This window comes from Vigna unguiculata, chromosome 11, assembly GCF_004118075.2.
Source record: "Vigna unguiculata cultivar IT97K-499-35 chromosome 11, ASM411807v1, whole genome shotgun sequence".
NCBI classification, from domain to species: Eukaryota; Viridiplantae; Streptophyta; class Magnoliopsida; order Fabales; family Fabaceae; genus Vigna; species Vigna unguiculata.
In genome coordinates this window covers 33,311,417-33,428,798 of record NC_040289.1, presented here as the reverse complement: position 1 = coordinate 33,428,798, position 117,382 = coordinate 33,311,417, and the positions used below count along the sequence as shown (strand labels likewise).

The 117,382-nt window shown below is 31.7% G+C and overlaps 13 protein-coding genes and 1 pseudogene across 23 annotated transcripts; 7 read left to right on the top strand and 7 right to left on the bottom strand.

The window, feature by feature from the left end:
* Positions 1-9,075: 9,075 nt before the first annotated feature.
* Positions 9,076-11,455, bottom strand: LOC114169858 (F-box/LRR-repeat protein At1g67190-like). Of its 4 annotated transcripts, none has more exons than XM_028055200.1 (3): positions 11,219-11,455; positions 9,471-10,992; positions 9,076-9,391 (listed from the first exon to the last, which is right to left on the bottom strand). In XM_028055200.1, the coding sequence occupies exons 2-3, from the start codon at positions 10,838-10,840 to the stop codon at positions 9,388-9,390; spliced, it is 1,374 nt and encodes a 457-aa protein (XP_027911001.1). In that variant the 5' UTR covers positions 10,841-10,992; positions 11,219-11,455; the 3' UTR covers positions 9,076-9,387. The 4 variants fall into 4 exon arrangements, with proteins under 4 accessions (XP_027911001.1, XP_027911002.1, XP_027911000.1 ...); XM_028055201.1 differs by having other exon boundaries at positions 9,076-10,763; positions 10,923-10,992; XM_028055199.1 differs by having other exon boundaries at positions 9,076-10,992.
* A 4,011-nt stretch (positions 11,456-15,466) lies between these two features.
* On the top strand, positions 15,467-19,529 carry LOC114170496 (transmembrane 9 superfamily member 5). Its single transcript, XM_028055987.1, has 7 exons — positions 15,467-15,705; positions 15,782-15,822; positions 15,954-16,542; positions 16,631-16,759; positions 17,116-17,272; positions 17,558-18,042; positions 18,967-19,529. Exons 1-7 carry the CDS (start codon positions 15,563-15,565, stop codon positions 19,181-19,183), a joined length of 1,761 nt encoding a protein of 586 aa, XP_027911788.1. The 5' UTR covers positions 15,467-15,562; the 3' UTR covers positions 19,184-19,529.
* An 876-nt stretch (positions 19,530-20,405) lies between these two features.
* Positions 20,406-23,343, bottom strand: LOC114168862 (annotated as a pseudogene).
* A 15,902-nt stretch (positions 23,344-39,245) lies between these two features.
* LOC114168697 (myb-related protein 2-like) lies at positions 39,246-41,784 on the top strand. Its single transcript, XM_028053605.1, has 7 exons — positions 39,246-39,541; positions 39,626-39,844; positions 39,968-40,044; positions 40,334-40,391; positions 40,474-40,567; positions 40,663-40,732; positions 40,902-41,784. Exons 2-7 carry the CDS (start codon positions 39,631-39,633, stop codon positions 41,574-41,576), a joined length of 1,188 nt encoding a protein of 395 aa, XP_027909406.1. The 5' UTR covers positions 39,246-39,541; positions 39,626-39,630; the 3' UTR covers positions 41,577-41,784.
* A 9,604-nt stretch (positions 41,785-51,388) lies between these two features.
* On the top strand, positions 51,389-54,001 carry LOC114170747 (ferredoxin). The gene is made up of 2 exons (XM_028056299.1): positions 51,389-51,494; positions 53,238-54,001. Exon 2 carries the CDS (start codon positions 53,245-53,247, stop codon positions 53,710-53,712), a length of 468 nt encoding a protein of 155 aa, XP_027912100.1. The 5' UTR covers positions 51,389-51,494; positions 53,238-53,244; the 3' UTR covers positions 53,713-54,001.
* A 4,667-nt stretch (positions 54,002-58,668) lies between these two features.
* Positions 58,669-62,441, top strand: LOC114168242 (glucan endo-1,3-beta-glucosidase 14-like). 2 transcript variants are annotated; one of them, XM_028052989.1, is made up of 4 exons: positions 58,669-58,852; positions 59,269-60,296; positions 60,431-60,576; positions 62,181-62,441. In XM_028052989.1, the coding sequence occupies exons 1-3, from the start codon at positions 58,825-58,827 to the stop codon at positions 60,500-60,502; spliced, it is 1,128 nt and encodes a 375-aa protein (XP_027908790.1). In that variant the 5' UTR covers positions 58,669-58,824; the 3' UTR covers positions 60,503-60,576; positions 62,181-62,441. The 2 variants fall into 2 exon arrangements, with proteins under 2 accessions (XP_027908790.1, XP_027908789.1); XM_028052988.1 differs by having other exon boundaries at positions 58,672-58,900.
* A 1,620-nt stretch (positions 62,442-64,061) lies between these two features.
* Positions 64,062-66,050, top strand: LOC114168920 (DNA polymerase epsilon subunit 3). Of its 2 annotated transcripts, none has more exons than XM_028053900.1 (3): positions 64,062-64,327; positions 64,583-64,701; positions 65,719-66,050. In XM_028053900.1, the coding sequence occupies exons 1-3, from the start codon at positions 64,170-64,172 to the stop codon at positions 65,895-65,897; spliced, it is 456 nt and encodes a 151-aa protein (XP_027909701.1). In that variant the 5' UTR covers positions 64,062-64,169; the 3' UTR covers positions 65,898-66,050. The 2 variants fall into 2 exon arrangements, with proteins under 2 accessions (XP_027909701.1, XP_027909700.1); XM_028053899.1 differs by having other exon boundaries at positions 65,716-66,050.
* A 544-nt stretch (positions 66,051-66,594) lies between these two features.
* LOC114169425 (heterogeneous nuclear ribonucleoprotein Q-like) lies at positions 66,595-73,265 on the bottom strand. Of its 3 annotated transcripts, none has more exons than XM_028054566.1 (9): positions 72,971-73,265; positions 71,775-72,254; positions 71,577-71,693; positions 71,200-71,340; positions 70,800-70,973; positions 67,805-68,012; positions 67,549-67,727; positions 67,130-67,215; positions 66,595-67,009 (listed from the first exon to the last, which is right to left on the bottom strand). In XM_028054566.1, exons 2-9 carry the CDS (start codon positions 72,243-72,245, stop codon positions 66,856-66,858), a joined length of 1,530 nt encoding a protein of 509 aa, XP_027910367.1. In that variant the 5' UTR covers positions 72,246-72,254; positions 72,971-73,265; the 3' UTR covers positions 66,595-66,855. The 3 variants fall into 3 exon arrangements, with proteins under 3 accessions (XP_027910367.1, XP_027910369.1, XP_027910368.1); XM_028054568.1 differs by having other exon boundaries at positions 71,775-72,311; positions 72,971-73,252; XM_028054567.1 differs by having other exon boundaries at positions 71,775-72,772; positions 72,971-73,248.
* Positions 73,266-75,381: 2,116 nt separating this feature from the next.
* LOC114169671 (protein transport protein Sec24-like At3g07100) lies at positions 75,382-85,031 on the bottom strand. Its single transcript, XM_028054929.1, has 14 exons — positions 84,565-85,031; positions 84,395-84,460; positions 83,573-83,626; positions 83,311-83,483; positions 83,006-83,192; positions 82,744-82,889; positions 82,516-82,670; positions 81,985-82,066; positions 81,783-81,898; positions 78,900-78,998; positions 77,351-77,474; positions 76,828-77,105; positions 75,954-76,168; positions 75,382-75,871 (listed from the first exon to the last, which is right to left on the bottom strand). Exons 1-14 carry the CDS (start codon positions 84,893-84,895, stop codon positions 75,660-75,662), a joined length of 2,238 nt encoding a protein of 745 aa, XP_027910730.1. The 5' UTR covers positions 84,896-85,031; the 3' UTR covers positions 75,382-75,659.
* A 6,130-nt stretch (positions 85,032-91,161) lies between these two features.
* Positions 91,162-94,721, top strand: LOC114168291 (rho GTPase-activating protein 5). Of its 4 annotated transcripts, none has more exons than XM_028053047.1 (6): positions 91,162-91,243; positions 91,670-92,063; positions 92,882-93,002; positions 93,213-93,332; positions 93,459-93,689; positions 93,906-94,721. In XM_028053047.1, exons 2-6 carry the CDS (start codon positions 91,678-91,680, stop codon positions 94,443-94,445), a joined length of 1,398 nt encoding a protein of 465 aa, XP_027908848.1. In that variant the 5' UTR covers positions 91,162-91,243; positions 91,670-91,677; the 3' UTR covers positions 94,446-94,721. The 4 variants fall into 4 exon arrangements, with proteins under 4 accessions (XP_027908848.1, XP_027908846.1, XP_027908847.1 ...); XM_028053045.1 differs by lacking the exon at positions 91,162-91,243 and adding an exon at positions 91,263-91,587; XM_028053046.1 differs by lacking the exon at positions 91,162-91,243 and adding an exon at positions 91,263-91,594.
* Positions 94,722-95,816: 1,095 nt separating this feature from the next.
* Positions 95,817-97,300, top strand: LOC114168292 (protein FANTASTIC FOUR 1-like). The gene has a single exon (XM_028053049.1). The coding sequence runs from the start codon at positions 96,347-96,349 to the stop codon at positions 97,061-97,063; it is 717 nt and encodes a 238-aa protein (XP_027908850.1). The 5' UTR covers positions 95,817-96,346; the 3' UTR covers positions 97,064-97,300.
* Positions 97,301-100,784: 3,484 nt separating this feature from the next.
* Positions 100,785-101,788, bottom strand: LOC114168964. Its single transcript, XM_028053968.1, has one exon. The coding sequence runs from the start codon at positions 101,727-101,729 to the stop codon at positions 101,169-101,171; it is 561 nt and encodes a 186-aa protein (XP_027909769.1). The 5' UTR covers positions 101,730-101,788; the 3' UTR covers positions 100,785-101,168.
* A 1,501-nt stretch (positions 101,789-103,289) lies between these two features.
* LOC114170559 (uncharacterized protein At2g27730, mitochondrial) lies at positions 103,290-106,496 on the bottom strand. The gene is made up of 4 exons (XM_028056062.1): positions 106,335-106,496; positions 105,791-105,929; positions 104,634-104,672; positions 103,290-103,885 (listed from the first exon to the last, which is right to left on the bottom strand). Exons 2-4 carry the CDS (start codon positions 105,902-105,904, stop codon positions 103,685-103,687), a joined length of 354 nt encoding a protein of 117 aa, XP_027911863.1. The 5' UTR covers positions 105,905-105,929; positions 106,335-106,496; the 3' UTR covers positions 103,290-103,684.
* A 3,670-nt stretch (positions 106,497-110,166) lies between these two features.
* LOC114168272 lies at positions 110,167-113,060 on the bottom strand. The gene is made up of 2 exons (XM_028053023.1): positions 112,946-113,060; positions 110,167-110,496 (listed from the first exon to the last, which is right to left on the bottom strand). Exons 1-2 carry the CDS (start codon positions 113,046-113,048, stop codon positions 110,207-110,209), a joined length of 393 nt encoding a protein of 130 aa, XP_027908824.1. The 5' UTR covers positions 113,049-113,060; the 3' UTR covers positions 110,167-110,206.
* Positions 113,061-117,382: the final 4,322 nt, after the last annotated feature.

The window sequence follows — 117,382 nt, the reverse complement described above, 5'->3', positions numbered from 1 at the left end:
CCTTCATCTTTAGAAATGTGTGAATTTAGTCCTTTTTACCAAATTTTGTTAAGTTTATTTGACATTTTAAATGCATTTTATGATAATATTTAAGTTAATATTGAAGCAAAATTGTGTCAAATAGTGTAAACAATTCAAATATTATCATGAAATGCGCTTGAAATGTCAGATAAACTTAATAAAATCTGATAATAAAGACTAAATTCACATATTTATAAAGATAAAAGACTAAATTGGTATCAAGTTTCGAAGAGGGACTAATTCCAAAATTCACTGAAACTTGAGGGACCAAAAACATATTTAACCCTATATTCAATAATATCACATCTTACTGCTTAAAGATTAGAGATTAAGATTAAGAATAATTTAAATAATTTTTTATGTTTAAATAATTTATTATATAATAGTAATTATTATAATTATTATTATTAATATATATGTATAATTACTATATAATATATATATATAATTAATATATATAATTATTATATATATATATATATATATAAAATTATATTTATATATCACGATTACATATAAAGCAAATCAATTTTTATACATAGGAACAATGAAATAATTTTAACATGATGAATTGTTTTTCCTTGCATTTTTTTCACCTTAGAGAGTGCAAAAATCTGCAACTCATGCGCAAATTCATCATCTCAAATCAACGCAAATCAGTAGAACCAAACACAAACACGTTCGCAACTCACTTTCTATCCGCATGGACAGTACTCATGTGGATCCAAATACGGCATTAAAGATAATAAAACTCTAAATAATTAAAATATCGCTTAAATACTTAAATATTAAAATTAGAAATAATTTAAATATATTTTTCTCTTTTTATCATGTGATACATCTTTTAAAGATAACAAAACTCTAAATAATTAAAATACTGCTTAAATAATTTTTTAATTTCTAAATTTTAATACAAAATTAAAATTTGTTCATGTTTTAAATTTTGATATAGTTTGTTTGTCAAATTTTAAAAATTAGTATATATAATCATTTTAATCCAACCACATTAAATTTTTGGATAATAATATGTTGATCCATATTTTTTACTCACTATTAACCATCCACTTTAGTCACCCTTAAATTTTCACATCATACCACTAAATATAATCAAAATAGATAATTGAGATAATTGAAAAGTGATTGGAGTAGTGCATTAAAAGTAGGTCAAAAAAAGTGGATCAAAGGACCATTATCCTAAATATTTTTAACCCGCCAACAAGCTCGCATATAATATTATTTATACCACAGATAACTTAAATATCAGTCGTTTAATACATAAAAAATATTTAAGATAGTCATTGACTAAATCTATTCAATTTTAAAATTTAAAAGCAAAGATGTATATGTTGATGGGTCGTGGTACACCCAATAAGTCTAACTTCAGGAGTTGAAGTCAAATACAGTTTAAATACTCCTTACTCTCTTCATTCTTTCAGATACCTTTTAAAAACAAAACTGTAACTGAGTTCCACACTTCAAAATAAATAATATCTTAGAAACGATGCAACTTCACGCTCTAAAAACCAACAATAACTCTGGAAGTTATGAATAGGATCCAAACTTAACGTTTCTATAACCATATTTATCCATTAAACTATAAGGAAGAAAATACTTCGTACACATATTAGCCCACAAATAAATTCAATATCAACAAATAATAAAATCATTATTCAAAACTGACAATCCTGCAACTTTTCTTAAATTACTTTTCTTCACCAAACGAATTTGTTTTCATTTTTATTTGCGATGAACGAAATAAGTTGTGCAGTATGAGTGAGTCCCACTCCACTCTCTCTCTCTCTTCTCTAACCGTCTGTGTTATCTGATTGGCTCCACAGAACTGCATGTACTTAATGGGATAAAGTGATGCATCGATTTACGAGTTCTACAACACCAAGATGAGACAAGTTTTTGTTTGTTTTCCTTTGTTGTTAAAGATGGCAAAAGAGAAAGATCTGAAACTAAAGCTCATTTTCTCTTCTTTTTTACAGCAACACCAAGAGCCATAACAAAGTCACTTCTTTTACACATCACACACTCAACTTGTGCTCATACCATTTCAACCAAAACATTACAATAATATTCCACTTTCTCTCTCACATCCATTTCTTTCGTCTTTTCCCCTTCGTTCATAGGTCAACATCCATTCCCTGTCACCACCTATAACTATGCCATCTTAACATTCTTTTCCACTCTCTCCACCACACCACAATCATCAAATCACTTCCAACTTTTTTTCCTTTTTTTCTCAAATTACTATCATAAATCCATACTTATATATCTATCTATCTACCTTATGTTTTTGCTTTTTTCTTTCAGGAGACAAGTACTTTTTGGAGATCTTATATTGACAAGAAATAACACAAGTTTATAGTATATAAGTAATATAGATCTCATTTTACAAATCAGTTTTGTAGGATTAAGTCAGGCTTAATATAATATCAGAATTATGAGCTAGAACCTATCATAACTAGATTTATTGTTTGTTCAACCTATTGTACTACCCGAAAGATTTAATATTTGTTATAAGTAAGTTCAAATTTCATTTTATAAATCAATTTTGTAATAATTAAATTAAATTTAAAGTCAACTTTTTGACAATATTATCGAAACATAAGTCCTTCACAACATCACTTTCAATCCAAAAATTTAAAATAATAAATTTATAAATTTTTATCCTTAATATAATATTTAATCAGAGAGTCTTTGTCTCCCATTTTTTGTTATATTTATATAAATTGATATATAATTTAAATTATTTTGTTTTTGAATTTAAATATATTTGATATCATTAAAAACTTGTATGTATTTATATAAAGATTTTAATATTCCTAAAATATTTGTTAAAGATCAATTATCTATATAAAGATTTTAACATCTTCAAAATATTGTTGAAATTCTATACTTAATTTAATTTTTTTATTTGTATTCAATGTGAAAGTTACACTTCCATGTGAATTTCTAACACTCTTAACAACGGTCTTAACTTAAGCATCATATTTCGTCAACATTATTCACAAATAAATATATATGGTGATAAAACCCTCTTAAGAATCTGTCATAATTCTGTTTGATTGGGAGTATAGAACTTTATATACTGAAAATGTGGTGTGTGATAGTGTGTGTGCTGATTAAGATGAGACAGAAAAAAGAAGGAAGAGGGAGACATGTAGGGAAATTACCCGATGAACCCTATAAAGTGGTGAAAATAAAATATTAAATATGTTTGTGCTCATCTAATAATAATAACACCTTTTAATGCTTTTCACAGCAATTATTCCCTCATGATTGGTGATTTGTAAAGGTAGTGATTTGGCTGAAAATAAAAATTGTGTGAAGTGCTATAAAAAGATTAGGTCAATTTATATTTTTATGTATGTACCTTTGTTCCCATTATACCTTACAAGCAAGAAGCAATGTTGATGATCATCACATGCAAATGTTTGATTGTTTCCAGAAATAGAGCATTCATTACCTTCAGCCGTAATTGTTGAGAAGGGTAATTGGTGTTGATTTCTAGAACAATAATTATTCATTTGTTGATTGTGTTGTGTTATATATGCTGTATATTATTATTATTATTATTATTATTATTATTATTATTATTATGCTAATTAAGTTATTTATTACTTGTGGTCTAAGCAAGTAACTAAAAGAACATACATTACTGGTGTTTCTTTATCTCTTTTTTGTTTTTGGCTTTGAAGACCAAATAGAGATGGACCCACCAGAATCTTGAAATGACCCCCCAATAATACCAATAATATATATATACATTAACAAAACTATTTTTTTCACCTATGAATTTAAACTTTATTCAAATAACATAACGATAGAATTAGGTATATGGAGAACCAAATCTTGAACGATTATTTTTTGTCTTTTTTTTTTTAAATTTTCTTAAGGCTGTGTTCATATCGGGAAATTATTATTTGAAGAAATCGATTCGTGGATGAGCACTTCGTTCATTTTAAGGAATTTGCACGTAAATACAAATGCAGATGTGCGTGATATCGAAAATTCACCGTCCACTCACTCCTCACCAAGAGATTTGCATGTAAATAATATAATAATTTTGTAATTTTACAAGAATAACCCTATCATATATAGTGGAGAATGACGTGAGTGAAGGATTTTATCCCAGCAAAGTTAGAACGGATCCAGGACATGGCTTAAGAGAAGGGATATGATCTCATATCACTTGGATCCAATCCCACATCATTTGTTTTTTTTTTTTAATTTTAGTGGTTAAAAAATGTTAACAAAATAATTTACTCATACAAATATCAAATTATATTACTTATTACATAAAGGGCAAAATGGTAATCTAATCAATACTTAAACATATTTCTTTATTTATCACATCAATCAAATTTCTCACCAACTTTTATAAATTTTATTTTCAAATCTACTCATAATCACCTTTAAATTCCTTAAAAAAATAACACATAATTCACTCTCAAATCCACTCAAACTCATTCACTCCCTCTCTCTCAAATCCTCTCCCTCAAATGAACACAGCATAAATAAAAAAGAAAAAATAAAATCAATTTAAAATTTCAGTCTCTCAAAAATCGAATTTTAATTGGTTTTTTAACTAGTTTTCTTTCTAATTACATTCTCAAGAACTTATTTTTAACTTGAAAAATGCATATTTATACCTACACAATCCGACAAATATGTTAAAGAATGCGGTTCAACAATCTCAAATTCTATAAAAATAATATTATTTATATAAATATTTGACACATAAGTTTTGTATAAATTAATTTTAGTTTTTAAATTGGTATCTAAATTGGTCATTATATAGTGACTAATTATCTTTTGTCACTAAAATTGATCATTATTCTAATATTTTTTCGTTGTGTACTACGATTATATAAATTAGATACTTCATTGATAATTATCAATAAAGTATCTTAAAATATCTGACACAGGTACGTGTCGGATACGAATACGTGACCCAAGTTGAAGTTTCGGTGCATCATAGGTTACAACCAATAAAACGTATTACATTTTTTAATTTAAATTTTTTGAAAAAAAAATCATTTCAAAAATAGTAATTAATATTGAAAGCATTTACTATTTTTTTAATTCATTTTTTGTTCATAAAATGATTAAATTTAAAAGTATTAATGCTAAGCACAATAAAAGCTTTTATTCTTCTAAGCTTAATTTACTCTCTTTGGGATAGTTTGACCCTATTAAGTTGAAGATGAACCAAGATTGCTTTTATCCAATAGTAAGAAAACTCAGCCATATTACTGTTATTATTTGGATTTTTGTTCTTATGTTATCAATATCATAATCATTGATATTACGTGATTCATGGATTGTTTACTGCTTTGAGCTTATAAAATGTTGTATTGTGTTGTTTGGGCTGTGTTATTGGACTGTTGCATGAGAGAACAGTGGGGAGCATTGGTTTTCTCGCCCAAGCGAGCATGTCTCGCCTAGGCGAGATCAACAGAGGCTCACCCAAGCTACTTCACGCGAGTAGTCGCTCAGGCGACCCACGTTCTTTCTGAGCGAGCGAACATCTCGCCCAAGCGAGAGGGGTCTCACCTAAGCGAGATCCCGCGTGAGGTTACTATTCCCCCTTTTCGAGCCCTCGCCTAGGCGAAGGGGACTCGCTTGAGCAAGAGTCTCTCGCTTGAGCGAGACCCTTCAGCCTGAGCAAGGAGTTGGGCGAGGGCAGTGTGGTGTTTGGTTGTTTCTTGTTCTTGGATGGTTGACACTTGCTTGGATATAATTGTTATGGTAAAAATATGTGATGAACGGTTATGTATGAGTGATGTGATTCATGGATGGTGAATGATGGGTTTGGTATGAACTTGGCATGTAAATTAAATGAGATGGTTGGTATCAAAGAGGCATGGCATTGATATGAAATACAAAGGATGAGTTGGTATGGATTCAATATTTGGATATGAACGAGGATTGGTTGAAAAGGGTTGGCATGAGGTTATGTGTATGATAAATATTACCTGATTGATTGAGCATGATTGGTCTATGTCAGTACGTAATTCCTTGAAATCTCTAGGTCAGATTTCAGGGTAGTGCTTCAGTGGTCGGGACGTAATTCCATGGCCCTAGGTTGCATCCTGACACTCTAAGGAGTCAGTTAGTCTCACTTAGAGCGGACTGACTCTTGTGATGAGAGTAGTAGGAGGCCTGAAACTCATCAAGGACTAACCTTGTGTGTGGGGGATTGAATCATTGTAACACTTGTAACACATAACTCGGGGGTGAGCAGCTCGGGAGTGAGCAGGGTAATCCACCACAAGTGCAAGTATCCACTAAATCCGACCAGATTATATGTATCCGGATGAGTCGAGTCGAGTCTTAGTGTATTGATTGGAAGTTCATAACATGCTTGGATGATGTATGTATATCGGACTGTGAAAGTATATCTGATTGTATGATAAAATCTTTTTGGCTCTAGCTTACCCTTTGCTTGTTTGATTGCTCTGTATGTTGTTCTTCTACCTTTGCGATGATCATCAATTTATTGATGGGAGCAGATGCGAGAGGTACTTGTGGTCAACAGGGGAGAGATGATTCCACTGCATAGTCTACCTGGGCTGAAGTTCTTTTATTTGGGCTTTTCCTTTAGGGCCACGACCCACGTTCTATTTTAGCTTTTGGTGTATTATCAACTACTGTTGTTTTACCTTTGTACCTGTTTGGCATCGTGGTGTGCCTTTTATGTTCAAACTTCCTTGGATAATTGTAAGGAGTAGGGTTTAAACTCCTAGGCCACATTTCTATTATTATTCAGTGTGATGCTTCCTTTAATTATATTTATTAATTAAATGGGGTGTTACAATAATCACCTCTAAATCCCTTAAAAAAATAACATATAATTCAATCTCAAATCCACTCAAACTCATTCACTCCCTCTCTCTCAAATCCTCTCTCTCAAATCCTCTCCCTCAAATGAACACAGCATAAATGAAAAAGAAAAAAGAAAATCATTTTAAAAATTCAGTCTCTCAAAAATCCAGTCTCTTAAAAATCGAATTTTAATTGGTTTTTTAAGTAGTTTTCTTTCTAATTACATTCTCAAGAACTGAAAAATGTATATTTATACCTACACAATCCGACAAATATGTTAAAGAATGCGGTTCAACAATCTCAAATTCCGTAAAAACAATATTATTTGTATAAATATTTGACACATATGTTTTGTATAAATAATTTTTAGTTTTTAAATTGGTATCTAAATTGGTCATTATATAGTGATTAATTACCTTTTGGGTCACTAAAATTGATCATTATTCCAATATTTTTGTTGTTGTGTACTATGATTATATAAATTAGATATTTTGTTGATAATTATCAATAAAGTATCTTAAAATATCTGACACAGGTACATGTCTGATACGAATACGTGATCCAAGTTGAAGTTTCGGTGCATCATAGGTTACAACCAATAAAACGTATTACATATTTTAATTTTAATTTTTTGAAAAAAACAATCATTTCAAAAATAGTAATTAATATTGAAAGCATTTACTATTTTTTAATTCAGTTTTTGTTCATAAAATGATTAAATTTAAAAGTATTAATGCTAAGCACAATAAAAGTTTTTATTCTTCTAAGCTTAATTTACTCTGTTTGGGATAGTTTGACCCTATTAAGTTGAAGATGAACCAAGATTGCTTTTATCCAATAGTAAGAAAACTCAGCCATATTACTGTTATTATTTTGATTTTTTTTTCTTATGTTATCAATATCATAATCATTGATTAACATACATCAATAATATTTACATGATAACATTATTAGATAATTATATAGTTATTATGTATTTGAAATTTATCGAATTTATCATACGAATTTAATTCCAATTGGGTGTAATATAGGAATTAATACAAAATAATAGTTTAATTTAACCCATAAAAATGTAATCCACTTAGGTTAGATTGAAAGGGTAAGATTGTTTATTTGAAAAAAAAAAAAAACTAAGGAGTGGGAATGGGAAAAAGAAGGTACGAATAACATGGCCTTTCACTTTCGCTCTTCCTTCCCCATTGAGTCTCTCAAGGTTAATAAAATTTTAACATTCTTGGTATTGGAAATGTTAAATATGTTCCAAAAACTTCAGTATTTTAAAAATATATAAATTTACCCTGAAAATGTATTTATATGACATGTATAAATTCCTAAAAATAGCTTCCAAAAATTAGTTTACAGAATGTATTTAACATATTTTGAAAATTAATTTGTAGAACATCCACAAATTTCCCAAAAACATATACCTTGTAGAAATTAGTTTGAGTTTGTAAAATTAAGTACAAAATTAGGAGACAATGAGGTTTTAAGAGCTGGAGATGAAAGTTGAAAGTGAATGAGAATAAGGGTCATTGAGTTTTCCTCATCTAGTAAGTAACAAGAGGAAACATGAGTGAACACATTTATATCTAGGGACAAACTTTTCTTCACAGTTGTAACATAAGTCTTAAGTGTGTCATTCATGTGGTTGTAAAGAGTTTAATAGGTAAAATAGAGAATGAAGTAGAAGAAGTATTAAGTTTGGTAAGGACCCAGATGAATAAATATGGTGGTGTTTAAGGTTGTCTAGTATGTTTGGGGTTTAGAACATATGTTTTACATTCCTCTACGTGGTAGCAACTGAAACAATGTTTTATAGTTTCATGTTATCACCAATCAGCACTATTTGACACCAATTCATCATCTAGTTGATTAGTTAGTTGTCATATTAATAAACATTTATCATGCCAAACACAGACTCTAACATGTTTTGCTAGGTATGAATGATTAGAGTCACTAACTGCTACCTGAGGATTTGCAGACAAGTGCAGGCATAAAACCATCAGACATAAACATGGAAGAACAGAACATAGAAACTATAATATGTCACAGTAATAAACATGTTCCTAATTGCAGCTCATATATATATATATATATATATATATATATGAGAAAATTGTTTTGCATATGTGAATAAATCAGACTACTGAAAAGTCAGTTGAGGTATGAAACTGCTAAGAAAATAGATCTAAATACAAGAGAAACAAAAGAATATGAAACTCTTAAGAAAAATACTTTCAACGATATTGAAGGCCAGCTACAATAACAACACTCTTACCTAAAAACTTGAATCTGTTACAATGCCTTCATGATTTACTTTTACAGTCTTAATTATAAGATCAGAATTCCCAGAACAGAAATGAAAGTGTAAAATTTGCAGATTAGTTCGTGGCCATTTTTGTCTACTAAGAAGTGGTCGAAGTTATGAATGTGTATCGTGAAGCTATCTTTGTTGGTGAGTCACCCAGATTTCAGAAGATTCCAAACAACAAGTTAAAAGTTGAGGATAAACTTTTTGAATTGAATGAGTTACCTGCAAATGTGCCTACACAATTAGACTTAATAGAAAGCATGAGCTATAGCAAGGTATATAACAAAAATCCTATTCATACTTAAAATGTGGATCTACATGTATGTATCTCCTCATCATCTCAACCATTGCTGTGGTGAAACTGGCTAACATCTGGCATTCTTCATGAGACTTTGCCTCAGAAACAACTCCATGAATCACCAATTTCTTGAGATTGGGACAGCGTTTAAGCAGCCCCTCAACCCAATGGGAGAAAAGATCATTGATCACAGTCCAACCAAGCTCCAACACAACAACATTCTCTAGATCGGAAGAGCCTTGTAAGCCATAGTGAAGAACTCCATATCTCACATCATAACTCAGAGATAAATGGCTGAGGTAAGGAAAGCAAGTTGCAATTGTTTCCATATCCACAACCTCATCCTCGTCGTCGAACATCACGTCCCAGAGGCGAAGCCTCTTTAGATTTGATGATCTTGAAATCATCTGGTAAAACTTTGGCCATATAATTGTGAAGTTGCTGATATCCACAGTCTCAAGATCCTCAACTGTCTCGCCAATATCAAGATGTATAACACTAACATCATCAATCTTGAAATGCTTCAAGGCCCCCTTGCCAATGAGTTCAAAGAACTCAAGTGCACAATCTTTCAAGTGCAAGGTCTCAAGCCCATCAGCCTCCAATATAAACTTGTCCAAACTGATAGCTTCTACATACACCCTCTTCAGCGTTGAGCTACTCAATTCAATAGTCACCTGTGCATCAGACATTGCAATCTCAGGATTCACAAGCTCCAAAACTTCAATCTTCGGACATGCATATACCAGAAGATTCAGATCCAATGCAGATATACTGACATAACTCAGAGAAAGAGACTTCAAGCAAGGGAATCGCTGATAATTAGGCTCAACCCCCACAATAGAATTATGAGCAAGATCTAAAATTTCCAGCTTGTGCCTGCCACATATTTCAAGAATGTTAACATTAGGCATAGTCTTGACATTATAATGCAATTGCCTCAAAGTTTCCCTGGTGTACAAGAGCCAAGCAGTAACCGTTGAAGCCGAGAATTCATCCACATCTTCCATCAGAATGGAGAGAGCCTGCAACCCTGAGGTCTGAAAAATGGTTTGTGTGATCAAAATCTCGAGACGGGTAGTCGTCAAATCTCGATAAATGGGCCAATCTTTGGAGCTGAATGAAAGGGTATGAAGGTGTTTGCAGCACGCTTGTCGCCATTTCCTGCATGTTGCAGAGGCTATCACCACATCTCGTGCAGCCCTCAAGTGAGACAGAATGTTCCCAATCACTTCAACAGGAAGCTGGTCCATGATGCTGCAATTCCCAGCTTGGAAACCCCTCACAACGCTATATCTATCAAACAACCTTTGTCTTATGTATTGTTTTCTCAAGAACCAACCAACACCACAATAAAAAAACAAAACCAACATAAACAAAAACCAACAAAACAAAACTTGTTTTAAAATCCTTCAATTCAATTCAATTCAATTCAACAGCAATTTCGGAAGAAACCTCAGAAATCACTCCAATGCATTTCATCAGATGCAAAATGCTCAACATCTCTCGTCGATTTCTCTTCTCGCTGGATCAGTTTGCACAGAAATCACGAAATCAGGGGAAGTAATCAAGATTTAAGATTTAATCAAGCAGGTCAAATGGGATTCGGGGAATAGAATTAAGGATCAGAATTTAAATTAAATAAACCATAATCGTCAACAACAACAATAACAACAACAGTAGTAATCACAATAATTGATTGTAAAAGAACAGAAAAAAGTGGGTATAGGATAGAGAAAATGGTTGTTCACCTGTAAAATAATGAATTACGAAATAGGATTATTGTTGATTGCTATTGGGTTAGAGAAAAAGAGAGCGATCGGACCAGAGAACGAGTCGTGAAATCTCATAGTCTGAAACCAAACAAACCAAACCAAAGTTGGTTCGTTTGAGTTTGATTTAGGATTTCCCAAGATTTTATTCCTACGCGTTTCAGTTACACATACTACAATTGTTCTGGTCTGAAAATTTGTGTTAATCTCTATTGTAATAATAATCTCTATTGTAATAAGGAAATCCAAAACTTTTATATTTATTATTTAAATATTAATTACTGTTACTATATTTATCTGTGTCTGCTGTAATAACTACACAGTTGAAAAATCAAAGGCTTTTAATTTTTTTTTTCTTGTTCCTTTTATTGTTGAATTAATTAGGTGTGATTTGATTGATGATGAAAATTATGTTGCTAATTATTTTATTATTTTTAATGAATATTTTGAACTTTATCTTTAATTTTCAAGAAAATAGTGTAATATATATTTATTGTTTGGATTCAACGTACCTCGAATGCATGATACCGTATTAGTGTTCAATATGACATCATATGACAGCCATGGTTCCCACTTCGAAACAAATATGTTTTTTTTTTTTTTTTGTTTGTCTTTCTCACTTTTCAGGTTTTATGATTTGAAGAACTAACTCCTAGTTACATATTTTTTTAATTAATTAAATTCTATTAATGATTCAAAATTAAGAGAAAATTTTCATTAAGTGAATTGTGATACTCATTAATCTTTATAACTTAAAGTTCCAATCAATACAAAAGACGAGGTATGTGACGTTTAAAAAATTTGTGTTATTCTATCTTTTGTTCTAATTTATATTTTTTTTTAAATATAAACCTACTTTAACTACTTATATTTTATTTATCAAATTTAAAAAAAAAACTTCAATTACTGTTCTATTTTTTATTGCAGTATTAGTATTTGTATTCTTATATAAAAAATACATTTCAGAAATAATGTTTCTAAATTCTAATAGAGTTAATTGTTTTTTAATTGATGTGAAATTAACTTTTTATAGATGATAAAGCAAAAAATACCATCACTTATTTTAATGGACCAAGAAATAAATCACTATGTTATGACTACCTATCGGTTCTTCTTGACTACAACTTCAACAAAATAAAAAAAGTTCCATAAAAATGACTTCAGTAACTAACTTCAAAAAATATTAATTATAACTTACATTTTAACTTCTTTCAACACATTAAGTATAAACTTTTTAACTATATTTTCTTCTCCCAATACATTAAAAAGTTATCACTATTAAATTCACGCTAACAATATAAAATCTAGTAATTTCATCTTAAAAAATAAAGTTAAATTTGAAACTAATATCTTAGAAGAAAACATAATATTAATAAATTGAGAGCAATCGGTTCTTGAAATAATAAACAAAACTAAACTAACCTTAGCGTATGTAATTCTTTAACCATGCATTTCTATTTCAAAAATAAGTAAACAAAAAAAGAAAAATCGCTGTATTTAAAAAATGAAATTAAGAATTTGGTCTTGTAAATTAAACTAAGGAGCCTCTCCTCGCATTAATAATAAATGATTATTCTTCAAAAAAATCTAGGTTTTTCTTAAAAAATACAAACACTACTAGAGAAATCTTAAATAATAATCAATTTTAGTTACCAAAAATTATTAGTCACTGGTGACAAATTTAGATACTAATATTTATAAAATAAATAATTATTGGTTACTAAATAATCACTATTATGAAAAAAAATTATAATTAATTGCTAAATAAGTCACTAATCAATTAGAGACTAATTTAGAAACTAATTCTTTTGATAATCTAAATTTTGATAACTAATGTTTAATGACCAATTTATAAATTAATTCATTTAGTAACCAAAACTTTGGTAATTAAATTTTAGAGACAAATTTAGAAACTAATTATAATTTTTTATTCAGAATCGTGACTATTTTAGTCACCAATAAACTTTTATTTTGTGAATTGATTAAATTGTGACTAAAAATTTTTGTCACTAAAATTAATTGTTAATGAAAAATTTTCTTATAATGAAATATTTTAATAGTCTCAGTTTCATTTTTGTTTTTCTTCCTATAAGTGTCACTTCATTTTGCCAAGTTGAACTAATATTCTTTGATGAGGCTTTAATTTGAGAAATCATTTTCATAATATAGGCCTAAATTGAAAAGATTAAGAATGAAGATATGTTCAAAATCTTATCTATAAATTTAATTGATCGAAAAGAGGAAAAAACATTAGTTTCAAAATCTTATCGTGCATCCCATAAAAAATTCTTTCCCCCTTTCAATATTTTTGTTCCAAGCAAACACCGGAAAATTAACACTTCCTCTATAGCTTATTCCACTTCATTTGTATAAATAAAATAAAACAAAACAAAAAATTAGACAGTGTTTGGCTAAATATTCTTTATGCCATAGTTCTTAAAAACAATTGACTTATTATTAAGAAGAAGAATAGTCTCCTTTATAATACAATTGAGAAGTAAAATTGGTCCAATTATAAACAAGATAAATCATTGTCAAATTGGTCAACATTATTAAATCAGTTCAACAAAAATAAATCATAAATTTAAATCTTAATATTTTTGTTTCTATAGAATGGGTGACATAATTTTAACTTTTTGATGTTTTGATCTTCGAGTCACTCCTATCTTTTGTTTGTCCAATGTGAGGAATGTTATAATCGTCTTGAACCACTTGGATGATACTTTTAGAATGCACTCTCATGCTTAATAGGTAGGTCTCCGAGTGTAAGGGTATTAAATGTAGTAATAAATGTAAGTCAATATCTTAGATGAACCTTCTATTTATACTATTTGTAATGGACTTATACTTATCACCTACTTAATTACGGTCTAATTGTGTTATAATACAATTTTTAGCTAATTTAATTTTTTTTTAAATTGGTTAATTATGCTTGATGTCTAACCATTGGTCATATTTAATGTAACAATCGACATGACAAACCAACCTATACATTGGTCCGCTACTCTTAGATGTTTGACAAGTGTGATCGATCTATATGTTGGACCACTGTTCTTGAATGTGCTTGACCGGTTCAATCGACTTATATATAGATCCATTGCTTAGGATATTTGATCGATTAGTTGTTGTATACAATTTTCTTGTTTATTCTACATATATTTTAGTAACAATAATTAGTAAAATATATATTGTTAAAATTTCAATAAGTATCATATACAAATTTTATGCATTTTAAATATGAGCTTTAAATTTAATTCTAATTTGTAACATCATAAAATTATTACGTTATGTAATTTTAATAATAATTTACGTATTTTGGTTATTAGAAATGATTTTATCAATACGATTCATTTTATTCAACTACTTAGCCTTAGAAATATATTTTGAAGTGTTGAATGACCGATCCCTCCACATATAGATGGGTCAATATAACAATTAAGAATTACTTCAACATTATTATCTTATTATTATTATTATTTGTTTCAATATATCTAATAAATCTCACATCGTTTAAGAATCGAGATCAAGCATAGTTTAAATATTCTTTCCTCCATTCATTTTTTGAGACACATTTTAAGGCCAAGCCAAAATTGTGACAGAGATCTACGTTGCAAAGTAGATAATAACTCGAGAACGTGGTGACGGCCGGACAGACTTGGATCGAGTTGGAACATCAGCGTCCATCGTGGGGCCGACAACTTTCCCTATCCTCGACTGAAGGACTTATTCTGGTACATCTAATAAGTCTCACATCTATAATGGTTGTTCCTTACGATACTGTCAGACGAACTTGAGTCTATATAACCAATAAATATAATTAATGATTTTTCACCCCCCTTAAATTACTAAAAGTATTGACATATTTTATATTTATATTGAGAAGTCATATAAGTCATACGGTTGTGTCATTATATTTATTTTCCAAATATTAAATTATAGCATATATATTTAAACAGATAAAATGTTTGTATGAACATCTTTATCAAGAGAAGACTGAAAAACATATTTAAAAAAGAAATTTTGAGAGTAATAATAGATCTTCATATGTCCTATAGGATCTAAAATTATTTTATTTGTTGAAAAAAAAATATTTTAACTTCGATACCGAAAATTTAACATGATCTTCACAAATTACTGAACTAGACTGTACTAATCTTAAATTAAGTTTCTAGTTTATAGAACCATTTTCATTTTTTTTTGGGTTAATTTTGTTTTGATCGTACAATTAATACTTGTCTCTGTTCCTAACTTGTGTGTCATGTCTCTGAATAATGTAAGCATTTGACTCTGCATCTGGCTTCAGCTTCTTCACCAACTGCATCCATGGCTGAAAAGCACCACCTCATTCTCCTTCTTCTCTGCGCCACTCTGCAGTTCTCTTCATCTTCACCCTCCGATCACTTTTACAATGTTGGAGAACTCGTCCCATTGTTTGTCAACAAAGTGGGGCCCTTCAACAACCCCAGGTTTCATTCTTTCCCTCATTCCTTTTTTCACCTTTATGTTCATTGAATTTCTGTTTACACGATTCTTCTGTGGCAGTGAGACCTATGAATACTATGATTTGCCATTCTGCGCCCCAGGTTAGTCACTCACTCTTGGTCTTAGGTTAGAGGTTAAATTTTTAATCTCGTGGTGTTGAAAAATGGGATCAAATGATCATTGGATTGGAAATTTGAACCACTTGATTATAAAAAGGTTGTGTTTTTCACAGTCCCAATTGTCAAAAAGAAAGAGTCCCTGGGGGAAGTTCTCAATGGTGACCGTTTGAGCAATGCTTTGTATGAGTTCAAGTTCAGAGAGGACAAGATTGATGAGACCTTGTGCCCAAAGAAGCTTACAGTTGATGAAATTGGCTTCTTTAAGCGAGCTATAGACCGTGAATTTTACTTCCAATTTTACCTGGATGATCTTCCATTTTGGGGGTTCATTGGGAAACTTGAAGAAGATAGTTGGACTCCTGGTGGAGGAGGACAAAACTATTACCTTTTCACACATGTTCAATTTGAAGTTCTTTACAATGGGAACCAAATCATACAAGTAAATGCATTTGGCGATCCAAATCGTGCTGTAGATATTACTAAAGATGTTGGTGTTGATGTTAAGTTCACTTATTCTGTTACCTGGAATGCCACTAAAACACGTTTTGAGAACAGGATGGATAGATACTCAAGGGCTTCGTTGATGTCTGTGCATCAGCAAGTTCATTGGTTCTCGTTCATCAACTCAATTGTCATCATTTTGCTTTTGACTGGTTTGCTTGCCCTGCTTTATATGCGACATCTGAGGAATGATTTGAAAAAGTAACTTTCTTCTTTGTTCATAATTCTACAACAGCATTGTCTATATTTCTTAGCCTAACCTAACATTTTTTTTTCATTTACAATTTAGGTACTCTGATGCAAATGAAGAAGATAGAGATGTTGGTTGGAAGTGCCTCCATGGCGATGTATTCAGACCTCCTCCTAACTCATCCTTACTTTTTGCTGTTGTTGGAACTGGTACCCAATTGCTAATCTTGTAAGCTACTCTTGTTGTCAAAAATACACATTCCCTGATCCTCTCCCCAAAAGCCATGCATTCAGCTTCTAGTCTTTTACATGGCAATGTCATGACTATAACATATGAAGGTGTGTGATGATGTATATATAGTTTCATTTATGCATCAACCAACCAAGGAATTGTTCAAATCCTTTAGCAATCTGAATATAGAATATCAAGTGATAGCAAAGACCAAAGCATTCTCCTACTTGATTTCTGCTTTTCTTGATTTCATCTCTTGTTAATCATTATTTTTGTTCATGTGTGTAATGGTGGAAAAGAATAATTACCAACAGCTCTCTTTTAACTCTGTTCCTCTTTTTTATATAAAACAGGATTTGTGTATTGCTGTTTCTAGCACTTATTGGCACCCTCTATCCCTACAATCGTGGAGCACTGTTAAATTGGCTTGTCTTGCTGTATGCTCTTTTTTCTGTATTTGCTGGCTACACTGCAGCATCCTTCCATGGCCAGTATGCTGAGAATGGATGGGTAATTCTATATGCAATTTCACAAGAAAGAAAAAGAAATGTTAAATGTTTCTCTTTTGATGTTACTTTTAAGAACAATGGTACTTTGACACCAGAACTTTTTTACACCCATTTGACATTACCCCTCGTTACTCTTCCCTTTCTTTTTTTAGAAATACAAAAGTTAACTTTTGTTAAGACCATTTTACTTCTGTAAAAGTTATCAAACGGTAGTCAAATGGTGTCATAAGAACCTTTTCCCTACTTTTAACTAACTGAAACAATTGTGATTTGGTTGCAATTTCAGGAAAGGACTGTTGGTCTTGCAGGGGTTCTTTACACTGGACCAGTATTTGTTGCAGCCTCTATCATCAACATAGTTGCAATCTCTTACAGGGCTACAGTTGGACTCCCTTTTGGCTCCATTGTTGTGATTCTTGTTTTATTAACATTTCTCGCCGTGCCATTGCTTGCATTCGGTGGAGTGATCGGATACCGATTTAGATCCAAATTTCAAAGCCCCTCTGCTACAAAGAGACACCCAAGAGACATTCAACAGCATGCTTGGTACAGGAGAACACCATTTCTAATGTTTGTTGGGGGTCTTGTTCCTTTTAGTGCAATTGTTCTGCAACTACACCAGGTGTATGCTAGTATGTGGGGCTACAAAATATACACTCTTCCTAGCATTTTGTTTGTCACCTTCATTCCTGTCATTGTGATCATTGCACTTGTCAGTATTGGCTTGACATACATTCAACTATCTGTGGAAGACCATGAATGGTGGTGGAGGTATGTTGTGTTGCTGATATCAATTCTTGAAATATTTGATCCTTGATAACTGTTTCGGGGTGTGGGGACCAAGAGCCTATTACGAGAATCTCTAAACTTGGCGTTGTCTTTCTCCTTCACAATAACTTCAACGAAGTCCACTCCTGAGATCGATCGGTTGGGATGACGATCGGGGTACCTGTCTAAAGTACTCCGATGCTTAAGTTAGAAAAGGGGGACCGGTCGGTGTATCGGAAATCAGTTGTAATAAATGCGTAATTAATGTCCTTACCAACCTACCTTTGGGCTCTATTTATAGCTTTCGACATGGGCCTGTAATTAGAGTTTCTTAATCACGGCCCAATAGAACCTTAATGGAGATTAGTCAACCGTTTAACCGATAATTGATAACTTAAGTAATATAACCGTGCGACCGATGGTTGCCTGGTTGGGTTGATGGCGTTGACAAGCTATTGATGTGTTTGGCCGATCGACCGTCACTGGTGTTCTAACGATGAACCGATTGGCACTAAAGGTCAGGAGGTCCGTCACTGTTGTTTACCGATGGACCGATGAGACCTTGAGGTCAGGAGGTCCGTCGCAACTGTTTTACCGATGGACCGATGGGCATGAGTATGGTTAAGTCGTGATTTTGCATGTTTAACCGTTTGACTGATGGTGCGCAACTTTCTGTTATTCGTTCGACCGCTGGTCCTTTAATTCTGTGGCGCGGTTGTTCGTTTACCAGTGAGACCGATGGTACCCTGAGGGTCAGTATGCCGACGGACCGATTGGGCATACTGTACAATAACCATGACATCCTAAGAGAAATCAATGTAGTGATGATGTTTTCACAAGAAATTTGGGAGGGAAAAAAAATGTGAGCATTGAGCACACCATTTAGTATGAGGCTTTATCACTAATGTTGTTTTTCTGTGGGTGCAGGTCAGTGCTGTGTGGTGGCTCAACAGCCATTTTCATGTTTGGGTATTGTATCTACTTCTATGTGAGATCAAATATGAGTGGATTCTTGCAGCTATCCTTCTTTATTGGCTATAATGCATGCCTATGCTATGCTTTCTTCCTAATATTTGGTGCAATCAGTTTCGGAGTTTCATTTCTCTTTGTTCGCTTTATATACCACAATGTTAAAAGAGAGTAAGTCACAAACATCAGAAGCACAAAACCAAATTGGTTTTAAGGTATGATTTAAGGGTATCCCTTCCTTGAATTGATGAATTACCCTTCAGGAAGTTAAGCCTACACAGTATGATGTAAGGGTATCCCTTGAATTCTTTTACAAGAACATTTGTGCAGACAATGTATCCTTTATTTAACTTTTCTCAACTCCATGACTGCACATTTTGAAAGAGACTTCCTGGTGGCACATTTTACCCTGGGAAAAGATGAGTGAAATGACATTTCTGAGGAGGATCAAGTGTCTATTTTTGTTTTGAAGTTTATTAGAATTGAGTTTGAATCCTTAAATATAATTAAGATGTGCTAAATTAATTCCAGCTACCAATTCTACTTAAAAATGTGTGTATAATGTGAAGAAAAGATTTCTAATGTAAGACAAACATGTCCCAGGTCCACTGTTGTTTGATCAGCTTTCTTTTTTTTTTGGTGGTACTGAACACTGTCAACGAGGAATTGACATTAATATTAACAGATTTTTTTTTCATTGATGAACGAGAAAGTAAATTGTATTTTACAAATATTAAAACTAATTTAATTATAATGATTTAGTTACGAAAATAAAACAATTCAGTTTTTACTTGTGTTTTCTTTTTAAGTCTTAAATTTATAAACGAGAAACTTATAAATCATAGTCTTTTACGCTCATAAAAGTTAAGTTTTTGTCCCTATTAACAAAAATAGGATAAACTTTTCCATAATATAAATTACCAATGCAGATTATCTCTTGTATAAATAGCTAAAGAGAATTCATACAATGACCAGAACTTATTATTTTTTCATATTTATTTTAAACATAAAATGATAAAATATTGTTTTATATTAAATATGAATATTTTATATCTTTTCACAAAACGACAACAATCTCACATACTGGGATTGTTTTGAAATAAAATCTAGATCTAAACTTTTTACTTAATAGATTGGATGAAGATGAGTATTACATATACCTTTAATTGAATGTTTAGTTTCACCTGTTGATCTTTTGTATAGGATATACAAGTATGGATTGAACTATGGAAGGTGAAGTGAAAAAGAAACAAGGAAAAAATAAAAATAACTGAAAAGTAAAGTTATTTTAATAAGAACATCAGATAAAATTGTTTATTATTATAATAAAATAAAAATACATATTTATAGTAGTAAGTTGAATATCATATAAGTATACTGTTACAGCACACGGAATCTAACTAGTAAAACGAATGCCGTTGATTAACATAATAAACCAAACGATAAAACAAAATCACGGTTAATGTATATCTGTAGAACCAGTTTATGAGAGCTTAATTTACATAATGAAGATTAAACCTGAAAAGCATCATTCACAGGAAAAAACATAAAACAAAACTCTCAGCACAGATGTAGCATGAATGCTGACTATAGTGGAAGAAAACCATTATATACGTATGAGCGTAAATTTTAGAGGGTAGAGGAAGTTCTTGACTTCTGAATCTTATTCTGAAGGAGGAGGTGATGATAGTGCTGCATGGTATGACGAGGAAACAAGTTGTGCAAGAGCAGGAACAGCCCCACCTACAGTTATTACAATCATACTGTTATCAACTCAGATACACAGTAAACATACATCACAACACAAGGATAAAACCAATGAAAAGGTTGACACTTGTCAAACACAGAAAACATCATTAGGATTAGAACACTTCTTGACCATGAAATTTTAACTTTTGAGACAGGAGAAGTAATAACACAATCAGAAATTCACCTGCCAGTCCTGCACAGGCTGAAGAGAATACTATCACAGGCGGTGTCTGAAAATCAGAGAACAGTTTCAGTAAGTATGCTGTTAACAAAACTAGCAAGTTTTCGCTTGAATAAGAAAGCAGAAAGTTTAGCTCTGAGTGTTTCTGCTGGCACAATATGAGAGAAAGCTCTATAATGCTTGAATACTATGAACTCACTTTAGATACTCCAATATGAACATGTTAACATAAAATAATCTAGAAAATGTGTGGTAGAAACTGCATATTAAAGCCCAGTCTGTGGTACAAAATATATAAGGACTACAACTTATGTACGTTGTTCGATGTCAAGTTCATCGAGTGATATTGTTATTGTCAATCACTGTATTAGGTTATTGTCCGCCTTGAAAGCTGGATTTCCGTCACTGTTTTATCATTAAAAGGTGCATCAGAAGGTAGAAGAAAGAAAAGATATTTAATCTGTCATTAACCTCAACTCTTAAGTAATGTGAAACTAATGAGTGTACCGGAACATACATATTACACAATTAAACCAAGTTGAGTGGAGCCAGAAGAATACATGTAGAGAGAGAGAGCCTAAATTCACAATTCCACAGCATGTGTAGAAAAGTATGAATAGTTTACAGGGAGGTCAATCAATGATTTATGCATCAAAACAGGACTGATCCAAGAGGAAACAAATATGGTGGTTGAAGGTTGTGGACATCTTCAGTGTTTCAAAAAATGCACTAAAATTTTCTCAAGGAAATTTTTCTAAGACGTTGACAAAATGCAGCTAATAGATTAACAGCTTCAGGAATGTGACACATCCCCTTTTGTTAAGTGACATGCAAAATATCTAGGACTATACATGATTACCATCATGGATGGTGCAACTATGTAGCAATCAAGGTGCAAATAAAGTAATATGCGCAAGAAGTTTTTTCTATTTAAAGTTCTATTATAGCATCACGATTCTCTTAACAGATTACAGAAGGATACATCAGTCAGGTTAATGGGTTAAAGAAACTAGCTGACAGAAAATAAAACTGAATGAAAAGAAAAATAAATGGTTCAAAAGGCACAAGAAACTTACACCAATGAGGAAATGTAACCACATAGGCCCTTTTACGCATCTCCTAACAACAGGCATAACTGCATTACAAATGGAAAAAAGAAAACTCTTTCAACAATAGAGGTTGTTAATATCAAACATTAAAGCTTCAATCTTTTGGTTTGGAAGGCCAACTATGTCTGCAATTTACAATTTACAAACAGATAAAACTACAATCTTATTCATCTCATTACTACTTGCCCTAAATCTCCCAACTCAAGTTTGAATGAATTAAACATATCTGTTTTAGTAACAGTATTTTAAGTTTTTTGACAACAAAAACAATGAGCTATGTCAAATCCTACTCACTAAGATTAGTTGACTCGTGAGAGTGGAACATTAAAAAACTGGTAACCAAAAAATCATGTGCACAATGCATGCCCATTTTTCCATTTTCCAAACATGACTTAATAGAGGGTAGTCTAATAGACCTAAACCTAAATTTTGAGATGATACCAAAGTCAACACAGCCTAAAGAGAAGATTACAATCGAAGTGAGAGAAGTTTCTCAAGTTTGTACATAAAATTTGTAATGTTATTTTAGGATAATGAATATTAATTAAGACGGCATAAATGCGAACCACATTAAGCTTTTGTTCGTCTGCAATCTCTATTGTTACTCTGTTTAACATCCTCTGATCCTCATTTTCATTGTACGAGAGGAACATCTTTTCCAACTTGAACTACCCAATAGAACAGAATAACAACTACCACATTGAGATAAAAAACATATAATCTTATTCAAATATAAACAAAAACAAAACTAAAATAGTAGATACCATGGTTGAATCCATAAAATGCACTTGTAGTGCCACCAACGGCAGAACCAATCTGCACAAAATCAAAATCCCTCGATTAACAATCAAGAGCTCAGAAACCCTTTTAAAAAATCAAACAAATTTCACTGCCCATCACAATACTAGATCCAAAGCTCAACAATAAATATCAAAGCGCGCAAAAAGTTTGAATTTTGAGAGCAAAAAGGAAGTGGGGTGGGAAGAACTGACCATAGAAAAACTGTCCCGCACAAGGGGGGAAACTGTCCAATTACTGGTTTCCTGCACAAAAATTAGAAAAAAAAAAAACAATAAATTCAAAAAAAAAAAAAAAAGATTTCAGGGAAAGTGTTGAAATTATGAATTGGAAAAAACCATGTTCTTAGAAAGAGGTCCTGCGCAGTGAGGGCATCGAAAATTTTCATTGGAACCGTGACTGTGGTTTTTGCCTGTCATGTTCCTCTGCTCTTGTCACCTCAATGGTTCAGTTTGGTTGATGCTGTAGAACCTAGAAACGGTTGAAACAGTGGCTTTGTCTAATTGGAATTAGCTAATTAATATATATATATATATATATATATATATATATATATATATATATATATATAATATAGATATATAATATTTAAAACGTCAAAACATATATTTGGTTTTTATTTTGATTAAATTTATCAATTTAGCTTTGATTTTTTTTTTTCAAATATGGATTTCGTTAATTTTCTTTAATTTGATAAGATTTTTTTTTAAATTATTTAAATAATTAGCAGACAATATCAATTTATAATTTTTATTTTTAAAATTTAAAAATAAATATTTACAGAATAGAGTCATTATTTTATATTTTGGTTTTTATATTGATTATTTTATTCAAATCGATCTCAATTTTTTTAAGAAAAAATAAGCAATTTTATCTTTTCTTATATTGAGACCAAAATTAAGGGGTATTAAAATTATATAAACTATTAAATAAAAATGTCATATAATATTATATTAATCAATTATATTATTTTATGTGACTTTTAACCTTTTAAAATCTTAAATCAATGGTATTGTTCTCTACTACTAAAATTTCATTCTAATTTTAAATTAATTGTAACTCTAAATTAACAATATTTAATAAAATTGTGAATTTTAATAACAATATGAATATAATATTTACACAAAAATTAAATTTGGTATCAATTTGGAGAAGAATAAAATTGCTCAATTTTAAAACATTAAATTGAACAAAAGTAACGAATATAAGAACCAAATTGAATATAAAATACTAACCTTAACATGTGGTACTGACTCTGACACATGGCACTATATAGACTTGATACGTGGACATTTTTTCTAAAATTAAAACAAATAAAATAATAATAAAAAAAAAACATTAACTGATACGAGTGGCAAACACATTTTATTGTCCCTTCATTATTCAAACCGTGTTAGCAAAAATAACAAAATTGACAAAAATTACGACCTGATTGAATATATATATATATATATATATATATATATATATATATATATATATATATATATATATATATATATATATGTGTGTGTGTGTGTGTGTGTGTATATGTTAGGACTTAATTGAAAAAATTGAAGGAAGATAGAGACAAAATATGCATTTTAACCTCTATATATATTGATAATGAACATTATTATTTTTTATTTTAATTATCTTATGTTTTATTGTTTTTATTTTATTTTATTTGATATTTCAGGTTTTATTCAATAAAAATAAAAAAGATAAGTGGTGGGGATATATTTTACAAATAAGTGGAAATCTTAGATATTTGAAAATTTTTATCAACAGAATAAGTGAAATATTGACTAATCAAAGATTATCAACCGTATCAATTATCCACAAAGTTGCTTACTCAAGTTCAAGTCAGAAGAACTGAAGATAATTAAAAAATATGGAGTTTTAGAAGATTTAAAAAATAAATCCAACAGGGAATTTCAGTACAAAATCAAGTACAAAGCTGTAAACCCAAATCAGATTCGCACCATTCACGCAGTGAATCACCTCACCACTCGCCTAGCAAATCATGCCTAATTTGCCTAGTGAGTTGTGTGTTTTGAAAAACTTAGTAAATGAGGGTTTGACAGAGGTCAAAGCCACACTGGGAGAGAAACAAACTTGATCTCTCTACACTCGAAGGTAGAAGGACATTCTGAAGGCAGAAGACATTCAATTCCATCATTAGTCTTAATGTTCAGTACATAACTCCCTCTCTCACGGGTTGGTTGGGTGTAATGTATTCTTAATTCTCCGTGTCATTGTGATAGTAAAAATGGTTAGATATAGAGTTTTAATTATTTTAGTTTAGGCTTGTTTACGACGAAATCAAAGCATGTTACAAACTATGTGAGTGTGAGAAACGAAATTAGGAATACACGGGTTGTTGTGTTGAGGTTGAATGGAATCATGAAACTCAATTCGGGTGAAGTTTTTATCTTATATTATGTCAATCAAGTTATTTATTTTCATTGTGCCAACTTCTGTTATTAGTTACGTTTAAATTCTAATTTTTTTTAATCTAAATCAAAAATGTTTTGTACTCTGTACTTTATTAGTAAACAAGTGAACAATCCATTAAATTTAAATCACATCAATCCCTCTAAGAGATCATAATATTGTTTATGATATTTATTGTACGATTTGGTACACTTGCCAATATGTAATATATATATATATATATATATATATATATATATATATATATATATATATATATATATATATATATATATTATAGATAATAGTTTACTAATAATAAAAATATATTGATTTTTTAGATTATTCTTTATTTATAGTGATTAATATATTTTATATGCTTTTATAACTTTTTTTAATTTCTTATATATATTTTTTTAAAATAAATGAAAGAACATGTTGTTGTTAAAGTTTAAGTGATGATATTTTACTTTTTATATGTTGTAATTACATAGACAATATATATAATTTGAGAGTTTAAGTATTGATGTATTTGGTGATTTGGCTAAATTTGATTTTAAATTGTTGATTCATATTTATTGATGTTGACTTATTTTTGTATATATATAAGTATATTTTAATTTTTTTTCTTCATATTTTTTTATATTTGATTACAATAATATATGATATTAGCTTTTAATGATATTATATATTTAATCTTATTATTTTATTATTTAATATATTTATTATATTTTTTGGAGTAAGATATTTTTTATTATTATGTTTTAAAATGGATGAAAAAATAGAGAAAATATCGATAATACATTCAAAATAATACAATCATTAAAATAAAAGCACAATAGAGAAACCGAAAGAAAAAAAATGTGAGTAAACAAATATGAAAATGATTTTTTTATCTTGGAATTATATGAGAACAATTTTGTGGCCCCATGGAGAAGCTTTCCGGATTTTTTTTTCTGTAACAGAAGGGGAAGATTGCTTTCCGGAAGAAAAAAAAATCTGAAATTGTTTATTGTGTTAAAAAATATAATTTCTGAAAGCGGATAGGTTGCTGAAAGAAATCTGATGGGGTGCAGGAAGTAATAGTCCTCGGCTTAAGGTGCACTTGTCTTCTTCCTTATCGAATATATTTAGTTTTTAATATGACATGTTTGTTTTATTTTAACAAGTATATTTATTTTTCAATTTGTTTCAATTCAGGTTATATTGATATTAGTTATTTTTTTAGGTTTAATTAGTGATTTAACCCTCTAATTTATTATTTTGTTTCGTTTAATCCTCTTATTATTTTTTATTTTAATTTAATCTTTCAATTTTTTGAACAGGTTCAATTTAATCTTTTAACTTTTTAGAAAGGTTCAACCTAGTCATCTTATTGTTTAATCCTCTAATTTTAAACTTTTGATTCAATTTAGTTCCTTTTATTTTTTTAAAATGATATAATTTTGTCCTCTCTAATTTGAGATCAAAATAGTAATTAAGTTTAACTATAATTTATATATATATATATATATATATATATATATTAAAAAAATTAGAATTTATAGATAAAATCACCCTTCCTAAATGTAAATAAATTTGGAAATTTGAATATATAGAAGGGGTATAAAAGATAAAATAATTTGAGTATTTAGGCAGAGTGATATGATATATAAATTATAAAAAAATTAGTTAAACATGTATATATAAATTATAATTAAGTTTAATTATTAATTTGGTCTCATATTAGAGATGATAAAATTAAATCATTTTAAAATATAAGAGAATTAAATTGAATCAAAATTTTAAATAAAGTGATTAAATTATTTTTTTTTAAAAATTAAACATTTTAAAACAATTGGATGACAAAATAGAACCTTTCTAAAAATTAGAAAACTAAATTGAACCCAAAAGTAACCAAGAAAACAAAATGAACCAAACCAATAAATGATGACTAAATCACCGATTAGATTTTTTTATTTAATATCATTTGAAGTTATTTTATACATGTATCTATATTGTCCAAGAAATGATTATGTTACACCATATATTAATTATCAGTAGTTCCACTAAATAATATAATAATGAAGGAATATGTGGTCAAATCTAATTAAAATCATAATATACCATTTATTAAAATATATATGGTTAAATTTGATTAAATATATTATTGTTATTATAGTGATGATTTATCATATTTTATAAATTTTCATTATTTATTAATATATTTTATTTTATAACAAATTTCATGGACTTAAAATTCCTACAAATATAGGCCTAGAAATCTTACATGTGGTATTTTTCAATCCCACTCATACATACATATATATATATATATATATATATATATATATATATATATATATATATATATATATATATATTCTAAAACTCTCGTATTAATTTGAGATTTGGAAAATCTTTTAGAGGTAAATTTTTTCTATTTGAATAAGGAGGCATTCGTGTAGTTATCATAAGTACTCAAACCACACCACTTGGATCTTGCCATCTATATGTCCATATTTTAGATCACGATAAGAACGATATATAATGCAAATCAAATTTATTTTTTAATCAATAATAATTATAATTTTCTTAATTATTATTGAAAGAATTATCATTTTATTGATGTTGACTATAATTTTCCTTTTTAAAAGAATAGTTTATTGATTTACATGGTTAATTATAATTTTAAAAATTGTTATTTATCTTTGTACATAATTTAGTGTTTTATTGGTTAATGTCAAGAAAACTAATTTTTTAAGGATGTGAACTAAATATTTTCAATCAATGGTTGACATTATTTTTTTATTATTTGTTAATAATTTTTTGAAATTTTCTTAGTACTTAAGAAAAATTGACCAACATTAATTAAAGTTTTCTTTTATCAATGTTTATTGAGAGTTTGCTTACCCCTGTAGACAAGAAACTGACAAACAAAATCCACAAATAATGATGTCATAAAAAAACATCAATAGGATACAATCTCACCCGACATCGATAAAAAAAAGGTTAAATATATTTTTAATTCCTTAACTTTCAGTCAAAAATTGAAATTAGTCTATGTTTAAAATTTTGGATTAATTTAGTCTTTCATTGTTAGAAATACGTGAATTTAGTCATTTTAACCAAATTTTGTTAAATTTATCTGATGTTTTAAATGTGATTTTTGACCTGAGCCACTTGACCAAACTTTGACTTGAGTTGCTCAGCTTGACCTTTGACCTAAAGTCGCTCGACTCGACTCGACCTTCAGTCCAAGTCAAGCTTCAGTCCTAGTTGACTCGACTCGATTCTTTGACTAGACCGACTTGACTTAATTATGAGGTCCGAGTTGACTCAACTCAATTCTTCAACCTTGTTGACTCGAGTTGACGTTGAGCCTGGGTGCATATTTGGCTCAACCTTTAATCAGGTTGATTCACCAAACCTTGATGCTTACTGATTTTGGCTCAACCTTCAATATGAGTTAACTTGACTCAATTCTTCGGCTTTGGCCCTAACTAGCTTGACTTAACCTTTGTTTCTAATTGGCTCGACTTGACTTTCAACACGGACCAACTAAGCTTAGCATGAAGTGTATCTGACTTGACTCAAACTATATCAACATTGGCTTGACCTAGATGTAACTTGATATGGATCCAACCTAAATAACCTCTACTTGATTGGTCATGGTTAATTTATCTTGTTCTAAGACCGACTCACAAAGATCAATCATCTCAAAAGACTTTTACTACTATTTTGACCTTCTGTACTATTTTTTAAGATGATTTTTTTTGTCTTGTGAACCTTTTTACTCCAACTCATACTCATTGATAAGAGACAAAAGAGCAAAACTCTATGAGCTATCCAAATGAGAACTCTACACTCATCATCTACCTACTAAAAGAGTACAAAATATTATTTTATCTTAACTAAGATATCTTATTTTGCACTACACAAACAAACTAAACAAATTAATATACATCAATATTACATATCTTGTAAAAAAAAAACCATTCACATACAAATATTATATATGTGTCAATTATAAAGTGTCATCATAGATTATTAATGCATAATATTTATCAAAACCTTGTGTTACTAAATGGAAAAGGTATGAAAATGTGAAACCTAATGTAGTTGGAGGAAGAACTATAGGAGAAAAAGATGAAGGGAGGCTCTATATATCTACTCAAAACAATGATGAACATGAAGAAGAAAAAGAAGAAGAATAAGCAAAGTTGGCAATTCCATGAAAATGATAGCAATGGCATTAAGGAGGAGATGATAGTGATGATGAATGCTAAAAGGCATCTTATTAGATTATCTAAAAGGGTGTGTTGGTGGGGAATGAGAATCCATTTTTGGTGGCTTTCCGACCAAATTCTTTGCTTGAGAATATGATTTATGAGCATTAGTACGAGATAATATTCCCATCTTCTCATTGCAAAGAATCTTTCATCAAACTTTTCTTTTCCCTTTTTCTTTTCCCCGTGAGGAATACCATTCCGTGGTCATTTCTCACTTTGCATTATTTCAACTCTTTCTTCCTCAACCAAATCACCATAACTAACCAATTACCATCTTAATTAAACAAACGTTTTTTCTTTTAAGAAAAAAAAAATGTTTTTCTTATAACGAGATTGACCTCTAGTCTATTGTGGTTTATTCCAACATGTGTTGCTTCTCGTTTCAAAGCTTCTTACTACAACACTCTATAAAGTGGATCCATAATTCTATGTATCTTAACATAACATTTGTAAAAGGAAAATTAGTAAAAGGAAATGTAAGTACAATGAGGAATAAAAATGTATATGTCCCCATGTCCCAATTGGAATATGAATTTGGCCTCCATGCAACTTGTTCTACGTACAAAATCCTCAATCCTTAACATTTGTCTCATTTTATTATGTATACATATATAATTTTAAGGGTTAAATGTGTTTTTATCCCTCAAGTTTCAATGAAATTTGGAATTAGTCTCTCATCGAAATTTTTGATCAATTTAGTCATTCATCTTTAGAAATGTGTGTATTTAGTCCTTATAATCAAATTTTGTTAAGTTTATTTAAAGTTTCAAATACGTTTTATGATAATATTTGAGTTAGCATTTAAGTAAAAATTGGTCAAACGATATAAACAATTCAAATACTATCATGAAATGTACTTGAAACGTTAGATAAACTTAACAAAATCTGGTTAAAATGACTAAATCATTACATTTCTAAGGATAAATGACTAAATTGGCCAAAATTTTTGAAGAGTGACCAATTTTAAATTTTACTGAAACTTAAGGGCCAAAAATATATTTAACCTAATTTTAAAAACTAAAAAAAAAAACTATTGTATTTGTAAATCAGCTTAGGGTTGCTTCGATATTCAAACTTCATAACGAAGAGTCATTTTATAAAAAAAAGGAAATTGTAATTATACATTTAATGTAACTCGTTTTTATGGAACCATATAATTAAAATGATAAAAAGATAAATGTTATTTTTCGAGATCGAAGGTTAATTACCTAATGCATGTAAAGAAATATATTGAAATAGAGTACAAGGTGGAGGTACTTAAGTCCTAACCCTTTTAGAAAGTTAAAGCACCAAAGCTTTGAGGCTTAAACAATGCATCCAAAAGAATGAATCAATACACCAATCAGAAACCAAAAACATAGCTTCCTATTACTTTAACTTTTTAAACCATTGTCAAAATCTATATTTTTAATCAAGTCTAAAATGGGTGTTGAAGCACACTTCTAAAGAATGATGGGATTTAAAATTCCAAGGCACATTCAAAATATCAAGTTTTATCCAATATAATATACGAATAAAAAAATCGCCCCAAGATTAATCATTACAAAATATTTATTATAATATTTTTTTACATGATTATTAAAGAAAACAAAATTTATTGATGAATAAATAAAAAATCATAAAATTTATAGAAAGTCACCCAACTCTTAAAAGGGATACTTTTATATATAGCAAAGGAAAAAAAAACATTGAAAATAAAAGAAATTTCATAGATTTAATGATAAAGTTGATCCTTTTGTTTTTTACATGTAGAAGTTCAAGAAATTAAGAATAGAGGTGTCAAAATAGGTTTAAATTTGTGAGTCAATTGTAGGTTAAACAAATTCAAGTTATATTGAAGTTGAAAGTGGGTTGATCTCTAACCAACCAATAATCTTTTGTTCTATTTTTACCCTTTTTTCATAAGCTTTTTATTACAATTTTGTTATTTCTAATTATAAAGGCAGAGTCTTTTAAAAAACAAGATGTTGTTCAATAATACTTATACAGTTTATATATTTAATTTTTTTATTTATCAAATTATGTAGATTTATACCTCAATTTTCAATTTCCATCTTTACAATAATGTTTAATAAAATATGTGAGTCAATTAACTTTAATTAATACAATAAATATATATAAAGTGGAATCAAAACCAAATTGACCTGTCAAATTAGATTACAAAATTTATCACTTATAAAAAATTAATTAAGTTAAGTTGACTTACTATAAATTAATTCATATGAACTGAATCGACTTATTTTAACACCCATAACTAAAAAAAATGTTTTATGGTGACAACCTAAAAATAATGAGAATTTTTCAACATGGATTTTATATAGAAGTAAAGTATATAGTTCATTTAGTGAAAAAATATTACGATGTCCCAATCCAACAATATTATGCTAGCTAGTTAGTCGTTTTTAACATATTTAAAAAAAAAACTTTAAATAAAAGTATAATAAAATAACAAAATAATGTGAATTTAAATACTTCAAAAGATGCGTCTGATTTTGGATGGATTGTGACAACCATATCAAAGGTGTTATATACTATAAATCTTAACTTAAAATTATGCATATGTTAGGTAGCCTTAAGATGAACCAATATGAATGGGGTTAATAATGACTAATGAATTCTCATATTTTTACACACACAATTTTGATACGCATATCTCACTCAAATATTTTCATTTCATTTGTTCCTTATTCGTTTTTATCACTTCTCATTTTTCTCAAATCAATCAATGGCCATGCTTTAAAGTTTTTCATTCACGTCAACGAAATTATTGTCACTATAAATCATTATTCAAACTTATTAACTTACACAACAATTTTAAGATTTTATTATTTTAATCTCTCTCTTTTATGCATAATTATTTCAGAATTAATCTTTTACGAGTATTTAAAGTCCTTCCACAATTAGTATAAATACATAATATGTATAAATTTTTGTCCTTGATTATATCAAGCTATCAATAAATAATGAAAAAAATCATTTTCATTAGTCAATAATTGTTCTTATGGACCGAGGTTTGTAGTCCACAAATCGGCCAAGGGTCTTGCGCGTCTTCTCGGGGTCGGTCTTCTCTTGTCTAAAGGGGGGCTTGAGGGCGGCGCAGGAGACCTGCAAAAAAACTCTGATGCCTAAGTCAGCACAGGTGATGTTAGGGTTTCAGAGAATAATTAATGCGTAATGAATGCATGGGACTATTTTTTACCTGTGGATCCTACCTGGGATGGGCTTTCTGGCCCAATATTCCCTTTTTGGCTATTCTTGGATCCAGTGTAAAAGGGAGAAATTTACCAAGGGGTCCTTTGGGTGTTGGCGGTGTCCGGTACTCGACCATGAGATGCGTCGAAGGTGGCTTTCCTTTGGAAAGGTGCCTTTCGCGTGATAACCGGCCATCGGGTTTTGGTTGTGGGCCGTGTTGTTTAACGGGGGTGTGGAGCTAGGTGGGGGCCGTGTTCTCCATGTGGAGGTGTTCTTACGTGGTAGGCGGCTATTGTGCTCTCTGGGAGCCGTCTGGTTCTGTGCGAAGGCGTCTCTGCGTGATAAGCGGTCATTGTGCTCTCTGGGAGCCGTGTACTTGGGTATGGTTGGGACAATAATGAATATTGTAATTAAGAAAAGTTCAAAATTTAGTTTTAGTATTTTCAATAATTAAAAAACATTTTACTCTTAAATCTATAACTACCATTCAAAGATTCTCACTTGGCTATGTTCAGCCGTCAGCGTGACATCATCAAATTCAAAATGTTTATATATTTTGATCACTATTTTTGCCGTATATTGCAAAAACTCACTACAAATTTCTTTTAATAGCAAAATTTGAAACAAGCTTTCGTATTATTATTATTATTATTATAAGATCTCAAATTAAACAATAAACCTATCAAAAATATACTAGAAAATGGTAAAGAAAATCCACATAATCTTTTAATTTGACCATCAATTATGTATATATTTGTTAGAATTATTTTTCAAAAGGATGTTAAAAAGTAAGTTTTAATTATAATACAATCTTACAAAATTAACTTGTAAAATGAGTTTATACTTACTTATATACAACAAATTTATCTTATATTTAGTTGATGTGAGATGTCGAGGCATATCCATATGCTCAAACTCATGACTTTAATATCATGTTAAGAAGTAAACTTCAACCTAACTCGACCTTATAATTAAGATGAACATGTAAAATTAGGTTTGTATCCAATTTTATACTCATTCATGCCAAGACATATATAGATATAGACTCAAATGCAGAACTTTGATATACCATGTTAAGAAGAAAATTTTAAACCTAATTCAATCTTACAAAAACAGTTTATAAAGTAAGGTTTGCACTCATTTATATATTTATATATCGCAAATTTATCTTATCAACTGTGAGAAAATGAATTGTTTTAGATGTTAATGTAATGATAAGTTGGTCAGATATATATGATGATATGGAGAATTTGCCAAGTGGTAATATTAAGTCCATCTAAGGGAGCAGATTCGGTATCAGTCCTGATGCCAAAATTATTCCAATCCACATGCTTCAAACCACTTAGGAACTCAGCTTTAACTTTCCACAAAGTCGCTCACAGATTCTCCTGCCCTTATTAAATATTCTCAAAAATCAGAATCAAGAACAAGAACAAGGGGAAGTGATGTGAAGATACTGTTCAAGGAATCTTTGTTTCTATTTATTTTTATGGTTTCTGTAACTTGTCTCTCAAATATGTTTGTCTAATTTTGCATGATCAATGGGTATCACCACACATCAGATACGGTTTTTATAAATAATCTCTGCTATTTGTGTCTCATCACAACTGGTTTTAGAGACTATTCGGTCTTCCATGACGCATAAAACATATTCCATATTAGCTTTAATCTATGAAATCTTTATTTTTCTAATTTAATCACCATTTATTCTTGTTGGTACAATTACATATTTGGTGTTTTCCAATTATTATTAATGCAGATTTGCATGCAGTTGACACATGCATTGCCTGTGAAAATGGCCGGTTTTAAATAAAACTGCATCAGATTCTCTCACATTCTTTAGTTTTTTTCCCAGTGGATTAGCCTGGTATATGCCAATGCCATGCAGTTAGAGTTCCTATATAGCCAAATCTACCATGCATTCTATAACAATAGTGGAAAATGACACAAATCATTGCATATATATTATATATATGTATACATATATATCTATATATCATGCATGCATGCATGGATGAAGTAATTTACAAGTCTGAGAAAGTGAGTGCTGCATATTTCCAGAATACTTTATTTAGGTTATGTTTGACAGGCATGCAAAGGTCTTAATGGGGAGTTTCAGGCAACTGAACCAGAAAAGAAGATGTGATGTCTGGTGTTTCAGAGTGAATTGTTTTTACTCTTAATATATACATCAGACTAAAAGTGAAAGGAAAAAAAAAGTATATTGTGTTCTGAGGGGAATTTTATATTACTATAAACTTTATTTAAAAATGAATTTTTTTAAAAAATACTATAACATTTATATTAAAAAAGTTATCCTTAAATAATAAATGAATTGAGGGTATTTTTTAAGTAATAGAAAAAATCTCATAATTAAAAATGAAACAAAATATAAATTTAATTATTTTCGCTTGAATTAAACCTATGAAACAAAAGTATAAATTTAATTATTTCACTTTAAACTTACTTTTAACCAAAATCTATTTTGAAAAATAAAATTCATCTAGAATATTAAAGTATTGAAATTGCATAATTCTGAAGCCAAATTTACACTTCCTATGAAAATTAAATTTAAGTTTAATATTTAATCGCAATATTTACTAAAATTTTTAGAAAGATTGGAATTAATTGCATTAATACTTTATTGAGTAATTGTAACGTCCCATTTAATTTAATACGTAAAATTAAAGGAAACGTCACGTGATAAAAGCATAACAACGCGGTCCAGGGTTCCTTAACATTACCCCTACGAAACTAGGCACACCACGATGCCGATAAAGGAAAGCTGAAATACGGGTACACGTAGAATGAAGTGTAGAAATACGGAAAGAAAATACATGGGCCGTGGCCCTGAATAAACACGAGGAAACTCCAGCCCAGATGGCTAAGCTATTGGATCACCGCTCCCTTGCTGACCACGAGGAACTCGCCCATCTGCTCCCATCAACCCAAGTTGATGATCATCGCAAGAAGTACAGCCACATACATCACAAACATACAACAAAACGGGTAAGCTAGAGCCAAACAACATAAAGCATGCAGTCAAACATATTTTCATCATCTCATATTCACACAGCAACCAAACATGTTATGACTCTTCATCCATTACACTACGACTCGACTCGACTCATCCGGATACGTATAACTTGGTCGGATTCAGCGGATGCTTGCACTTGTGTGGGTACCCCTGCTCGAACCTGAGCTGCTCGATCCTGAGCCATGTATTACCAGTGTTACAATAAATCAAATCTCTCCCACCACAAGGTTAGCCCTTAATGAGTTTCAGGCCTCCTGCTACTCCCACCACAAGAGTCAGTCCGCTCTAAGTGAGACTAACTGACTCCTCGGAGCGTCAGGATGCAACCTTACCTTGAATCCTTACCTAGTTATACAGATGGGGCACCACCATGAACACCCACTAACAGGGGCCATGGAATTACGTCCCGACCACTGAAGCGCAACCCCGGAGGTCCCACCTAGAGACCCCAAGGAATTATACGCTGACACGGACCAACATTCATACACCAGCAATAAGCGAATATTAAATTATATTTTTCCAATTCCATCTCAACCTTTGAAGTTCAATCCTCATATCAATCCTCTCACAATCCCTACCTCTGGTCAATTACCACCCCGATGAGTCTGGGGCCTAGTTTCACCTCAATATCATGTTCCTTTAATTTCAAACCACCCATTTTAATTCGCATGTTAAGCCTCATACCAACTCATTCTTCCACAATTCATGAATCATGCCAAACATATATTTCATACCCCGTTATATACCAATACATCATCACACAATCATGCCCAATCAAAACAGATCACACGGGAAGCATCGAAAGTCCAAAACATAGCGCAGCCTCGCCCAGCATCTCGCCCAGGCTGAGGGGTCTCGCTCAGGCGAGATGTCTCGCTCAGGCGAGCCTCCCCTCGCCTAGGCGAGAGGGCAAAAACATGTGTGTGGCCATCACGGGATCTCGCTTAAGCGAGATCCCTCTCGCTTGAGCGAGTGGCCTACTCGCTCAAAAGGTGAGCGAGTCGCCTGGGCGAGATCTCGTGCAGAGATCTCCCTGTTTCATCTCGCCTAGGCGAGATTGACTCGCTTGGGCGAGATTTACAGGTCTCGCCACTGTTCTTCACTGTAACAGCCAAGAAAACGAACCAAACCACACATGCAAAGCAATCTTATACATCCAAATGACAGATCCAACCGTACAAACAACAAATAACTCATAAACAGCTCAAAAAGGACTCGAAACTAGAACTCTAACTTCCCGTACCTGGAAATAGGTTCGTACGGGACCTTCGACGCGTAACTAAGGAGCACAAAAGCGCAAGGCTCACCACGGCGGTGAAGTGCGTGACAGACGAACGGAACCCTAGCGGAGGGGTGACGGCTGCAGCTCTGGACAAGGGCAAAGGTGCCTCTGAAGTGTAGGGTACCCTGGCTTAGGGCAGACCTAAGACTTATATACACTGGGCCACCCTTAGGCCCACTTAGGAGCAGCCCATTAACCCTTAGGGCTGAAAAAGAAATAGGGTCTTACAGTAATTTAATTTGAATTATAATTAAAAATTAATTTTTTTATCTAAATTTATATTTTAAAGATTTTTTAAAATAATTTTATTTAAAATTTTAAAAAATATATAATATTATTCATGAGTAAAGAAGAAATCCAAATGATATGTTTTCACTTATAGTAACAAGTATCGGAAAAGATATTAAATAAAGAGTTATAAAAAGGAAGATACAACCCAATAAAATATGATTTTATTATATAAATATTAATATTATTTTAAACTCAAAACCTTAAAACAAAAGTTTATGAATCTTTATTTTTATATAATCTTAAATTTTTTTAATTTTTACTTAATATGAGTTTTATACTCAGACTTGATTCTCAACAAATGATAATGAAACGTCAATGAAGAATAAAGGAAATACTTAAATACTTAAACCCATGAGAAGAGAAGAAGAAAAGAAACAGAAAAAAAAGGAAGAAGGTGACCTAGCAGTTACATAAAAGGGACAATACCAATCTAATGAAAAAGGTTAACTCGTTTTAACAAAATTTTAACAAAATTGAAGGATTGAAAAAAAAAAAAAAAATTGATACAAAGTTATGTGATTAAGTTAACCTATAATCTCAAGTTGAAAGTCTAGATATATCTATACTAAATACCTACACTGAAAACATACATTTAACATGAAGGTGATCTGCATGTGATTATCTCCTACTTCACTAGCAGCTAATAACAATCAATCATTTTCTACCACAGCATTTTGATAGCACATCATTTAGGTCTAGATACATGATTCTGCAGAAGCATGATGATCATAATGAATAAGTGAAAGTTGCACACGGATAAGAATTATAACCATTCAGAAAATTAGAAAGCTGGCACAAGAATCTGCTTCATTAACCAAGGTACAAGTCAAGGGTAAGGTAAGTGGTCCTCTATCTCTCTCTCTATATATATAATATGTTGCATTTAACCAAATGTAAGTATAGAAACAAGTACACTTCTTGCTTTCACTTTTAATTAGGTCCCGCTTTTATGATTCTAGAGGATGGGACTGAATTGAATTTTTGTGCCAAAGAAAGAATGAAAAATTTTGGGTCCACCTTCCTCCTATTTCAATTTTTCTCACTTGTGGGGGCTGAATAAGTTCCAAACTTATGGATGCAGACAAAACAGAACGTATTCTTATTCCATTCCTTACCTCCAAACAGTCCCATGCAAGCATCTGAACTGTTTTTTTATACACCTTTTCTTCTATTTCAAGGTGCTCTAGTCAATGGAGTTAACCCTTCTTATTTATAACTTCTTCATGCATGTATTAAGAAGCTCCTTTAGCACGTTGAGGACTGCTATAATGATCACAACATGAGCATTGTTTAGGCCTTTAACTTGCAAGAATCTTCCACTACAGCAAAATGTATATAATGGATGAGCTTTGGCAGTTCCAAGTAGAGAGGAATATAAGATTCCCCAGAACCAAGCAAGTCATGAAAAATAAAACAAAAATAAAATCCTATTTTCAAATTTGGGAATATGATTCCCACTTTTGCCAGACCAGCGAATATGAATGCACATTTGGTTAAAATTTGAAGGATCAATGCCAGAATCTAATGCAGTTAGGAACTAGATATTTGCATATTAGTTTTTCAACATTTTATACTTTTTACACAGATATTGGACAAATTTTTAACTGTTTGTGTGTGTAAGCAGGAAACATATCTATAAAACTGAGGTAAAAAAGCCATAAAATCTCAGACCTTTAACAGTATTTTCATCAGTTTTAAATTTCACTTATCCATTCTAGTTATACAATATATAAAGTGTGTGTGTGTGTGTTTGCACTAATTAAGATGGACTCAAATGGGTGCAACAACAAAACTAAAACAAGGAACTCAAATGGAATGTTTTGCACTGCCTTAGAATAGAAAGTGGAACTAAAGGGGTCCACAAGCATATATAACACAAGTGAAGAGAAAAAGTAGGAAAAGGAAGGAGTCTATTTGTCAGGTAACCATGCATAAAGGATTGAGTTCTGTTTTCCATTGGTTCTACCAAAGATTCCATGTGTTACTTCTTCACCTCAGCTCTCATATATAACTACCTCTCTAAGGAGGCTTTGCACTGAACAGATATGTGCAGTGAAGAAACAAGCTACAAAAACTCCACAAGTTGACTCATAAATAGAGAGAGAGAGAGGTTCACTTATATTTATATATTAATACTATCAAGTCTTATACTACTCTTGCAAGTAGAGCATTATCGAGTTTCACCTTTCAGAGGTAGCAAAGTGATAGGTAAAGGCACAATCAGATGATTATATACGTTGTTTGTTTCTATATGTTGTGAACTCATGGTGCTTATAAAGTGTCTTTTTGCAGGTTGAATGTACTCTCCTCATCTGCAACATCAAGGAAAGAACATTCATTCTTCTTCCAGAATGCCAATCCCTTCTGAGAGACACATGTTCCTTCACACTGGAAATGGATCTGGTGACTCTGGTCTTGTTCTCTCGACTGATGCTAAGCCTAGATTGAAATGGACACCTGATCTTCATGCCAGGTTCATAGAAGCTGTGCAGCAGTTAGGAGGAGCTGACAGTGAGTATTTTAAACATATATTTGTTCATCATCATAATCTTGAAGAGGATATATATATATACAGAACTTTTTTACTTCTTTTTTATTAGTTCAATGATTCCAAGTGCAAATTTTATTCTGCAGAGGCAACTCCCAAAACGGTAATGAAACTCATGGGGATTTCAGGCCTTACTTTGTATCATCTGAAGAGCCACCTTCAGGTAAAAATCATTACTTTTCTGCATAATGTTTTTCAGTGTTGCTCTCAACTATAGAAAAATCTTGCTTTTGTTCCTCAAACAAAAAGAAAAGGAGTTGACCCCAGCATATATTAGTCAGCATGCTTCGTACATAACATATACTTCTGCTAAATTATATTCCATATATATAGATCTGATAAATTTTTAGGCAAAGATATGTTGATGTATACACAACTAAGAACCCAGCATAATTACTTTCCGACCGTGACTTCTATGGTGCAATTACTGATCCGTTTCTTTTCCCCACCAGAAGTACAGATTGAGCAAGAGTCTGCATGGACAAAGTAATAACGTGACACACAAAATCTGTAAGACAAGATCTTCTCTATCATGTCTAAATCTATAATGAATCGCAAAGATTTGTTTCTGAACAATAGTCTGGTTTCTCAGCCATAAACCCAGGTGCAGCAACGGATGAAAGACTCAGAGAAAACAATGGAACTCATGTGAACAATTTAAACCTTGCCCCTCAGTCTAATAACAAGTAAGAAGCTTTCACTCGGTTTTCACACATGATTTCTTGTGGTATATGAACATTCTAATAAGGTTTTAAACTAACACTCGGTGACCTTGTGGCAGAGATTTACACATCAGTGAGGCACTGCAGATGCAAATAGAGGTTCAAAGAAGACTAAATGAGCAACTTGAGGTGTGTTAAACCAACTTATACCATTACTACCATACATGTATTTTCAGCCAGTAAACTTGATAAATTATCAAAAGGGTTTCGATTAATTTTCACATAATATCTAAAGTAAGTGAGTGTTATCAACTATTTCTTCATAAATTCTAACAAAAACCCATCTGAACAAATCTAGGTGCAAAGACTTCTGCAGCTCCGGATAGAAGCTCAAGGAAAATACCTTCAAGCTGTGCTGGAGAAGGCTCAGGAAACACTTGGCAGACAAAATCTGGGAGTAGTAGGACTTGAAGCTGCAAAACTTCAACTTTCAGATTTAGTGTCAAAAGTGTCTTCTCAGTGTCTGAATTCAGCATTTTTAGAGCTGAAAGAGTTACAAGGATTTAGCCCTCACCAAACACAAACCAACCAGCCAAATGACTGTTCTATGGACAGTTGCCTCACATCCTGTGAAGTGTCACAGAAAGAGCAAGAGATACAAAACGGAGGAATGAGCTTAAGACCCTTCAATGTCCACACATTCATGGAACGAAAGGAGGTCATAGAGGGTCCTAATCTGAACAACCTACCAAGCACTGACCTCAAATGGTGTGATCCAGTGAAGAACACCTTCCTTACCCCATTGAGCAGAAGAAGTCCAAGCAACTTGTCTATGAGCATTGGACTTGAAGGAGAAACTGAGAATGGAAGCACCATTAGGAAAGAATCAGTGAAACCAGTGGCTGAGAAAGTTTCTCAAGATTATGGATTGCCTTCATTCTTTGCTGCACCAAAACTGGACCTAGCCACTGAAGATAAGAACACTAGAACTAGTTGTAAAGAACTGGACTTGAATGGATTCAGTTGGAACTAAGAGAATGGAAAATCCAATTTGTGGCAGGAACAATGTAACTGATCCTGTAAACAATTTAATCTATCAGCTGATGTTTCTTTCAGATTAAAGGGTCATTGGCCTGAAAAGAATTAATTTTAGCAGAATGCAAACATGCATCTGACAAAAATCTACCATAAATTTGTAAGCAGTAATCATAATGGACATATATAAGTATGGTTTTATTCTATATAATTAGCTTATTCAAAGTTTAAGACGTCATGCCCCATGTTTATTTGATACATATGATATTGAATAGTGTAAGAAAAAAAATTCAGTTTTTTTCTCCTTTTTTTCTTTTATATATTTTGGAAAATTTTAGTTTATTGTTCCATTTGATTTTGGAGTGAAAAAAATGGTGAATATGAAAAGTAATACAAAGAAGAAACAGATAAAGAGAGAAAAAAAAATATTCATGGTGCATGAGGATACCAAGTATAAAATTATCGCAAATAATAATTATTACCAAATTTACTCATGTTTGATTTAATAGAAAAAAATTAAATAAGTATAATTTGTAAACCAGAAATTAAGAAGTGAAATAAAATAAAGATCATAATTTTTTAGATAAAATTGAGAATGAAAAACTTTATTAATAATTTTGTCATTAAAATTTATTAATAATTCTTAATTTTTATAGTTATGGATATTTGTGTTCATAAATTTCATCAATAAAATAGACATCAAAATTTTCGTTTTAGATTTGACTATGTTCTGATAAATTTGTTGGTAAGGATAACAAATAAAATTATTTCCATAAATATTGTCCAACCTCATTGTTTTGATGGAAAATCATCACATACTCGCTCTAATATTTATTCCGGTCATCATTCTCATGAGTTTAAATGATTAAAGTACCCACATTTTACTAGGTAACATAATATGTGTGTGTGGACGCGTACTACACATTTTTTCTCCTATTTTTAAATTGTTTGACTTATTTTATATTTATGAAATTCATTCACATCTCTAAAGTATTTTTCCTCTTATTACAATCTTTTTGCCGTTGTATTAAAATGATGTATTATATATAACAATGAATTAAATATATTTTATGTTTTGAATATTTTTACCTTTTTTTAATATTTTTAATTATTATTTATTATTTTTACATGAGCAAGTTTGATTCTCATTTGAAGTATTTAATCACATAAACTTTATGGTTAGGTAATATAATTTTTTTTTCTTTATTCTCTTGGATTCTTAATTTTTGTTTCATTAGAACAACTTTCATTTTTTTTAAATGATTATCATTATCTCTCAAGAGTTCAACTAGTTCAATATCTAAAATGTTTTAGATCTCTAAATTTTCTATCTTATCATACCCTTAATTATACATTTTTTTGTTCTTGTGTGATTTCATTATCAAAATGTTTCTAAGACACAAATTTGATAATTTTAATTTTGTTTTAAATTTTTATTTGTTATTTATTTTTATAATATTAGAATATGATTTTAATGATTTTTTATATAAATACCTTTATTTCCCGACTCTTTGTCATAAGTATAATTTTACTACTATAATTATATAAAAGTATTTCATTTACCATAATACAATAATTTAATTTCATTCCATAAATTATCACCATTAAACATAAGTTGAATCTCCAAAGATGAAAAGATTATTACTAAATTGTAATTATTATTAATTTAATCTTTATTTTTTGTACGATTTGTTTCAAGTGTTGTATTATAATTTTTATTATATAAAATACGATATTTCATTAGAATTTAGATAAAGAAAGTAAAAAAAACATTTAAAACATTTTAAAACTTGAACTTTTTTTATAACTTTTTTAATTTTATCAATTTTGTTTCATTAATGTTTATAAAATCAATAAATGTTTTAACTATAATGAAAATTTATTAGGTACTTTAATTTTAAATATATACAATTATAACTTTTTTATAAATGTTTTATATTAAAATAACGAGAATGTCAATTTGATATTAAATATTTGATAATATTATTGTTCTTTTGGTATAATTTTTTATTTTTTCAAAAAAAATAAATAATTGATATTAAAATAATATTAGAAAGTGGGTATGAGCATGGATACATATATATATATATATATATATATATATATATATATATATATATATATATATATATATATACATATATATATATATACATATATATATATATATATCCATTCTCTAGTGGGATAATGCTGAGACAGATTTTGTATTCGTTAGGTATATATATGAGGTGAAGATTTTTTTTCTTTGGGGATGCGAATGAGGATGGGTATGAATATGGGAAAAAGGGATGAGGAGGGAGAGGAGGTGACAACAACGACAATGACAATCGTGGTGGAGAAGAACAATCAGTCAAAGGTGGCGAATGTAGCAACAGCGACAACTGACATAACAATGTTGACAGAAAAAAAAATGAAGAGGAAGAGAGAAAAAAAAAAGAATACCAAATTGCGATGTATACCAACAAATTTTATCAGCGAAAAAAAATGTATGCGATTACGATAGATATTTACATATGGGTTTAAATCGTCAGTAATAATCGATGGATACTGTCTGTTTGTAATTATTGATGGATAATTACCGAAAAATTTTAGTTATTGGTAATTACTGACAAAATTTCATATCCATTGGTAAAATTTATTTACCAACATTTTACCGGTAGATTTTTATCGTTGTTAATTTTACTTTACCAACTTTTTTATGATTAATAAGGATGACATTGCGGGACAAGTCATGTGGGTCGGCCCAGGTACTTGTAAAAAGAAAGTGCAGGACAAACTAATTATTTTGATCCCGTGGCCCGTTTTGCATAACTTGTAACTCGCATGGGTCATCGATGAGATGAAATGAGCTAGCCTCAAAATGTGATTACGGCTTACGATGTATCCACTCATATAAGTATTATTATAGATTTACCATTAATTAATTTGCTTTCAAAGGTTCTTTTATTAGTTCTTAGTTCTATTTGACAACCTGATTTACTTGAACTTTCATTTTCATTATTGTTTTAGTTATATACATTTTTTATGAAATTTCTATTAGATGTAAAGCCCACTTTTTATTTTGTCTTATATTAAAAGGGTTGCCCCATGTGAGTTGGGTCTAGGGCTGGCCCATAGGGAGCCAAACACCCTAATCTGACCTAACCCCACTTATCCATCTCATTTTAGAAAAAAAACATATCTCCATACTCATTTCTTGAGCAGCTGTGAACCTCTGTTAGGGTTTTGCTTCCACTTTTACGTTGAGCTAGAATGACTCTGTTGTTCCACGTAAGTTAACCTCCCAACTTTTTTCCCCTATTCTAGCTCTGTTGTCTTGGTTTCAACTGAAATTTCCCTTATTGATCCAGTTTCCTCTCTGTTCCACTAATCTCTAGTTCACTGAGCTATCCTCGGAGCTGCTGTGCTCGCTAGTTTTTGGTTTAGAAGTCTTGTGCTGCTTATTCCAGGTAAGGGAAGCTAGGGTTATCGCGTTTCTTATAGTTTTGTTGCATGTTTTTGATTGCCTCGAGCCTGTGTGTGAAGTGTATGTTGCAGTGGTTAAATAAAATGCTCTATTCTGTATTTTGGATGTGCGAGTACAACTGATGCAGTACGAACAATGGCGAGAACTGATAATCTCGCCCAGGTGAGACTATGAGAGGTTCGCCCAGGTTTCGTGCTCGAGAGGTCACTTAAGCGACGACTCCCCGTTTTGAGCGAGATGCAGTCTCGCTTAGGCGAGGAGGGCTCACCTAAGCGAGATCTCGTAGGAAGTCACTGTTTCCACTCCTCGAGTTCTCGCCTAAGCGATGGGAGCCCGCCTGAGCGAGAAAAACCTCTCGCCTGAGCGAGCACCTTCAACCTGAGCGAGAGTTGGGCGAGGATGCATCCTTTTTCTGATTTCTTTTGTGTTATTGGAAATGCTACATGTATAGTTGGATTATTGTATTAAAGCATGTTCTGAATGATTAGGCATGAGTGATGTGGTTCATGAGTGATGAATGATGAGTTTGGTATGATTCTTGGCATGTGATTTAAATGAGATGGTTGGTATTAAAGTGGCATGGTATTAGTATGAGATGAAATTCTACATTCATGGATTGGGAAGAATGGGTTGGTATGGATTCCACATGTGATATGAATGAGGATTGGTTACATAGGTTGGTATGAGTTCTTTATGCATGATAAATGTTACTTGATTGATTGAGTATGAGTAGTATGCAGTCAATACGTGTAACATCCCTAAGGAATATTACTTTGAAAAGAACATAAACAATTAAATAAAATAAATTAAAACGCGATAATATTGATAATACCTCATTTATAATCACATGTTCCCAAAATACGGGAAAATTAAAATCGCAAAGTTGCATACATTATAAATGTTCGCAAAAGTTATTACAACTATAAAAGCCCAAAATGGCTAATGTTCAAAACATAAAAAAAATTATCAAAAACTCAAGTCTTCAAAAGCCCATATAATCCCGCTCTCCAATCTCAAGTGTCTCCTGGCTCACCTGTCAAAACATTTGCTCCCGGATAATAAATTATTCGATCATCGCCACACACAAATAGATAGGGTGAGCTATGCACATATGAATATAAAATAAGTATGACACCCATCCCAAGAAATAAATTTTACTAATATGTGTTAACTGCAAATTTCCCACCCATGATCTCATATTCCTTCATGAGTCATATGCATGAAACTAGGTCTTGGGACTTTACTGTGCTCCCACGAAACTATCCCTTTCGTGGTCCAACCCTACAAGCCAATCCTGCTCATAGTCCAACCCCACAGACTCCTCGTTTGTAGTAAAACATCCAAGCCTTCCTAGCTTGGACCATGGCACGCACACAACCACCATACTATGGACTCCTCGCCCAATAGTAGCCAACGGGAATAAACCTATCCCTTGCCCATCGTGCGTCCGACGCATGTAATCACCATACTAAAGACTCCTCGCCCAATAGTAGCCGACGGGAACTAACCAGTTCCATGCCCATCATGCGTCCCACCACCAAGCACATCCCAGACCCCTATTGGACTTAGTCCATCAAGCCCGAGCATAAAGGTGAGTGAACTTAGTCCTTCAAGTCCACTAATCCACGCAACAACAATTCCACAGCAACCAAAATCGTCTAGCGCCACCTAGACTCCGCTAGGCGGAAATTGGAAGTCAACCGCCCGACGGCCAAACCCCTGCCGCCAGGCGCCAGTGGGCAAACAGGAGCCATGCTGCTCCGTCACCGCCTGGCGGACACAACCCTACCGCCAGGCGCCTCCTGGACTTAGTCCATCAAGCCCGAGCATAAAGGTGAGTGAACTTAGTCCTTCAAGTCCACTAATCCACGCAACAACAATTCCACAGCAACCAAAATCGTCTAGCGCCACCTAGACTCCGCTAGGCGGAAATTGGAAGTCAACCGCCCGACGGCCAAACCCCTGCCGCCAGGCGCCAGTGGGCAAACAGGAGCCATGCTGCTCCGTCACCGCCTGGCGGACACAACCCTACCGCCAGGCGCCTTCTGCAGACAGTGGCCACTGGCATTGATTTAAATTCTACCGCTTGGCAGCTCGCCCCACGCTGCCAGGCGCCATACCAATAGCGCAATGCTACTGGTTTTTGGCACTATTTACAGATCTTAAGACCTCCAACTGGCAATATCAATTTCACACATTATTCCTAGTAATTAATACATAACATCATGTCTAAAACACACCAAGTACAATCAATTCATGTCTAACACAAAATATTATCATGTCTTAACTTACCTCAATTGATTCTCTAAAGGAACCAATCTCCATCAACAATAGTATCCCTACCACTTACCATCATACAAGTTACGTAGTTTGTGCTACCATACCCCAAAGTATTGCAATATACACAATTATTTCTTGCTCCTATCCTTTTCCGTTTTGGTTACCTTAACCCGGTTCTCATATTCAATATACTCAGGTTCTAAAGTCCTACATTCTATTATTCAGATCATTCATTCCTTCCCCAATCTGATCAGTATGGTACCTATACTTGGACCACCAAAACTGACACTGCAGCTATCAACATGGGAAAACACCCAAATATCACATTCTCACCAATTCCTTCCCAGACCTTAATCACCACTACCTCTTCCCAACACCTATTCTTCTTATTTTAAAAGAGTCTAATCTTCTATCCTAATCCACTCCTACCAACTTCCCTCGCAGTCATCCAATCAAAACACTCCACTATCCCTGTCCCAGGCGTCGCCTGGTGGCCAGCACGATGCCGCCAGGCGGTATCACAGTACTTGCACACTCCAGGTTTTCCTGCTTCTGCCACGCGTTCCCCCCTTCCTTGGTTTTACTCCCAATTCAGTTTACCATCCTACACCAATTCCCTCGAATCCACCAATTACATAGTTCAATATCATCCCTTTTCGTGTCATAACCACTATTAGCATTACATAAATTTATTTCCCTTCCCATACAAGAACCCAATTTCCAACCGTGATTGTTCATACATGGCTTCCTAAAAACACCATTAAACTCTAATGTAAAATACATCAAACACACAATAGTATTCACAAAAATCACTTTCAGGAGTCCAATAACCACTACATCAATCAGAAGCCAAGAAAATACGCGAACAACGTCGCACCGCCTGGCAGATATTCATCGTCGCCAGGCGGTTCAAGCCAAAATCAAGAACAGCCACAATGTCTGATGTGCCGCCTGGCAGTAGGAGTTGAACCGCCAGGCGGTTTTTGGAAAAATCCAGAAACCTCAATGGAATAGTGCAGAACGACGTCAAAAAGAGGGAAATTCATGCAATCTTTACATAGCGGTATATAACCATTCAAAAATGAGTAAAACATACAATAAATAACTCCCCTAACCTGATATATTTGCCCCAATTTCGAATTTGAAGAGATGTCCTTCAACCAAACCCTTCAAATTCAAGACAAGACTAAAAATAGAAAAAATAGAGTTTCATTTAAGTCCTCCAAGGTTTGAACCCACACCCCTACACATACCAAGCCAGCGCCAAACCATTCAACCAATTCAGATTTCATGCTAACTAATATGATTCAATTATTATAACATTTCACACATGATTAATATATATATATATATATATATATTAAAAATAATGCCAAATTAATAGCACACAAAAATGGCATACATAGGACTTGAACCGAAATCCTCTCACACAATCAAAGTACTCTTAACCACTTGAACTATTACTCTTCCACGTCATAACATTCCGCATTTATTACCTTAAAGGTTCTCTTTACCCACATTTATTAAATAATTATTTAATTAACTATTTAATTTTCCCCGGGTCTTACAATACGTACTTCCAATAGCCTCTAGGTGAGACCTCATGGTGGTGCTTTAGTGGTCGGGATGTAATTCCATGACCCCTATTAGTGAGAGTTCATGGTGGTGCCTCATCTATATAATTTGGTAAAGATTCAAGGTAAGATTGCATCCTGACACTCTAAGGAGTCAGTTAGTCTCACTTAGAGCGGACTGACTCTTATGGTGAGAGTAGCAGGAGGCCTGAAACTCATTAAGGGCTAACCTTGTGTGTGGGGGATTGAAACATTGTACCACTTAGCTCGGGGGTGAGCAGGAAAATCCACCACAAGTGCAAGCATCCGCTGAATCCGACTAGATTATATGTATCTGGATGAGTCGCGTCGAGTCTTAGTGTATTGTTTGGAAGGTCATAACATGCTTGGGTGACGTATGTATAATTGACTGTGAGAATGTATATGATTGTAAGATAAAAGTATTTTTAGCTCTAGCTTACCCTTCTGTTGTTGGTTGTATGTCCTGTGTGTGTGGCTTTCTCTTTTTGCGATAATCATCAATTTATTGGTGTGAGCAGATGCGAGAAACACTCGTGGCCAACAGGGAGATGATGATTCCGCTGCGTAGCCCATCTGGGCTGGATTCTACTGCTCTGGGCTTTATTTTTATGGCTATGGCCGATGTACTAGTCTGTCTTTTAAATTCCTATTTTGATTACTGATGAACATTGTATCTGGTTTAGTTTCGGCATAATTGTGTGTCTTGGATATTGTAAGGAGTAGTGTTGAAACTCTAGGACTGCGTTTCTGTATTATCCTATGTGACGTTTTCTTTAATTATGATTATAAATTAAATGGAGTTTACATTAGACTTGTTGAAAAATTAAAAATTATGAAATTGGGAATATTACTAATTTTAAGAAATAAACTTATAAAATTTATTATGTATAATAATTTGATTAAATCAAATAAGGTTATTAAAATCATACATCCTAATATTTTACGTGATATAGCTGGAGAAGATTATAAAACAAATAAATTTTTTTTGAGGTTAATCACATACTTGTTAGCCAATTTTTTTTTTTTAAAAAATCAGATCAATTAGTTCGTATTTTTTATACAAAAGAGATCAACGCACGTTATCATCCTTAATAATTATCAATAAATTTTAGTCATGGTTAATACCAAATTTCTGGTATTAAAACTTATTATAGTTTTGTTAGTTCATTATTTATTTTTTAAAGATTGAATATATTCTTATGATTTTAAACACATTTTTAACTCCCGATCTTCGTCTAAGTGTTTATAAAAAATGTTGAATAATTGAACGTTTTGCATGAATAAAATCAACAAAAGAGAAACAAGAGAATAATTAAAAAAAATCAATTATCATCAAGCATCAATCCTATGATAATAAAAAAAAAACACACACACACGAATATAAAATAAAAAACAAAAAGAAAATTTTATTACTTTTTACTTACCCTACAATTTTCTCTGTTTAGAATATCTAAACTAATAAAAAATATATACTTATTTAAAGTTTGGGTTCAACATTAGGTTAGAATAATATAATTCTTTAAAAACGTGATAGATGTAGGTTCTAGTTTTAAATTATCCAAAAAAGAAAAAGAAAAATACTCTTGCACAGATTTAAAACACCAAAAATATACTAGTCTCGATAAAAGAATAAAAATATGTAAAATACAAATAACATATTTTACCACAAATTCCAAATAAAACAATACAATAAACTAAAATACTTTATATCCATCTCTAGTAACTCCAGTATTATGATATTAATTATGCTTTTTTTTTTAATTTTAACTACTTAATTATTTGTAAATTGCCGAAATAATTGCAAAACAAAAGTTATTGCAAGAAACAAATCACTAAAAATCAACTAGATAATAATTTTTGTAGTATATTTTAATTTATTTCGTGGACTTTTTTATTTTAATATTACTTTTTGATATAAAATATTGATTTGAACTTTAGATATAGACTAATTTTTCACTTGAGATTGGAGATGGGACCTATCTAACTAAAATATACTTTGAGCTTTGAAAAAACATAATAGTGCATATGTTTTAATATTTAAGTGAATAACACCTTGAATATGCTCAAATTCACATAATAAGTTCTAACCGCGATTTTTTTTTCTGTATTTAAAAAAAAATACACATTTATAACTAACCTAGTTTGAATATATTTACATCATATCCAATTAATATGTAGCCATTAAAAATACATAAATATAGTTAATATAGTTTATCGTTAATAAAGATTATGACCGATTCAAATGAATTAAAAACCAAAAATTATAATCACCAATAATACACTCTCATCATAAAATTAATTAAATTTGACGTAAAAATATTACGGAAATACGTTAATTGCTATAGCTTTACTCTATTAATTAACTCCAACATATTATTATATTAAACAATATTATATCAATAAAAAGAATTAGTGTATGTAAAACCGTGGGCGAGAGAAGCACCTAGAAGGGGCAAAAACGTAACTGACTCACTTGAAACATTCATTCATAAACCCCAAAGTCTGCGTCATTTTCTCTGTCGTCAACCACTTTGTTTTCTCCGCGTTCATCACTCACAATTTTCTCCTCTCTGTAAGCCCTTTTCATGTTCATATGATTCCTGGTTTCTTTTTCTGTTCTAATTCATTACCCACTATACGGATTGGTTTTCTTTTAAAAGCTGCATTTTTTATAATCAGTTATTCTCTTTTTATCAATCTTTCGTAAGGGTTTTTTTTTTTTTTTTCTCTTACCAGTTGTGGGAACAGACAGACGTATAGATTTTATATTTACAGCATATTCGATTATTTGTCGGATTCTTAGGAACATGGCCCTTGCTTGTTTTATGAGAAGAGGAGAAAAAAAATTATCTTTTTTCTTCGATGGAGTATGGGTTAGTGTGACTAAATATTTGGTTGAATGATTGTGCATGTGTTGCTTTGCCCTCTTTTTCTTTGTGTCTTGCATTGTTGATTAGTTAGGGATCGGGATGGTAATCTAATGAGGAGGTTTTAATGCAAAGAAACAAACTTTTCTTTTGTGGGTTAACTTTGTTTCTTTGACGTTCAGTAATGCATTCGAGTTTTGTTTCTGGAGTGTCTGGGTTTGTCTTTTGGCTGCTTATGAAAGAGTTTTTATGCTTTTTGTGCGATGGGTTTTTTAAGAATACTGGCTTTGAGAGAGAATGAGGCCATTTAGTGGCTTGCTTTTGTTGTAAATTGGAGCATCGAGTGAAGAGCAGAGTTATCATCCTGCTTCTTCTCATACTGCTCCATAAATCAAGAGCCTTTTGTATAGAACATGAATGGCATGGATTCCATTCTTTGTTAACTTTTATGGCATAAATTCATTAAAAATTCAAGGTGTGGAATTACCACTACAATTTTCTGTAGGATTAAAACACTTTTTCTCAATTACCTGTCTGCCTCTGACGTTGTTGTAATAGTTTTATAGTTGCGTTCTCTGGTTTTGTAATGTGAAACAATTTAACATCCTGGCCTAGCAGAGGATGTTGAATGTTCACTACGAAGGGGTGGTCTTAGCATAAAGACACAAAGATGTTACCCTTTATTCCAATCATTTTCTGCATGTTAAATGTGCTGGCTACTGCATTGTAATTTATGTAATATGAATAAATTATCTGATGTTTATAAAAACCATTGTTCTGTGTCTTTCAAGGTTTGTTGGTCAGTATTGAGTGGAATCTGAAAGAGACGCGGGGTGTGTGTCCTAAAAGCTTAAGCAAAGACATAAGATTGGTTTTATATCTCTTATACATATTAAGACAACTATGTAATGATGCGAAAATAAAAAAATCTAACGGTTACTTGTGGATATAATTTATAAAGTATAGTTGTACATTCAGTTCTTGCACATGCATCATAATTTTACTTCATTTCAATCAACATTGTTGATGCCATACCCAAATCATACCTGCACTCCACTGGATACCTAAAGAACAGTGTTAAACTTTGGACATACCCATGTCGTATTCAATTACCCCGTATATGTGCAACATAGAGCAGCAATAACTGATATTGTGTATGCCATTTACATGCTAGGTGAAACATCATTCCTGTGTAAAAGTTTTGGCCTACATACAGTTATAAACAAAGTAAATTTCTTCTTTTAGTTTTTTTGGAAGGGTATTGATTGATATATGATGAATATATTTACCTAGCAATGTAATTCTTGTAGAACTTTATCTTAATCCAATTGGATTGGATTTCAAGTGTTAAATTTGTATTCATTAGTATGTTCTACCTATAATATAGATAACCACTTTTTTTTTTTTTTCTGCAAGATGTTAATTCTGCAGTGTTGATTTGTTTTCAGGCTAATCATGGCAACCTTGTCAAGTGTGAAGGTTTCCTCCCATTGCATGATTCAAACTCCAAGCAAAAATCAATTCACTGTTGGCACCACAGTGAAGTGTCCTTCTTCTCTAGGATCTGCAAAGAGTGTTTCAAGATCTTTTGGCTTGAAGTCATCCTCTTCATTTAGAGTCACTGCCATGGCGTCCTACAAGATTAAGCTGATTGGCCCAGATGGACAAGAGAATGAATTTGAAGCCTCAGATGATACCTACATTCTAGATGCAGCAGAGGATGCTGGAGTTGAACTTCCTTACTCGTGCCGCGCCGGAGCATGCTCTACCTGTGCTGGGAAGATTGTTTCTGGTTCAGTGGATCAGTCTGATGGCTCATTCCTTGATGACACCCAAATGGGAGAAGGATTTCTACTTACCTGTGTCTCCTATCCAACTGCAGATTGTGTAATTGAAACTCACAAGGAAGGAGAACTCTACTGAACAACTCTGGCCTTAGATTTGGGAACTGGGAATTCAAGGTAGACTTTGCAACTAGTTTTCTTCTTCTGATTTAGAATCAACCTTTTTTCTGGGATTATTAGTAGTGATTTGGGATAATGAATTTTTGTTTGTGCAAACAAGCAACGTGATAAATAACTTTGTTTGGCATTTGAATGATATTGTTTTATGTATAAGTGTAATGTAATAATAAGGGTATGCATGTTTAATGGTTTTAGAACAATCTAATGGTTTTAGAACAAATAAAACAAAGAAAATTAGTCTTGTTGCATGTTATGTGTCCTGGTCCTGTCACTTTAGCACTTTCCAATGGCAATGGAAAAACCTATTTGATTTACAAAATTGACTTCCCACCCTTATGGCGTTTTTATATTTATTGAGATTTAATTAAGGAGTTCACTTTTCTAATCGGGAACCAAAAGTACTCTTTGCGTTTCTATTACTATGAACTTATTATAATCAAGTGTTTTTCACACCCAAAACAAAAATATAAATCTAAGTATATAAAAGAATGACAGTTAATCTATAAAAATTGTAAAATGTTGGTTAGTTAATGCAGTGACGAAATGTCATAACTGCCTTTGGTGTACATTGCACATAATAAGTAATGGATATCTGCCATTCCGAAGGAAAAGATTCACATGACTATTAATGATGGGTTCACAAAGATCAAATTCTTATTCCATTAAGCCTATTGCTTCTTGTACCCCCATAATTACTAACTTAACCCCACAATAATGGAAAAGACTCAAACGCTTTTATTACTGGACCCTACCGTCATTGCTGCTGCCGCCGATGTAGTCACCACCCAGAGAGAAAATGCACCAAAAAAAAAAGAACTCGGTTTCAAAAAGCTTTCTTAGGAATGTATTTTTTATGTGTTGCAGAAAGCTGGGAAATATATTTCATGTAGGGGTATTATGAAAAATTTGTGTTCTAACATGGTATATACTTGTGAAGATATTGTGGAGGTGCAGGAAGTAAATGCCTTCCTTTAATTTACTGTGTTCTAACATGGTAAGGCCCAAGCATAATGAAACCTTAGTTCCACTTTGACCCTCTCCCCAGAGAATGGATTATGATATTTTTCTAGTTACATCATTATTTAATTAAAGCACTAAATTTTACAGAACAAATACATTGAAAAGTGTGAAATATAATAGTTAATGTTTTTGTTTTTCGATAGAAGTGCACTAAGCTCAAACATCTAAAGTTTATAAGAGAAGAGAAGCATAGATAAAATAGAAAAATAAAAGGAATTATAAGTATCATAAATTGGATGAAATACATTGAAATCATGGTTACCTTGTTAAGTCTTACTATTGCTTTCATTTGGTTACTACCTTCTTCTATTAGGTGAGGGTAAGTTGAAATTTTCAAAAGGTGTTTGGTGCATTGAATATCGGAAGTAGGAACTTTTTTTGGTGGGTGTTTTTCCGGTGATTGATGGTTGTTGTTGCTACCGCCACCAACCCTTCCTAATAATGAAAATGAGGGATTTCAATACAATAGTTGGTATCACCATCACCACTCTAAATTTGTAAACTTATTTTAATTTTAGTAAACGTACAGATATATACATTTCGAACGATAATATGACAATTGATAATACTACAAGTATAATTACAAATTGATAATACTAGAAGTATAATTACAATATGTTTTAGATGATTCTAATAGTATTTTGATAAGTAAAATTTAAACCTGATTTTAAAAAATCAGTTTGTAAGATGTTGATGGACGACAAAGTGGGTTGGGTCCAACAAGCCAATTGGCCGAAATGGGATGGATCGGGTTGAAATTTTTCAACGTGTCAATCCATTTTTGTCCGACCTGTCTAGTCCGCCAAATTGGTGGGCTAGTCCATTTTTAGTCTGCTAGTTCGTTTTTATTTATTTATTTTATCTTTTTAATTAAAAATAACTAAAAAGATTAAATTTTCTATATTAAAATTTTTAAAATATGTAATATTGTTATAATTTAAATCATTAACACTTATAAATTAAATTTAAATTATTAATTATAATAGAATAATTTAACATGTAATAATTATTTTAATTTGTCCAATTATAAATATTAACTGATCAATTAAAAATTTATAAAATATTTATACGATTAAATATATTTTAAATATTTATTTATAAGTATATATACAAATAAATTTTATAAATAGAAAACTCTAAAAATAAAATTATTGAAAAAAAAAATTAGCGGGTCAGTCTGCCAGTTCGTCGATCTATTCTATGACAGGACATATTGCAATTCCTGACTTGTTTTTCAGTGACAAATCAGTCCATTCTTACTTATTTTTGGTGGACCAAGAGTGAATCAAATTAAAACTGGTAGGACTGATCGGTTTTACTACCTTCTTATGTATATTAAAAGTTTATGGAATATAAAAAAAATATAACATAACCTTTTAATTCAAAACATTAATATTAAATATTTATAATTTTTTATATGTATAATAATTATATTTTTATTTAATAAACATTTTATCTTCCAACTTTTTAGAAAGAAACAAATCATGAGGACGTTGAAAGCAGTCCAAATCAACTTCTTTTTCTTTTTTTTTTCTTAAAAAGCCTAACCACATAAAAAGACATGTTTTGAACATGTATCCCTGCTATATATACATTTTAAACTGTAAATTCGGTTTAATAATTAAAAGTGTGAAGAAAAAAAAAACGTATTTTCTGTATTACATATTACATATTCAATTCATTTTCATTTGTCATTGTTAAAATTGAATCCGGCATTTACTTTAAAATAAAAAAGAAAAGAGATTATAAAGGTGGATTTCAAGTAAATAATACGAGGGTAGTAATAAAAATTTATTAGCTAGCTTAAATAATTAAATTAAAAATTGTAAAAATATTTTTATGTACAAAAAAAACTTATTTTTGGTCATATTTAACAAGTTAATTAAAGTAAAAGTATTTTTTTCACACGCACTCTTACTTTAAAACATTTATAATTCAAAGATTTTTTAATACTTATTAAATCTAATCTTATTTTAACTGAGTCACACCATGCCCTATTATGTTTAAGATTTTTTTTTCAATAATACCAAGTTTTATTAAATTTAAGATTCGTCCTGACTAACACAGTTATTATCATGACATTTAAATAATATAGTGTCATTGATATCGTCTTTGAAAATTATAATCCATTATAATGGCTAATAAATTCAAATTCAATTACATCATTAGCACAAGTAGTACTTTAGAATTAAAAATGGATATGTTTTTTAATAAAAGAAAATAACTTGGTGTTTACAATTTTAGGTTTTCTATAATGAATGAATAGATCCAATTACGTAGATCGAAAGGTCGTTTTTCACAAAAAAACCAAACACGTGCGACTTCGAAGGTATATCAGCGGTTTTGATGCAGCCCTTTTTGCTCAACACGTGCGTTCACTAAGATCCATCTAAGCATTTTCATTTTAAAAACCATTAACATTATTTCATCATATTACTCAATTAATCAATTAATTAATTAATTAATTAACATCTGACCATTTTAGTGGCAGATTTAACGTTCAAAGTCTTAAGGCTTTGCTTCTCTTCCCAGTTTATGTTTTAGGGAATTGTCTTCAAAGTTAAAGCAAATCATTAACCTCAATAAATAAAGAGTTGAACCATGATTTATTTCATTATATAAATTTCATCCTAATTAAAGATAAAATTAATCTATATTATATAAGTAAAGATAATATTTTATAAATTTGTCTTGTAAAGTTGAGTTAAGTATAGATTCACTCACTAAAATGATATTACATATTATCTTAATCAGATTTATTTAAGTCTATTATGTTATTTCTTATTAAAGATGTATATGTTCAAAAGAGAATGATATTTTGATAATTTACTCTTATCAATTGAGGTGACATTTTTAAGTGATTTTGGAATATAGAGAAATGAGAAAATAAAAAAATTGATAACCACTTAAAATATGTCATATCAGAATATAAGAGAAAGTTGTCAAAATTTAGTTGTTAAAAAATTATTTCAAAAAACGTAAACTATAGACACAAAGTAAACTTAAAATAATTTGTTATATAAGTGTGATATATTAAAAACTATTTGATTATTGAATAACTTCTAAACAAAATGTTATAGCATCATACCCTATACATAAAAGAAAATAAATGATTATTAAGATTGTGTTGATATCTCAGTTTGTGAGAGAATAGATTATAAATAGTGTTTAGGTTAATTTTAATACACTATTCTTCAGGACAAGGTGATGCATGTTACTTTCTGATCATAGCTGTAGCCATGTGAGAAAGCATAGGATGCAAGTTGCTATGAAAAAAAAATATATATATATATATATATTATAAAGAAAGAAAGAAAAATAAACACTAGCCTTCTAATTAGATGTTAATTTAATATATAAGCTTTTTGTAATTGGTAAAAGATGTCATTCTTTAGGGTACTTGTTACTTTATATCAAAGAAGGGTAAAATTGAATTAAGCTTTATTTGAATAAAAAATAATAATGATTGATTAAATCATTTTTGTATCTAACTTTACAATTATAGAAAGAAAAAAATGGGACATCCCTTCTTTAAAACGAACCATAATTAATTACTATATGTCTGGTCCACATTTTGAAAGAGCGGGACCCACACTTACAATGAGAATCAGGCTTCATCTACAGAGTTTGTATTTTTGTTTTATTTTATTTACTTTTTGTTGTTTTGCATTTCTTATCTTGCTTCACGTTATATCTGTTAACATCATTTTTTTTGTTCACTTTTTACACTATTTCATACTTGTTTACAGAAAAAGAAGAGATACTGTATTAAAATGCATGTTGTTTTTTGTTGTATTATCTATCTCAGTAACAGTATTCTGAGAATGATGTAATTAAATTGACAGCTATAATAGCATTGCTCTTGGAAACAGAACCCTGATTCTCATTTAACAATGATTAATATCTGTATACATATATGTTTATATATGTGTGTATATATGTGTGTGTATGTATATACAATATGAAAAGCTCTGATTCTCACATGTAATGAAAAGCATTATCTCAGTTTCTGTGCCTAAAATTGTGGTGCTCTCAGCTGGGGTCCTTGGCCATGATGATGATCAGATCAGTAATAACAAGTTGTTCCTTCTTTGTATCAACGATTTTGTTTCTTCTCTCCATTTCTGGTTTGTTATCTGCTTTGTCTACTTGTGCTTGATCCCATTTGATTCCAGAAAAGTGGATGAAAAAGAAAATAAAGTTTTGTTATCTAAGATAGTCTTATTCTATTCGTACTCACATTGGAAATGGAACATTCTATCTACTTTTATTGAGTTATTCTGATCAGAATAGCTTTATATGAGGAATCAACCATTGTTTTAGCCAATTCATTCTCTCAACTTGGAATAGTTTCTATTCTCCACATTGTTCAATATTTAATCTGACTTGGAGAGCTTTGTCGATTCAATGTTTGATCATTTGTGCAAGTGAAACTGCATTAAGCATTGTAAGCTGATTTTTTTTTTTCTTCCTCTCTCTTCCAAATGTGTTGCAGATTTGTTGGTGAAAATCCATGGCCTTGGTTTTGGAATCAACTACGGACAGATAGCCAACAATTTACCTCTTCCATCTCAAGTAGCTGTTCTTATAAAATCTTTGAATGTGAGTAGGATCAAACTGTATGATGCTGATCCAAATGTTCTAGTGGCCTTCTCAGAAACCAATGTGGAATTCGTTATAGGACTTGGAAATGAGTACCTTGAGAACATGACAAACCCTTCCAAAGCTCAAACTTGGATTCAGCAGCATGTCCAACCTTACTTCTCGCAGACCAAAATCACTTGCATCACTGTGGGAAATGAGGTGTTCAACAGCAATGATACTCAGCTAATGTTGAACCTCCTTCCAGCAATGCAAACTGTGCATGATGCCCTTGTTAATCTTGGACTGGACCAGCAAGTTACTGTCACAACTGCTCATTCCTTCAACATATTATCCAATTCCTACCCTCCTTCATCTGGGGTTTTTAGGGAAGATCTTGCACAATATATCCAACCCCTTCTTGATTTTCATGCTCAAATCAACTCACCTTTCCTCATCAATGCATACCCTTTCTTTACATACAAAGACAACCCAAATATGGTTCCCTTAAATTATGTGCTTTTTCAGCCAAATCAAGGCACGGTTGATCCAAATACCAATTTGCAATATGACAACATGTTATATGCTCAAATTGATGCTGTCTATGCTGCCATCAAACAAATGGGGCATGATGACATTCAAGTGAGGATTTCTGAGACTGGTTGGCCTTCTAATGGTGACCCTGATGAGGTTGGAGCTACACCACAGAATGCAGAACTGTACAATGGTAACTTGCTCAAAAGGATAGAGCAGAAACAAGGCACTCCTGCAAAACCATCTGTTCCTATTGATATATATGTCTTTGCACTTTTTAATGAGGATTTGAAGCCTGGTCCAGCATCAGAGAGAAACTATGGCCTTTACTATCCTAATGGTACTCCAGTTTACAACATTGGATTGAAGGGTTATCTTCCACAGATGCCTATGGCAGCTAAATCCAATGTAAGTAGAAACATGATGGAACTTTAACCTACATCTAAAAATTTTCATCCCTTTTTTAATATATGGCTAATAGATTGGATATTTTGATTCAATAGTTCTAATGTATCTAATGCTTCCATCTTCTCAATCTGCAGATTTTGTCAGTCAATTTTTTTGTATGCATAGTTGTAAGCTTCATCTTTGCTTTGGAGCTTTCAAGATGGTGATCAGAAGAAGGGAAGTCTCATGAGAAAACAGAGGAATTTCCATACGTCATATCTTGTCATACAAAACTATTAAGGTGAGAAAAAAGTTTAATTTTTTCTAGTATTTTTCTTTCCCATTTGAATAATTTTCCTTGTATTTTATTTTCAAGGTTATTGATACTCTCTCAGTATGATATGGTTAAATTGCTGAAGAAGAAAAAAATATATGGTTGTGTGAGAAAGTTCAGTCCAAGGCTTCAAAGGAAAATTTATGTTGATGTCATCACTTTAATCTTCACTTCTAGTTACGTACAAATTAGAACAAAATAATTTAATGTAGAAGTTTTTGGAACATAATTATAGAAAGGTTCTGTCAAAATATCAATTAAAGTAGAACCTGTCAAATGCTATCAAATTCATGCTTGTCACAAGTGGACTCTTGTGCCGACCTTAACTACCCCAAGAAAACCTTCATTACTCTTTTGAATATTAAAATAAGATAATGAGTCTCCATCTTCCTTATCTCCCACTTGCAATCATGCATATGAATCCTTCTGTGAATGAAATTCTTCTTGTCTTCAGCTGAACAAAAGTCCAAATCAGTTGCATCAGATTAAAAAGAAAATCCCTCAGAACCTCTAGTTAGAATTTCAAACCCCACAAGTTTTATCCATGGCTCTGATTTATTAGTGTTAACTTATCTCACATATATCTCCCTTTTGCTCCAATAATTTCCATAATTTTTTCTTAATCATATACCTGCCATTTTCCCATGCCATGTACCTCTTTTCAATGGTTGATGTATCAGATATAAACCATTTAGTCCACTTAGTATGAAACAAACAGTGAATGTGGAAGAGTGTGGTTTCAGAGTGAGAAAAAGTCAATTTTTCTTTCAAAATTTCAGATGCAGGATGTAGTATGGTAACTAAACAAAAATCAGAATATATTGAAAAAGATTATAGACTAATGAAAAATACCTAACAGACTTGGAGTGGTTAATTTTTCGTATATCTACTGGTGAAGTCATGTTCATGCTCATGTGTTGTGTCGATTGTTTCAATGTCAAAAGACAGTGTTGGATAATTATGTGCTTGAGTATCAGATATGACTAAACAACTAAAAGCATTTTAGTGGCTAAAACTTTCAATCAAGGAACCTGATCAAGAATTATTCTTGTTTCTTTTTCTGGAAAAAAAAAAAACATTAGGAATATTTCACAACACTAGCTGCTAATAGCTTTTGGACATGAACATGACATGTTTCTGACCCTAAAGTGAATTGTTGCATGCATTGGTTATAGCCTTATTGCTTCAAATCTGATAAGATAAATTGACAGGTAAAAGAAAAGCATCCACTGGAAAATTTCCAGCTCAAACACTAATTCCATGTGTACCAGAACTTTTTGGTGCATTAAAAAGAGCTCTTTTTTTTTTTCTGAATTAGTATTATTGATAAAGGAAAATTGTTGCACCACGTTTCAAACAAAAAGTGAAAATAAAAAATATGTGTACCTTTTTGTCTTGTAATTGGATTTAGCAGTTGTTAAAGCATTATAAGTCTGAGAGATCTTTCAAACTGTGCTTAAATATTGTTAAAGCTTTATGCTTTTTCTTTTTCCTCTTCAGATTTTTTACTGCATTGAATATAAATCTCTAAGTCAAATCATTTGGTTACATGTTATTGGTTTTGATTGCAGAGAGAAGGAAACTAAATCAGCTCAACTTTCTCTTCATTTGTCCAAGGAAAATCCTACACTTCACGTGAAAATGGAAGATGCATCATTGTTAAAATCATTCATACACTTGTATCAAAAACCAAAATAAATCTCAGAAATTGGGGTGTAAAAAAGAGTATAGTGATTTTTGTAACAACTATTAGTTTATTTGTTAATTTTCAGAAAATAAGAGAACTATGATGTATATTGGATCCACTGAATAAAATATTGGATTTTGAGGTAGATATTTGAACCAACAATTTAACCCCCAACACACACAAAGAAAAAAACTTCTTTTTTTTGTTATCAACTCCTTCTTTTGTTTCAACTAATTTGGGCACAGCCTTTTAGAAAAATATTTTAACCAATTAACTGAGTAAAAGTTAATTTCATTTAACTAGTTACATTCAATTTTAACTATTTGTATTAGTTCTCTAAAATTGCTGTTAAAATTATTGAGACTTACTATCTTATAATTAATAATTGATTAGCATGTTTCCATTTTTTTTATCAGAAATGATAATTTAATTTTACCAATCACTTTCCATATATTTATTGGGAATAAATAATCTATCTTATTAGTTTATAATTTTTTTATTAAGTACTTATAACTCTTTCCCAATTCATCTCAAAGTTTTGAAAAAAATGTATATTTAAATTATCTTTAACTCTTAAGTGATATAAGATTATTGAGAGTATAATCGAGATATAAGAAAAGAGTATTTTGAGTTTTTTTTTTTTTAGAACTAAGGAAATAATAGTTCATGTTTAAAATTAAGGAAATAATAGTTTATCTTTGAAATTTTATTCTCGTGTATACCAAGAAATCGTTTTTGAAACTTTATTTTTGATCTTAGACAATGTTAATGTTTCGATTTTAAATATGTTTGAGATATTATTATTAGAATCGATCATTACATTCCATGAATTATCTGTTTTGTGTCTCAAATTTTTATTTTTAGAAAATATCTTGAATAATTATAAAAGTAGGATTATTTAGTTTTATTTTATTTTAACAATAATTTATGAAGGTTTCTATCAAATAATTATAATATGATAAAAATTATAAATATTTTTTTATGTATTTATAATTTTAATAATTTTAAAATTAATTTTCTTATACTAATTAATTTTTTAATTGTATTTTTAGGTTTCATTGTCATAAAAAAAAGTAAAAGCAGATAAGTGACACTTGTTTGTATTAATATGCTAGTTTTACACTTGTTTTTTTCTACCTTAGAATAAATTATTTACTATTGCAACCATTTTGAAACATTATTGTCTTTATTTTATTTTCATTAAAACTTTTAATATCCTGTTTTTTAAATAAGAATTTTTAATAAGAATAAATTTATGATTTTACTTAATGTCTTTTATTTTAAATATTAAATTATTTAAGTCTATTAATTTCAGTAATCGAAAAGTCTTCAATTTATAATCATTCAGAAATATGTGTCCGTACTAATACTAAAACATGTGCACTTGTATTTGAAATATGTTATTTTAATATAGAAGTTTTAAAACATTACAATAATAATACAAATATTTATAAATATTTTGTCGTAATGAAGTATCTCTTAACATTTTTCTGCTATTTTACAAATATTTTTTATTATTATTTATTTAGTTTGATGTTCAATGTATGCTACAAGTTTCTGACATTTAAAGTAATATATATTCTGTTATTAATAAAATTCATTATTATCTATATTTTTTACCAGACTTAATTCTATACATAGATCACTTTCCTCAAAATCAAAAACTTTTAATTATTGGTTTATTTTATATTCATGTGTAAAATATATATTTTCTGATATTTTATCTTACTTGTCGTGTCCATTAAATATAAATGTTAATTTTAATAATCATTGCATGGGAAAAAAGAAATTGAAAATGGCGGGAAAAGATGTGTAAGTAGAAAACCCTAACCCTAAATTCATTCCAATTCCCAATTCCGATTCGAAGAACAGAATGGCTGAGGCGGATGAGCTGCCCCGGTCTATCGTGCGCCGTGTTGTGAAGGATAAACTGTCCCGATGCTCTGAAGAAGGAGAAATTTCCGTCAGCAAAGATGGTCTTCTCGCATTCTCAGAAAGCGGTAGGATCTTCATCCACTACCTTTCCGCCACGTAAGCCCTCGAACCCCTTCCCCCTAATTAATTTCACTGAAAATTGTCAATTTTGATGATCGAATCCCTTTTCCCCTACTTAGAAAACTTAGGATTCGAATTGGGTGATTGATAAATAGATGGTTTGAACAGTGGAAGAAAGTAAGAATGGAAGAAAAAAAATAGATAGAAAAAACAGAACAGTGATGGGTATTTTTATGGAATGATATGGTATGAATGTGTGTGACCTTAGCTGATGTGATGGGTGTGATGTAGGGCTAATGACATATGTAAGGAGTCAAAGAGACAAATTGTCAATGCTGAAGATGTTTTCAAAGCTCTTGAAGAAACCGAGTTCTCTGAGTTTATTCGTCCTCTAAAAGCTTCCCTTGAAGGTAGATTACTTTTAATCACTTAAAATGTTTTGGTTGGTTAGCACCACAGATCAGGGTCTACTAGCTCTGATTCATTTTTTTTGGAACTTGTCAAGTTCTTGTGAAATTACCTTGTTCTGAAAGTCAGAACATTGTGACATATCGAGATACTGAGAGGACTAGAAGTTGTATGAAGATCATATAATCTTAAGTTTTTGTGATCTGATTCAATGGCCAATATTCACTTCTTTCAGTCACTCATAATGAAAATCCTCTCACTTGATATGTTCTCTCTCTCTCTCTCTCTCTCTCTCTATGGGGAGAGAGGAGCCACATGAGAGATATATAAGTTAATCTCAATTATATGTCCATCTTGGACATTCTTCTTATTCTAATTTGTTTGACTCTTTTATTGAGATTAAGTTTGTTTTATTTTATCAGCTTTAACATATGATCCTGGCTTGTTAATAAGTTTGTTCTCTGTAGTTCTGCTAAAAGCATGATTAGTTAGTCTAGTGGAAAGTAATAGGTTCGAAGATATGAAGTGGAACCTGAGGATTAGTTAGTGCATGGTTGGTCGTGTATTGCCTAGTTAACTGCGGATACATGATTCACTGTCAAGTTGAAGCTCCTCTAAATAGTTTTAGTTTTTTTCGCATTTGAAACGTGGGTCCAGGACTCCTAATGCCAAACCAAACGCCATTATTGATATGAAGTGTAGAGGAAAATCTTTGGTTCAAAGATATTAGGAGGATCTGTTATTTTATTCATAAATAAGTACATATATACAGTAGTGGGAGACTAGAAGAAGGATTGTACATTTGAAGCATACAAGACAATACTTTGTAATGTTTTGCATTAGTAATGTCCAAAGATTTTATGCCATTTATTTTTCATATTGGAAATGCCTGATATATGTAGTTGTATGTTTGTATTGATTTTACTAGCGAATGCACTTCACAGACAGTTAGTTTTGGAAGAGGTAATTTTCTGTGCTTATGTATTGTAGCCTAATGCTTTATCTTCGTTGCTTAGCAGAGTTTAGGAAGAAGAATGTTGGAAAGAAAGCGGCTGTGGGAAAGGGAAAAGAAGAAGAGCAGAGAAAGAAAAGGAAATTGGAAGCTGAGTCATCTGACAAAGGTGAGGCTTCCATTAACGACGAGTCATCTGATAAAGCGGAGGGTTCTGATAAAGGTGAGGGCGAAGACGATGAATAAGACCAATTATTTACTGCGATGAAGGCAACTGCATTATGTTGTGACTGAACAAGGTCTTTAATTTTGTATGTTGATAATTAATGTGCGTGACCCCTTATCAATTGGATGCTACTTAGTATTATTAATATAGCTTTTTGATTTTTCTCGGTAAAACACCCCCCCTACATCCTTGATGACAGAAACATTTTAGGTAAGAAAGGATACTAAATATTTATATTTATGAGTTACATTCTTTCACAATGGGTGTAACAAAGAAGTTGCAGAGGAACGGTGAACAAAATTGCAGGATGATCTCAGAAAAGCTTACCTTTTAAGTCTTTAGCGCGTGCATTTTATCATTATTTACAATGTTTTGAAAACCTAAATCATAAATGAGAATCTTTGAAAAAGAGAAGACGTATAGTTTTTGTGATCTTTAATAAATTTTAATTAATAATATTTGTTTTGGATCAAAGTTGGGGTAAGTTTATGTAAGATAGTTCAAGGGTCATTATATTGGAATGCCACTACCGGAGTTCTAATATAAATTCTTGACGGTGGCACCAATCACGAAGCTTTGTAGATAATTTTAATTGTAACAATTTTGTATTTCAAATATAATGGGTCCATACAAGCGTATATCAAAGAATAAATCCATGAAAAATTAAATCAGTGGGCTGTTACCAGTGATTATGGCAGTTGATGGAATACCATTGGGTTTTATTCTCGATAATAATACACAGAAAGGACTGCATCAGTTTTTTTTCTTTTTCCGTTCAAAAAAGTCTTTAATTTATCAACACAGGAAGAATCCAAATTCATTCAACTTACGCGTTAAACGCCTTGACATCAAGATTTAATCTACACTGAATAAATTTTTAATTAAAAAATATGTAGCACATTTTAATGCAATAAATAAGCTTTATAAAAGCCCAAGTACATTTGAGAGAAGGAAGTGCTACTATCTATATCAAGACCGCTAATATGGGCGGTATCTGCGGCCTTGACCGCCATCATTGTTGTGCCTTCCCTTACTAGAACTGCCAGCATTCCTATTGCCACCCCCACTGCCACCGCTCCGGCCACCTCTATGATGTGAAGATGGGGCTTGTGGTTGCATTCCTGGTTGTTGCCTGCATGATGAAACAAATTCTCAGAGGCAATTAGGTGTCGCACTCTTCCATTGGAACTTCATACAAAACATCATAATGATATAACGAGCTAAATACATTTAGAGCAACAATTCTACTTACAAGACATATCCAATTCGTCCATCAGCCAAAAGCATGGGCATCATGGCCATTCCGGCGGGAGCTTGACCTCCTCCATATAGCAATGGCTGCAGCAGATACAACTCCAGCCATCAGAATCTCAGATTAATAGATAGCAGATGTGATGATCAATAGCACATATATAGTACATAGATCACCTTGTGTGTAAATACACTTCGTGAAGCATATGCATGATTTCTAATGTAATTTAAAATATATTATTGAACATCTTTAAATGCAATGCGATAAGGATTAGATTCTGTAGAAGTTAGTAGTTCTATAATTCCATTATTTAGCATCAATATAGTGATTTCTGTTAACACAAAAATAAAGACCATAATATAGTGATGTTAGATCTGGAAACAAGCATCTAATGGAAAAACAAATGAAAAACATGTCACCTGTGCAAGACCTGGAGCATGATATCCCGCACCTAGTGCACCATAGGCACCGCCAACCAAACCATAACCGACATGTTGTGGATAACTTGGAAGCAATCCTGGTCCCGGCTTCTGTGTGTTTGACCCTCCAGACTTTTGATCAGACTGTGGCTTTGCCAAAGAGCACTCTAAAACTTGACCTGAAACATAGAACAAAGCTAATGAATATTGACAAGCATTCACAAAAACAATCACAAAAGGTTAGACAATGTGCTACCTTCTAATTCATATCTTTCAGTGTTTTTCAGTGCTTTCATAGCATTGGACCTCTCTGCAAAATGTACAAAGCCAATTCTGTTCTTTTCTTGTCCAGATTTTGCTGGTGGAAGAACCACCTTAGTTATCTTCCCATGACGTTCAAAAAGCTTCTTCAACTGCTCTTGAGTTACATTCTTCGGCAGGTTCTTCACATATACTGCCTTCACCTGTTCACCCATGTGCAACTTTATTAAATTCTTTGTTTACAGAGTAATGCACATAGGATATAAACGGTTGAAATATAGTCCATATTCAACAGCATAGTAGTCTACATTCAGTAGCATATAGCGTATGACAGAATATTAGTCACTTGTAAGTTATAACAATTAATGTAGTAATGCTATTAATACTTAATTACTATTAATTAACTCTTGCACTCAATGTACTAAGTTATAATATAGACTATTTGACAGCTCCTGTAAAGCTAAATACACCGTCTCAACATCCATTGGCACAATTAGCTCATGTTAGGATATTAGTCCTATAGTTTCAAAAGTAGTGAGTAGCGGTAATTAGTCCTTGACTAGTTATTGTACGTATTATTCAATCCCCCCATGATATAAAGAAAGATGCACTGAGCCAAAAAAAAAAAAAAATTTTAGCCCAAACAAAATTACTCTTTTTCATCAAAGTATCAAAGCAGTAAGATTCTCCATGACCGTAATCTGTCACTATTCTGCTACCAAGTTCCTAAAACCTGAAACGCATCTCCCATTATGTCTCAGTCCCATTACTCTCTTCCAGTTGGCTGTGCACCAATTCTGGTAGATCTGGCAGTGGCTGATTCAGCAGCTTCCATGAGATCCAAAGATCACCCGACATTGATGATCTGTTGGCCTGCATGGTCAATCCAAGTCAGCCTGGGGGTTGACAGTGAAGGGTTGACCAGACAGCATGAAACACAAACCTCCATGGCTGTCACTTGTTCCATCCCGTCTGATTCAGCATTTCAATTTTCTTTTCTGTTGAAGATGGTCTCTTTACCCCAAAATTTCCACTCTTTCAAATGGCTGACCAACATCTTGATCTTGACTATTTCAGTATCTGTTTCTCTCACTAATTTTGGTTCATTTTTTGTCTCTCCCCACAACAATGGGTGTGGATCGTGATCATTCAACCTTATTCTTTATTTTTGTTATTTGGCTGTAATAATTTCTTGAATTCCAACAACCATGGTTATCAAACTCGTGAGTTAACTCCTTAACTCGGACGAATTTGCGTGTTCACTCAGTACTTTCGAGTTAACTCGGAAGCAAACTCAGTTTTGGTGTAGGATCATGGGATTGGTGGTAGAATCAATAGTCTCGATCGAACTCTCGAGCTTGCTTCCAATTTGGCGAGTTCGACGAGATTTTATTTTAATGTAAAACAAAGTCGTTTTTAGGGCTCACCAGATTAGGAGTTTCTAATTTAGGGTCACTCACGAAGCCCATCTTCTTCCTTTGTCTTCTGCGATTCCATTAACGCAACAATCTGCTCTCGATTTGGCGTCATCACTCGCAATTTCCGTCAGCCATTATCACAGTCGTGGTCGCCGTTGCCCAAGGTCATTGCTGCTCACCGTGGGTCGTCGTCGCTTGCTGTGGGTCGTCGCTTCTTGCAGTGGTTGAGTCCACCTTGCCCCTCGCATCTGGTTTTCGTTCTCAGTTATTCGTGTTTCGTGCCTGTTCACATTTGCATTTTTCATTTTGCAGCACTAAATCCTTTTGTCCCTTCTGCAAACCCTTATGTCCCTTTTGTCATCACTGTGAAAATTTTTTATCAGCAATTAGGATTATTTTTTATTACCATAGTGAAATTTTTTTTATAAGCTATTTTATAACCCTTTTTCCCTCTGCCTGCACTTAGATTACTTTTTATTTTGGAATTTTGAAGTGAATTGAAATTAAAACAGGATGTCTAGGAATGGTTCTAATTTAATTGAGAGCAATCCACGTGCATCTTCATCTATTAAAAATAAAAGTAAAAATGCTCTAGAGAACAGGTCAGATATTAGATGGAAACATGGGATTGATATTAATGGGTGATGATGTCATTAGATATTAGAGGATTAGATGATTATGCATAGACACTAAACATTTGAATTAGTTTTATAATATTTGTATGAACTTCTTTATGTTTTAAGTTATATAATTTTGTGGACTGATTTGAATTAGGATTTTATTGTTTATATAATTTTTTCATGTCAAAGTAAACTCTTATGAATTTACGACTCGTGTTTACCCGGTTTTCACAAGTTTACGTAAACTTTCAAGTTTGACAATCTTGCCAACAACCCTCCTTGATCTTCAAAACTTTAGAATCTAAAAGTGATAGAGCACCAATAGGTGAACCAGCACGGTGAACATGAAATCAAAAACAATGTAGCAATGCACTTGCTGTCCGACAGACATCCTACACAGTATTATTCTCGGCAAAAAAACTGCAAATAGCAATCCCCTTTGCCTAATTACACACTCTACAACTTCTAAATAACTGCCATCAGTTATTCTCTACGAATAACTGTCATCACAGTAGTATCTAATTCTAATAAATGCGAGTTATTTTCTAGCACATATTCTATCCATAACTGCCAACATGACTGATATTATTATACTAGCATCTAACAGTACATGACTGCTCATACCAGTTATTATCAGTTCCTATTAAAAGGTGGTTGTTGTCCTCGATCGCTGTCACCTTTAAAAACACCACTTTATCCTCTATTTCTTTCCCAATAAGCAAACCTTAACTTCCTTCTCTCCAGCAATACAAACTACTTTTCACTAAAAATAAATGGAAATCTGAAATTCACAATATAACAAATTTCCTTCAAGGGTTTATCCTATTGTACCGATAAACCAAAAAATCTAGCTTGTGTACCACATAAGTCAGCTAAAAAGTTTCTCATAACTTTAACCATAACTATCAATTATCAACCAAGCTTAAGAGAAGGAAGACATGTGAGTCAAAACCTGAGATGCAGCAGAGGAATCGGCATTTTTAGGATCAGCCCAGCTCACTGTTGGAGCATTCTCACCTAGCTTAAATGTTGGGCTCATCATCTTTAGCTTAGAATACTCAGCACACGCATTATTATAATAGTCAATAAAAGCAAAGCCACGATTGTTATTGGTGTTCTTCATATCCTGAAATAAAGGATTGAACAAACAGAAATATAAGAGCAATTAAATAAAAAAAACACATTGCTAACTCCTGTGTACATGTAGCTGGGCATAATGCCAAAGCAGTATAATAAAGCTTGCAAGGCATGACTATCATGATGATTTAGGAATGACTAGAACAAAAATCCCTAGACAACACTTATAATTTAATGTGGAAATGGAAAGCATAGCACAACAGAAAAGTACATACCTTGACTAGTTCCACACCAGTAACTCCAGGTCCAACCTCAGAAACAATCTTCCTCAGATCTTCCACACCCCAGCTTCTAGGAACATTGCCAATAAAAAGACGGTGTTTGGCTTGAGATGTAGAACATTTTATTTTTTTACCCTTAAAGAATTGATCATTAACAGAGTTAGGAACAACAAAGAATCTGCATAAAGCATTGTGGCTAAGAATTTTTGCATAAAGCATTGTGGCTAAGAATTTTTGCATAAAGCATTGTGGCTAAGAATTTTTGCATGAAGCATCTGCAATGTTTATAATACTAGAGTAGTAATAACAAAGCAATGAACTTACAAGGAATATCAGTTATGAATGCTTAATGTCTGAGATTAACACCTTACCTTAAATTCAGTATTATTCAGCTCTTCGATGGCTTTAGAAGCCAAGTCCACACTTCTAAATGTTACAAAACCGAATCCCTTGTTCTCGCTGGAATGCTTTCCCTTCATTACTCGAACCTATTTTCCTCAAAATTCAAGTTAGGGGATGACATTATCTATAAACATGAGCACAATACAGCAACAATGGCACAGACTTACCTCTGCAACTTCCCCAATTCTCTCGCAAAAAGATTTCAAATCCTCATTTGAGACATCATGAGGAATGCCACCAATGTATACTTCAGACCCATGAGGAGGAAGAGCAAGGAGTTCGGCATGTTTTTTCTTCTCGTCCTCATCTTCCACCTTTGCTTCATCACTGCTATGGTTTTGCATGGCATCCTCTTCATCCACTTCTTCAATCTCTTCTTCCTCTTCTTCCTCCTCTTCCTCCTCCTCTTCCTCTTCTTCTACCTCTACCTCCTCTGGATCCTCCTCCTCTTCTTCCACCTCCTCTTCTATCTCTTCCACTTCCACTTCTTCTTCTACTTCTTCATACTCAATTTCTTCTTCCATAGCTTCTTCTGGATCATTTTCCTCCTCAAAATCAACCTTCTCATCAGATTCAACTGGCTTCTCAGAGTCAGATGGCTTAGCAGCTGATGAAGAATTTGCTTTTCCCCGAGGCATCTTATGAAACTAATGAAAGAAGCTCGTGAGGCAACTGTGAAGAAGGCACAGAGGCCAGAAGAAATCCTGGGAAGAAGTATACACATATCGAAAGGAGGAAACAAAAAGAAAGGCCAAACAAGGGGTCGCAGCGAATGAATCTCAGTGGAAGCCGTGCAATGAGACAAGAGTCACAAGACTTATACGGCCGCAACGCGATAGACTTTTATTAAAGGGTCAATGACTACATAATTATCACAATAAAAGAGACTAACGAAGGCGGCGAAAGGAAACGAGAACAATAGGCATGTTGGCGAGCACAAGCTCTTATGTTACACAAAGGCAAACGAGGGTCAATGAAAATCCAGATTTACAGGAACAACATGAAATGTAAATATGAAAATTTTCCACTCAAATGCAAGGTGATGAACAAACAATTAGGCATCAAAGGAACGAGAAGGCAGAACAGAACAAAAAGGAGAATTATGAAGTGTCCAATCTCAGAAAAATAATAGCAGTTTCCAAACAAAACCAATCTGTGCCCCTTCCTGCCACAAATTTACAGATACGTACTAAGATAGGGTTTCAATTATACACTTCTACCAGCTAATTACTAATACAACCTAAACCACAACACATCAAATTTCACGTAAATCCCTAATGAAATATAATAACAAATATTTTACAAAATCTCTGTCCAACTTGCCTCTGCACAGAGTTTCAGAGCGAGAAAGGAAGGAGAGTACCTTAAGGTAAGTTGCCGAAATTGGAGCACAACGTTGTCCAAAAGGATCGAAAATTTAGGGTGCGAAAACGAATTTATTGCAAACTTCGGAGAAGAGCTTTTAAATTAGATAGATACGAATTACGAACCCTAGAGACTGCTGTGTCACTGATGTTTGCAAAACGGGAACTGTGATGCCGCCGTTAATTAAAGTTTTGGATTTTTCTTGTTTGTCGAAATAACGGTATGCTACAAGCCGTTTCCGATTTTCCGTCTAAAGACATCAAGAAACGGAGGACCAGTCTGAGTACAATTGTGGGAATTCGACTTTTAGATTTTTAAAGGTTTTGTATTATTTAATAATATTAGTTCATACGATGATAATATTTTTTTCGATTTTTATATTATGTCACAATTATATCTCCTATTACCTCTTTCTTTTTTCGTTAGAGATTTATTCTATAAATTTTTATTATTTTTCTCTCATGCGGTTAAGCCTAATAATTTAGTCTTATTCAATTCATTTTCACCATTTAATTATCTACCATTTTTTAAAACTTCATCTCTTTTATTTATTATTCTATGGACTTGTCTGAATGTAATTTTTGCTTCTCAAAAATAATCATTTAAGAGTAATTAATTGTTTATTTATTAGTTATTAATTATTATGTTACTCGAAGATTTTGGTACGACAAATATAGGAAAAATCAAACCTCTATATGTATTTTTAGGATTGGACTAGCAAACTATTATTTTCAATCTAAATTAAAGTGTGATGATGTCTAAGATTTTACAAGACAAAATTAATATATAAATTACTTATGTTGTGGATCAATTTCAAAAATATATTTAATTTATTAGCTTACTTTTTAATGTGTATTTTAATGAAGAATTCATACATTTTTTTTTCAACAATCATAACTATTTTTTAAAGAAAATAAAGAAAATGTAAACCAAGATGAAAGTGATTTGAAATAGAATACATGGAAATGTATATTGCAAGAATATAAATTGCGAGAAACTATATTACCAAGGATAAAGTATAAATTGATAAAAAAATATATGAAACAATGACCCAAATTGTTATATTCATCACTGAATTTGTCATTTCTCATATTTACTATATTCACAAAATTTTTAAATTGTAACCACAATTTTCCATCACTATTCCACATTTAAATAGCCTAATTATATCTTTAACTTTTTTTGACAATTAAATCCAAAATAAAATTAAAAAAAATTACATAAATTGTGATAACGACTTTAAAATCGTTCATATTATATTAGTTGTGTCTATTTTCTCACGTATTTTTGTAGTTATCATAAACTGACTTCCTTCCTTTTTGTTTCAACTTTAGTCTTTCTCAACCTTATCGAGAGTGAATTTCTCTCAATACTATCTTTCATGACGCATTGATCTATAAATATTTTACTATCTTTTGTTTATTTGAACCTTCTTTATTTCTATTTTACTTATCGATCTCTTACTTATGTCGATTTCTCTTCCTACCTCGATTCCCTACTTCGGTGTCTAGATGCCCTTAAAATATTCATAATGCAATTTTACCAGATGAATTAAATATAGCCATTTTTCTTCACTGCTCTTGGTTACTCTGGTTGGATCTCAATCACATCGAACACCTCCTTTCCGGTTACGTGTTCCAGATAAGCACCAAGGTGATCTATTCGATAATATATTATGGAATTGTTTTTTCTAGAAGCTTAAATTTTTTGTCCAATGTATTAGGAGTTTTTGTATTAGGCAATCTACAACTAAATTAATTTTGGAGCCTTCTAAAATAGACAATCCAAAATCCTATTAACACATTCCGAAACAAATTTCCAAAAATAGATACATAATTGAGAAAGATCATTAAAAATATGTATATTTATATTTAATCCATAACAATACAGGGTTACAAATTTCATAACGTCTACTTCACTATTGCTATTACCTTATCTGAAATTCAAAAATCATGTTTGAGATCAACTATTCTACCAAACAAGAATGAAAACTGTTATAACATCCCCTCTCATGCAGTAATATTTTTCAAACAATCAAAAAAATATTTCTTACATAAATTAAAAGTTAGTATAAAGTAGCGAAAAAGGAAGGGTTTCGAAATAAAGACGTACTAGAATATCCTATTAGTTTATTTGCTAGACATTTGTGCTGGTGATTATCAAAATCGTGTAACATTAAAAAACAAACAAAATTACTGAATAATTATGCACAAATAAATTGTCACCTCGAATATAAGTTGCAAAAGACAATCAATTTGTCTGCGAACTAGTCTGAAAGAACGACTCGCAGAGATTGAATTCTCGACACATAACTTTGTCATCCAAATTCCAACACGTTAGGTCATTAATATAATCAATTAATTTCTCTACTTACTTAAATCTAGAAAATCAGTTAGTGCCAATAAAGACTAACATCAGCGCTAACTCTACTTTATTTTTTTGCTGAATCAGCGTTAACTCCATACACAAAGAAGAAAGGGTGTTACAAATGAAAAGATAGTATTATAATGTACATTAACTAGCACTTCAAAAAAGGGTATAAATGATAACAACAAGGATAACCAACCACCTACTTGATTCCATGGTTGGTTCTTAACGAACTAGAACCCATCCTTACAAAATGGAAGCACCTACAATGTATATAACTCCTGTATCTATAGGTAGAAAGTGAACTCCAAAGGGATTCCCTATTTCACGAACTCCAAAACTTTTTGTGTAACATCTTCTAGGAAAGAAACAAAACCCATTACACTGGTTAGACCACTTCCATCAACATCCTGCTCTTCGATCAGAAAGTTCTCAAAAATTGACGCATCGTCCTGCCCTCCTCGAATAAAAAGGAGTTTGGGAGTGATGCATCTATCTTGCTTCAATTTGTTGATTGTAGTCCTTAACAAACCTGACAGGGTATTTTTTGCATACAATTTAAGCAGAAAAACGGTATATTTAATGCAATCAGAAGATACAAAAAGAAGACTTACAATCATGGGGTGGAGGAAAAGGAATTGTCCTGTCTGCAGTCGAAGAGTAAAACACAATAAGAATTGTGAATGCATCAAGGAAAAATATCGGACTGCCGCTGGTAATCAGGGCGGCGCGACTTAATGAATGACGAGGATATGCTTGTTTATCCGGTGTAGCATATGATGTCAACACAGGATACACAGCACGATGAAGAGAACTGGGTTCCAACATGCTGCAAAACAAATGAAAATGAACACAATCAATTCTTGAAAATATAAATTCAAAGCTAGAAATACAATACAGACCACGTTGTTGAAGCTTGAAATGTTTATTAATCACTTACCCAACCAACCTCCCAATTCTCATTGCCTTATCCTTCATTGAAGGTACTAAGTGTTGCACGGTCAGTTTTTTGTGAAAAGTATTCTAATTTCGCCCATCCTAAGTTCATAGCTTAACCTAGGAAACAGATTCTACACCTGTTGATTTATTGGGCATGATACGTTACAAACAGGGAAAACAACCAGATATAACTTTTGTTTATGTCAAATACACATTCGCTTGCTTCTAAAATCCATGTTGCATATGATTCGAAGTCCTATGTGCTTTCTTGTAACAAAATGTAACCGGACTAAAAGATTTGCCATATTATTTTTCTTTATTAAATGCTACTACATTACTTTTAATGCTAAGGCTCGGGCAATGTTAGCAATTCTAAAATATATTGCCCATTATTTATGGAAAAAATCTTGGCTTCAAATTCATTAAGCTTTACCCGGTCAAAAATAATTCATAAAGCTTTACTTTATTCTGTTTAATTCCTTTGACAGGACACCGATGGCATGGTTATGCAAAGTACAAATAGCACAAATAAACATGAGGTGTAATTACCTGAAAAGGCATTGAAGATATATGCGATAGTCAGGATGAACCCCTTCTTCATGGAAGCGGAGAAGAGGATTCCGAAGGAGAGCAAAAATTAGGCGTGGTAGGGGCTGCAATTGAGGACATTGAGACAATGCAACATCAATCTGAGATCTTAAGGAACTTCCATTGCTATACTGAATAAGCTTATATGCATCGTTGTACTGAGCTGTGAGGATCACTAGCCATTCTTGAAGCAAAATTCTACCCTCCCTAACTCCTTCCTCCAAAGAGGCTAATATAACCTGCAGAGTAGAGTATACTAATAAAAAAAAGTTGAAGAAACACAATAGATTAAAAAAAAAGGGTCAAAGGTAAGACATTAATATTATTGTGGTCCTTTCGTAACAACAGTAGGAAGATTTAAAAAACTAAAAAACCAAAAAAAAAAGTGAGCAAGCATACCGCATATAGAATTAAGTTTGAAGAATGGGATCGAAAACAAACATCAATCCAAATGGCAAAGTTATAGGTTGATTTCATAATTCACCTTGTGAACCAGCAGAGATAGAACAACTTCAGGATCACAGCTATCATAAAGTTCATGAATGTTCTGAGCAACACCAAATTGCAATGTTCGGATCCTTAGCCGACGCTGAAGGGAATGCTTGGTTCTGTATCAATAGTCAGCACAACAAACTAAGCCCCAAAATCCTTCATTCCATAATTAAGTAATTTTTGGATATTAGAAGGAAATAATAATTTTAAGTAAAATCATCGAGAAAACAAGGGACTCAGGATTATATCCATTAAAAGTTCCAACAGTGAAATACAAACTATTCCAAAAAGCAGTTGTTACAGAACAAAACAAACCCAAACCATATTTTTAAAATGCAGAACAAGTGTAACTATTGCAAAATTGAGCATTAGAAGTTACTTCATGATCACATAAAGTTATCAGATTAGCAACAGTAATTTTAAGACCGAAACACTGATACTCTTTACTCCAGTTATAAATTTCCTTATGCACCAATGCAGCCTCTAGAGATATCACATAATGATAGAGATCACTATGGAGCAAGTCCTAAGCAAAGAGTACCAGGCAGAAGGAAAGAAATATAATTCACTTAAATATAATTCATTTAAAGATATCACATATTGACATATTGTACGAGTGTTGTACATGTGTCAATATGTCTGATACGTGTCTGGCACAGGGACACTCCATTGAAGAGGTGTGTTTGAAATGAGCTGACGCATTGGTTCAAACTTGCTTTTCTCAAAGAGGATGTGAAAACCATCATACACATGCTCACGTTCACCTTTTTATTGATAAATTATAATTTTGTTCACATTAAACAAAACAAGCAAACTCCCATCCTAGTCTGACATTGTAAGCATCAATCACACAAGTCCCTAACTTCACAAAATATTTACTTTAGTCCCTAGCTTTGTCAAAAATATCATTCATTGTGTAATGCTTTTCCACTAGTTTTGCACCAAAAGATTTAAAGAGAATATCATTTGTAAAATTAGTGAATAAATTGAGAATTTTGTAAAATAACTACCAAAGCAACTGATGCTTAAAAGTTACAAATTACAATTTTGGAGACTAAAGTGAGGATGTATTCTCAATAAAACCAAGAAATAATGAAAAATGTTTCGTGACTGGTAAAACCAACAGATAATGCCACTTATACTAGATGACAAAAAAAAGTGGTACAAAACTCCATCAATAATTTCTGTTCCGCTATTAGAGATGCTAGACATCAGGACACATGTTCCATGCACTAATTGTCTTGGAATATTTTAGAAACCAGCATGGATATAGTCTTGGAATTTGAAATCAGATAATAAACAGAAACTCCAGTGGCACAAGAAAAGCCAGGGTCAAAGAACAAGCTATCAAATTTGGAAGAGACATACTTTGTGTGTGCCCATTCATGAAAAATAGATAAAACTAAATAAAATATAATCAACCTGTTTAAACGAATGAATTGGACTTCACCTGCCATAGAAAATATTCAAAACATCCATACATACATCAACAACAGAAGAACATGAGTACAATCAATGTAATGTTCTGCTTATTACCATACCTATTTGTAGAAACCCCTCCTGAATTAGAAAGTTCCTGAGGAGGAACTACAACTGAGTACTGAAATGCAATCTGAATTGTAGGAACATCTGCTTTAGTTCTGCCAAAACGAAGTAGCAGTAAACCATAATCAGATTATCAGAACAGGAAATGTATCGAACAAAAGGCACAGCTACCTTGTGACAGAAATAATATCAAGTTATAGAAGCTATTTTATATAATATAAAAATTAATTCTGCTACTCTTAATTTCAAAAATTATGTTTTGCATTCATACTCAAACTAACAACAATATATATTTATACTGTCTAAACTAAACCCCGTAATCAAAGATGAAGAGTTCCTTTGGTATGTAGAGAAAAGCTTATTTAGATATTTGAGGAATTCACCGTAGTCCTAGGCCAAATATCAGGAGGTTTAGTCTTTTCCTCCTTCTGCCTTTTGCATGCCTGTCATACTCTAGGATTTCTTTGTTTAAGAGAAAACTAAAGTAAATCTCTTTGCACAGTGGTACTTCAATTTGTGTCATGTTTAGGATGAAGTATCCAATCTATGAAACACTAATACTTTAGGATGATAATAATTTATAATTTTTTTATTTTGAAAATGCCTAACAAATGTGATTTTAATTTGAATCCGCACAATTGCAATTATATATTATTATGTTTTAAGAATTTTTATACAATTTAAATGTACATTTATCACGAATTGTATCATGTTATTTTCAAAAAGAGCATATCATTGCATTCAATACATGTACCATATCCTTGCATCATATAACCTTATTAACAATTTAATTTTGTCATTCTGATTGTTGGAATTATGGGATACTAGGTGTAGAAAGAGGAAAAGATAAAATATAATGAAATTCTGAATTGGTATCAAGTGAGATGTATTGCAATGTGTAGCCGTTTTAAAACCTAAAGTACTAGAGACATTAATCCTATATGATAATCTAAGTTATGGTAATATGAAAAATCAAACATATAATTTAGAGTTGAGTCAGTGGAATAAAGGGATCAAAAAGATTCTCTGAGATATAAGCGGCCAAGAGCATATCTCATGGAACGCAGAGGCAAGTTGATGTCTCTAGCAAAGTCAAGAGACCAAATCGACTTTCAGTAAAGCTGAGAAACCAAGCTGAGTTCTATGAGAAAGCCACAGGCGAGGCTCATGTTTAGGAAAGTTGTGCGGTGAAACTGATGTCACTATGTTGCGTAGCATGATTTGAGCCAAATTGTAAAATTGAGTCAAGGAAGTCACAGGTTTGTTGAGATATCACATCACGTCAAATAGAAATAATGTTAAATTTTAATATATAAGTGAGTATAAATCTCACATTACAAATTAATTTTACAAGGTTGAATGAGGCTGAAATCCACTTTCTAAGATGGTATCAAAGTATATTCTAGTAATATTTATTGATTATATTATGTCACCCTCCATCAGACAACTCACAAATATCTAGTATCTTGCTCGATATGTCCAATCCGGCATGAGGAGTGCATTGGAGATCACATACTGACTAGAGATATGATCAAATTATAGTATATAAGTACAAATCTCACCTTATACGTCAAAAAGTATTACAAACATATCGGTAAAAGCTGCACAACAAAAGCTAAGATGGAGAAAGAGGAGATTGGAAGAAAGAACCTCAGCCAGAAGAAGGCTCAATTCTTCAGAAGAAATATATATAGCAGAAGGGAGAGAAACATAAAAAGATGACAAAAGGTTGATTCAACACGAGATGATTAATTTGAAGCATGAATTAGGAAATTAAAGCACAAATCCAAATTTTAGGAAGCTTGGCAATGAAGTAGTGGCAAGGTGTGTCATAGTAGACTTATGGGATTTTACCATTTAGGAGAAGAGGCAGACAGAGAGATGAAACAGAATGAAATAATAAATGATATTAATTTAAATGTATTATATAGTGTTGATATGTTTGATATATTCATAAACCCTGAACTACTAATCCTTATTTCTAATCGGAACTAATTAATGGAGTAAATTATGATAAGGAAATATAGTAATTAAAAAGGAAACTAAGTATAGAAGATCTGGTAGGCAGCTTGTGTGCGGGGTGAAAGGACGAGAACCTGCTGGCATCGATACCGCCTTTCTTTAGGGACTGACTTCTTCATTAGCTGTCATCACTCTATGGGCTAGCCCGCTTGAGCGAGTTCCTCACGATTGCTCCTTGTGATGCAGGGGACCCATTATTTTTAGGGTACTACATAAACGCTCAAAAACGGCGTATAGTAGTACCTTCGTTTTCTATTTTTGCTTCTATGTTAGTTTTGAATATTTTTTGCATATTCTAATAGAGATAATATTAATATTTCTGTTTGATAGAGTACGAAGAGCAATTTATTTTCCACCAGTAAGAACTATGTAATTCAAGTTCAGCACTTCAACACATGAAGAGTTAAAGCAGCAGCAGACGATTAATTAAGCATTTGCCAACAAGATACCCTAGGAATTTAGATCACAAGGAATGAAAATCACAATTGTCTGGCAAAAGCAGCATGGATTAATATAAAGATGATTTCAACTGCCTAGATAAGATTGTGTTTGATATGTTATAAATTACTTCTCCAGAACTCCAATCACCAAAAACTGGAGTTAAAGCTTATGCACAAAGAATGAAGAGTTTCCATGTTTACAATAAACAAGACGACAAATGACAGACATGGCAATTGGTGGAGTAAGTAATGAAGTAGAAGGGATATGTCATGATAAAAAGTATCAAATCTAAATAATACAAGTATAAGGCTTAACATGACACTTGCATCTTAATTCACTTCACTTAAATAAACACATTAAAAATGCATAAGCATTAAAGCTTGAAAGCCCTGGTTGTAAACAGTAGCAGTTTATACCTTGAAAATCCAATGTTGTTCTCAAATACAAAGTCGTAAGCATATGTAGCATAAGAATCACAGCATATGATGTGTTGAACATTTTCATACTGTGGATCTGGAAAGAAGTGACCATACTGCAATAAAATAACAAATTATTCTATATACTACAATAAGTACATGCAAAATTGTGAATTAAAAATCCATTCCAAACAACACATACAGAATTGCCAGGTTTGAATTCAGTTGAGGTTCTTAGTCGCAGGACACAACCAAAAGCATATGGTCGACTCAGCATTCGATACCTGCAAAAAGGAAAGATCACCATAGTCACCCATTCTGATATATGTGAAAGTGTGTACACAAATATTGATAGGTAAGGTGCTATTGCTAACACTTGTAATTTCAACTACATTTGGATTCAGTTACCAAATTATATTTAATGCTTATCACTTAAATTAAGTGATTAATAAAACAATATGTGGTAAATTCAATTGCAATTGATTAGTTTAAGTAATAAGAAGCTAAACAAAATAATAAGCATTACTTTGATATGGTTAACATAAAACATATGTGGCTAATTTAAATCTGATGAGATTAAGGAGAAAAGTGGTACATAATACCAACTCAAGTTGAGATTGTATTGAGACGCAGTCACACAACCAATCAGCAAATACCGAACAACTATCTCTTACTGATCTATATTTACTGGTGAAGCAAGTCTTGGCATATTATGTAAACACACAAGACTTACATGTCCTGTGGCAATGTTGAATCCTCAGTACTTGTGTACAAAAATAAGGAACCCCCACTTTCAATACTCAGAAACTTTAGGGATGCCAAATCAGTGTACTCATTTGTTACAGCAAATATGTCAACACATACACCTGCTTGAACAGCAACAGCAGCCTGTAATACATATGTCAATTCTTCTATTTCTAAAAAATGGGAGACAGGAGAAACAATAACACAAGTTAAATACCAGATCTTTATAGAAGGGTGTCTGCTCTGGGAGTAAAGCACGATCAGCATCCTCTCCTTTGCTTGCATATTGCTCACCATATCGTCTTGTGTCCAATTGTCCAGCTCCATAATCAGGGGGACCAGACAAGAAGGCAAAGACTCTAGCTGCAGTTCTCAGCAGAAACAATATCTTAAAGTTTTTTAAATATAGAAGATTAACCATTAAAGAATCACACTAACAAAAGTCATAAAGGGCAAGTTTTGTATTTGTCCATTCAAACCTAAAGCAAAAGTATTCCCATATTCAGATCCAAGGTAATTGCAGAGAGCCTCCATTGCCATCCCAAAACCACGTCCACCTATCAGCACACCATCCAGTCCTTGACCTGCTGCCGTGGTTCTCTCCCATGAAGTTGTTGGTCTAAGTGTTTCAAGTGCAGATGCAATGCGGTCCTTACAAGTGTCCACCTTCCATTAAAAATACAGAATTTAGATATGACACATTTTTCCATATACTGTGAACTCTGTTCTTCAACATGAAAACTCATTTCTGAAATATTAAAAACAATGCTTATGATGAACATACAGGAGCCAGAAACTGTAACAAAGGCATGACATCTTCCAGCTCAATAGGCAAGGTTTCCTCTGCATCAGGAGGGATGAAAACATTTTTCACAACAGGTATTGGACCTTGAACATCATACAATCCTAGTTTGTGGCTGAAGGTAGCAAGCCCAAAAAGTGAACCAGGAGCAAGAGCTGAAATAGAACTCAAAACGAAAAAAATAAGAGCAACATCCAAAATATCGCCCTTGTGCAGGAAATAAATAGTTAGGTCAATATAATACCTTCCAGAGCAGCCAGCAGTGCACTTTTGGTAAGTTCTAGAAACTCCTCAGAAGCTGCAGTACAACCAAAAACATTTTTCTCGATCACAAAAATGACAATGATAAGGAAGACACATCTGTATATTTAGGAAATCAATGACGTTTTGAAGAAGACAAATGAAGGAAACAAATGACAGAGTAGAATAACAAACATGCAAACCAGGCACATCTATCTTCACCTTAATCATTGCATCCTTCTATACAGATTCAAAAGGACCACAAATAGGCAGAAATGGGTAAAATGACTTAATAGGAGAAAAAGTATCAAAACCAAAGGTATTAACACAGCCTTCATAACAGTTCCGAATCCTATATCAGTCTATCATGTAGCAATCATGGCCAGTACAACTTAAAAAATATGGCCACATAATGTAATAATCATTCACCCATATCCAGACACAAAATTCTGTGTTTCGAATCTGCGTCTCATTCCCCAGTCTGTTAAGATAAAATTAGTACAGAAAAAAAAAATTACCGACGGTCTCAAGTCTTAAATAAGGGGAAATTTGATAATATTAAAACCATATGGAAACTAGACATATAAAAGTTATGATCGCCATAAGCAACATAGCCCACAGAATTATAAATAAAATGCCACACTGCTCTCTCACACAAAAAATTATTAGGCAGGAACCAGGTCCTAATCAGAGAACCCAACGCAAAAACTCACAATCAGCAGCATACCACGAACTCCTAATCAATTACCTCACCGAACCATCCAATTGTCAAAATCAAGTTCCAATTATCACAATTAGCACATCAATAAGCAATGAGAAGCCTTACAGGACAAGTCAACAGCAGCAACATATACCGGACACGCCTGCATTGCCGCTTCCTCTGCCGATTCCTCTGCAACAATTCCAATTCAAAACATTCAAATCTGAAAACAATGCACAAGAGCAATCCAATTCAACAGCGAGGAAACAAAATCGATAGGTAAATTCGATAATTACGCGTAGGCAATTCGAGATCTACGAAGGAGGACATCATCTCGGCGGATGACTGAGGGCGAGAGTAGCGGTCGATGGCGTCAGAGGAGAGGCCGTTGAGGTTGCCGCAGAGGGAGCAGGACCAGGCCCACTGCTCGAGCTCGCAGTAGGTGTTGAAGTAGGCCCAGCAATTCTCGCAGCGCGGCAAAAGGTCTCCTCCGGAACCGTACGACGGAGCGCGATTGTTCTCGTCGGCGGCGGCGAAAGGCGTGACGGTGACTCCCCAGAGAAGGCCGGAGGCCTCGCGCGCGTCCGTATCCATCGGGAAACGCGACACTGTGGCCCGCACCGCCATGTTTCTTCTTTCTTCCTCGCCGCGACCCTGTTTGCGTTCTGTTGTGTTCTGAGATCAGTGTGTGGAGACCGAGTTAGACTCGTTCCCGCACTTGTCTCACGATTTTGGTTTGCTCTTCTATTTTTCTCAGGTGTGCTTTGAATTTTAACACTAAACTACTTAAATTTATAAAATGCAGAATAAATATGAAAAAAACAGTGAATAATAATTCCCTAAATGTATATACAATACTAAATTAAGTTAAAAAATTATTTTTAAATAAGATCATTCATTTGTTAAACATATTTTAGTAATCATTGTGAGAGAAGCTTAATAATGCATTCATATTTTTAATGGTTTTAGTTTTACTTTATAATTAATCTTTTAAATCCAAAATAAATTTCATTTTTCTTCTGTTTACATTTTTACGTAATTATAGTGCAGTCTTAAACATAATATTTAATTTTATGAGTAACACCATAAATTATTTTACTAATTAAAATAGTATGGATTAAGTATTAAACGTAAACAAACTAATAAGTATATACTGTAATATAATATAATATGTATTTGTATTTTTTCATTTTAAATTATAATTTAAGATTTTGATATATATAAAATATCCATAAATCACAATACTTAAGTTACACTTACTCACAATAATTCTTAAGAGTATTATTATTGCTAATATCTCTTATATGCATTATCTCTCATAACCTATAATATACGATCATGAAACCACCACAACCAAAAAGTAAGAGTAAGTGAAATTTTATAGGCTCACACATCTATCAACACATAAAATTTAAAATACTCATAAACATATAATATAATAACAATCGTCTACATAAATACATTGTCCATGAAATCATGCACCTATCATGTAACCTTGCAAAACAGTGTAACATCCAGTCTGGCTTCCACTTGGTCTAAAAATCCCTTATGACAAAGTTAGTTTACTATAGCCTAGTTAGAAATGTATTATCCCACACCAAATCCCGCTATATGAATCTCCTAATCTCCTTAAGCTCTTATCACCTAAACTCCATTCTCTACATGAGTATGTGAGTTTAGTAGAGTTACAATGACTTCACTGTCTAGATTCCTACTCAATACATACCCTAACTTGGATAACATAGCAATTAGAATTAACCATATTTACATAATATACAAGTTAACCATATTTTTCAATCACAAATCTCAAGCTAAAATCTAGAAAACACCATTATCATCTTTCTAAGTTAGTCCACACATAAAATAACACAATTAACACCATGATTATATAATACAAAACTCTCATTCTCTATGCAATTTAACATTCATCATTATTCCAAAATTATCATCCTGTTATGTTTCGCTGTATTCAAGCTTTTAAAATCACATTTCATTCAATCAACATCATAAACACAGTTGAAACCTCATATTTTCACTCATCACATATCACTCAACCATCTCAAACTCGCTCAACAAGTTCCCTTTTTCGCTTAGTGAGACCTATGCATGTAAACTTGCCCAACGAATAGGTAACTCACACAACGACTTTGCCACTAGAACTAAAATACTTGAAATTAGCCCAATGAAGCTAGTCCTCTTCTTGCGGTCCCAAACCAACCCAAGCTTTTGAAAATTTTAAAGTAACTTATATAGTGATTATTTAGCTTACTTAGTGACTCAAGCCCTAAGAGCTTCTTTTATCGGGTTGTCAAAGCGAGTTTTGACTCTCTAAGTGAGCTCTAACTCGCCTAATGAGTGAAAAAGTTTTAAATTTTCTATAATTCTCTTCACGCAAGCAGCTCCAAATCGTAATAACCATGCGAGCAACAATGAAAAAAGAAAATAAAAGTGCAAGTAAATGAAAAAAAAATTAAAAGCTCCAAATGTAAAAGTAAATGGGATTAAAAGAAAATACAGATTTGCCCCAATTTAACCAAGAAATACCTTGATTGGAATATGAATCTACATTGTTGCAGAAATGAAATAAAAAAGTCAACAAAAAATAAGGCTTTTGCCTCTTAAATTATGCAACATCATATTAAAGCTTGAGAGCAAATTATACTTTATAAAGAGCATATGCACACACACACACATATTAGACACATACATTCAAAAATACATATCTATTGGAATAAAGGTGAACAGAAAAATCAATAACTCAGGAAAATAGAATCAATGAACTTGCAATGTGCATACAACTGGGTACCAAAACTTACTTGCAGTCTCCTTCAACATAAAAAACCATGAGCTTAATTGTTCAACGTAACCAATTACCTATACAAAGCAAAAAAAAATGAGTGATAAAATGATCTTGTGATCAGAAAAAACGAAAGAAGAAAAAGGTCATAGATTTAATCCCTCTTAGAAAATCAAAAAAATAAAAAATAAATAAACTTTTTCATTTTAAAAAGAAAGTCGTAAAAACCAAAATAAACAACACATGTAAATAATTTAGTATGTAAATTTTGGCATACTATACATGTTAAATAAAATAGACAATGTATAAACACGTAATATTTTAGTATTAACCTGTGCAACAACTTATCTTATATGTCACAACTTTTTTGTTTGTCCCGTATCCCTCATAGTTATTTATTAAAGTTAACGAGTTGAAGTGATTAATATTTTACTTTTAAGTAGAGATTTGTAGCTTTTATGAAAACTTAGTATTGTGTTTATTTATTAAAAGTAACATTGAATGTTTTATCTACATGGTGTTTTAAAAAATTAAAGTATACAAAATTTTGTATGAGTTGATGTAATGTCTTCAATGCACGATAAAATAGAAAGGACAAGACTATATACCAAAGTAAACACAACAAATATTAGAATCAAACCATAAGATTATTTGATTATGGTAAATGTCAAATATTAGAGACAAAAACTTTCAAATTTAATATTCTTTAAGAGAATTAAACCATTATCGAAATATAGCTTTAAGTGTAAGGCCCCATTTTTCCTGCCCCAAAAGTTAGTGGGCTGCCCTATAGTATTGGGCCTAAAGGCCGGCCCATAGTATATAAGCCTTAGGTCTGCCCTAAACCTAGGGTACCCTACACTTTCAGAAAAGTTGCCCTTGCCTTGAGCTGCAGCCGCCACCCATCTTCTGCTAGGGTTCCATTGCCGGGAAGTTCTGTTACTCCATCCCTATAGCGCATCCTCGGAGCTGCCGTGCTCGTGGTCACGTAGTAGAGGTCTTCGCTAGGTTTTCCAGGTACGGGAAGTTAGAGCTCTTATTTTCCAGTAGTTTTGGTCTGTAATGGTGTGGATTCCTGTTTGTATGATTTTATCCTTCGCTTTGATGTATGAGAATGCTCTATATGCTGGTTTGGTTCGCTTTCATGGCTGTTGCAGTGAAGAACAGTGGCGAGACCTGTTAATCTCGCCCAAGCGAGTCCATCTCGCCTAGGCGAGATGAAACAGGGAGCTCGCCTAAGTTTTTGGCACGAAAAGTCGCCCGGGCGGCTCGCTCAACTTTTGAGCGAGCAGGCAACTCGCCCAAGCGAGATCCCGTGTTGCCCAGGCCCTGGTTTTCCTCGAGCCCTCGCCTAGGCGAAGGGGGGCTCGCCTGAGCGAGCCTGTCTCGCCTGAGCGAGACCCTTCAGCCTGAGCGAGGGGTTTGGGCGAGACAGCGTGGTGTTGGGTTGCATATTTGTTCTCTTGTGCTTGGACTTGTTTGGGTATGGCTGCTATGATAAGATGCATGTACCGATGTATGAATGTATGCCCAATGGGTTGCTATAGATGTGTGACATGATTCATGAATGATGAATGATGAGTGTGGTGGGGACTTAGCATGTGAAATGAGTACGCGGTTTGAAACCAAAGGATCATGGTATAAATATGAGACTAGGCCCCAGGCTCATCGGGGTGGTGATGATCAGAGGTATGGATTTGAGATGTGATTGGTATGAGGATTGAACTTCAAGGGTTGATACGGAATTGAAAAATATAATTCAATATTCTCTTATTGTTGATTTATGAACGTTGGTCCGTGTCAGCGTGTAATTCCTTGGGGTCTCTAGGTGAGACCTCCGGGGTCGCGCTTCAGTGGTCGGGACGTAATTCCATGGCCCTGCTAGTGGGTGTTCATGGTGGTGCCCCATCTGTATAACTAGGTAAGGATTCAAGGTAAGGTTGCATCCTGACGCTCCGAGGAGCCAGTTAGTCTCACTTAGAGCGGACTGACTCTTGTGGTGGGAGTAGCAGGAGGCCTGAAACTCATTAAGGGCTAACCTTGTGGTGGGAGAGATTTTGATTCATCGTAACACTGGTAACACATAGCTCAGGATCGAGCAGCTCAGGGTCGAGCAGGGATATCCACCACAAGTGCAAGCATCCGCTGAATCCGACCGAGTTATACGTATCCGGATGAGTCGGGTCGAGTCGTAGTGTATTGAATGAAGAGTCATAACATGTTTGGTTGCTATGTGGATGAGATGATGAGAATATATGTGATTGCATGTTGAATATGTTGATTGGCTCTAGCTTACCCGTTTTGTTGCATGGTTGTGTTGTATGTGGCTGTTCTTTCTTGCGATGATCATCAACTTGGTTGATGGGAGCAGATGGGCGAAGTTCTCATGGTCAACAAGCGAATGGTGATTCCGCTGCTTAGCCATCTGGGCTGGAGTTTTCCTTGTGTTTTATTTAGGGCTATGGCCCATGTATCTCTTTCTGTACTTCTACGCTACACTCTAAATTGTATTCGTATTCAGCTATGTTACTTCTTGGCATCGTGGTGTGCCTAGTTTTGTAGGGGTGATGTTGGAAACCCCAGGACTGCGTTGTTATGCTATCTTATGTGTGGCGTTTCCTTTAATTGCGCTTATAAATTAAATGGGACGTTACATTAAGTGTTATGATTAAGTTAGAATTACGATGTTCAAATGTTAAAAAATGCAAGTAGTTTTATATTTAAGTTTTTTATGAGAAAATTATCTTGAAATTGTATTTTATTGCGAACTAAGAAGAACTATGTTTTTTTTTTATTCTCATTGATTATTTATAATATAATTTAACTATCAATAAGAAAATTGTGCCAAATACCTTTTAGTCCGGATGGTAAGGAAATTAGTAATCCTTAAATGAGCTCATTTTGACTTCTTTCGAATTAAGTTCTATCCAAATGAGTATCTTGACGCATCCAAAGAATTCAAGTATTACACATTATTTAATTTTAACTTATTGATGATTTAAAATTGCTAAAATACGAAACTATCAATTTAAACGTGATTTTGCACGTCTAAATAACAAAATGGTGATTTTTAGCCATGATGACTAATTTATTAAATATTTTTATATAAATATATTATTTTTATGATGATTAATTTTTTATTTATTTATCAAATTAAACAAAAATATATAAATTTCGTTCTTTTTCTTACAAAACTGACGTCTAAAACTAGTTTTGGACAACTATTTAGTTATTTTTAATATATTATATTCTTATTTAACTTATCTATTTGAAGATTTTATTAAAACTATTTGATGATTTTCTTTTACTTATATATACAAATTTAAAATGTTTCATTAATGATATCATATAAAAAATAGAGAGATAGTTCAAATAATGTAACATCAAATGTATAGATCTTTCAATTAAATTATGTTGCTTTAAAAATCTGTAGTTAAAAACCTGTTTCCTGTTACATATACAAAAATTTATATTCATATAAAATAAATTTATTTAATATTTGATTTATATAAATAAAATTTATATAATATATATTTTAAATTATACTAAAATGTTAAATATATTTTTGGTCCCTTAACTTTAAGTGAATATTGGAATTAGTCTATTTCGAAACTTTAGACCAATTTAGTCTTTTATGTGTCGAAATACGTGAATTTAGTCTTTTTAATCAAATTTTGTTAAGTTTATTTGACATTTCAAGTGTGTTTTATAATAGTATTTGACTTAACATTAAAATAAAATTGTGTCAAACAATATAAATAACTCAAAATAAATAACTAAATTCACGTATTTTAATAGATAAATAACTAAATTGGTCTAAAATTTTAAAATAAACTAATTCTAAAATTCACTAAAAATGAAGGGAAAAAACACATTTAACCTTATTCTAAAATGTAAATTATTGTGTATCGTCAATTTTAATACTGTTTAACATAAATAGTTATTATAATATGAAAATTTTCATTTATTAGTTAAATTCACTATATATATATATATATAATATTTGAATTACTAAAGTATAGCCTTTTAGAATTGAATTTACAGCTAATAATTTCCATATAAATACATAACTCTCTTATTTGTTATCCTCACACCTAACAACTCTATTGACTGAATGATCAAATAATGAGGTTTCTGGCATTGACAATGGAAAGGAAATTGCAGACCAGATTTTACAGGTGTGGCTGGTGCTTTGGATTCTTGTGAAATGGAAGTTGGATAAATGACACAACTCACACACCTTCTCTCCACCAAACACTATTATTGCTCTTAACTACTGTTGTGCTGTAAAATTTCACCCTCTTCAATTCTTTTCTTTCCCACCACTTTTCTCACACCTTCTTCATCATCTTTCTTCAACTTCTTCCAAAACAAAACACACACTTCAACATAAACAACATTAAAAAAGATAAATCCCAGTTAATGATACTCACGTTCCACATTGTTCTGGACACTTTTCTTGGATCCAACACCAAAAAGACAACAACTTGTCCATCAAAACCGAAAATTTTCTTTAATTCTGGTTAAGGGTCTCTCTCTTCTCTTCTATTTTTTTATCTTCCAAGAAAAAAAGTGAGTTTTTTTTTTTCGTTTTTCCATTTCAGTGTGAGTCATGACCGAGGTGCTTCATTTCTCTTCTTCTTCGTCGCCAACCGCTTCTTCCTCTGACGGCATTCTGGTTGTCTCCGCCGAGCAAGAACCGGCGCCACCCTCGTCTGCGGTGGTGGAAGGGTTTGCCACGGTCACCGACTGTGAGGCGCGCGGGGTCACAGACAGAACGCAGCAGGAACTGTCGCTGCTGGCCATTCTTGTGACCCTTTTGAGGAAATCGTTGATTGCTTGCAAGAGTGAGGGGAGAGGTGACCTCTGCACCATGGAGATTAGTTGGCCTACTAACGTGCGCCATGTTGCGCATGTCACCTTCGACAGGTTCAATGGCTTCTTGGGCTTGCCACGTGAGTTCGAACCAGAAGTCTCCACAAGGTCTCCCAGTGCTAGGTACGTGCTCACCACACTGTTCCTTTTTTAGTTTTTCTTATGTCATAATAATGTTATCATGCTGCTTATGATTACTTCAGATTTAGTCTGATAAAAAAATTTAAATTTTCTGACATCTATCTTTCAAAAAGTATTGCATTTATGGAAAAAGTGAAACCATTTTAGTAAAATTATTTCGGAAGTGACATATATTTATGGTAATAATCTCTTGCAATATACTAGTCAATGATTGTAGAATGTGAGTAAATTGTTAAAATTGGAGAGATATGATTTTAAGTCAAACATTATAGAATATGATTCTGACAGTTAAGCAATGTTTATATAACGTGAGTTGAATGTTAAAATTAGAGAAAAATACCTTAGTAGATCTCTTTTGGCCTATTTCTACTGTTCATGATTGAGTTATTTTGGTGTTTCTGACTTGGGGTGGTGTTGGAAATGCCTCTGAGGAAGAAACTCTAAGAAAATCTGCCTCTAAAAGATTTTTGGGCTATGATCCAGTGATTTGTGGTTACGATGAGGTTCATCCTCTATTGGAAGGTTCTGCATGTGTGAATCCTTCAAAGAGGGGTACAACACTATTTATTAATGTTTTTGAATCACTTAAAAGCATTTTAATTTGTGGATTGCATGTTTTATGATGGATTATTTCTGCTTGTTACTTGCACGTGTTATATGACACACTGTATAAAAAGTTTGCTCTGAAAATTTGAGAGCTCTGCCAACTCAGTTTGTTACTTGTCTCTATCATGATTTATGATGAAAATAACTATTATGTTGTTTGATTTTGGTGTATTTGTTTTGATTTTCACATGCAGTGCCACTGTTTTTGGAGTTTCAACAGAATCCATGCAGTTATCATATGACACGAGAGGGAACAGTGTTCCAACCATACTTCTACTAATGCAAAGGCACTTGTATGCTCTCGGAGGGTTGCAGGTTAATCACCTACACATTTCTCAGTTTTGATTCTTCTTTTCAATTCACAATGAATTAAACAACTGAGAACAATTTAGAATATGCCAAAAAGAAAAATGTCAGTCCTGTTTTGTAATCCACCACTCTATACAAATTTAATCATTACTTCAATTTACAAAATGACTCTATGTCTGCTCCTTCTCAGTTAAACAATTGAATTTACCCTTGCAGGCAGAGGGGATTTTCAGAATTAATGCAGACAATACTCAAGAAGAGAATGTTAGGGATCAATTGAACAGGGGATTGGTCCCAGAAGATGTTGATATACATTGTTTAGCTGGACTGATTAAGGTATAATATAAAAGAGAAACATGGTACATGTTTGGAAATACCATGATTTCTGTTTTGGTGTGATCAGAGGTGTATGTGTATGTACTACATTGATAATTTGATTTTGAAATTCTTGTGCTTTTGAAGGCTTGGTTTAGGGAACTGCCTAGTGGTGTTCTGGATTCTTTATCACCAGAGCATGTAATGCAATGCCAGACCGAAGATGATTGTGCAGAACTGGTTAGTCAGCTTCCTCACACTGAAGCTTCCCTCTTGGACTGGGCTATTAATCTGATGGCTGATGTTGTTCAAGAGGAACGTCTGAATAAGATGAATGCACGCAACATCGCAATGGTTTTTGCACCAAACATGACTCATGTGAGTTCCTGTTATTTTTTTCTTCTCTAATGTACAACATTGAAAGTAGACATCATGGAAATCCAAATCAAGTTTTATTCTCAAAGTGAAGCTATTTTTGTGCTATCTGTTTGATATTGGTCATGTATATAGGTAAAAAGAGGCCAATGTGATATAGTTGATGTATCTTACTATGGTAGAGGTTTCAGTCACAGAATTCTATCTTTCTGGTTGCAGATGGCAGACCCTTTGACTGCATTGATGTATGCAGTTCAAGTGATGAACTTTCTGAAGACACTTGTGTTAAGGACACTGCGAGAGAGAAAGGATTGTGTGGTAGAATCGTTTCCTGGGTTTTGTTTAGAGCCCTCTGATGAGAATGGAGATCACAGTCTTTTGGAGTCCTGCCAGCAAGATGATGTTGGCACTGAAAGTGAAGAGTCTGGAGAAACCTTTGTTTCTGAGACAAATGTATCAGAATGTTCCTCTGAATCTCTCCAAAACAAATATTCAACTATAGGAGAATGTGGCAGTTTTATAGGCTCTTCTGAGAATCTGGATTTTGAGGAGGAACTGCATTGTGAGTTTCCAACCAAAGGAAACCTTGGAAAGAGTAAGAGTGGACAATCAAGTGATTCCATTGCTAAAAAGGGGTCCAAAAAAACCGGAGGTCTGCAACAACCTGTGATCAATGCAACAGTGTCTGCTGAGAAAAAGGGTATCAGTAATCTGAGCCGCATAGATTCAAGATCAGAGCGAATAGAAGCCTGGCGGTGAAAGAATCATCCCTGTGAAATGTAGTTTGATTCTGACATTGTGCATTGTAATTGAAGTTTGGTTGAAGTACAAGTTTGTGAAGTGGTTCAAGTTTTATTTCCTCTGTTTGTTTAACTTGTTGGATTCTAGAATCACACTGACATTGTACCGAAATAACATTTCCTATGTGTGTTCATTTGTGTTCTCAACTTCTCATAATTATTCCTGAATTGCAGGCCATTCACATGTCAATGTTGCAGTGTAGAAATAAATAAGAACTTCTGGATTCTTGTTCTATCAGTTCGCTAATACTAAGGTACAAATACGGTATGCTAATTAATACCTAACTCAGTTCTCACAACAATCTGTTAAAAAAATTGTTTATAAAATTGATTTTTTGTTTTCCAATAGTAAAGGATCCTCTGTATCAACTTTGATGAAAAAACTCAACATTGTAATGCATGAACCTCAACTTTTCTTTGGAAATAATGCAATTATTGCAGACACATTAGTTTCCTAAAAGCTGACTACAGTATTTTTTATTCATCATGGCTCTAAAGTTTACATACAATAGACACAATCATAACTCATGATTCCCCCTTTCAACTCATGTCAGATTATCAATTTGGAACTGTACAATGGAATTCCCATTTTTCAAAGTGGGAAGAATCATGCATGGGAATGGTCGGACCCACAGAAGAAAAAGTTTATGCTTTTACCAGGGTATTGAGCGAAAAATGATCAGTTTTTTTTTTTTCCTGCATCATGCTTTTTGTTTTTGGACCATAATGGACTAACAATGTGAGTAACTTTGGATCATGAATTCCCTTTCTCTCTAACATGAGTAATTTGCGTAAGGTTAGAAACATTCAATAATTATGGTTTGTTACCAACCAACCCAAGTTTGACTTGCTAAAAGGTATTGTCAACTTCTATATAGTGTCAACCTAAGTGTTCCTTTTCTCTGGTTTTTATTTTTTGTTCTAATTTTTGCTTTCATGGCTATGTATAATAAGAGGCCACAGTTGGTTTATCATTTGTATTTTATTCTAATCTTTAAGTAACTTGTATAAATATCTTCCTTTAAAATCTCTTATTATTTACAAAGAAAAAGAAACATGTACTACGCTATGAGGCTGAGATGAGACCAATAATGAGACAAGAAGGAGTATAATAAGAAATATATAAAACCAACGAAACATGAGTTAAATTCACATATAATGAACTATATAATGGATTGACATCACCACCTTCAATCTCTTATTATATAATGAACTATATAATTAACTTTTCTATTTTTACTTGATCTAAGATTTAAATTCCCCAACAAAAATAAGAATCAGTACATTTCGATGACAAAAGGGTGATCTAGAATTTAGAATTTGTGTAGGTTTTGGTTTGCTCTCACAAGTGGTACCAGTAGTAGTGCAATAACAAATACGATGCTTTGGCATATACGGATATGCAACTTTGGAAAACAGGTGTAGAGCATGACCAACACAAAATTTGATATTTTGACATTCCTTTTTAGATCTCAAAGATCTGATAGTGAAAGTGAGAAGAATAAACCATTATTGAACGAGCAAGTGTAAAAATGAGGTAACCGAATATTGGTGATGCTGTTTTCAGCATGCATAACTCCAGTTGCTACTTGGTACCATACAAGATTCCAATTTTAAGTTAATGAGATAGCAAATCTCAGAACAATGTGTGAAAATTCCACAGGTCTAGTTCTATAACCACTCATTCATATGCAGGTCAACATCATCATCAGATAAAAAGATACCAAAAATCACAGACTCCTCTGTTATAAATAGATACTCATCAACAACACATTCCCTTAGATTTTTTTCCCTGTATTCCTTCTGAATCTTCGGTTGTGCTATTAATTATTTTCTCCACAAAATCAACAGCAACAAGCCATGTCAGTGTGTGGAAGCTCACAACACATGTTTGAGAAGCCATCACTGCCAGAAAACCCTACCCTCATTGAATCCTTCTCAGGGAGCCAAATCAAACAACCCCTCTACTCCTTCACTGACTTATTTGGTGAACTCCATTTCAAGGAAAACCCCATACACCACACAAATGCTGTTTCAAACATCACCCCAAGAACATGCACACCCCACAAGAAAAGTGACAGTTTTTCCTCCTTGGGCTCTGAGAGCCTGCACGTGTGCACCGAAGGGCTTGGCTTTGAGAGCTCCGATGATGGTGAAGAGTGGAAGAAGGAGGTGAGGGATTTGGAAAGTGATGAGAGAGAGAAAGATGGTGGGATTTATTATGGGAAGAAGCGTTTAGGTTTGGGAGAACATTGGAGGAGAAGGGTGAGTAGTGCATATAGGGTGGAATATATATACCCTCCTCCGATTTCGTGCATGGGGAACTTCATCTCTTATAGAAACAATGGAAGGTTTGTTCTTAAGAAAATAAGAACACCCTCTCAAGAGTTTTTGCGAGCTCATAGGGAAGATGGGAGGTTAAAGCTTCACATTGTGCAGAATGATGAGGACGAAGAGTTTATGGCAGAAGAAGAAGGTGATGATTATGATGGTGCTGACGGTGACAACCATGGAGAAGCAGATGAAGCAGAAGTTGTAGAAATGGGAGAAGAAAATCTGGGAAAAGAAAATTGTTAGTGTGACAGATATGAAGTAAATGAAGAAAAAGGAAACTCTTGTGTAAGCCACTCTGCAGATGAAATAAATAAAGGAAATTTTTATATTTGTGTATTTATTTTTGGCGATTACTTTTGTGTTCCTCGTTCAAAACATATTCTAAAACTATATTTATGTCTTTTAGAATTATTTTTATTTTGTATAAGCAGTTAAATGTAGTCTCTGGATCCCATCTCGGTGATAAAGAGACATTCTATCGTGGTAATGAGAGCTTAGTAATGACAAATTATATTTAGATTTTTATTAAAGATAAATAAATAAAAAGATGTGTAAAATAATTTAAAATAATAACCCATGAAAAAAAAAATACACGTAAAGAGAATTTTAAAATATTTTAAATAAGAACATTTTCCTTTATTCTTCTTCCGAATACTGATATACATTGCATCCTATTTTTGAATGGATCACAAACACGAGTGATGAACACTTGATTTCGATCAATGGAAAGAAAAAATATGATGGTTGAATATCTTTTCAAACACCTAAAGCAATATACAAATACATGATGGGAAAATGAAGGATATTATATCTATAACAATATAAATATCTTTTTTTTTCACATTTTATTATTCTAGTTTTAATTTTAATTATTTTACAAATAATTTTATAAATAATTTATTTTTAATGATTTTCTAAAAATCTTTTTTATCTTTAACAGTTATTTTAAAAATTTTAATATATTTTTTTTCTAATTTTATATTTAACAGTTATTTTAAAAAATAATTATATATTTTTAACTCAAATATTTATAAAAATTAAAAAATGCGAATACAAAATTATTGTACCTGTGTTTTCACTGATAAGAATCAAAGAAGATAAAAGAAAGATATTCATAGAATAGTTTGTAATTAGTTGAATCCTATCTTAGAATCACAGGCCAACAGGCCATTTTTCATTAACTAAAAATAATAAAAAGTTATACTTTCTTCGAAAAATAAGTATGATATATTATTTACTAAATATTACTTGAAATAAGTTTATTAATATGTCTCGTATAATTAAACACAAGTAAACATATAAGAAGATAAACAAAAAGTTTATATCAGTCTATCTAATTAAAACGCCACAAAGTAAACAGATTATAAAGACATAATTAGTTGAAGTGTTTATATTAGCTAGTTTAATCAGAATGAAGCCCTATATTTATTTCTTCACATAGTTAAACAAAGATCCTTCTTTATAATAATGTATGTTAGAAAATTGTACGAGTCTAAGTTTAATATCGGATAGAAATGAAAAAAAAAATTGAATAATATATAAGACAAAAGAATTCTTAAATTTACTGTCTTAAAAATTTGGATTAGATGTAGTGTCATGAAGGTTGAGTTAGTGTCTTATTAATATTAATATTGTATCTATTCAGTAAACCATTCATTCAAGACCCAGCATACAAGAATACTCTTGGTTGATAAAACCATTGATATATTTAGCAAATCAATCTTGATACATCTTAATATAAATGGATTAGTCTCTAAGTAGTTTCTTCCTGGTTTCAAACCGCACCTCATACACTTTCAAATTTTAATTTTATTCTTTATTTAAAGATTTTCATTTTTTAGATTTGAGCTTTAGAATGTATAATCCAAAAATAATTCAGAATATACAATTTTAAATATAAAATTATATATTATAAGATGTAAAATCTAAAATCTAAATTATATTTTGCAAGTCAAACAAAAACAAATGTTAATCTCTTCGATCCACATAACAAGACAGTTGGTGTCTTAGTGATAAGGTGTTCTAGCAATGAGTCTGGAACAAAAACTTAAGGAGTGGAAGAAAGAGTGCAGCACCAATGTAAGAAGAAGATGAAGCAAAGACAAATAAAAATGTATGGAAGTAATTGCTTTATTTTGTTAGTGCATCATATATTACTGATATCACTTTCCACCTCGTCTGTTTAATCGTAAAAGTCGTGTCCTCCAATTTTCGAGGAGCTTAACGTAAAAATGGTATATTTTGATACTTTGTCTTGATTTGATAATAATATAATGTTTAAAAATTATCTTATCTTATTAATTCAAACATTCTATTATTCTATTGTAGAGAATTGGAATCTTATAAGTATCTGTGCACTTCACTCTGTTGTCACCCACACAAACCAAGCAGGGTCGGCTTGTTTGGTAGCATAGTAATTTTATTCTGAATTATTAAGACTTTTTATTACAATGTGCGTGGTTAATGTCTTACAAGTGTTTGACGTTGGTCTCTTAGAGACCCTGCCCATGACCGTTTTTTGGTTCATCATCATGCTCTGCACTTCTCTCTTTTACGTGATGCAAAAACCCTTTTTCTTCTTTTTTCAAAATAGTTTTGCGTAAAGGCTTCAAATATTTTGCTGGATTCAGCATGTGAACTTTTAACTTTTGGTATTCAATATGTAGAAACCATTTGTATATCAGATCTGGAATATGTATGTTGTTTGATCACAGAATATTTTACATGAAGTTCATACATCTTTATTTTCTCCTCAATTGATTGACGATTTAGGATAGAAATATTTTCTCCTCACCTTGTGAGCTGATGTTCCTGCATGTACTGAGCCACTTGTTTTGGTATCCCATGAGCCTGCATCTTGCTCTGTTTCTGATTGAGGACCTTAAAGTTCAGTATATAATTTACCATTTAGTTCAAAGCATGTATTAATAGACAAACAAATGCATACACATATTAGGGAGGACAATTTTTGGCAGACAATTTACATAGATTGATTGTGATCCACATAGGATTTTTCGTTTCTCGCAATAATCATGCCAATTAACCCATTGTGAGTTCCCGTTTTACCAATCACCAAGTGTAAAAAAAAAGCATGTCGTTCCTTTCTCCTTATGGGACCTTATCTAGAATCACAATTCATTGACTCATACAATACCTGATGCACCATTTTCTGGCACTGGCAAATCGTAATCAAGTTACATAACAATGGTAGCATTTGTTAGCACATTTAAGCACGTGAAGGTACCACCAACTATTGACGTGATTATAAAATGCTGCAAGAAAGTCAACAACAGTTTATCTTTGGGAAACAGTCTATAATATCCTATAAAAATGACATGATGAATGATTATTGTATCAGACTGTACATAGGTTCTGTAATAGACTAATTAACTCATGAACTTGATGGTATCAGTATCTCTTTATGGTTGTTTAATGAGTAGCCAAGTATATCATTGAAAACGTATGCACAATACACCCTTCATGCTACGATTTTAGAGTTCCCTTTTTTGTGTGTGTAATGGCTTTTAAATGGGAAAACAAGTCAGTCCTAGATCATTGAACAGACCCGATCAGAAAATAAATGCAGAGCAATGCTTTGATGACCCATGGATTAAGCACTTTCAACTTTCAAGTACTTCATTACATATTCTACCGAAATCATGAGAATAAGAGAGTAAAATTCAAGGGCATACCTCGAGAGCAAGCTTCTCTTGCCATCATCAAGCACAAACGTCTACTGATATTGATAAGCAAGCACAAGTCTCTACTGTTATTGATAAACACTACCAACAAAAGTTAGCATCTCTATCTACATTAATTGGGTGTATCATCACAACATAAGAATGTATACTTTCTGTTATACTTTTACCAACAGTTCAAGAATATGATGAACAACAATCTATTTTCTAATTCTAAGCAAGCGAGGTAGATTAAAATTGAAGATTAACAAAGAGAAGCACAGTAGTGAAAAACAATAGTATCCTTTGTTAGTAGATACTACCTAAGTCAATATGTATGCCCCAAATCCATAGAATTTCAAAAAACTAATCAAAGCCACAAGGAAATCATTCAAGACAACAAAATTTCATAGGATAAGGATTCTGTACTATCATAACTGAGCATCACATTTCTTGATAACAATGCCTACTATAAGCAACAACTTTCCACAATCATTGGTCTCAAAATAGATTCTAAGCTCGCTTCAGAAGCATACGCAATATTGCATATGCAGAAAATGAGAAACGGAATAACAGGTTGAATCTCGAAGGCATAAACAAAACCTAAACTGAAAAATCTAATTCAATTGCAGAATACAACAACTAGTCACAGAGTGTACACTCTCACTGGCCTAAGCTGCAGCGGTGGTGAAGACTTCAAGTTCGGAGGTGTTCTCCTGATCAATGACGTCGAGAAAGACGGGATCAACGGTGACGTGGCTGTCGACGTGGACCTTGAAGTTATGGTCCCACCACACGACCTTGGCGATGCCGGAGATGTCGACGGTAGCGTCGAGCACCATCTCGCGGCGCGCGACGTCTTGGAGGAAGCGCTTGGCGTGGTGCGCGAGCTGGAGCGCGTGGAGACGGGCGGGAAGGCGGAGGAGCTGGCAGGAGCGTGGCGGCTGAGAGCCGGCTTGAACCTGAGCCGAGCCGAGGAGAGAACCCTCGTAGAAGATGGACATGGAGGTGGAGGAGTAATGGATGGGAGCAATGTTGGGGTTAGTGACGTGGACGGTGAGGAGAAGCTCTGCGTCGAGGAGAGGTAGGTTTAGTTTGAAGGATGTCAAGTTTATGGATATGAGGTGGAACGTTGGGTCCTTCGGTTTGGCGGAGATTATGGCGGTGGCTGCAACCGCGGACGCTGCTCCGATTATCGCAGAACTCCAGCTCCATTTTATCTTTTTGCCCATTGCAATTCGGGTGCGATTATACAGTGGACTTGGTGTGAGTGTAGTGATGAAATCAAAATTTTATACATTTTTTTAAGTACTTTTATATAAGCAAATTTTGTGATGTAGAAAACGTTACTAATTTTTGCATGTACAAATCGTGATTATGTAAGCATGGAGGTTTTATTTCAATTACACAATACCTTTAATTCTAAATTTGTTAGGTTTTATATTAATTACCTTAAATATTATATCACTAATAAGCTCCATTTAATTGACCCAACAGCTTACTAAACACCAAAAAAGAGTTGGGTAGAAACAGGAGATTGAAATCACGACAAAACACACCTTAACTATGCCTCTCCTCAATTGTCAATTCGTCTTTCCCAGTACCTTGTTGCATCTATCTTTCTTAATGTATCAATAAAAGTAGGATCTTAACTTACTTTAAGATAAGTCGTTTATGCTTGAAAAACTTGAAAGTGTGTGATGATGGATATGATCCTCACCTGGTGTAAGATAAATCTTGTCAATCGGACTTAAAAAAAAATATGTAGTAACTAGTGAACATCTATATTCAGAATAAGATTTATCACTTAAGATTAATTAAGAATAAAGTAATATACATATTAACAAATCAATAAGAATATGTATACCATATAAATATAAAAAGATTTTATTACAGTTAAAGAATAAATATGTAATTAAAAAAATAAACAGTAACCCCTAGGTAAATAAAGGATACAAATCTTAATTTTAGTATAAAAATTATAAGTCTATGAGCAACTATAAAGGAGTTGATCATCAAACCTAAAAGAAGACAACAAATATTAAGTATTCTAAGAGAAGAGATCAACATCTCTCTGCACTGGAACAATTATAATTTTCTATCTATTACATCGATTAATATGCTTTCAATTTATCTAGTTTCATCCCAAGGTACCCAGGATGAAAGAATCAAGGAGACATGGAAAGAAATGACAATCAAAGTAATACTAATTTGACAATCTCATTTTATCTCCGTTCAATTACATAAACATTAACTTAATACACATTTTAATATTTAAAATTTGACATAGACTTATAAAATTTTAAAAATTATATTATAATATAAAATATTAAGAATTATATTATATAATTATAGTATAAAATATCATAAATTTTAAAACATATAAAAATATAAAAATATAAAAGATATAATATATATATATATAATAGTATATAAAGTCAAATGATGAAAATAAAATCACATGATATATGATTTTATTTTTTTATCTTATATATTCATCCATTTAACGTTAAAAGAAGTTAGTAAATATTCAAATAAAAAAACATTTATTTTTCTCCAATATTAAATATAAAAAACAAAAATTATAATTATGTAAATATCACCTAAAATTATCAAATAACAATGACAAAAATCAAATAATTATGAAAAAGAATAAAAATAATTAAATATATATTATACAAATAAATTATCAAAAAATCAAAACAAATTTTGTAATTACCTAATAAATTTAAAAGATTTTAGCTATTTGAAATTAAAAAAAAAAATTAAGTAAATACTCATCCCATCCTCAGTCAGTCAATATGGGAATTCTTTATAAAAAAAAATCGATATAGATTTAAACTATATCTCGATGAAGATTCGTTTACTATTCCAAATATCCTTCACTTTAGACATTACATTCATACGCTAATTGCGGCTCCTGCAACATACAATCTCCACTCCTTTTTCATCACCATCTCTCACCCGCTGCTGGTGAATGACATTTGAACGATTGGGAAAAAAATTGATGCTCGTCATGCTAAGTAGCATGAGAAAATATCACTAACATGTTTAAACATAAAACATTAAAGTAGTAATTCGTGATAATAGAACGATGCAATAAAATCATAGTTAGTAGTGTGGTTATTTATTTTTGTGCGACTTGCTGCAACCAATACCAAAATGAGAAAATGAACAGCTGAAATGTTCAATCCTGCACTTCTGGCTTCTTTGCAGTGCCCTTAAGGTACCACCCCAAAGCCCCAAGAATTGTTATGGTGCCAGCTACCACTGCATAATTCCGGTGCTTGTCAGTTGAAACTCTTTCAGCTGATGCTCCAGTGTGTCCTGAGCCACTTGGTTTGGCATCAGTTACTGAACCCCCTGAGCTTGCTTCTGGTTGAGGACCCTAAATTAGAGGATACAATTATCATTAGCTTCAAAGTAAGACTTCCGATAGACAAACAAATGCATACGAAACTGGAGAAAAAATTCTTGAAAACGTTACAGAAACAGAGTCACAAACACACAATAGTAACAGGATATAAAGTAACATCAACATTGTAGTTATTTGGTCTTTAAGATAGAACCAAGAGCAGGATAAAATATGCAATGGGCTTTCAATATAACTTAAAAAAGGCATATAACCCAAGTTAGCAAAAAAAAGAAAAGGTGTATAAATATGTTCATATTATTTCTTTATGGATGTTTAATGAGCAACCAAGGTTATCATGATCCGTGTATACAGAATAATCTTCATGAAGATGCAACAAGTTATGCTGAACCTACAGCAGACAACACTGAAATTTCCAAATAAAGGGGTGACAACTTTTCTTTTTTCTAAAACATGTTCTACACCCAATTACAACTTTCCTCAGCTTTATACAAATAACAGCTTAGCATTTGAATTTCAAAATAAAACATAAAACAGATCGGGCATATATGTTGGTTGGCTCTAGTATATTCTTTTGAGTGGGTGTAATGGCCTTGAAATGTGTAAAAAATTCACTCCCGTCTAATCCATCTATTTTCCACCAAATAAAATCAGTAAGCATTCACATTCAGAAAAATATACATAGGAAAATTGTTGATCCAATGAAGTTATCAAATATTGCACATAAATCATAAAGACTAAGAGGGTATAACTTAAGACATACCTTGCGAGCAAGCTTCTCCAACTTCTCTTGCTCTGCTTTCTGCAAAATGAAAAATAAATAAACACCCAACATGTATACTACTGTCAAGCACAAACCTCCACTGATGTAAGGAAACTTTAGAAACCAGAACCAGCAACTTTCTCCACGGTAATAGATTGAATTAGCAAAAGAGATGGATCTATACCATTATATTTTCAATAACATGACGAAAATGTTGAACAGTAATCTATTTTGTACGCAACTGCTAGACTATAATTGAATATTAGAAGAGCACAAAAATAAAAAGGTAATTGTTTCCTTCTGTTAGAAGTTAGAGCCTGAAACAATATGAATGATCCAAACAACATAATTCAATAGACTATTAAAGGCCAAAGAAGTAAGCTTTAAAACAAACAAAACTTTTCAAAGCATTTTAGAAAATAATGATTCAATAGCAGGATCGTTTAAAACAAACAAAAATTTTCAATGCATTTTAGAAAATAATGATTCAATGACGCATAAAGTTGTTGTCTGCACTAACATAACTGAACATCATAAATTTTATTAGCAATGCATGCTAGAAGCAAATTTTCTCCAAGATCTGGTTTCAACATGAATTCTAAGAATGTCTCAGAATCATATTGTGCCTGCATAAAAACTCATCACACATGCTACGCAGCAACTTTCCCAATTACCAAAAGCTTAAGCTGTTGAGTGAAAGCAGATAAATAGTCTCAGAACTCATATCCCTTCACACAAAAAGCCCTCTGAGTCTTAACTAAGACAATGCACAGGCCCACCCTACCTTGTGCTTAGATTACCCACTTAATCACAAAGGCTCTGATTCCACATCATGAACCAATTATTCAAAAAACGTTAAGGCGTGAGAAAAATGACACAAACGCTTGCATCACAGTATAAGGGTACCATAGCTCACTTCATGTCAGACAAAACTTCCGAAACCCTAGAAAACCAAATCAAACCTTAATTATACAGCGGTATTCATATCCCTAGCATAAAGACATACCTCAATCCTAACAAACACGGACAACAGCAACACAGGTAAGAAAAATGCGAAGACAAAACTTCTGAACTCGCGAATGTACTCCAATAGAAATAGAAATACATTAGAAAAACTGTCCATCCATAGCATAATTATGCAAAACTGTGGAGGTTACCTTGAAGTAAGCATTTTCTGCAGCCTTTTCCTCCTCGCTCAGTATTTTTCCAGAACCAGAACCACTGCTAAACAACCTTCTAGATCCGTACCGTGCAGCCACACGCGCAGCCATTGCAATTAGTTGTATTTCTTCTCCACTGCAAATAAAACAAAAAATCATAAGACCGACGTTAAATTAATTAAAAACAGATTCACATTAAAATCAGAGCTCAATTTCACATATTCCAAACATTTCCCAAAAACCTCAACAATTTCAGATTGTGTATATAGCAAGAAGAAAACATAAAAGTGGTACGCAAATCTGATGGGGTTTTCCGAGAAATGGCGCTATATTAAGACTATAACTGAAAATCTCTCGTTTTCGTGGATTGGTTAAATAAACAAGTGATGCGAAAACGTGATTCTAGTCAGCTTAAAACATTGCATTTTTCGGAAGTTCCTACACACCGATTCGCGAGAGATACAAAACCCGATCAAACTTTACTTGAAAAATTTTGTATAGAAAACACTAAATCCATAATAACAAAAATCGGAATAATTACCAGACTGAATTCAGAGTAGAGCGCAGAGATTAGGAAGCAGAAGCAACGTGAGTTATATTAGTGTTGAAGCCCTTCCCTTGTGGTTGAGGGTTCATATACGGCACCGTTTGGAACTACTCTATTTTGCCTTTGCATTAGCACCAAGTATTTCGACTCCTTCCTTAAGATGATGCTTTTTTTTTTTAAATTAAAATAGATAGTAATATTCTAACTTTTTTTATTGAAACTATTTGTCATAAAATTCAATTCAATGTAAGCAAATATTTGGGAAATATAATTTTTAAAATTTAATATTTAAAAGAATTAAAACGTCTAGAATATTTTTTTTTTTTTGATAAACACTTCTAATAGTAAATAAGAGCAAGAAGAGACATCAGAGACTAGCATAATTTAAATTTTTGTATTTTTCTAAAAAATTGTTTACGGAGAAATTCATTTAACTTAAAAAATAAAGTATAAAATTAATTTATTGTTTAAATAAATAAATTAAAGTAGCATATATGATTGTAAAGAGCGTTTCTTATTTATTGTAATTAGGTTTAAATATATATTTGGTTCCTATTTTTGTTGTTTTTATTCAATTTGGATTCTATTTTTGTTTTATGTTCAATTAGGTCTTCATTTTCGTCAAATTGTGATTAATTTGGTCATTTTCACTAACGGTAGTTGAATAGTTAACGTTTCTGGACAGTACACGTCAAGTATCAACTTCTGATTTTTTTAATTTTTTAATTTTTTTTAATTTTTTTTTTCATTTCAGAAAATTTGTCCACGTGTCCGTGGCAGTTTGTGGTAGTATTATTATTTTTGTTCAATTTATTCCTTATATTTATTATTTTTGTTCAGTTTAGTCACAATTTTTATTAAAATAAAACAATTTTGTCAATTTCAAATTGACATTAAATTTAATATCTTTTATAAAAATTATATTAATATTTTTTCTAAAATTGACATTTGAATTTATTATTTTTTAAATTCAATTATAAATTATTAAATTTACTTATAAATTGAATAAAATTCTTATATTTATTTACTAAATAGAATATAATTATTTAAAATATTATAAGAATATAGTTATTAATTTTTTTTTCTAATATTTATATTCTAAATACTTTTAAAAATGATATATAAAAATATTTTAAATATTCAAAATATTTTAGAAAAGTAAACTAATATTTTTAACATTAATATTTAAATATAAAATATTTTAGATTTTAATATCTAAAATGTAATAAAAGTATTAAATATTTTAAATTAAAATGTGAATTTTACAAATGTTAATATATATTTTTAAAATTTTAATAATTATATTTTAATAATATTTAAATAATTATATTCTATTTAACAATTAAATCTAAGAATTATATTCGATTTATAATTAAATATTACAATTTATAATTGAATTTAAAAAAAAACTAATAATAATGTCAATTTTAAAAATTAAATGATTCTATTTTAACAAAATTTTGGATTAAATTAAACAAAAATAATGAATATAGGAACTGAACTGAACAAAAATAACGACTATCGGGACTAAATTGAACAAAAAGAAATAATACAACCACAAACTGACACGTGGCACTAGCATTGACACGTGGCACGATTGTGACTTAACATGTGGACAATTTTTTTAAAATTAAAAAAATTAAAGAAGTTAGAAAATAATAATAATAAAAAAAATTTACAGGAATTGCGTGTCATGTATTGTTAAAAAACGTGAACTATGTAAACACCGTTAATAAAAAGGATCAAATTAATCATAATTTTACAAAAATAAGAACCTAATTGAACACAAAACGAAAATAGAGACCAAATTAAATAAAAACAACAAAATTGTGTACCAAATATATATTTAAACCTTGTAATTACTTGAAACAGCAGTCATCTAATTATTTTGTTGTGAGAATCAAAGTATATCATCTCAAGGTATATTTCTCAATTATTTACGTGGAGAGTAAATTAGAATGGGAACTAAAAAATATAAAGTTTATCTAATGAAAACACCAAAGCTTAGTTGCTTAGTTTTATTATGAGAACATAAAAATAAATAAACAAATAATGTTTATCAGAATTAAAATAAAAATATAATTAAATTTAATATATATATATATATATATTTTTTTTTTTTATAGATAATTTTTTTATTAGTAAGTATTACTTTAGAGCGTTATATATTATTTTTAGTGTATAATAATAAAAAAATTACAATCTTAATACAATAATTTTATTTTACTACTGCATTTAATTTTTATATTGAAGAAACTATTAATAATTTTAAATTTGCAAAAAAGAAAAAGTATAGTATGATTTTTAGCCTATGTTCGTTTGAAGTGATTGTGTAAATCTGCTCATTTGTAAAGATGAATTATGAAATATCTTCGTATTTTCGTGAAACAATTTAATGTGAAAGGCAAAGACGGATTTGGGGATCAGTCTCAAACTTATCCTTTCAATTGTGGAAAGATTTGGACAGATAATTAATTGTTTTACTTTTATAACCCTATGTACATATGAGATGAAAAAAAAAAACAGTTAATATTTATTATTATATTATTATTAAATAAATAAATATATATATATATATATATATATTAATAATAATAATAATTATTATTATTAATATACGTATATGATAATTAATATGTATAATAATTAATAATAATTTAAATATTATTAAAAAATAATATATATATATATATATATATATATAATAAGTGTTATTACTATTATTAATATATGTATATAATAATTAATAATAATTAAAATATTGTTGAATTTTAATATTTTTAACTCATTTACTAATCATTTAATTTTATTTTTTACCATCAATGATATTTTAGTCATTGTCAAATTTTATTTATTAATTTTTTTAATCAATGACATCATTCAAATAACTCACTGAGGCTTTGTTCACTTTTGTGGTGGTTCTAAGAGAGAGGGAGAGGGAGTTGATGGGTTTGAGTGAATTTGAGAGTAAAATGTGGGTTGTTTTTTTTTTTGTCAAGAGATTTATAGGTGATTGATTTTCTTGATATGATAAATTAAAAAATATTTAAAAAGATATAAAAGATAGATTACCATATTACGATTTGTGTAGTAAGTAGTATAAATTAGTATTTGTATGAGTTATAATTTTTTTTACTACTACAATTGAAAGAAATAAATTATAAAAATTAATAAAATAATTTAATATTTTCATTGTATTGTAAAAAATGTTATGCACACAAGGGATCGGATCCACGAGTAAGGGATCGAATCTCACTCTCCAAGTCGACCAGATCCATTACAAACAAGAGATTGGAGCTACAAGTTAGGATTGGTTCCAACCATACATGGGATCAATCCACTCTACTATGAAACTTCCTAGATCCATTCCAAATAACCATGAGATTGGATCCAACGATCCATGGATCGATCCTTGAGTGGATTGGCACAACACCGTAAAAGTCATGAATAACACATAGATAAATCGTGACTCATGATAAAATTGTCTTTGCTACAATGATCCCTTCAAATATGTTATACTCTCAAGATATTTGAAAATGCATGCACCCCACAAATTGTTGCAATCACTCGTCTTTTTAAGTTATCTGAAACGAACGCCTAATCCATCTTTTGATTTATTTTCAAACAGAAAATCTGTTCAAACGAGCAGACCTTGAAGAAGCGTAAGTTTTCATCTAAAAGTTTGTCGGTTGAATATTTTTACCGGACCATTCAAAAAAAATTATTTTATTTAGTAAGAATATTTTCTTGGTTTTCTATTTTAAGATCGTTTAATTCGATAATTGCAGAATTAATATAAATTGAATTAATTTTTATTATGATCGCATGTGGTGTTTACATAAAATGACTATGTAATATGGATATTGTCAGGTACACAGAAAAATCCCCATAGGTGCAGAGAAAAAGAGAAGAAGAAGACAATTATAAAAGCAGACAGAAGTTAAGGTGGCATTACTTTTACCATGGTGATGATGATTATTGTTTCTCTCACGAGCAGAACCTGCAGCAGCAGCAGCACCATATAAAGGGACCGTGCTTCCATCTTCCGAGTGTGGCAAATTTCCATGCTCACCATTACTACCACCGTGCATTCCCATGCTGCTTGCATGACCAGATCCATGGCCTCCACCACCAGAACCAACTCTATTAATTGATGCTACAATATTTGTTGAACTTGTTACAAATGGAATATTTGATAAACCCTAATAAAAAAAATATAAGTTTTTAATGCCAAAATTTATTACAAAAAATATATAGAATTACCAAAAAGTTGTCTAATTCCAACTTTTTTGTCACTAAAAAGTTATAGATGGAGTAAATGATTAAAAATTCATCTATAAAATATTCATCGATCAATTTGACCAACAAATAAGAAATATATGTCGTAAATTACGAACGACGAAAAAAACTATTGATATAACAAATAAATCAAATTCGACAATAATTATTTGTCAGTAATTATTAGCAATTTTGACCATTAATAAATATTACAATTTTTCTTCCTCATTTATTCTCTTCTTCTTCTTGACTTCAGCACAACCATTATTGTTTCTACTCGTGCTACCTTTGGTTCTCCCTCTTTCTCTTCCTCTCGCTCCTACCCCTTCTCCTTCTTTATCTTTTTTTCTTCTCGTTCTTATTAAATTAAATTATAATTAATATTTCATCAAATTTACAAAAAAAAAAATTGTTTATTTTACCAACAAATTTAGAAGGGTTAAATATGTTTTTGGTCTCTTAACTTTTAGTGAATTTTGGAATTAGTCTATTTTGAAACTTTGGATCAATTTAGTCTTTCATCTTTCGGAATACGTGGATTTAATCCTTTTAATCAAATTTTGTTAGTTTTATTTTATGTTTCGTATGTATTTCAAAATTGTATTTGAGTTGTTTATACTGTTTGACACATTTTTACTTTAATGTTAAGTCAAATACTATTATGAAACGCGCTTAAAATATTAAATAAACTTAACAAAATTTGATTAAAATAATTAAATTCACGTATTTTGAAAGATAAAAAACTAAATTAGTCTAAAGTTTTAAGATGAACTAATTCCAAAATTCACTAAGAGTTAAAGGATAAAAACATACTTAATCCAAGTTAGAAAATTTAATTACCATTGAATTTACAGTAAAGGTATTCAAAAAATTCAATTATCGATAGATTTATGGAAGATTTTTTTTTAAATCTTTATTAATAAATTTATGATAGATTTTACTACGAAATTGTTAAAGCCTAAAAGCATAAAATTTGATGTTCATTTAAGTGATGAAAATATCTACCACTAACAAAAAATTTAAATTACAGTAAACTAACAAGTTTTACCAATAAATATTTTTATCAATAATAAAAATTATAATCTATCGATGAATTTTATCCATTAACAATATATGTTTGTAAAATTCATTAATAAATTTTATTTGACCGGCAGAATTTTGTTTATTGGTGAAATTTTGACGATAATTTAACAATATCTTAGTGGAGTAATAGGTGAATGATGACGGCTAAGATAATTGCATGCATGTTCTATCTTAGGTATTAAACATTCCATTCATATGTCCAACCACGAATAAATAAATTAGAATGATAAAAAAAAAAAAGGGTCTAACACCTAGTGGTATAAACAAGAATATAATTATTTTCCCATGAAACCTACCACATGACTATTTAAACATGTTTTATAAAGTTAAATAAGGGCTTCAAACAAACAAGATTAAATCATAAAATCATTAATGAAGTTAGTTAACAACTTAAACGCACAACGTGATGATCCTTAAACGGTTGATTATTTTTTTATTATTATTAAAGCAGAAAATTGGTTGCTCTGTTTTCAAGTTGAGAATAAAATAAAGTAAGATTTATGTGTTGCTTGCACATAAATAGAAAATGTCTTCTGTTAATACAAGAATAATCTTACTCAAACATTAATAAATTCCAAACGAAGTTACCTTTTAAATAAATGAATGAAATAAGTAACACTTAATTTTTTTCCATATAATATAAAAGTTATAATTATATTTTAGATAATGTATGTATTACAAAAATTTCTCACAAAACACATTTGTTTTTGAATATCAAATGGGTTTAAATTTGTCAATACTTTTTTTTGGTTAAATATGTTTTTTTCTCCTTAAGTTTCACTGAATTTTGGAATTAGTTCATTTTGAAATTTTGGACCAATTTAATCTTTCATATCTCAAAATACGTGAATTTAGTCTTTTTTAATTAAATCTTGTTAAGTTTATTTGACATTTCAAACACGTTTCATAATAGTATTTGACTTAACATTAAAGCAAAAATATTTTAAACATTATAAACAACTCAAAGACAATCCTAAAATGTGTACGAAACATCAAATTAACCTAACAAAATTTGATTAAAATGACTAAGTTCACGTATTTCGAAAGATGACGAATTAAATTAGTCCAAAGTTTCAAAATGAACTAATTCCAAAATTCACTGAAAGTTAAGGAACAAAAACATATTTAACATTTTTTTTCAAACATAACGTAAATCAAGTTTAAGAAATTAATAATAAGTTGTATTACCAATTAAGTTTAGACAATCACAAGTATATACGAAAAATAAATGAGAAGGAAAATACCTAAATTAGAAGAGTTTATTTGGTGTTCTGAATTGACGGGAAGAAGAAGATGAAGCAGCAGCAGCAGGTACAGTAACTTCACATGCTTCCAAATGTGTTCCATTATAGGCAAGCTATGCTTTCAATTGGTTTTTGACATCAACATTAAATTAACTTGTGTTATATAGCACCAGTTTCTTCCATTCCTGATTCTTTTCTTTTAGTTGAAGCAACTTAGTTATATATTTTAAATTGATATATTTATACAAATATAGTGTAATGTGTAAGTGTGGATTGAACACAAGAAAAAGTTAACACTATACAAAAATAAAATTAATTTATTATTTCAAGATTTTAGATTAAAAAAAATTAATTGTTATTCAATCCCAAATTGATCTTCAAAGTGAAAATTGTTTAGGCTACAATGCTTATTGTGTCTAATGTGTCCATGCAATTTCTTAAATAGTTTGTCGGTACATTTATTCTTGGTATAATTACTTATTTGGTATCCCAACTTGTTGGTTAAGTTCAATTTGGTACCCATATTTTTTGTTTGTTCAATTTAGTATCCAATTATCTAAATAAATTTAATTTGATCATTTTCGTTAAGTTGGAGTTAACACCGTGTCCGTACAGGACACGTGTCAAACCATAAAATTTTTATTTTTTTTAAATTTTTTTTAAAAAATAAATTTTTTTAATTTTAATTTTTTTCAAAAAATTTAAAAAAACTACCACGTGTCAGTTTATCACGTGCCACATGACAACTTACAATCATGACACGTGCCAGTAGTAATATTTGTGTTCAATTTAGTCCTCTATTTAAATTTTTGGTTCAATTTAGTATCCTAATTTTTTAAAATGGTTCAATTTCGTTCTTTTCAACTTGAGACCAAATTAGTAACTAAGTTTAATTATAACTTATATATACATGTTAAAATAATTGTTTTGAATGTATACATCAAATCACTACACCTAAATATTCAAATTATTTAATTTTTTACAAGTATAAAAAATTTCATGTGTAAAAAATTACAAAGGTAAAAAATGTAAAAAATAAAATAATTTAAGTATTTAGGTGAATTGATTTGGTGTATATATTAGAAAAAGTTAAAGTAACATGTATATATAAGTTGTAATTAAGCTTATTTACTAATTTGGTCTCAAATTGGAGAGGACGAAATTGAATCATTTTAAAAAGTTTGGTTACTAAATTAAACCAAAAATTTAGATAGAGGACTAAATTGAACACAATTATTACCATTGCCACGTGTCATGATTATAAGTTGCCACGTGGCACGATGGTAAACTGACACGTGATAGTTTTAAAATTTTTTGAAAAAAAATAAATTTTTTTTAAAATAAATTTTATTTTAAAATTAAAAATTAAAAATTCCACAGCTTGACACGTGTCATGTACGAACACGCTATTAACTTTAACTTAACGGAGATGACCAAATTGAATTTTTTTAGATAAGTGAGGTACTAAATTGAACAAACCAAAAGTATGAGTACCAAATTGAACTTAACCAAAAAGTTGGGGTACCAAATGAGTAATTATACCTTTATTCTTTTAAGTACATCATGTTTGGGTAGTGTGGAGAAACAAAAATTAATTCAATTATAAAATAATTTGGATTAAGAGTGACAAATATTTACGCTTGCATATTTCTTGATAAAACTTGTTTACGAATAATTTGTGGATATCTTAAAAGGGTACCTACGAATAATGGGTAAAGTAATACCCACTTATTAATGGGATGAGATCTCACATCAAACTACCTATATTGCTGTAATATTCATTACACGTTAAAAACCAATTTATAATTTTATAATTTATTTGTATTAACCTAACACATCCTTTCAAAATTAGGTTTTCCTTTCCTGACCTAGGGTTCATCATTTGCCCTTTCCACTCTCTCCTCGAGCACACCAACATGATTGTCCTGTTGGACAGTGAAGTCATTTATGATATCTACAGGAAAAGAGACCCACCTACACCAACTTGAACAGTCTCATCTCTTAGATCATTTCTTCCTTCACGCCTTTGGTCACCGTCGCGACGGCGGCGTTGTTGAAAGGAGAAATTTCCAAGTGGAGATTCGATCTTGCGCTCATGTACGATAGCTGTGACGTCCCGACTACTATACTAAATAATTATTATTTGATAAAAAGATATGGAATTATTATTTTTTTCATAAGATTATCCTTGAGAGAACATTAATAATAACATAACTTCATATTCATATATGTAGTTTACATCTATGTAATTGTTCATGAAATATTACAAAAATATATATTTGTATAATATTAAGAGTCTTACATCAAAATAGAATATTTATCTATATTTTTAATATCTCCTAAAGATATTAATAGAAATTATCCATGAGTCAATCTTCAGAAGATCCACCAATAATATCCCGAACAACTCTCACTGAGTAGGTTCCTCTTCTGCTCATGCAACAGGTACATATGAAAGAAAAATATGAAAGGAGTGAGGTCTTTATAAGCCTTAAATATCAATCTTAATAAACTCAACAAACAATGCAGACACCGGGGGGCTAGATTTGGACCTATAACCACCAAACTTGATCTTGTTTTACCAGACATATGGATCCATATTCCACTTCTGATGATCCAATATGAACATCAAAAGTTACTTTGGGAAGTGATTAGGTAGTTGAGTATTTCTCATAAAATATTGGTACAATCATAATTATTTCTTTCTTGAGAATATTAGCCATTCATCGGCTCACAAAAGAGATATATACTCACTACCTAAACTTGGCGATGCCGAGCAGGTATCGGATAATCCCAAGTTTGGCCTATGAATATCCTAGTCCAGTGCGCTATTCTGAACTACCCAGATATTCACCTACTTGGTAAAACTTCCTTAGACCCCACCATGGTCCCTGCCTTTCATCCCGCAGTGTACCACGCTGTGACTTCCCAAATACAAACACTTTGACACTGGTTTAATCTCAACTTATTGAAACCAACTTAACTCTCAATCAACTAACATACTCTTGGATATTTTCAAGAGTCATAAAATGTGATGACTATCAAATCATGTCATTGTATAAACTATACACAAAGAATAAAATAAAATGTACATGTAATTTTCTTATATTCAAGCTCACTGAATAAAATAATATTTACTTTCACGTCACATTTTTTTTATAAGATAATGATAAAATAAGAATCAAAGCAAGAACTTTAAATAAATAATTAGATAAGGATTATAACATTATAAATAAATAAAATAACAAAAATATAAATTAAACGGGACCAGTGCGTAACTGGAGATATATTAATTGAAATAAATAAATGGGACCAGTGCATAACTGGAGATAAAATAAAATAAATAAATAGGACCAGTGCGTAACTAGAGATAAATAAAATAAAATAAATAAATAGGACCAGGGCGTAACTGGAGATAAATAAAATAAAATAAATAAATAGGACCAGTGCACAACTGGAGGTAAATAAAATAAAATAAATAAATAGGATCAGTGCGTAACTGGAGATAAATAAAATAAAATAAATAAATAGGACCAGTGCATAATTAGAGGTAAATAAAATAAAATAAATAAATAGGACCCGTGCGTAACTGGAGATAAATAAAATAAAATAAATAATTAGGACCAGTGCGTAACTGGAGATAAATCAAATCAAATAAATAAATAGGACCAGTGCGTAACTGGAGATAAATAAAATAAAATAAATAAATAAGATCAGTGCGTAACTGGAGATAAATAAAATAAAATAAATAAATAGGACCAGTGCATAACTGGAGGTAAATAAAATAAAATAAATATATAGGACCAGTGCGTAACTGGAGATAAATAAAATAAAATAAATAAATAGGACCAGTGCGTAACTGGAGATAAATCAAATAAAATAAATAAATAGGACCAGTGCGTCACTGGAGATAAATAAAATAAATAAATAAATAGGATCAGTGCGTAACTGGAGATAAATAAAATAAAATAAATAAATAGGACAAGTGCGTAACTGGAGATAAATAAAATAAAATAAATAAATAAATAGTATCAGTGTATAATTGGAGATGAAAGTAAATAGAATAATATATGAATCAAAATAAATAAAAGATTAATATAAAACCCATGTGCTTATCAAGATTAATATATAAAAGCTTAACCTCACTCCCCCTTACCTTGTTGATTGGAGAGCACACTAATAATATTTGAAGAGGACTAGGATCTCTTTGAATCTTTGCTCTAAACTTTTTTTTCTCTATTTTCTCTTTCTCTCTCTTCTTTCTTTCTTTCCCTTTCTCTTTTCTCTCTCTCTCCTTTCTTTCTTTCTCACTTTTTCTCACTTCTCCCGTAACTTTCATTATTCCATATGTATATATATACATAAGCTAAGCTAAGCATGTGGTATACACATCATTACTAACATTAATGAAGAGATAATGTTTATCTCTTCATCTTA

Coding starts and splice junctions, on each gene's coding strand:
- LOC114169858 (XM_028055199.1), bottom strand. CDS start 10,840: ATGTTGGTTTTGTTTTTTTATTGTGGTGTTGGTTGGTTCTTGAGAAAA.
- LOC114170496 (XM_028055987.1), top strand. CDS start 15,563: ATGGCTGAAAAGCACCACCTCATTCTCCTTCTTCTCTGCGCCACTCTG. Junction 16,543..16,630: donor CTGAGGAATGATTTGAAAAA/GTAACTTTCTTC, acceptor TTTACAATTTAG/GTACTCTGATGCAAATGAAG. Junction 17,273..17,557: donor AGTATGCTGAGAATGGATGG/GTAATTCTATAT, acceptor TTGCAATTTCAG/GAAAGGACTGTTGGTCTTGC.
- LOC114168697 (XM_028053605.1), top strand. CDS start 39,631: ATGTACTCTCCTCATCTGCAACATCAAGGAAAGAACATTCATTCTTCT. Junction 40,568..40,662: donor GCCCCTCAGTCTAATAACAA/GTAAGAAGCTTT, acceptor ACCTTGTGGCAG/AGATTTACACATCAGTGAGG. Junction 40,733..40,901: donor GACTAAATGAGCAACTTGAG/GTGTGTTAAACC, acceptor GAACAAATCTAG/GTGCAAAGACTTCTGCAGCT.
- LOC114170747 (XM_028056299.1), top strand. CDS start 53,245: ATGGCAACCTTGTCAAGTGTGAAGGTTTCCTCCCATTGCATGATTCAA.
- LOC114168242 (XM_028052988.1), top strand. CDS start 58,825: ATGATGATGATCAGATCAGTAATAACAAGTTGTTCCTTCTTTGTATCA. Junction 58,901..59,268: donor GTTTCTTCTCTCCATTTCTG/GTTTGTTATCTG, acceptor AATGTGTTGCAG/ATTTGTTGGTGAAAATCCAT. Junction 60,297..60,430: donor CTATGGCAGCTAAATCCAAT/GTAAGTAGAAAC, acceptor CTCAATCTGCAG/ATTTTGTCAGTCAATTTTTT.
- LOC114168920 (XM_028053899.1), top strand. CDS start 64,170: ATGGCTGAGGCGGATGAGCTGCCCCGGTCTATCGTGCGCCGTGTTGTG. Junction 64,328..64,582: donor ATCCACTACCTTTCCGCCAC/GTAAGCCCTCGA, acceptor GGTGTGATGTAG/GGCTAATGACATATGTAAGG. Junction 64,702..65,715: donor TCTAAAAGCTTCCCTTGAAG/GTAGATTACTTT, acceptor TTCGTTGCTTAG/CAGAGTTTAGGAAGAAGAAT.
- LOC114169425 (XM_028054566.1), bottom strand. CDS start 72,245: ATGCCTCGGGGAAAAGCAAATTCTTCATCAGCTGCTAAGCCATCTGAC. Junction 70,974..71,199: donor CTGGTGTGGAACTAGTCAAG/GTATGTACTTTT, acceptor CCTTTATTTCAG/GATATGAAGAACACCAATAA. Junction 67,010..67,129: donor GGACGAATTGGATATGTCTT/GTAAGTAGAATT, acceptor TTCATCATGCAG/GCAACAACCAGGAATGCAAC.
- LOC114169671 (XM_028054929.1), bottom strand. CDS start 84,895: ATGGCGGTGCGGGCCACAGTGTCGCGTTTCCCGATGGATACGGACGCG. Junction 82,890..83,005: donor TGGGAATACTTTTGCTTTAG/GTTTGAATGGAC, acceptor TGAGAACTGCAG/CTAGAGTCTTTGCCTTCTTG. Junction 82,671..82,743: donor CACCCTTCTATAAAGATCTG/GTATTTAACTTG, acceptor TATGTATTACAG/GCTGCTGTTGCTGTTCAAGC.
- LOC114168291 (XM_028053047.1), top strand. CDS start 91,678: ATGACCGAGGTGCTTCATTTCTCTTCTTCTTCGTCGCCAACCGCTTCT. Junction 93,333..93,458: donor GTTTAGCTGGACTGATTAAG/GTATAATATAAA, acceptor GTGCTTTTGAAG/GCTTGGTTTAGGGAACTGCC. Junction 93,690..93,905: donor TTGCACCAAACATGACTCAT/GTGAGTTCCTGT, acceptor TTCTGGTTGCAG/ATGGCAGACCCTTTGACTGC.
- LOC114168292 (XM_028053049.1), top strand. CDS start 96,347: ATGTCAGTGTGTGGAAGCTCACAACACATGTTTGAGAAGCCATCACTG.
- LOC114168964 (XM_028053968.1), bottom strand. CDS start 101,729: ATGGGCAAAAAGATAAAATGGAGCTGGAGTTCTGCGATAATCGGAGCA.
- LOC114170559 (XM_028056062.1), bottom strand. CDS start 105,904: ATGGCTGCGCGTGTGGCTGCACGGTACGGATCTAGAAGGTTGTTTAGC. Junction 104,673..105,790: donor CAGAAAATGCTTACTTCAAG/GTAACCTCCACA, acceptor TTCATTTTGCAG/AAAGCAGAGCAAGAGAAGTT. Junction 103,886..104,633: donor TGGAGAAGCTTGCTCGCAAG/GTATGTCTTAAG, acceptor CCTCTAATTTAG/GGTCCTCAACCAGAAGCAAG.
- LOC114168272 (XM_028053023.1), bottom strand. CDS start 113,048: ATGGAACACATTTGGAAGCATGTGAAGTTACTGTACCTGCTGCTGCTG. Junction 110,497..112,945: donor AATAAACTCTTCTAATTTAG/GTATTTTCCTTC, acceptor CAAATATTGTAG/CATCAATTAATAGAGTTGGT.